At 42.7% G+C, this 144179-nt stretch overlaps 3 protein-coding genes across 5 annotated transcripts; 1 reads left to right on the plus strand and 2 right to left on the minus strand.

Moving 5' to 3' along the window:
• Positions 1-9717: 9717 nt before the first annotated feature.
• On the minus strand, positions 9718-39430 carry LOC105496020 (lysine rich coiled-coil 1). 2 transcript variants are annotated; one of them, XM_011766047.2, is made up of 4 exons: positions 39249-39430; positions 20231-20337; positions 17001-17159; positions 9718-11096 (listed from the first exon to the last, which is right to left on the minus strand). In XM_011766047.2, the coding sequence occupies exon 4, from the start codon at positions 11072-11074 to the stop codon at positions 10295-10297; it is 780 nt and encodes a 259-aa protein (XP_011764349.2). In that variant the 5' UTR covers positions 11075-11096; positions 17001-17159; positions 20231-20337; positions 39249-39430; the 3' UTR covers positions 9718-10294. The 2 variants fall into 2 exon arrangements, with proteins under 2 accessions (XP_011764349.2, XP_011764353.2); XM_011766051.3 differs by lacking the exons at positions 17001-17159; positions 20231-20337; positions 39249-39430 and adding an exon at positions 11881-12345.
• An 11722-nt stretch (positions 39431-51152) lies between these two features.
• On the plus strand, positions 51153-96247 carry LOC105496021 (SET and MYND domain containing 1). 2 transcript variants are annotated; one of them, XM_011766052.2, is made up of 10 exons: positions 51153-51352; positions 67919-68095; positions 71339-71552; positions 74491-74621; positions 76940-76978; positions 80019-80208; positions 87056-87148; positions 89992-90155; positions 91249-91417; positions 93217-96247. In XM_011766052.2, the coding sequence occupies exons 1-10, from the start codon at positions 51216-51218 to the stop codon at positions 93373-93375; spliced, it is 1473 nt and encodes a 490-aa protein (XP_011764354.2). In that variant the 5' UTR covers positions 51153-51215; the 3' UTR covers positions 93376-96247. The 2 variants fall into 2 exon arrangements, with proteins under 2 accessions (XP_011764354.2, XP_011764355.2); XM_011766053.3 differs by lacking the exon at positions 76940-76978.
• A 9616-nt stretch (positions 96248-105863) lies between these two features.
• LOC105496022 (fatty acid binding protein 1) lies at positions 105864-112292 on the minus strand. The gene is made up of 4 exons (XM_011766054.2): positions 112165-112292; positions 110395-110567; positions 107671-107763; positions 105864-105990 (listed from the first exon to the last, which is right to left on the minus strand). Exons 1-4 carry the CDS (start codon positions 112229-112231, stop codon positions 105940-105942), a joined length of 384 nt encoding a protein of 127 aa, XP_011764356.2. The 5' UTR covers positions 112232-112292; the 3' UTR covers positions 105864-105939.
• Positions 112293-144179: the final 31887 nt, after the last annotated feature.

Consider the following 144179-nt stretch of genomic DNA (forward strand, 5'->3'; position numbering starts at 1 on the left):
AGCTTGCAGTGAGCCGAGATCCAGCCACTGCACTCCAGCCTGGGCGACAGAGCAAGACTCCCGTCTCAAAAAAAGAAAAAAAAAAAAAAAAAAACTGTAACACTCACCGGGAAGGTCTGCAACTTCATTCTTGAAGTCAGCTAGACCAAGAACCCCCCAATTCCGGACACAGTTCCCACCCACCACACTCTCTCCCTAGTTCTATCCCAGCTCTAAACAGTTGGAGTTCAAACCTCAGACCATGACAGCACATGAGCCTGAACTCCAGTATGGCCCTGGACAAGTTCCTTAATCTCTCTGAGCCTCGGCTTTCTTGAAGCAGCGGTAACATTATTAGTAGCCTCCTGGCCCCAGTACACCGACATACATATATGTGGATATCCTGTGAGGGGTCGTTTCTTGTCCGCAGAGGTCCATACTTTGTGCCTGAGTCACTGATGCATTCCTGCATCCAGCATGTTTAAGGGAGACAGTCTGGGGAGGGCAGGGAAGAGCCTAGCGGGTCCCTTAGTGATTAGGGCTGTGATGGGGGTGTTACTGGAAAAGGGTCCCTATCCAGACCCCAAGAGAGGGTTCTTGGACCTCTTGGAAGAAGGAATTTGGGGCAAGTCCATAAAGTGAAAGGAAGTTTATTAAGAAAGTAAAGGAATAAAAGAATGGTTACTCCATAGGCAGAGCAGCAGCATGAGCTACTTGACTGACTATATTTACAATTTTTCTTGATCCTCTGCTAAACAAAGGGTGGATTATTCATGGGTTTTCTGGGAAAGGGGTGGGTAATTCCTGGAACTGAGGGTTCCTACCCTTTTTAGACCGTATAGGGTAACTTCCTGATGTTGCCATGGCATTTGTAAACTGTCATGGCACTGGCAGGAGTGTCATTTAGCATGGGAATGCATTATAATTACCATATAGTGAGCAGTGAGGATGACCAGAGGTCACCTTCGTCACCCCCTTGGTTTTGGCTGGCTCCTTTACTGCATCGTGTTTTATCAGCAAAGTCTTTGTGACCTGTGTCTTATGCGGACTTTCTATCTCATCCTGATTTAGAATGCCTAAGCTAGTGGGAATGCAGCCCCGCAGGTCTCAGCCTTATTTTACCCAGCCCCTATTCAAGATGGAATTGCTCTGGTTCGATTGCCTCTCACGGGGCAGTGCACAGTCACATCTTGGTCTCCGCTGCCTCATCCTTCCAGATCTTTCAGATGTTTGCCCTCTGGCATTCTAGGATAGGAAGACTGCTTCCAAAGTGATGTAGGATTTTTCTCGGACACTTTTCCAACTGCAGACTTCTGGCCTTCGATGCTCCAGCCCATGCCTAGCTCTGCCCCAGGCAGGAGGTGCCCTGCACACTTGGGCTTGCACTCTGGTGGGGTTCCTGCAGCCACCAAGACTACATGCTCAACCCCAGTAGGAGGGGGTGTGTGAGCAAGTGAGTGCCTCATCTTGCCAGCCACTCCAAGTGCCCTTTGGGGCTTGCAGCTGGATCAGGCCTGTTGGAAGCAACTCCCAGGGTGAACTCTGACATCCAAATGAAGTGAACTTGGTGGCGCCCAAACAGGAAAGCACTGACTCTGAAGCCTCAGAGGGGGTGTTACAGCCATGCTAACAGTTTTTAGTCCCACCGTCAGCAGCCTGACAAACAGGGGCATGTTAACAACGATTGGGGGGGTGTGTTAACAACTCTGTCAGTCCTGTTGTCTGCTCCTGCTGGAGGCTCCCTGGCTGGCCTGGCCCTGCACTGCTTCTCGTGGCAAGTGGCTGCTACTGGTCGCAGACAGTGGGGGAGGTGTGGAGGGCTATGGTGTTACTGTCTTCTTCGTACCCTTTGCTGACAATGGTAGGGTGAAAAGGGCGGAGAAGACTTTTCTGAAGCGATGAAACGGCTCTCAGTGGAGAGGGGATGCGAAAGGTAGTCCCTGACCTGAAGTCGGGTGGTCTCTCAGTGTGGCTGAGTCTGGGGTTTTTATGGGCTCAGAAGTGGGGACTGCATGCTGATTGGTTTATGAGTATGCAAAAAAGGCTAAAACAAAGGCACCATTTGAAGGTGGCATGACAGTGTAGAAAACCAATTAGGGAAGGGTAGATATATGTAAAGTAAGTGAAGGGTTGGGATCAGTCAGTGGAAAGTGCACCAACAGGAAGAGAGGTTCTCAGTTCAGTCCGTGGATTTATCCAAGACTTGTAGCTTAGCTTTCAGACTTTTAAACTGCCTTTGGTTTGAAAGTTGGGTTTCACTGGGGACATGCTGCTATCTGCCTAGGTGTTTGTCTGCCTCCTACCACTATTAAAATTACTAAATCAGTGCATCTAGCCTGAGGGGTCCCCTAGTCTGGCCAGCAGAGGTTTTTGTTTTTTCTTTTGTTTTAATTAAAATTTTAATTAAAAGGGACTAATATAGAGGGTTTTTAAAAAAATTACCATATGTGTTGAGTATTTATGCTATGCCAAGCACTTCCCATATATTTTCTCATTTAATCCTCAGAATAGCAAGGGTGATTGCCTTATCTCCATCCTATAGATGAGAAAGCTGAGACTCAGAGAAATTAAGAAACTCACGAGGTCATGTTGTATATAAGTTAGTTTTTGCTGTGTCATAAACCACCCAACTGTTTATGATTTCAAACAGGTAATACTTGTTTCTTAACAACTGGATGGGGGCTGGATGGCCAAGGGGCCTCATATTTTAGGGACAGGAAGAACTCATCGTCAGCTGGGTGTTGGGGATGTGACCACAAGTCTCATTATTCAGGAGAGTTTGAACATAGGGGTTGAGTTCCAAAAGCAGCATAAGGGCAGCAACACAAGAACTTTCTATGTCTCACTTATGTCATATTTGCTATTCTCCCATTGGCCAAAGCAGGTCACAAGGGCATGGCCAGCCAATATGGAAGGGGACAACCAAAAGGGGTGGACACAGGGGGTGAGAATTGCTGCCACAGGGAAAAATCTGGCAGGTGTCACCTTAAGTAACCAAAATGAACATAATCAGTAATAGGACAAATTGCAATCGTGTGCCCCCTGATAGTCTAGCAAGAAGAACACAGCATCACTTCTGTGATGTTCCTGCCAATAATACGTAATTGGAATCTAATGCTAAAGCAACAAATTCAAATTAAGGAAAATTCTACAAAATAATTGGCCTGTAATAGAAGTGTAAAAGTCATGAAAGTTAAGGAAAGACTAAAGAACTATTCCAGACTGAAGATGAAAGAGACAGAAATAAGTGCAGTGGTGTTCTGAACTGGATCCTGACTTGGCAAAACTTGAATAGGAACTGTTGGTTGGATGGTAGAAATATATTAATGTTGATTTTCTGATTTTGCTAGCTATATTACAATTTTAAGAAGACACACAGTATTTAGGGGTTATAAGGAGTCAGGTCAGGAACTTTCAAGTCATTTAGTAAAATAAAAGTTCTTTGTACTTTAATTCTAAGACTTCTATAAATTTGAGGTTATTTTTAAAATACTTAAAAAAACTCCTTTAAAGTCTCTTAAAATGTTGTCCTATTAATAATAGATTTTTAAATTTGTTTTTATTTTTAGCAAGGTTTTGTGTGCCCATAGTTTGAAGTATTGTTTTTATTTATTAAAACATTGTTTAATGTCATTCCATTCAGAGGTAATGAACTGTTAGTTTGTTGATGATGTTGTTGTTGTTTGAAACAGAGTCTCGCTCTGTCACCCAGGCTGGAGTGCAATGGTGCAATCTCAGCTCACTGCAACCTCTGCCTCCTGGGTTCAAGCAATTCTCCTGCCTCAACCTCCTGAGTAGCTGGGATTACAGGCACCCGCCACCATTCCCAGCTAATTTTTGTATTTTTAGTAGAGACAGGGTTTCACCATGTTAGTCAGGCTGGTCTGGAACCCCTGACCTCAGGTGATCCATCCGCCTTGGCCTCCCAAAGTGCTGGGATTACAGGTGTGAGCCACTTTGCCTGACCTGAAGTGTTAGTTTTATGTCTTTTTTTTTTTTTTTTTAAGACCAGTAGTTCCCTTATCTCCACTTTCCCCCTTTCGTGCACCTCAGAGGCAACTACTTTCAGCTGATTACTTTAACAGGTATGACCTTATTTCCACATAATTGCTTATGTCATGATTTTTTATTTTTGAGATAGGGTCTTGCTATGTTGCCCAGGAGGGAGTGCAGTGGCGCTCTTGTAGCTCACCACAACCTTGAACTCCTGGGCTCAAATGATCCTCTGGCCTCAGTCTCCTGAGTAGCTGGGACTACAGGTACATGCCACCGTGCCTGGCTAATTTATTTTCACAGAGACAAGGTCTCACTGTGTTGCTTGGGCTGATCTCTAACTCCTAGGCTCAAGTGATCCTCCCACCTCGGCCTCCCGAAGTGTTGGAATACAGGTGTTAAATCAAGTTTAGCCTAAAGCTGCCTTCTCACATATATAAGTGTGGCCTAAAGGTTTGTCTGTATATCATGACAAGTGGAGTAACAGACTACACTTGTGTCAATCACTGAGTTTTGGCCAAATGTAGCCAACTGTTCAAACCATGTTCAGATAAGGCAAATGCCAAGCTGTAGCCAAATTCAGCTGTCTCTGTACCTCACTTCCATTTTCTGTCCATAAACCTTCCACTGCGTGACTGCGCTGGAGTGTCCGAGCCTACTCTGGCTGGGAAGGCTACCCGATTCTTGAACTGTTTATTGCTCAATTAAACTCCTTTAAATTTAATTTGGCTGAAGTCCTTCCTTCCTTCCTCCCTCCCTCCCTCCTTCCTTTTTTTTTTTTTTTAAGATGGAATCTTGCTCTGTTTCCCAGACGGGAGTGCAATGGCACGATCCCGGCTCACTGCAAGCTCTGCCTCCCTGGCTCATGCCATTCTCCTGCCTCAGCCTCCCCAGTAGCTGGGACTACAGGCGCCCACCACCACGCCTGGCTAATTTTTTTGTATTTTTAGTAGAGATGGGGTTTCACCGTGTAGCCAGGATGGTCTCGATCTCCTGACCTCATGATCTGCCCGCCTTGGCCTCCCAAAGTGCTGAGATTACAGGCGTGAGCCACTGCGCCTGGCCTGAAGTTTTTCTTTTTTTTTTTTTTTTTTTTGTTTTTGTTTTTGTTTTTTGAGACGGAGTCTCGCTCTGTCGCCCAGGCTGGAGTGCAGTGGCGCGATCTCGGCTCACTGCAAGCTCCGCCTCCTGGGTTTTATGCCATTCTCCTGCCTCAGCCTCCTGAGTAGCTGGGACTACAGGTGCCCGCCACCGCGCCCGGCTAATTTTTTGTATTTTTAGTAGAGACGGGGTTTCACCGTGGTCTCGATCTCCTGACCTTGTGATCCGCCCGCCTCGGCCTCCCAAAGTGCTGGGATTACAGGCGTGAGCCACCGCGCCCGGCCTGAAGTTTTTCTTTTATCACAGGTGTGAATCATTGTACCTGGCTGTCCTACATTTTTAAAAACTATCATGCAAGTCATAGTGACTTCCTCAAGACTGTCATTATCACATACTTGTAGTGTGCCCTTGCTCAATTTTTATGGTTTTAATTTAAAAATTGGAAAAAGGATCTGCCTGCTCTACTAAGTGTAGTTCAGTTGTGTGTGCTAACTACTGAACCATGGCATCTATTTTGAAACCATTTTGAAGAAATCACAGTACTTGGGTATCTTACTGAATATTCTTAGGTAGTTGGCTCCTGAACAATGTGGGGTTAGAGGCTCTGAACCCTGTGCAGTAGAAAAGCCGAGTATAACTTGTGACTCTCCCAAAACTTTACTAATGGCCTGCTGTTGACTGGAAGACTTACCATATCATAAACAGTGGATTAACACCTATTTTGCATGTTACATCTAGTGCATGCTGTATTCTTACAATAAAGTAAGCTAGAGAACAAAATGTTACTAAAAATCATAAGGAAGAGAACATAGATTTACTATTAAGTAGAAGTGGATCATCATAAAGATCTTTATCCTCAACATTAATTGAGTAGGCTCAGGAGGAGAAGAGGAGGGGTTGGTCTTGCTGTCTTTCTTTTTTTTTTTTTTTTTTTTTGAGATGGAGTTTAGCTCTAGTGGCCCATGCTGGAGTGCAATGGCGTGATCTCAGCTCACTGCAACCTCTGCCTCCTGGGTTCAAATGATTTTCCTGCCTCGGCCTCCCAAGTAGCTGGAATAACATGCGTCACCGTGCCCGGCTAATTTTGTATTTTTAGTAGAGACAGGGTTTCTCCATGTTGATCAGGCTGGTCTCGAACTCCCGACCTCAGGTGATCCGTCGGCCTTGAACTCCCAAAGTGCTGAGATTATAGGCGTGAGCCCCACCACACCTGGCCTTGGTCTTGCTGTCTTAAGTGTGGCAGAGGCAGGAGAAAATCTGCGTGTAAGTGGACCTGTGCAATTCAAGGCCATGTTGTTCAAGGGTCAACGGTAGTTTTGAACTTCCCCCAAGCATTAGACTCAAAATAACCTGTGAAAAAGAATTTTGTCAACTCTAAAAATGCTGATAATTCAGCTGACCTTGTTTGTAATACCTGTCAATAAAGACTATACTATCTTGGGGTTTTCAGAGAAGAAGGTATCTTTTAGGACTGATAACTCACAGCCTACTTGTGCTCTACTTTGGTTCTCTTTTGACCAGTAGACCAGACATGTTAAAAACAGGCAGTAAAACTGCACAAAATAATCTTACTCTGTCAATGCCATGGAAGAACAGTTAATTTGGGGATCTACTTAGTCACTCTAAGACTAGTCACATAGTCAGTTATAAATCTACCTAATAATACAGTTTTTTAGCCTATATTATTTTGTCCCAACCAAAAAAAAAAAAAAGTTATATTCCTTACCTATAGACAAATATATCACTAAGTGTATTTCCTTATTGTTAGGATTAAGTCATCAAGGAACGGGAATGTCTACTTTTTCTATTCTTGGTGATTTTGATACAGCTGCGATGACTGGAGGAACACCAGGGTCTTTGGTCTCACGCTGACAGGATTGACATGGACACACACGGATTGGTTTTAAGAAGCAAAAAGTTTAATAGGCTGGAAAGAAGGAAAGAAGAAAACAGCTCCCCTGTACCGAGATAAAGGGAGGGGGGATTCAAACAAAGAGAAAACCCTGTGTGCCACAGAAAAGTGGCTGCTTATATTGGGATGCTGGAGGAGGCGGTGTCTGGTTTCCATAGGGCCCAGGGGATTGGTTTGACAGGTATGTCATTCACGTAGCCCGTGAAAAAACTGGCCCTCCCATCCTAGCCTTTTAACATGCAAATACAGGGTGTCTTGCCGTTCTACACACGTGGGGATATGCTGGGGCAAGGGAGAAGGCTCAGGGAATCGCCATGTTTGGGTGGACCAAGTTTCTAATGGCCGGATTTGCATAGCAAAGCTTGGCAGCCCTGCTCTAAGAGCAGGGGCTTTCCTGCTAGATAAGACGTTTCTGGAACTGCTTTAAAAGAAACAAAAACTTCCCAAGGATCCCCTTTTCCTCTCTAGCTGCCTAAAATAATTTCTTAATAACTCCTATAACAATTGATGTTGGGTTCTAATGGTCGCCTCTTCCCCTTCTAGGCTACCGTCTAAGATGAATTTTTTTTTTTTTTTTTGAGATGGAGTTTTACTCTTTTTTCCCCAGGCTGGAATGCAATGGTATGATCTTGGCTCACTGCAACCTACGCCTCCCAGGTTCAAACGACTCTCCTGCTTCAGCCTCCCGAGTAGCTGGGATTATAGGCGCACACCACCACACCTAGCTAATTTTGTATTTTTAGTAGAGACAAGGTTTCGCCATGTTGGCCAGGCTGGTCTCAAACTCCTGACCTCTGATGGCCTCTCAAAGTGCTGGCATTACAGGCATGAGCCACCGTGCCTGGCCTGTGTGTTTGAAATTTATTATGGGAACTGGCTCATGTGAAATGATTATGGAGGCTGAGAAGACCTACAATCTGCCATCTGTAAGATGCATAACTAGGAAACCCTGTGGTTTAATTCAGTCAGTGTGAAGGCCTGAGAACTTGGGGGTTAGGGTGGGATTAGGTTAGGGTGTAAGTTCTAGCTGAATGTGAAACCCTGAGAACCAGGAGCAGCAATGTCCAAGGAAAGGAGAAGATGGATGTCTCAACAAAAAAAGAGTAGGCAAATTTGCCCTTTTTCCTCCTTTTTATTCTGCTTGGGGCCTCAACAGATTGGATGATCACATTGGGAAGGCCATCTGCTTTACTAATTCACCAATTCAAATGTTATTAATCTCTTCTGGAAACACCTTCACAGACACACCCAGAAACAATGTTTACCAGATACTCAGACATCCCTTAGCCCAGTCAAGGTGACACACACAATTAAAAATCACAGATGATTAAAAAAATAACAGATGGGAAGAGTTAGAGTATAGGCATGCTAATAAAAGTTTAAGTAATAATGATTTTATCCAGTGTTTATTTTTTCAGGCTAAAAGTTGTATTTTAGAATACAAAATGGGAAGGGCAGTTAACTTTTGTTTGTGAATTTCCATCTCCCTACCATGGTAAAAATAATTTTAGCAAAACAACTTTAATGTTAATATTATAATAGACATGTAAGCACAACATTGCAGAATACAAAGAGAATTTTTTTCTGTTTTCTTTTTTTAAGTGGGGCTTGGGATTTTCATTTCACAGTCTCCTTGTTATCCAAGGCATTTTTAGAGGCCAGTCTTTCTAGTCATATTTGATAATGAGGAAGATGAACTAATTGACTTCCTCAAAGTCACATAACAACTTCATGGCATAGCTGAGACTAGACTCCTGGGATTCAGATTCTCAGGCCATCAGTCTCTCTACAACAAAACAGTGATGCTTAAATACTTTAGATGCATATCACAAAAAAGGGGATTATTATAATGAAAACACTGATTAGGACAAGATAATTTAATGGCATTTTATTTCCGATAAACCCTTCTCTCTTCAGTTTTAACTATTTGAAAAAATTGTGGGCACGTCAGAGGCATGTAAACTAGAGTAACTCCATCTTGAATAGCAGCTGGGTAAAATGAGGCTGAAACCTATTGGGCTGCATTCCCAGATGGTTAAGGCACTGTAAGCCACAGGATGACATAGGAGGTCAGCACAAAATACAGATCATAAAAACCTTGCTGATAAAACAGGTTGCAGAAAAGAAGCCGGACAAAACCCACCAAAACCAAGATGGCCACCGAGAGTGACCACTGGTCGTCCTCACTGCTAAACTCCCAGGAGGGCCATGCCAGTTTACAAATGCCATGGCAACGTCAAAAATTACCCTATATGGCCTAAAAGGGGGATGCGTATCAAGAAATTACCATAAAAATGGGCAACCAGCAGCCCTCTGGGCTGCTCTGTCTGTGGAATAGCCATTCTTCTATTCCTTTACTTTCCTAATAAACTTGCTTTCACTTTATTCTATGGGCTTGCCTTGAATTCTTTCTTGTGTGAGATCCAAGAACCCTCTCTTGGGGTCTATATTCAGACCTCTTTCCTGTAACATCGTTCTGGCGACCAGTGAAGGGACTATAGTGAGGAAACCCCCGACCCAAAAGCTAACTTTGGGTAAGTGGTGGGGTCCTGTAATACTCAGTCATAGATTTCCACCTTAAAAACCAGGTTCACATGTGAGTAAGCAAGGAACTTTTACAACTTTAAAGTGTGACCTACCCAAAAGATCTTGCCTCTTAAGTATGAACTGCCAAGTTATTCTCTCCTCCTCCCAAAAGAAAAATCATTGTTAAATAGACACACAACAACATGTAGAAATTAGAATACTTTATTATAAATATTTCCAGAATATAAACTGATTTTGTATCAAGATTATTTGAAACTTTAGAAACTTTATGTAACCTAAGATTATAATGTATTTCATTTTCCACTTTCCAGCCTAGAAAATATACTGCAAGTTAGATCTAATACAGGAGAAAAAAATTGCTTCATAGAGAAAAACCAATGAACATAAAATACCCAACTCAAAACTGTAACAAACCCAATCAAGAAACAGATTGTGCAAAGTCCATTAATCCTCCAAATTAAAATAAATAACCTCCCAAGAGAAAATAATTCTACCATCAAAGCAATTTGATGAATAAAAGCAGAGTGACTTTCATTAAAGGAAATTACACTATATGTCAAAAAAATGTAATAATGCTTTTAGAAAATGAGGAAAAGTAATTTCTGTGTTGGAGAGCAAGCATGCTAAACACTTTCTGTTCACTTGGCCTTTGTTAGAAGTTAACCTATTCACATAAGAAAAGTGGTATGAACATGGACATCATAAAACCAAGCTCTCACCTATTTTTTCAACTTAACTTTGGAAGAACCAACTTTGAAAGCTTCAAAATCCAAGAATAGACTGGTCCCAAAGCATTTCCTCCTCTGTCCTTTCTTGGCCTTGTTCCTTTTTCTTTTTTGTACGCTTACGTTCCTCTTTCTTAGAGACTACATCTCGGCTTTTTTTCTCCTTTCGACTCTTAAGCTTTTCTGTACTGACATGTACGGTTTCTATTTCTACCTCTGTCTTCTTTCTTTGGATGCTCTTGTGTTTGTCTAAATCAATTTCCTCACAACTTTTTTTTCTCTTATGCTTGGACTGCTCCTCCTCTGATTTTTCTCTGCCTTCCTCTGGGCGCCTTTTCCTCTTCTGATATATCTGTCTGTGACTGGCTTGATGAGTACTGATACTGTTATCTGAGGAGAAGTGCTTGTAAACTCTAGATTCTACACCATGTGAGCCACAAATATATTCTTGCTGATTAAAGTTCAGGGGTACTGGTTTTTCTGAGAAACAGTCCCTGGTGAACTGACAGTAGCTCAGAGAGTCTAGTCTCAATCTGCTGTCATGGGCTGGTAACCACTGAGGCAACGGATTTTCCACTGTTTGTGAAATATTGCATGATCTTGGGTAGGTCTGGATGGTTTCAGATGGGAGTCTCTGGTCAAACATTCTATATGTGGGTCTGGAATTAACCTCTCCTTTGTACCCACAGGTTTCCAAATAGTCCCCTCTCATCTTTCTGAAACAAGTCTTTGGCTCTAAGCCTCTGGCTTTCTGTACTTTAATATAATCTTCAAGTTCATCTTGAAAAGAGTCATATGTCTTCTTTGAATGCTTCATTAGGTTGACAAAATGGGATTTTCTGCAAAGAAGGGAGAAAATTCTTACCAGATTATCTTGTCCAGAGCATTTCCTTTGCTCTTTTTTTTTTTTTTTTTTTTTCCCGAGATGGAGTCTCGCTCTCTCACCCAGACTGGAGTGCAGTGGGGGTGCTCTTGGGTCACTGCAACCTCCGCCTCCTGGGTTCAAGCGATTCTCCTGCCTCAGACTCCCGAGTAGCTGGGATTACAGGCACATGCCACCACGTCCAGCTAATTTTTGTATTTTTAGTAGACACAGGGTTTCACCATGTTGACCAGGCTGGTCTCAAAGTGCTGGCCTCAAGCGATCCACCCACCTCGGCCTCCCAAACTGCTAGGATTACAGGCATGAGCCACTGCACCCGGCCTCCTTTGCTCTTGGTAAGAGCTTTGAAAAACAAAGCAGCTCAAACAAATTACAACTTAGTTCAGCATAAAAGTTGAGTATCTTGACATTATATGCCAAAGGGTAGCATCAGGATGGTCAGATACCTCCCAGGTCATGTACCAGTAACTTTAACCTTCTCAGAAGTGAGAGGAAAAGGGCAGAAGGGAACTGATACACATGTTGCTGTCATAGGGACAAAATGTGAGACAAGCAGGGATGTGTGGATAGGAACCACACAACCACGGTGGGTGTCTTGGTATTAATGTTCAAATAACTTCTGAAGTTCTCATGAATTGGTTTCCTATATATTAGGTTTCTAAGACAAGTAAAAGAATCACAGATATAGAATTTGATTTTTAAAATCTTCAGTTTACTCAAGATAAAATAAACATACTCACCTGACGAGAGTACTGTAAGACTTAACAATAAAAGGATGTTTATAAAATGGATTGGGAATGCTGAAAATTGGAAATTCAGTTATACGATGAAAACTACTTTTAGGTATCAGGTATGAGGGAAGATGAAGGAACAGAGTTCTGTATCTTCTGTGTAGGCTTGGATTTCATTCCACTACTTCTGATTGGTGAAAAAAGCATTCTAGAATGTCTTCTGGTTTGTTCTCTCTTAAAGTACTGGTGAGAGGCATAAGGGAAGAAACAGGGTGAAAACTGAAAGGGGATAGGGCTGATGTGGAGAAAAGTTTCAGAAGAAACTTACAGTAGATACACCGTTTTTGTTTACTTGATTCTTTTTTTGGGGGAGGGGCAAGACTGTTCCTGATTCTTTCCTTTCCTCACCTCAAATCCTGAATAAATACAAATACAGCAGAAAATGTACTTACTATGAAATTATAATGCCATATATATGTGTGTGTGTGTGTGTGTGTGTGTGTGTGTGTATATATATATATATATATATATTTTTTTTTTTTTTTTTTGAGACAGAGTCTTGCCCTATCGCCCTGGCTGGAGTTCAATGGCACGATCTCGTCTCACTGCAACCTCCACCTCTGGGGTTCGAGTGATTCTCTTGCCTCAGCCTCCTGAGTAGCTAGGACTACAGGTGCGCACCACCACGCCTGGCTAATTTTTGTATTTTTAGTAGAGATGGGGTTTCACCATGTTGGCTAGGCTGGTCTCCAACTCCTGACCTCAGGTGATCTGCCTGCCTCGGCCTCCCAAAGTGCCGGGATTACAGGTGGGAGCCACTGTGTCCCACCTGCCCTTTATATTTTTGGTGATACAGTTTATCTCAAAAAATTAGGAGGGCGTATATCCCATATAGAACTGAATATTTCTTCAGCTCTCAGAAACAAGGCTTGTTTCTGCTAAAGGGAAAAAATGTTCAATTCTACATGGGATATACTCCCTCCTAATTTTTTGAGGCTAATGATCAGCCAGTTTTTCAAATTTGGAAATTTGAGGTTAAAAAGAAAATCTAAATGAAGCTTAGTTTGTCAAGTTAGAAAACATAGTTCCTGTTCAACTTAAAATAGTATAAAAATTCTGACTAGAAAATAAAAAATAATGTAACAAATACTTGCTTAAATATGGGCAAATTATTTTAACCTATACTTCAGAAAAGAATATATGCAAATAGCCAATAAGCACAGGAACAGATGTTTAAAAGCACTGATCAGCAAGTAAATATGAATTAAAACCACAATGAGATACCACTACGCACTTACTAGAATGACTAAAATGAAAAAGACTGACAATACCAGTGCTGATAAGGATCTGAAACTCTCATACATTGTTGATAGGAATGTAAAATGGTACAACCACTTGAAAAACAGTTTGGCAATTTCTTAAGAAGTTAAACATACATTTACCATATGAATGCAGTTATTCTATTTCTAGGTATTTACTTAAAGGAAAAGGAGATACAGTCATGCACTGCATAACAATGTTTTGGTCAACAATGGACTAAATGAATATATGATGGTGGTCCCATAAAATTATAGTGGAGCTGAAAAATTCACAATAATGTGAATAACGCACAATGCATTATTCATGTGTTTGTAGTGACGCTGGTATAAACAAATCTACTATACTGCCATATAAAAGTATAGCATATACTATGTACAGTACATAAGATTTGATAACTATATTACTAGTTTATGATTTATTTACTATACTATATTTTAAATTGTTATTTTAGAGTATATTCTTTCTCCTATTGAAAAAAAGTTAACTGTAAAACAGCCTCAGGTAGGTCCTTCAGAGGGTATTGCAGAAGATGGCACCATAGGAGATGACAGCTCCATGCATGTTACTGCCCCTGAAGACCCTCCAGTGGCACAAGATGTGGAGGCAGAAGACAGGGATGATGATCCTGACCCCTGTGTAGGCTTAGGCCGATGTGTGTTGTTTGTGTCTTAGCTTTTCATAAAACAGTTTACCAAGTGAAAAAAAAATATATAGGGCCAGGTGTGGTGGTCCATACCTGTAATCCCAGAACTTTGGGAGGCCAAGTGGGTGGATCACTTGAAGTCAGGAGTTCGAGACCAGCCTGGTCAATATTGTGAAACCCCGACTCTACTAAAAGTACAAAAATTAGCTGGGCATGGTGGCACATGCCTGTAATCCCAGCTCCTGGGGAGGCTGAGGCTGGAGAATCGCCTGAATCTAGGAGGCAGAGGTTGCAGTGAGCTGGGATCGTGCCTCTGCACTCCAGCCTGGGCAACAGAGTGAGACTCCATCTCAAAAAAATAAAAAAATTAAAAATTTAAGAATAGGAAAAGGCTAGGATAAAGACATAAAGAAATAAAATATTTTTGTGCAGCTGGACAATGTGTTTTAACCTAAGTGTGATTACAAAAGAGTCAAAAAGTTAAAAAATACTAAAAGTTTATAAAGTGAAAAAATTACAGTAAGCTAGGGTTAATTCATTACTAAAACAAGAAAAATATTTAAAAAATAAATTTAGTGGGCTGGGTGTGGTGGCTCACGTCTGTAATCCCAGCACTTTGGGAGGCTGAAATAGGCAGATCACCTCAGGTTAGGAGTTTGAGACCAGCCTGGCCAACATGGTGAAACCCCATCTCTAGTAATAATACAAAAATTAGCTGAGTGTGGTGTGGGCACCTGTAATCCCAGCTACTTGGGAGGCTGAGGCAGGAGAATTGCTTGAACCTGGGAGGCAGAGGGTGCAGTGAGCCGAGATCACGCCACTGCACTGTAGCCTGGGTGACAGAGCGAGACTTTGTCTCTAAATAAATAAATAAGTGTAGCCTAAGTGTACAGTATTTACAGTCTACAGCAGTGTACAGTAGTATCTTATGTCTTCCCATTAACTCACAACTCACTGACTCAGAACAACTTGCAGTCCTGCAAGCTCCTCCATTCATGGTAAATGCCCCATATCGGTGTACTATTTTTTTAATCTTTCATATCATATTTTTACTGTTTCTTTTTGTTTAGATAGGTTTAGATACACAAACACTTACTGTTGTGCTACAACTGCCTACAGTACTCAGTATAGTAACATGCTGTACAGATTTGTAGCCTAGGAGCAACAGGCTGTATCATATAGCCTAGGTGTGTAGTAAGTTATACCATCACTCTATGATGTTTGCACAATGAGAAAATGATGACACATTTCTCAGAATGTATCCTGGTCGTTAAGTGACACATGACTGTGTGCCTATACAAAGACCTGCACATGAATGTTCATATAGTTTTATTTGTGATAGCCCCTGAAAGAAAAGAAACTCAAATGTCAATCAACAGGGGAATGGATTAAATCAAACAGTGGTATAACGATACAATGAAATACTATCAGTCATAAAAAGGAATAAACTATACTGATACACATGACGTGAGTGAATCTCAAAATAATGAAAATAATTATAATTCTTTTTTACTATTCAAAACAGTGACACACTAGGCATAGTGGCTCACGCCTGTAATCCCAGCACTTTGGGAGGCTGAAGTGGCAGAATTGCTTGAGTCCAGAAGTTCAAGACCAACCTGGCCAACACAGGGAGAACCCATTTCTAAAAATAAATAAATAAATAAAAAGTAATAGAAGGCTGACAAAAGAGTACATACGATATGATTCCATTTATATAAAACTCTAGAAAATGGAAACTCTAACAGTGGTTGCTTGGGGAGAGGTGGGAGGAAAAGATTCTAAAGGGGCGTTTTTTGGGGGATGATGGATATGTCCATTATCTTGATTGTGGTGATTATTTCATGGCTATATACATGTGCCAAAACCTACCAAATTGTATACCTTAAATACATACAGTTTACTGTATGCTAACTATGCCTCAATAATGCTGTTTTTAAAAAGTCACTAACGGCCAGGCGCAGTGGCTCAGGCCTGTAATCCCAGCACTTTGGGAGGCTGACGCAGGCAGATCACCTGAGGTCAGGAGTTCGAGACCAGCCTGGCCAACATGATGAAACCCCCATCTCTACTAAAAATACAAAAAATTAGCTGGGTGTGGTGGCACATGACTGTAGTCCCAGCTACTCAGGAGCCTGAGGCAAGAGAATTGCTTGAACCCGGGAGGTGGAGGTTGCAGTGAGCCGAGATCGTGCCATTGCACTCCAGCCTGGGTGACAGAGAGAGACTCTCTCAAAAAAAAAAAAGTCACTAATGAGATTTAAAAGATGTTGATAATTGTTGAAACTGGATGATGGATACATGAGGGTTCATTATACAATTTTCTCTATTTTTGAGTATATATATATATATATATATTTTTTTTTTGAGACGGAGTCTCGCTGTGTCTCCCAGGCTGGAGTGCAGTGGCGTGATCTCGGCTCACTGCAAGCTCCGCCTCCCGGGTTCACGCCATTCTCCCGCCTCAGCCTCCCAAGTAGCTGAGACTACAGGCGCCCGCCACCACGCCCGGCTAGTTTTTTGTATTTTTAGTAGAGACGGGGTTTCACCATGTTAGCCAGGATAGTCTCGATCTCCTGACCTCGTGATCCACCCGCCTGGGCCTCCCAAAGTGCTGGGATTACAGGCTTGAGCCACCGCGCCCGGCCAATTTTTGAGTATATTTAAAAATTTTTGGTAATAAAAAGATTTACTTTACACCTACTAGGAGGGCTATAGTCAAAAAAAGATAATAGAAAGTGTTAGCAAGAATGTGGAAAAATTGGAAACTTCATTCATTGTTTGTGGAAATGTAAAATGGTGCACCTACTTTGGAAAATAACTTAGCAGCAGTTTCATCAATTCCACTTAGCAATTCCACCCATATACAGCCAAAAGAATGAAAACCTATGTCTATGCAAGAAGTTGTACACAAATGTTCACAACAGCACTATTCATCACAACTAAAAAGTAGAAATAATCAACCCAATGCCCATCAACCGATAAATGGATAAACAAAATGCGGTATATTCATATAATATTATTCAGCAGTAAAAAGGAATGAAGTACTGATATATGGTACAACACGAATGAAGCTTGAAGACATTATGCTATGTGAAAGAAGCCAGTTCCAAAGGACCACAGATGGCACAGAGATGAACAAAGAGGTGAATGGAACCTTACTTACCCTTATCAGGCTGAGAATTTGGTGGAAAAATCTGATCATATTCACTCAGTTTTTCAGCATGAACTTTCAAAGAGTGAGACTATACAATAACTGGTGAGCTAAAAACCATGATTCAGAAACTAAAAATCAATTTTTGGCCAATTCTCCACTCTCATTCATCTGAAACCAAACACAATCTTGTTATAAAGATTAAATAATTCAAAGTTTATAATTACATCAACATAGACCAATCATCTGAAAATTCACAAAATTTATCTTCATTTTATTAATTTGCTTCTTATAAATCTGAAAATAAAGCCTAACTTTTAAAAATGTTTAAACATACTTTATTTTTATAACAATATTTTTATATAGTTTTATTTTTAATTGACAAGTAATAATTGTATATATTTATGAAATCCAATACGAGAGTTCAGTACCTATATATAATGTGGAATAATCAAATTTGGTGAATTAGCATAGCCATTACTTCAAATGTTTATCATTTCTTTGCAATGTGAACACTTAATCTCTTACAGCTACTTTAAAAAATATTAAAATAATAAATATATTTTGAATATACATGAACTATAGTCACCTTCTTATGCAACAGAACACCAGAACTTATTCTCCTATCTAACTGTAACTTTGTACCCCTTGACAAATGTCTTTCCTTTCTCTGTCCCCTCCCTTACCCTAGCACCCAGCCTCTGGTAACCACCATTCTACTCTCTACTTCCCTAAGTTTTTAGATTCCACGTACAAGTGAGATCATACAGTATTTGTCTCTCTGTGCTTGTAAAGCCCTAATTTTTTGAGCATTTTTTTATACCCTGGAAAAATAAATAACATTTGTTTATTTAAGAAGAAATTACTCCAAATTTATTCTACCCTAGGTATATACCCCAAAGCACTATAAATTGAAAAATAGCACTTAAGAGTTTTAATAAAAAGAGTTTAAAAAAAAATAGCACTAATAAAGAGTTTTAAAAAAAGTTTTAATCTGAACTAAAAGTTTACGAATAGAGTTTTGCTTACTTTCAAATCAAAGTATGAGCTTCCGTAGATAATCCTATGATTAGAATTATTTCTAACATAAAGTTTTATGTTTCTGTTTGTGACAGAGACTACCAGTTGTCTCCCAATATACTTTTTACTTCTTCCTTAGTAACAAACCTTAGGAAATGTGTCTAGCTAAAAGACTACATGTTCTGGCCATTGTTAAAGCAACATGTAGTCATGTGAATAAATTCTGGTCAATAAGAAGAAAGCTGAAGTGCTGTGTAGGATTCTAGGAGGGATCCTCCCTTCTGCTGCTGAAATGAGGATGCCATGGTTAGAAATGAAACAGTCGGCCGGGCGCGGTGGCTCACGCCTGTAATCCCAGCACTTTGGGAGGCCGAGACGGGCGGATCACGAGGTCAGGAGATCGAGACCATCCTGGCTAACATGGTGAAACCCCGTCTCTACTAAAAAATACAAAAAACTAGCCGGGCGAGGTGGCGGGCGCCTGTAGTCCCAGCTACTCGGGAGGCTGAGGCAGGAGAATGGCGTGAACCCGGGAGGCGGAGCTTGCAGTGAGCCGAGATCTGGTCACTGCGCTCCAGCCTGGGCGACAGAGCAAGACTCCGTCTCACAAAAAAAAAAAAAAAAAAAAAGAAATGAAACAGTCATCAAAGAACGTGAGGAAGTAAGTCAGGGCCTTAGAATAAAAAGACAGAAAATGTCTAGGTCCTCTCTGATGATCATGGAACTATCCTAACAGCCTTGTATACACTGCCTAACTCCACACTTTTAAATGAGGCAAAGAGTAAACTGTTATGGGTTCAAGCTATAACAGAAAATAATCTCTGAATATATTTAAAGCCAACCATGTAAGAGTAACTAAAATGTAAATGTAGGGAAAAGGACACTAACATTTTCAGAACACAATTATGAATGATGTGTATTTTCTGTATTTTTCTACATTGAGTATTACTTGATAATCCTTTGAAAGTCATTTTTAAAATTTCAATGAAACGCAAGTTATCACAGAGCCCTTTGACTATTTCTTAGACTTCTGGGCTCTGAAGACTGAGCCTAAAATATACTGGACTAGAATATAGTAGATTAAGAATTAGCGCAAGACAGAGATTGCCACTTCCATTTTTCAGGTTGAAGAAACATACTTAGAGAGGTCAAAGTGATTTGCTCAGCAATTAATGGTGGAGTCAAGGTTTGAATCCAAGTTCTCCCAATCCAAGGCTAAGACATGACTGTAATTATGGTACTTTAATCTCAACCACCACATTTGAAATAAAATGCAGTTTCTGACATGATTATCAATGGGGAACACTAGATGAGTTCTCTAAAAAAGCACAGCAGGCCTATGTTTCATTTCAGTAAATGTATCTACTACTTTTGGTATCCCAGATACCACAGATTAAAAAGATCTAGGAAAAATAAATAACATTTGTTTATTTAAGAAGAAAGAAAAGACAGAAAGAAAGAAAGAAAATGAGCTTCAGAGTTAGAAATGAGCTCCAGAGTAGCTCATCCAAGTCTCAAGAGTGTGAGAAGAGTAGAATGGGAAAAGACTATTGAAATGTAGTATACAAAAGACTATTCTTTCTCCAGGATACTATTATACAGCAAAGATGATACAAGTGAGTAGCTATACCATGTAAAAGGAAAGAACACTGGACAGGGAATCAGATCTCATTTATTGGCTTAGTCATGCCCATGACTAGCTAAAAACAATCACCACTCCTCCGGATCTCAGTTTCTTCTTCTATAAACTAAGGAAGTACGATCATTAGACATTTTATCTTCCAATGCTAGCATTCTAAAATCCTGTGCCTTGAAAACAAGGCAAAGTCAAGGGTAAGACTGCTGCATATTGTGTTGTAACCTTTGATTACTGTAAAGGAAGAATCTGGGGATCTACAATATCTCTTGACTTATTAATATTTTCCTGCTCAAGCTTCATAATATCTTCCTTATATTTACCACAAGAACTGATACAGTGGCTTTCTGCATAAGGTAGAAGACAGAATGGAGAGAAGAAAAGAAAATGAGCTTCAGAGTTAGAAAGATCTGAGTTTAAATCCTAATTCCCCAAATACAAGTCAGGAAGTTATTTCCCTTCTCTGAGTCAGTCATCAAAAGGACAATACTTTCCTTGTACGGATTAAATAAGATGACATATATGAAGTTTACCCACTACATTTAAAAAGTGACATTAGGACATATTCCTTCTATTTTCAACCTACCTCATAATGCAAAAATCCTTTGTTATTTGAACTGTAACACTACTCCACAGACATCTTTTATAAAAGGTATCTGTAGAAGTTCAGTCTTTGTTCATTCAGTGTGGTATCTATCAATAAAAGAGAGGTAAGACAGAAGATTATATTAAATCGTTAAAGTAATATTTTTAATTTTCAACTACTATATTTCATATACCATCTCAAATCTTAATTTTCTGAGTGCTTGCAAAGCTACAGTAATAAATTTTTGCTCATTAGGATAAAAATTTTAATATGAATATTTTGTAAGACTCTAATATTTAATATGCTAACGTATTTTTTAGTCTACAAAATACCATTCTGAAGGAAAAGTTACTGGGGCACCAGTATTGAAAGTCTGGGCTAAGAAATCCAGTCTTGGCATTTTATGTTTTAAAGCTAACAATCTCAAGAAATGCAGTCAATTTTAAGATAGCTAATGATTCCAGATACATCACCAATGTCATCTGAGAATCACATGGGGGAACCACAAACCATCTTTTTTTTTTTTTTTGAAACAGGGTCTGGCTCTGTCACCCAGGCCAGAGCGTGATTCTTCTATCTCAGCTTCCTGAGAGCTGGGAGTACAGGTGCATGCCACTGTGCCTGGCTAATTTTTTTTTATTTTTTGTAGAGATGGGGTTTCACCATGTTGCCCAGGCTGGTCTCCAACTCCTGAGCTCAGGTGATCCAACCCACCTTGGCCTCCCAAAGTTGTGGGATTACGGGCATGAGCCACTGAGCCCGGCCAACAAACTATCTTAACCTTGGCCTCCCAAAGTTCTGGGATTACAGGAATGAGCCACTGAGCCCGGCCAACAAACTATCTTAACCTGTGGTAGACAACCTTCTTCCACGGCTGGTACAAATACAACCACACAAATTTCACTAAATAGAGCTCAGACAAGCCCTTCAAAACTACAGTCATATTCACATATTAGCTTCTACAACTTTTGCTAAAAGTGTTTCTCACTTAATAAATAATCTACGCCAAATTACTACATTTACACTTGGGGTCTGTACTTCAATCTAAAGTTCCTAACAGCTAACATTTATTTTATAGAAGTTTACCAGTTTATACATAGGGTGCCAATCATATAACATCAAAATTGTACTTTCTATCTGGTAGTTTAAATGGATGAGTTAGAATCATATGTAATGTCATGGAGAAATGCCCATGATGTATTAACGGGAAAAACAATGTATAGAACTCTATCAATCAATTGTTCAATCATAAAATCCAATTTTAGTATAAACAACCCAACATATACAACCCCAACTTAAATGTATACATATGTATTTACTATAAGGAAGGAATAATGCAATTGGCCTCCAATCCATTCACTTCCTTTCCTGGAGAAGAGGGAAAAAGAGAAGGATGGTTGGCAACTGGACCTCAAGTAAAAAGCCTAATGATATTTGCTTGGAGGAAGAGATCTTACCACTAAAATGCTCTTAGCAAGATGTCCCTGGCTAAAGATTACCTGTAGTAAATAAACCCAGACTCTATGAGGCATCTCTCTCTGAAGAATGCCACATAAGGTACACAACTCTCTAGGGTATAACATAGAGATGAGTCACAATTTAAACACCCCACTGTGTGAGCTCATCTTGTGAATCTTACTTAGAAACCTTACCGATTTATTCTGGGCCAGAGATACAAGTCCAAAGTGGGAAAACATGGTGTATTGGTCTGTTCTTACATGTTACAAAGATATACCAAAGACTGGGTAATTTATAAAGGAAAGAGGTTTAATTGACTCAGTTTTGCATGGCTGGGGAGGCCTTAGGAAACTTACAGTCATGGTGGAAGGTGAAAGGGAAGCAAGCCACTTTCCTTTCAAGGTGGTAGGAAGGAGAAGTGCTGAGTGAAGCGAGAAAAGCCCCTTATAAAACCATCAGATCTCGGGAGAACTCACTATCATGATAACAACATGGGGCAAACTGCCCCCAATTCAATTACCTCCACCTGGTCTCTTCTTGACATGTGGGGATTATGGGGATTACAATTCAGTATGAGATTTGGGTGGGGACACAAAGCCTAACCATATCACATGGTCTGAGGAGCCATCTTTCATGTATTAGACACTATGCTTCGGTTGAGTCTTTTGACTGCCTGTATCCTTGAAATAATTAGTAAACCTGATGAGTCTGATTTGACAGTCTGATCTTGTGTGTTAACTCAGTATCCACAGAAAAAAATCTGAAAAGATATATGCTAAATTTAATGGGGTTTGGGAAATGCGAAATTGGGTCAGAAAATGAGTAGGGGCAAACATTTAACATATTGCTCTTTGTACATATCTATATTAATTTGTGCAAAAAACATATATGACTCTCTACTTTTAAAAACTCCATAAATATTTAAGTTATACTGGGTATCTTCAAACTAATCTTAATATTAGTGCCAATGTATGGATTAAAAAGATTTGCTTAAAAATATTATGTGCTCAAGATAATTATAAATCAGAAACATTTTAGAAAGGACTTGAAGAGTATTAAAAATGTATCTCAGGCTGGGTGTCATGGCTCATGCCTATAATCCCAGCACTTTGGGAGGCAGAGGCGGGCAGATCACTTGAGCCCGGGAGTTTGAGACCAGCCTGGCCAACATGGCAAAACCCTGTCTCTACTAAAAGTACAAAAAATTAGCTGGGCGTGTTGGCACATGCCTGTAATCCCAGCTATCTGGGAGGCTGAAGTATGAGAATCTCTTGAACCCAGGAGGTGGAAGTTGCAGTGAGCCAAGATTGCGCCACTGCGTTCCAGCCTGGGCGACAAAGTGAGACTGCCTCAAAAAAAAAAAAAAAAAAAAAAAAAAAATCTATTATATATAATATCTAAATTATTTCTTAGTTGTTTTAAAATAAAGGATTTACTTACATTTGACTTTAAGGTCAGCAAGGTAAACAGGTTAATACAAAGGTTTTCAGAACTTCCTTTGATTCAGAATTAATGTACAAAAACTGACATGGTGATGTGATGGTGACTTTTCCATTAAAAATCTTGGTTTGGCGTAGTGCTTCGTACCTGTAGTACCAACACTTTGGGAGGCTGAGTTGGGAGGATTGCTTGAGGCCAGGAGTTTGAGACCAGCCTAGGCAACACATTGAGACCTCCAGCTCTACAAAAATAAATCTTTAATAAGAACAGGTAAATACTGTCTTTCGGTGATGACCAAATCAGTATACATGGAAAGTTTACTGAGTAGTTATTTAGAAGCTCAAGATATCTGAAAATAGAACAATAATTTCCTTCCTGGTTCAACCCTTAATACCAACCAGGCATTTCTAAAAGGCAATGTTGTAAGCTGAGGTAAGAAACTTGGGGTTACCTTTAACTCCTTTGCCAACTATGCTCTCATTTTTTATCTGTTAAATAGCAAAATAGTCTGAAGCTCAAAATCTCAGCCATTTTTCTCCTGAGTCATGTCTGTTCTAGCTTTATAATATTTTCAAAGCTGTTCTTTCATTTTTCAATTCCTATAACATTATTTAGTTCAAGTTCTCCATGCTTTTGGACTTTACTAAACTTTATCACTATTTATTTTGTCTTCAAGGTACTCTGGTGAGTACTGTGGGAAAGCACAGGAAAAAAGAGATGAACCTTATCGAATGCCTACTGTACGCCAAATAATAGATTATTATTTCAGTTTTTTACTTCTGCAAGAATTTCTCATAAAGCTCTGGATATTGGGATTTAAAGGAATTAAAATATGTTGCCACATGTGCTATTTGATAAAGGCAGATATTAAACCTTGGTTTATCTCATACCCTTTCCCTTACATACACATAGCTGTTCCACATATTGGGAGTAAGTGAACAAGACAATTGTTAATATTGAGGACTTCATAATTTTGTAAAAACTGATAGGCAAAGAACTATGATGCAAGACAAAAATGTGTAAAGTGCTGTAAGACATAAGAAGGTATAATGTGTTCTTGGTGAGGGGTTTGTGGAGAAGAATGGATTTTGAATGAACTCTTAAAGAGATGGGTAGAATTTAGAAAAAAAAAACAAACAAGAAAGGGGTATTCTGGAGGACAGAAGAGCATTAGAAAAGGCACTTCTGCTTTAGCTAAAACAAGACATGCATAAAGGTAGTGAAAGACAGTGCTAAAGGTGGAATGACGCTAAATCATAATATGCCTTATTTGGACATTTGGATTTAATTCTGCAGTCAATAGGGGAAGAAAAAGAGACTCAACATGGGGATATTGTTAGGAAGCTGTTGCAGGCAAGAGATTATTGGGCTGCACCAAAAGAGTAGCAGAGCTAACAGAAAGGAAGGGAAGAATATGAGAGATATTCTAAAGCTGGAATCAAAGGAATTTGTGATAGCTGGGAAGAGCAGAGAGAAGAGAGTGGGGGCAGAGACAATTCTAAGTAAGGCCTTGATCTTGGGTAAAGTTATCTTTGACAGAGAAAGCAAGGAAGAGGAAAATGAGTTGTTACTGTTGTTGTTATCCCCCAGAAGGAGGGAAGTAGGGAGTGGAACGAATAAGCATTAAGCATTCAAAAAGCAGAATTTGATTTTGGAACAAACCCAGATTCTATCAAATGTCTAGTATCTTTCACATCTCTTCTTTCCTGTTGCATTCTTCTATGTGTTTAATTCCTCTATGTGAAGTTGGGTTTAAACAACTTGCAGATGTTTTATGTACCCTGAAATTCCTTACGAATTAAAATGGTTGGGCCCCTGAACTAATTGTGTACGTATCAAACTTCACTACACGTGATGGGTAACAGGAACCACTAGAGGAAAGAAAGGTCGGTAGTGAGCTCTAGGCATTTGTAGAAATCTTTCCTCAGAAAATTTTGACATCACCTCTCTTTCACTTGCATAGTGATTACTATATATTTACTCATTACAGAGGTTGCAGCATTATATAGTTTGAAGAACACAGACGGTGATTGTTGTGGAGTAAAGTGAAATTATCTCTTCCTCTAACCTGGACATTGTTTTCATCCTTACCATTTTATTTTAGCAATAGTTATTTTTTAAATAGTCATCATATTACTGGTTTCTAATGACCTTTACAATTGTTAAAATCTTGGAGGTAGCATCTCTCTCCCCCGATATTGGCTATCTTCTCCCATGTGATAGGGATGCTGACTGAATTATTTTTCTAAATGCAGGAATTAATACTTCATCTTGTTATGGGTTTAGACCATTATTCCTTTTTTTTTTTTTCCAGACGGAGTCTCACTCTGTCTCCCAGGCTGGAGTGCAGTGGCGCAATCTTGGCTCACTGCAAGCTCTGCTTTGCAGGATCACGCCATTCTCCTGCCTCAGCCTCCTGAGTAGCTAGGACTACAGGTGCCCGCCACCACACCCGGCTAATTTTTTGTATTTTTAGTAGAGATGGGGTTTCACTGTGTTAGCCAGGATGGTCTCGATCTCCTGACCTCGTGATCCACCCGCCTTGGCATCTCAAAGTGCTGGGATTACAGGCGTGAGCCACCGCGCCCAACCTAGACCACTATTCCTAAATGAGGTTTCTTTCTTTTCCTTTGTTTATTTTCTTTCTCTCCCCACCCCTGCCCCGCTTCTCCTTCTTTCTTTAAAAAGTCAGAGTCCCCCAGGCTGGAGTGCAGAGGCATGAGCATAGCTCACTGCAGCCTTAACTCCGGGGCTCAAGTGATCCTCTCGCCTCAGCCACCAGAATAGCTAGGACTATAGGCATGTGCTAGCATGCCCAGCTAATTTTAAATAATATTCTGTAGAAACGGGAATCTCATTATGTTGCCCAGGCTGGTCTTGATCGCCTGGCCTCAAGTGATCCTCCTCCGTTGGTCCGTTGGTCTCCCCAAGTGCTGAGATTACAGTTGTGAGCCACTGCAGCCACCTGAGAATTTTTAAAAATTCAAATGATCTTAATCTTGGTATTTGCTATGGCTCCCACACATACTTTTTATATGCATTCAGTCTATGACTTCATTCACATTACTGGTGAAAACTTTAAGCAGGACAAGGGCAAGATAATACCTATGGCATGCTACAAAGAATCTGCTCTCTTCTTGCATCTAGGATGTATCTATTTATTAGCAATCTGTGGGTTTAACTAGAAAGATATTAAGAATTTGATATCATCTGAGTTTATTTCAAAATCAAATTCAGCATCTTTTTGAACACTATGCTTCTCCACTCTACTCCCTACTACTCTCCTTCTTATGGGTCTGATCTATTTGTACCACACTGAAGTCTTATTTTTCCATTTTGTTGATATTTGAAAGATATAGGAAATGCCCTTCTAAAATTGTAACCATCCTTTCTACAGCAATGGTTCTCAATCTCAATTATTTTGACCAAAACAATCTATAGGCAGATAGGAGTAAACTCTTGTAGTCAGGAGGTCTAGGGATTACAGCTTAAAGAGATCAACCACACACACAGCAGAAGTATTTCAAGTTTCATGGTTTACTTTAACAACTCATGAACTTCTTGAACTCTAGTCTTAAAACTTCCATTTGATATAAAAAGTCATTATTTAATCTCTGAATAAATTATGCCAATTAAACTTCAAGTATCTTCCTGGCACAATCTTGTATCTCAGAAACCTCAGGGAATCTCATTATGCTCTCTAAAGAAATACGGTCCTGCAACGTTCTTTTGATTTACCAGTAATCTTTCATAAAAGAAACGAGGCATGGCATGACTTGTTTTCAATAAATCCATATTGCCTTTTAATGTTTATTTCAAAGTATCACATTCACAAGCCACCTATTAATAATCTGTTCTGTAACACTTTTACAGCATTGCCCTTATGTTGTATCAGGTACTGTTCTAAGCACTTATACATAGTAACTTTTTTTTTTTTTTTTTTTTTAGACAAAGTTTCCCTCTTGTTGCCTAGGCTGGAGTGCAGTGGCACGATCTTGGCTCACTGCAACCTCCGCCTCCTGGGTTCAAGCGATTCTCCTGCCTCAGCCTCCCAAATAGCTGGGATTACAGGCATGTGCCAGCACGCCTGGATAATTTTTTTTTTTTTTGTATTTAAGTAGAGATGGGGCTTCTCCATGTTGGTCAGGCTGCTCTCGAACTCCCGACCTCAGGTGATCCACCCGCCTCAGTCTCCCAAAGTACTGGGATTACAGGCGTGAGCCACCATGCCTGGCCTCACGGCAACTAATTTTATCCTTGTAAGAACTCTATGGGCTCAGTACAATTACTTTGTATATTTTATTGAAGAGGAAACTGAGGCACAGAAAGGTTAAGAAACATATCCATGGTTGCAGTTAGTAAATGACAAGGCAGTCTGGTTCCATAATCTGTTACTGACTGTTGTGGCATGCTGCCTTTCAACTGATGTAAAACTTTTCAGTCTACATTCTGGAATCCATTTCTCCTCCTTAAAAAGCTGAAACATTTTCTGATCTCCAAGTCTTACATCTCTCTCCATTAAAAAAATGAAAACTGGCTGGGCACACTGGCTAATGCCTGCAGTCTCAGCACTTTAGAGGACAACGTTGGGGGGATCACTTGAGTCCAGGAGTTTGAGACCAGCCTGGGCAATCTACCAAGACCCTGTCTCCACAAAAGAAAACAAAACAAAAAAATAAAATAAAATCAAGCCACAGAGTATAGGATATTCTCAACTAACATATCAGACAAGGGACTTACATCTGGAAGATATAAAGACTTTTTATGACTCAATTATAAGACAAACTCAATTTAAAAAGGGCAAAAGGTCTGAACAGATACTTCAGAAAAGAATATATACTAATGACTAAGTAAATATGAATTAAACCACAATGAAGGGTCTGCTTTTAACTTGGACTAACATAACTTCTTCATGCAATAAACTGAAAAGAGCCATACTGTCTAGTTAAAAAAAAAAAAAAAAAAAAAAAAAAAAACCATAATGAGATAACACCACACTCTCACTAGAACAATTAAAATTAAAGGACTAAGAATACCAAGTGTTGCTAAAGATGTTAAATAACTAGAACTTCCATACATTGCTGGCTAAAATGTAAAATGGTACAACCGTTTTACAAAGGAGTTTGATAATTTTTTTTTTTTTTTTTTTGAGATGGAATAGCACTCTTGCTCATGCTAGAGTGCAGTGGCATGATCATAGCTCACTGCAGCCTTGGCCTCCTGTGCTCAAGTGATCCATCTCAACCTCCTGAGTAGCTGGACTATGGGTTCATGGCATCATGTCTGGATAATTTTTTTTTTTTTTTTTTTTTTTTTAGTAGAGATGAGGTTTTGCCACGTTGCCCAGGCTTGTCTTTAACTCCTGGGCTCAAGCGATCCGGCCATCTTGGCCTCCCAAAGTGCTGGGTTTACAGGTGTGAGCCACCGTAAAAAATTATCAGCCACCTGGCTTAATTTTTTATAAAGTTAAATACATAGCTACCATATGACCTAGCCATTCTGCTCCTGTGTATCTGACATGAAAACATATCCATGCAGATTTGTATATGAATGTTCACAGCAGCTTTATTTGTAACAGCCAAAACCTGAAACAACTCTAATGTCCATCCACAGCTGAACAGATAAGCAAAATACAATTATTCAGACATAAAAAGGAACAAAAGAGCAACAATACAACATGGATGAATCTCAAAACCATCATGCTGAGTGAAGACAGACATGAAAGAGTATCTACTATATGATTCTATTTATAAAATGTTCTAGAAATGCAAACTAATCTCTAGTAATAGCAGCAGATCAATGGCTGCCCAGGGATAGAAGTAGAGGGGGGAATGGATTGTAAAGGGGCATAAGTACTTTCCGAAGTTGATGGAAATGTTTGGCATTTTGCTTATGATAGTGGTTTCATGGGAGCATACACCTGTCACAAATTCATTGAATTGTACTTTTTTTTTTTTTGAGACAGTGTCTCACTCTGTCCCTCAGGCTGGAGTATAGTGGTGCAATCTTGGCTCACTGCAACCTCCGCCTCCTGGATTCAATTTTTGTGCCTAAGTCTCCCAAGTAGCTGGGATTACAGGCATGAACCACATACCTGACTAATTTTTGTATTTTTAGTAGAGACAGGGTTTCACCATGTTGGCCAGGCTGTCTCAAACTCCTGACTTCAGGTGACCCACCCACCTCGGCTTCCCAAAGTGCCAGGATTACAGGCGTGAGCCATCGTGCCCGGCCTGAATTGTACACTTTATATATGTGGAGTTTATTATAAGTAAAATATACCTCAATAAAATAACTAAAGGAGTTTACACTTTTTTTTTAATAAGAAATAATTATACATTAAAATGATTTTGAAATGTTGGCTCTGTTTCCAGAAAGATCATCCATCCGACAAAGGCTACGTCACCTCAGGCACTACTAAGAACTAATGCCTGTCATACTGTTACTTAGCTCCATTGCTCCTTTGAGTCAAATAGATATAGGAACACTGGAGTCAGTTCTGCCACTTAGGAAGTTATGTAACCCTGGTCAAGCTTCTCAACCTCTCTGCCTTAGGTTCCTCACCTCTAAAATAGGGATATAACATATACCTCAAAAAGCTGTCGTGGTCCTTATAGAAATTAATACATGCAAAGCACTTAGAAGAGTGCAGGGAACAAGGTAAGTGTGGTATGGATGAAGTATTTGTATTGTTGTTCAGGATTCTGTCTATTTAAGTGACATAGTGAGATGTTCTCCCAATAAATTAATCTAGTAACTATAGAAAGACAAATAAGGTTATCCATAAACAGCACAGAAGTATCTGAAAGAAGTACCTAATTCTTTGTATTTCAAGTTAATTTATGTTTTAGAGGGACTGTGTTTATGGAAGTTGAAGGATGGACATGATCCTTATTCTAATTGCTCTGATTTTGAATCAACTTTTTGTTTTTTTGACACATGGTCTCATTCTGTCACCCAGGTTGGAGTGCAGTGGTACAATCTCGACTCACAGCAGCCTCAACCTCCCAGGCTCAATTGATCCTCCTGCCTCAGCCTCCCCAGTAGCTGGGACTACAGGCATCTGCCACCACGCCCAACTTATTTTTTGTATTTTTTTGGCAGACATGAGGTCTTGCTTTATTGCCCAGGTTGGTCTCGAACCTCTGGGCTGAAGGAATCCACCTGCCTCAGCCTCCCAAAGCAGTGGGACTATGGGTGTGAGCCACCAAGCCCTGCCAGGTCTTTATCTCAGTAAAAATATGTAAAAGCACTGTGAAAGTTAAAGTAACAAAAACTGCACATCAACTACTGTATTAAATATGAAACACATAATATGAATTACTCATAATTCAAAACTGTCTAAGAAGAGCTTCATATCTTAAATACAAGGAATTGTTCTACTTTTCTTAATTTGATTTACAATCTGTTTCATTCTACCTACCTTTTAGAAATAGCAAAACCTGAATTTAACTTTTTAAACATCTTTCTCACAAAACGCAACTTGATGTTGAATTATTTATTTATTTAAAGAGACAAGGCCTTGCTATTTTGCCTAGGCTGGTCTCAAACTCCTGGGCTCAAGCGATCCTTCTGCCTCGGCCTCCCAAGTGCTGGGATTACAGGCATGAGCCACTGTGCCCTGCCTAATTTAACTCTTGCACCATATGAAATGTTTTTCAGACATCTCATGTTTGACGAATAAATCAATTGAATTTGAACAAAAAATGTAATAAAAATTTCCATGCCTCACAGCATGACCTGCTGTGATATGGCATTTAATCATAACAGCTTAATAGGTTTGTGTTTTTTTGAGACAGGGTCTCACTGTCTCCCAGGCTAGAGTGTGGTGGCGTGATCTCGGCTCACTGCAGCCTCTGCCTCCCAGGCTCAAGTGATCGTCCCACTTCAGCCTCCCGAGTAGCTGGGACAACAGGCACACACCACCACGCCTGGCTAATTGTATTTTTAGTAGAGCCGGGGTTTCACCATGTTGCCTAGGTTGGTATCAAACTCATAAGTTCAAGTGATCTGCTGCCTTGGCCTCCCAAAGTGCTGGGATTACAGGTGTGAGCCACCATGTCTGGCCAGCATAATAGATTTTTAAATGGTTATTAAATATCTTTAATCTTTGAGGAAAAAATTTTATGAGCAAAATTAGGATGTTAATTTGGTTATATTTTAGGTATCAGTAGCTTACTTCTTCTTCCCCTCTAATAAATACACCATGGCTCTATACTTTTCAATCCAACTCACTAACATATATTAGGAGACATTTTATATCTTTCCATTATTTGCACCTTCTTTCTGTCAGCAATGTTATTTTCAGTGTTTTTTATTTTTATTTTTTTTTGAGATGGAGTTTCATTCTTGTTACCCAGGCTGGGGTGCAGTGGCGGGATCTCAGCTCACTGCAACCTCTACCTCCTGGGTTCAAGTAATTCTCTTGCCTCAGCCTCCCGAGTAGCTGGGATTACAGGCGTGCACTACCATGGCTGGCTAATTTTGTATTTTTAGTAGAGACAGGGTTTCACCATGATGGTCAGGCTAGTCTTGAACTCTTGACCTCAAGTGGTCTACCTGCCTTGGCCTCCCAAAGTGCTGGGATTACAGGTGTATTGGGCCCGGCCTCAATGTATTTTATTAAAGTTATCTAAAAGTATCTTATGTTTTATGACAAGGTCTATGAATGCAGTTTTGTTTTTTGATATAACAGTAAATAGTATTTTTAAAAAATCTGTTTCTAATAGCTTTTTGCTAGCATTTAGAAATACTATTGATTATATATACGGAACTTGTATTTTACTCCCCTGCTGAACTCACTATTCTCATTGCCTTTTCCTAGATTCTATGGGGCTTTCTACATAGATGATCATATAATCTGCAAATAAAGACAGTATTATTTATTGCCTATCTGTAAACCTTTTATTTTTCTTGCCTGAATGTACTGGCTAGGCGCTCTAGTACAATACTGAATAGAAGTGGTGAGAATGGACATCCTTGTTTTATGCCTGCTCTTAGGGAGTTCTGTAATCCAATACTATTCTAATCTTAGTAAAGACTAGGCAGAGCACAGCACTAAATTTTGGGATATTAGGCAACTGATTCTGTTATCTTTGCCAAAACATGTTGTTTGATTCTTTTTTTTTCCCCGGAGGTCAAATCCTATTTAAAGTGATTTCAGAGAACTTAATTGGGGTAACAATGCAGCCCAATACCTGTCAACATTATGAATACTCTTTGCTGTAACGCTAGTTGTTAATCTTGCTTTTTCAGGAAATGAGACTAGTCTGATGTACAGTTTGCCATGTTTTAGCTACTTTACATTAATACAACAATTACAAAAATAACTAAGGGTTTATTATGGCATATTCCCAATGACAAAATACAAATGAAGTAACAAAATCATTAATTGGGAGTACATATTTAGTATCAAATTAATGTTTTTATTTAAAGTAAGTCTTTGAATGCCAATAATCATAAGTACTCTATAGCTAGCTAGCTCAGGGATCACGCTTGTGAAATTAGTTTTATTTGGATCCAACGTAGATATCCTACATCAAAGGCCATCAAATGTGTGCCATTCCTTCTAATGGGTTAGTGTGAATAGTTTTGTAAGAGGGAAGCGTATCAATGCTCATGTCCTTGGGAAGCTGAAGTAGGTGGATCATTTGAGTCCAGAGTTCCAGACCAGCCTAGGCAACATGGTGAAACCCCATCTCTACTAAAAATACAAAAAAACTAGCTGGGCATGCTGGCGCACGCCCGTAGTCCCACCTACTTAGGAGGCTGAGGTGGGAGAATCACTTGAGCCTGGGGAAGTTGAGGCTGCAGTGAGATGAAATTGTGCCTCTGCACTCCAGCCTGGGCAACTGGAGCAAGATCCTGTCTCAAAAGAAAAACAAAAACAAAAAATGAGATCAACGCTTATGTCCTAACATATATGTGGTGAATACAGTTAGGGGCAGTTCTTAGTCATTTTAACATGCTTAGTCAATATTTTCACTTATTGACACCTAATAAAGGCAGCAAGTCTGAAACTAACAAATAATCATTAATGTTTCTCCAGGCACACTCTCTCATCATTCTTCCCAGCTGCCAACTTCAGATTTACATTAACATAATATGCTCCGGTGTGCCTGTAACAAACATGTCATGTGCAGAGCACATATTTATGCAAAAAAATGTACTACTCCTGGTATCTTAGGAGTCTGACTAATCCATATTTAAAACTGCATTTTCTCCAATTGCTCTTTATTTTTCTCCCTAATTTCATTAATAAATGTTACTATTGAACCCTTTAAAAGGGCTGGCCTAATTCATCTGTATACCCTTAGTACCAAGTATAATATCTGGCTCATAACAGGAGCTTAAAAATGTTTTCTGAATAAACTTAAGGGTTATTAGCTAGATTTTCTTTATGTCGTTGAGTCTCTGCTTAATATCATGGAAACAAAGGAAAATATTTTTAGGCAATTGCTATGTAAATGAGTTAATTACTCAATAAGTAGCCAGAAATGTCCTTCACTCCAAAACCAAGTCAGTTTTGTTTTTTTTTTTTTCTTAAAAACAGGTAGAGCTGGGCACAGTGGCTCAAACCTATAATCCCAGCACTTTGGGAGGCTGAAGTAGGCGGACCACTTGAGGTCAAGAGTCCAAGACCAGCCCAGCCGACATGGTGAAACCCCGTCTCTACTAGCAAACACAAAAATTAGCTGGGCATGGTGGTGCATGCCTGTAATCCCAGCTACTTGGGAGGCTGAGGCAAAAGAATCACTTGAACCAGGGAGGGAGAGGTTGCAGTGAGCTGAGATTGTACCACTGCACTCTAGCCTGGATGACAGACTATATCTCAAAAAAAAAAAAAAATAATAATAATAATAATAATAAAAACAGGTAGATAACCAAGAATTTTTGTTTGTTGCAGTTTTTACTATGATTACTCAGGAATATTATTATTTAGTGACTTTTTTTAACTGTCAAAAATATTTGAGAAACTTCACCAAATAAATTACAAAGTGTCCTGGAAAATCTTGACACCACAATAATACACTGTCTGTGTATTTCTTTTAGCTATGGAAACATGGTGCTTCTTTGGGTTTTTGTGACTAAATTTTCCATTTCCTATTTGTAACCTTATGCCTTCTATATCTTCCTTACTTGGTTGTTGTTTTTTGTTTTTTGTTTTTTTTTTTGAGACAGGGTCTTGCTCTGTCACCCGGGCTTAAGTATAATGGTGTGATCACAGCTCACTGCAGCCTCAACCTCCTGGGCTCAAGCAGTCCTCCTACCTCAGCCTCCCAAGTAGCTGGGACTACAAGCATGCGCTGCCATGCCTGGCTAATTTTTACTTTTTTTTTTTTTTTTTGTAGACAGGGTCTCACTCTTTTGCCCAAGTTGGTTTCAAACTCCTGGGCTCGAGCAATCCTCTGGCCTTGACCTCTCAGTGTTGGGATCACAGTCGTAAACCACCATGCCCAACCTTTGCCAATTTTTAATCCTTACTGATATTCGCTCTTTATCAAGACCAATACAGAGGAGTTCCTTATAAGGGTGCCATAGGTATAGGTGAAAATGGATTAGCAGATGCTCTTCAAATCAGTTTTAGTGGTCCTATCAGAATTTTGAAAGTGAGAGTAGAATTTTAATAACTGGAAACATGACAATTCTTTGATACCTTTGGAGGAATCTGCTAACAAAGTCTTAAAAAAATTATAGCTAAGTGCAAACAACCTTTTTTTCCATCTTGGCAATTATTTAAAACTCAAATACCTAAAATAAAAAATATATTGACTCCTAGCCATGTTTTAGATAGTGTGACATATGAAATATTTGCCAATTGTTAAGTGGCAGTAACTGAAATTTTAATGAAGGATATTTACCGGAAGTAAAGTGACAATAGGTAATTTTTTAGGTAACAATTATATTCTGTTTTTTCAAATTCTAGTGAATAGTCTCAACCTTAACAGAGATTACTCTGAATGTCATCTGAGATTACTTTTTGAATATCAGCCCTTATGGGTCAAAGTTTCATATGCTTTATGAATTACAATTTTAGTACCAGCCATGTCAAGCCATGGAAAGAATACCAACACAGATGTGTTTATTCAATTCACAATTTTAAAGCTGTAAAAGACCTGAGTTTGGCTGGTGCAGGGTTCTTCAACCTTGACACTACTGGTATTATGAGTAGGATAATCCATTGTTGTGTGTGTGGGAACTGTCTTGTGCATTTTAGGATATTTGTGACATCTCTGGCCTATGCCAAGGAGATGCTGGTAGCACCTGTACTCTTGCTTACCATGTTCCTTGTGGGTTTAGAAGATAATCCCAAATGTTGAAATCCCAAAATACCAAAATCCCAGTCACAAGATAGTTGCATCATGTTAGCCCAGCTTTCATGGACTATTTCTGTACAACTGCCCATAATCTATTCCTGTAATACATTTTCTCATTTGCCATTTTTTTTCCAGTATCTTAAATTGTCAGACTTAAAAAAATAATAATTCAGCATGCTGTGTATTTCATCTTTGCATCATGTCCAATACTGGAAGTGTAAACTGCAGAGACTTTTAGAGAGTTCTAATTTGTCTTATGCATTTTTTGCAAATGTGACTTCATGAAAGTACATTATCAAAACACTGACTTTGTGTGTAAGCACTGTGCATGTACCTAAAAACGTTGAAACTTCCTCAACAAATGAAGAGATGAGAGATGTCTGTTGCGTATCTGCATTTGTGAAAGATAAAAATTTCTTCATGTTTCAGCTCTTTGGGCAACTGCGTAAGTGAACAGTGACCCACTACAGGTTTTGACCTATCTCATCAAAAGACTTGTCACAGTATTTCAGATGACCAGTTATTAAGCTAGGTGCACACGACTACCAACCATTGTGACATGCTTTTATACATTTCCCTTTTTGATCTACTTCTTTATGAATACAGCTCATCTGCTCCTAACTGTTATATGCATGTGACTGTTAGTATACTTGTTTGCAAAATGTTACCATTGCGTTTTATTGTGTCAAATGACCTATGAAGTGTTCTGTCATGTTTTTGTTTCTTAAATAAATCCCCCTTTAAAAATGTAAACAAACATATTTTAAAGAACTAAAAAAAGTACTTTTCCCAGATGTATTATTTTCAATATTTTGGCCTTTTGTGATTGTGATTTTGGGGACTTAAACTTTAGGGATTTTCATCTTTCGGGATTTCAACATTCAGGATTGTGTCTTTTGGAATTATGATTGGCTCTTCTCCCTCTCTGCTCAGTGATGACAACCTAAAATGTCTCCACATTATCAGAGGTCTTCTGGCGGGGGGTACGATGATCCCTAGATGAGAGTCACTGGGCTAGTCCAATTCCCCCACCCACAGATGACAAAACTCAAATCCAGGAAGTAGGACTTACTCAGGGTCATTTAGCTGTAGGAGAAACTAGCACTAGAACCTGTAACTAGTCAGACTCCTATTCCAGTATTCTCATTTTACCACCTTGAGGTGGAACAGAAAGGCTACTGCTAGTATTGTGTGAACTGACATCTTTTAAAGTCTTTTGCACATATTTGAAGTCATTGCAAAATCAAAAACAAAAACACATGCTGAGTCTGGCAAAAAGCTTTTTCCATGAGAAGCTGTTTCCAAATCTTCCTGTGGTCTGGCCATGTGAGCCAAATTGAATTGTAGTCTTTAAACTGCTCAGGCTTATTTATTAGTGAGAGGCAGGAAATTTGTTATAAAAGCAAAATAATCCAGGCTGACTGAAGACACTAAATCTAGTCTTCCAAAACTGCCTTCACTAAGAGAACTTAATAGTTTCAACATTTGGTTGCAATGACTAATCCCTATTTTTAGTGAACAGAAAAAGTGCTTACAAAAATGTTTTAAGAAATTTGCAGTATTTTACTCCTCTGCTAGTTCTCCAAAGTCAATTGACACAAAGTCAATTGTGTAAAATATTATGGGATAACACGCAAAATGTATCATGAAAAAGGATAAACAAGAAATCAGTATTTTTATGGAGTTATATTTACAGGTGTCTCTCCTGGAAAAAGGAATCTAAATTATTCTACAATATTCTGGCTCCCATCATCTTTCACTGTGAAGACAAACAGCAACATAAGGCAACACAGCAAATACTAAAAAAATTGATACTGAACATGGCTAATACTAAAAAAATTGATACTGAACATGGCTAAATGTTTCACTTATGTCTTCTGCAGTGGGATCAAGCACTATCAACTAAAATAATTCCCAAAACTGCTTTAAGCCTTATCTCATGGTTTGCAACCAGCACGCTGTTTGTAGACATATAGAACTATTATGGTAAGAACTCAAACGTCTCTCAGATTAAGATGGATAAGAAATAGCCTTTTGTGTTAGGAGCAATGTGTTGGAGAACTGCAAAAACTCTCCCCATCCGCCGGGCGCGGTGGCTCACGCCTGTAATCCCAGCACTTTGGGAGGCCGAGGCGGGCGGATCACAAGGTCAGGAGATCGAGACCACGGTGAAACCCCGTCTCTACTAAAAATTACAAAAAATTAGCCGGGCGCGGTTGTGGGCGCCTGTAGTCCCAGCTACTCGGGAGGCTGAGGCAGGAGAATGGCGTGAACCCGGGAGGCGGAGCTTGCAGTGAGCCGAGATCGCGCCACTGCACTCCAGCCTGGGCTGGGCGACAGAGCGAGACTCCGTCTCAAAAAAACAAAAAACAAACAAACAAAAAAAAAACAAAAACCAAAAAACTCTCCCCATCCTTGGAGAGTTGACCAAAATTTAACATGGCCTCGAGAAGCCTAAGGCCACATCCATGAGGGCAATCCAGCCCTCTTTTGAGTTCCTGTTGGAAAAGCCAGGCTGCCAAAAAAATTTTACTGTTTGTTCTAACCAACACCTAATAACAGCTCCCTGACTTCCCTTTTAAAAAGCATTTACTAAAAAGGGCTCACAACTACGAATCCTCCTCCGTTCCTTTGAGATGTGTTTGTACCTCTTACAATTCAGGAGTGTCTTCCTTAAGGACCTGGAAGCCAATGCTCTGAAATGTAACCAGGAAGGACTGGGCCTGACTCCCGGTCTCTGTGGGAGGATCCTATTTTATCTTAGATAATTCCAAGATAGGAGACAGAGCTGGCCTACTTGCGTTTATGCAGTGACCAGCCCTTTGTAATTTTTCACCTCCCTGACTCTACTTGAGCCCTCTCTTCCCACTCCCTACTTCTCCCTTTAAAACTCGCAGTCATCTCGGTGAAAATAGGAATGGAGCTCAGCCTTTCCCCCGTCAGTAGTTGCGGAATAAAATCCTTTTTCGGCGCTTTAATGTCCAGCTTCCTGTATCTCTGACATTGGTAGGTACATATTAAAACTCAGCTGGGCGCGAGGTCCCAGCTACTCCGGAGGCTGAGGCAGAAGGATCCCTTGAGCCCAGGAGCTGGAGGCTGCAGCGAGCTATGATGGCGCCACTGCACTCCAGCCTGGGCACAGCGAGACCTCAGTCTCTAAATTAGAGGATTAAAAGCACACACACATAAAACCCCAGATCACTATCAAGACGGGCCTATAAATCTTAGAAGCTTGTCTTACAGGGCCATATGCTCAAAAGCTTAGGAAAACTCTCCAGTGATCCCCCGCTAAACCTCATCCCCTCTTCTCTTCCCCCAAGGGCCCCGCTACTTCCTGCTTTCCCCGATTCCTAAATCCACCTCTCCCTAAGTGTCCTACGTCGAAGTCTCTACTTTCCAGGATGCTGAACTTCACCAAACGGAAGCTTACCCTCTTCCACGTTTGGGCTTTTTTCTACTTATCCCTGTCCCCTCAATTTTCGAGTTTCCTCATCAACCCCACTTCCCTTTCCCTGACGCTCCGGGTCTAGATTTCCTCCTGGCCGCCCCTAGTTTCCCACTCCGACCTCGGCTTCCTCCGCAAGCCGAGCGCCCCTTCCCTCCGCACTTCACTCGGAAGCCCTGGCGCCCCTTTCCGGGAGCGGCGGCCGGTGAGGGGTGCGCGGGACTCGGGCCGCGCCCTAGTCGGCCATTTCGCACACTCGGGGCGCGCCCGGCGGGCTGGGCGCGCGAGGCCTGTCCTGGAGCGCAGGAGTTGAGGGGCTGAAGACCGGGCCGCCCCCGCCGCCGGGGCGGGAACTCACCTTCTCTGAGGCAGGGGCGGGCGTCTACAACTACTGTCCCCCGCCCCGCCAACGCCGCCAGCCAGGGGATAAGCCGCGGTGGAGGTGGCGGAGAGGCAGGAACAACCGCTGCCGCCGCCGCCGCCTCCGCCGCCGAGCAGGCGGGATGGGAGGAGGAGGCGGAGACCCGGCTTCCTGAGGGGAAGTCGCCGCCACTACCGGCTTATGACTGGACAGCGCAGACGCCATGGCGGCGAGGCGCGCTAGTGCGCTTGCGCTGCGAGCCCAGCGCCCAGGAAGCCCCTTGAGCCCCGCCTTGCTGCTTGCTTCGCCCACTGGGCCTGGCAGTTCCCGGCGCGGTTGTAACGTCTTGCTGGAGCGACTGGTTTTGATCCAGTCCCTCTGCCCTCCTTTCGGGGGCAAAGAAAAGTTCGTGGGGCCGCTCGCCTTGGGAGAAGGAGTATAAAGCCAACTGAGTGAAAAAAAAAAAAAGTCTGGAAATTTACAGTTCCACCCCCAAATATCTTAAAAATACATGATCTGTTGCCTTATCAACCCCCAAATATAGGTTCGTGTACCAAATGGGCAGTAAGCCAAAACTGACACATTCAGTGCTTAGGAGCGGGGGAAGGTTTATTCCATTTGTCCAAAGTGAGAGAGCGGGAGAAGTCTCTCAGATACTGACATGCATTTGAACGTAACTGGGGGGCTTTTATGAGTAAGGTAAGAATAAAGAGGGTGGGATCCCCCGTGATCAAAGTGTTTCCTCCCTGGGACTCTAGGTCTCATCTGCCCCATCAGATGATGCCCCATCTGGACCATCAAGGAGGTCTGCGTGACCTAAGAGTCATCGTTGTTTTGTTTGTGATAGGGTCTTGTGCTATGGCCCAGGCTGGAGTGCAGTGGTACGATCACCACTCACTGCAGCCTCGACCTCCTGGGCTCAAGTGATCCTCTCACCTCAGCCTCCCAAGTAGCTGGGACTGCAGGCAGGCACATACGCCTGGGTGATTTCCGTTCATTTTTTATAGAGATTGGGCAGGGGGTGGGAATGTCTCACTATATTGCCCAGGCTGGTCTCGAACTTCTGGGCTCAAGTGATCCACTCACCTCAGCCTCCCAAAGGGCTGGGATTACCAGTGTGAGCCACCGTGCTAGGTCCATTGTTCTTTAAAAGAAAAACAAATTCATCAGTCTTGCCTGCAGCTCTGGGGTTAGGATATGAAGTTAATCAATTCCTAGTGACTACCCTCTACTGAAATGACTACGTGCAAGCAAGCCTGCATGGAGGAAGAAAAGGACAAAGAAAAGGAAAATAAGTAAAACAAAACATTTTATGATCTATACAATAAAGCCTCAGTTATAATCTCTCTTTCCTTTATTATGTCCTAATTACACAGAGTAGATTAAGCACAATCGTTTGTCATGGTACGTTGTCATCACTGGTCCATAAACGACCTTTTTCTCCCTCTTGCTCTTTCAGTATATACATCTATAATATATATTATACACACAAATATATATGTATGTATATATCTCATCATCTCATCCCGTTTCCCAGAGAAATCACTAACCTAGTTTGTATTCATCATTTCCTTTCTCTATGTATTATCATACATAGGCATGGCTGAAACACATTTAGATTGTTTTTAAACTTTATAAGATTTACACCTTTATGAGTATGCTGGGGCGTGTTGTTCATTTCACTTAATATTTTGAATTTCGTCTAAGCTGTTGAAGACAGCTGTAATTTGTTCATTTCACTGCCGGACAGGACTCCACTGATTTTCCTGTTGATGGGCACATCTCCTGGTATACTGTGGAAGAGTTTTTTTGGGGTATTCTCTACTTTCCTGTCACATTGCCATTGCCTTATTTCAGATTCTCATCATCTCTTGCTAGAAACATGCTAACATCTCCCTCTGACTTCACCTACTCCAGGCTACTCCCCATATTGCTGCCAAAGGGTTCTATCTAAAAGTCATTACTGGCTCCCCAGTGTCTGTTGGAAAAGGTCAAACTGAGTACTATGAGGCTTCTGTGCACCACCTCCCTGATCTCATTATCTTTCCACTGCCCTTACATCCCCACCCTGCTATTACCTGTGATTCAGCAACATTAAACCTATACTGATTCCTATAAATACCACACTGTTGCAAAACTCAACTCGCAGTACTGTATACACTTCTCCCTCTTTCTGGAATGCCCTCCGCTCCACTTCCTCATGAATTCCTCTTTCCCTCAGAAATAAATACTATTCTAAATTCAGCATTTTTCATTTCCATGTATTTCTTTATAATTTTACTACATATGTATGTACCCCTAAGTAACATGAAATATTGCATTGCATGGTTTAAAACTTTACGTGTTACTATACATACTGTTTATTCCTCTGCGATGTTTTTTTATGTGCTCTCTTTTATATTAACTCATGCTGATATGTGAGGTTCTCATTCTCTTTCACAGTTCAATAATATTCCATTTTATGAATGTACCACTACTTACCCTTTCTCCTAGACGTTTTTGATAGACACTGGGTTTGTTTCCTATTTTTGCTCCTCCAGTTGTTGCTGCTTTAACGTTCTTGTGCAGTCTCCTTATGCACCTGGAGCAGAGTTTCTCCAGGTTTTATACTTCGGAGATGTTTTTCACAAGGAGGCCTCAGATATACTTCTTACTTCTGTGAACCTCCATTTTTTTCATCTTCAAAATGGCCACAATATCCACCTCAAAGGGTGCCATGAAACTTGTGGTAACATAAGCAAAGAACAATGTCACACATTGGAAGAGATGTTGCTGTTAGAATAGCTTTCAAATGTATATGAAACACTGGGACATAAAACACAGTAGTCTGGTGCCGGAATGGTAAAGAGAAGTATACTACTTATGTATCTGTAGCTCCTGCAATAGTCGCCCAATTATAGTTGTTGCACATATCATGCTGTTTCTTGGCCTTCATGTCTCTGCACATGCTGCCATGTCCTTGGGTCTGAAGTGATCTCCTTTGGTTCTGAGGTTCCGGTCACCCTCCCTACTTCTCTTGTCTGTCTCTTCTCCAGAGCTTTCCCTGGTTCCCTTCCCCTTAGCCTCCTATCTCTCACCAGCTTTACATGCTCTTCCATAATCTCCTTTAAAGGTCAATGTCTCGAAGACAGGGCTTACATTTTACACATTTTATTTTATTTTATTTTATTTTATTTTATTTTATGAGACAGAGTGTCGCTCTGTTGCCAGGCTGGAGTTCAGTGGTGTGATCTCGGCTCACTGCAACCTCTGACTTCCTGGTTCAAGTAATTGTCCTGCCTCAGTCTCCCAAGTAGCTGGGATTACAGGCATGTACCACCATGCCCAGTTAATTTTTGTATTTTTAGTAGAGACAGGGTTTCACCATGTTGGCCAGGATCGTCTTGATCTCCTGACCTTGTGATCCGCCCGCCTCAGCCTCCCAAAGTCCTGGGATTACAGACGTGAGCCACTGTGCCTATTTTACTTTATTTTTTGAGAGAGGGTCTTGCTCCGTCACCCAGGTTGGAGTACAGGGATATGATTGTGGCCAACTGCAGCCTCCTCCTGGGTTCAAGTCATCCCCCCACCTCAGCCTCTTGAGTAGCTGGGACTACAGGTGTGCCCCATCACACCCAGCTAATTTTTATATTTTTTGTAGAGACAGGGCTCTTACTATGTGGACCAGGCTGGTCTAGAACTCCTGGACTAAAGTGATCCTCCTGCCTTGGCATCTCAAAGTGGTAGGATTACAGGTGTGAGCCACCATGCCCAACCTTACTCATCTTTATACCTGGAGCAGTGAGCACAGTGCCTGATACACAGGCTGATAAATGCATGCGGGATGAATGAATCTAGGACTTCTTGGGAGGAAAGGATTGCACAACTAAGGATTTCTTGGAGCCAGAGGGAGAAAGAGGGAAGCAAGCATGCTGTTTAAGTAAGAACACATGAACTAGAGAGTATGAAGTTTTGTCAAGGATGTAATTATGCAGGATATCATGGATAATCAAGGAGGGCACCTGCTCCTGTCACCCTGGAATGTGAGTGCTAGGTGTGCACAAGAACTTCTTCCTTGATCAGGTCCCTCACACAGCATATGAAATGAATGAATGAATCAGTCAGTGAATGTACTTGAAAGCGGTGAGCTTCTCCCCAACTTTAGGCCTATTTAACATTGCCAGGTATTAAGCTATTATTAATCTAAGCATGGGTTGGCAAACATTTTGTGTAAAAGGTCGGATAGTAAATATTTTCAGCTTTGTGGTCCATATGTTGCCTGTTGCAAATATCCAACTCTGCTGTTGCAGTGTGAAAGCAGTCACAGAAAATATGCAAAAAAAAAAAAAAATGACTGCAGCTGTTTTCTAATACATTTTTCTTTATGGTCATTGAAATCTGAATTTCATGTAATTTTCATGTGTCACAAAATAGCTTTTTTTTTTTTTTTTTTTTTTTTGAGGTAGGGTCTCACTCTGTCACCCAGGCTGAGTGCAGTGGCACAATTTCAGCCTTGACCTCTGGGGCTCAAGTGATCTTTCCACATCAGCCTCCCGAGTAGCTGAGACCACAGTCATGCATCAACATGCTTGGATAATTTTGTTTATTTTTTATAGAGATGAGGTCTCACTATGCTACCCAGGCTGGTCTCAAACTCCCGGGCTCAAGCAATCCTCTTGCCTTGGCCTCCCAAAATGTTGCTATTACAAGCATGAGCTACGGCACCTGGCCAAAATAGACTTTTGATTTTTTTTTCTAACCATCAAAGAAGGTACAAACCATTCTTAGTTTGGAGGTAAAGGAATCTTGACTCTTGGTCTAATTGAACCTTAGCTCTGGGTACAAAGGAAGTCAAATCCAGGGATAAGAGCTGTCCTTTAACTAGTCTTCAGATGTAAAATCTTGCAGCTCCTTTGATTTGTCACTAGATGGTGATCATTGCAGGCATGTGGCTCAGCCGGCGGGTCTTTCAAGGAGATGACTAGAGCTCTTCCAGGTATGACAGATTAACAGCTACAGTATTAATACAGACACACAAGCTATCCCAGTGATTCAAGACGTATCACAAACCACATGGATTTGATCGCTATCTACACTCCTTCACACTTATTTGTACATATTCCCTGAATTGCAACATACAGGGAAAATGTACTCACTCTCTCAAGGCCTGTGAGGTTATTAGCTTGAAGTTTCAGAACAACAATACAGAGTACAGTTAAAGATTTTGGGGCTGCAAAGTGGCATCTGGGAACAGATCCTACCCACAATGCAATTTAACAAGTAGAGCCCCTTCTTACATTAAAAGGATACTTGAAGCCATGCCTAGCCCTTTGATGATACATTGATAACGCTCCCAAAACAGCCCCCACTCCTGCCTCTTCGTGTCCCTTTCTTCTAACCTTGAGCTGTGTGATTAGGGACCCAGCATGACCCTTGCTTCGTAAATCCTGCATCAGTTGCCTCTCACATACTTTAGGGTGAGGGAGTGCTTGGTATCCCCAAGAAGGTTCTTGGCTTTTGTGTGTGTGTGTGTGTGTGTGTGTGTGTGTGTGTGTGTGTGTGTGTTGGGGAGGCGGGAATTCAGCTGAAATAGAGACAGACAGAGCAATGGCCTGGACATCCTGTTCCACAGTGGTAATTATTGTCATCCCCTTGTCTGAAATCTCCCAGGTCAGCCTCATTCCTGGACCAGGAGCTCTTTGGCTTGAGCTGTTTCATTCTTCTTCCTTTCTCACTACCCTTCTTTATTCATATACAAAAAAAGAAGGAGCCTGGATGCTTACTAAAATCACTAAAGATGGAAAAGGTTGCCATCTTCCTGGAGTGGAGAAGGGCTCGTCTACAGAAACATGACTGTGAAGGTCTGTGAAGCTCGAGTCTACAATCCTAACCACTATATCACATTGTCACACAGTTATGTCCACCCTGTCCCCTAGATTGATCTCTTAGGAGATGCAGAATGAATCTACTTTTTCCATATTTCAAGAGGTAAGACATCAACAACAGCTCTCATGTGCTTCCTGAATCTTTCCTGAATCTTTTTTTTTTCCCCCCGAGAGGGAGTTTTGCTCTTTTGTCCAGGCTGGAGTGAAGTGGTGTGATCTGCAACCTCCGCCCCCACCGGGTTCAAGGGATACTCCTGCCTCAGTCTCCCTAGTAGCTGGCATTGTAGGTGCCCACCACCATGCCCAGCTAATTTTTGTGTTTTAGTAGAGACAGGGTTTTGCCATGTTAGCCAGGCTGGCCTGGAACTTCTGACCTTGGGTGACCCACCCGCTTTGGCCTCCCGAAATGCTAGGATTATAGGCATGAGAGCCACCATGCCTGGCCTGCTTCCCGAATCTTTTCTTCTCTGCCCAATCATCTCCACTAGGGCAATAATGATTCAGCCTCATTGTCTGGAGTGACATCTGAGGTTTGTTGTCTCACAGCCATGGAGATCAAGAATGTGGGCACACAAAGAGTGAGGTTAACAGCAGAAATTCAACAGGGAAATTAAAGAGAATAGCTCTCTGCTACAGAGAGGGGTCCCAGAAAAATGGGTTGCTGATCCACACTGAAATGAAGAGGGTTTTATAGATGAGCTAGTGGGGAGGTGGTGTCTGCTCTACATAGGGTGTGAAAAATGGGTTAGGACCAGGTGGGTCATCTGTACAGGACTTGAATCTCTGGCAGCCCCCACCCCAATCTTTTATTATGCAGATAGGTACTCTGCCTGAGCTTCTCTATGTGGCCCATTTCTTTTTTACTGTACACATGCTAACAAAAAAGGGAAGGTAGAGCCCCATGTTGGACATGCCTGGCCCCCAGGTAGCCCTTTTCTATTGGCACAGCTGCCGGCATCCCCTGTGCAAGCTTCCAGCTTCCTTATCTATGTTTGCAGTTCGGTCTTCCAGGGTGCTCTTTGTTAGAAAAGAAATTATTTCTAGGGCTGCTTTTTGTTAGAAGGGAAGTTCTGCTGAGGACTCTTTTGCCCTCACTATCTGCCTAAATGATTTTTTTTTTTTTTTTTTTTTGAGACAGTCTTCCTCTGTCACCCAGGCTGGAGTGCAGTGGCATGATCTTGGCTCACTACAACCTCCACCTCCCAGGTTCAAGTGATTCTCATGCCTCAGTTTCCCAAGTAGCTGGGATTACAGCTGTGCACTCCCATGCCTGGTTAATTTTTGTATTTTTAGTAGAGACGGGATTTTACCATGTTGGCCAGGCTGGTCTCGAACTCCTGATCTCAAGTGATCCAACCACCTTGGCCTCCCAAAGTGCTGGGGTTACAGGTGTGAGCCACTGTGCCCGGCCTAAATAATTTTTCTATCTCCTGCATCAATAAGAAATCTTTTCAAAACTCTACATGTGCTTTTTCTCATGACAAAGACCAGTAGTTCTCAAAGGAGGCAAATCTACTACGTAGAAAGCATTTTAGGAATGTGGGAAGAACTTTTGTTTGTCACAATGATTGTGGGATGCTACAGGCACATTCGTGGCAGCACCAAAGTCATCAAAAAAGGGTTGGATCTCAGTGGGGGGAAAAAACAAACCAGGATGGGCTGTAGCAAAGGCAGATGGGCAAAAATCTTTTACACAGGATTTATATTGATATGTGGCATACTAGGGCCTTATGCCCTCTTCTCCACCACCAGTCTGGAAACTACCGTCAACATCCTCTGCATCCTTAATCCTGGCCAGAGATGTTAGATCCTCTGAGAAGCAGGGGACAGCCTGGTACAATGGAGACTCTCTGCCCACCCTGCACAACCTCGAATATCTGTATGTGCTTTTCTGGTAGGCAAAAAGTCGGTTTATGATTGTCTGAGTCTGGTAACCCATTTTGTAAGTAATCGTAAAGTAGTTTTTGTAAAGTTTTAATATACACTGAATTTTCCAGCAATGCAACTTCTTGTTAACCAAAGGAAGATCATAGTTTATTTTATTTAGAACTCCCCTAAGAGTCATTCAGCATTTCAGAAAATTATGGTCACAGGCAACAATATGGTATTGTGTCCTCAAAATCAATCTGCATTTTTGCTCTGTCTATCATAGTGATTCCACGTAGAGGTACAAACATCTAGCCATTTTATCTCATCTTCTAATATAGTTGTACCCAAGCATATGCATAGTGAGCACATTTACATATTTAATTTACAATAAATAGATATTACTACAAATTAACTTTGATTTTCTTTCACCTTTATTAGGTTAAACTAGTCATTTTTTTTTAGGTATAAGAATGAATAAATTGGCTGGGTGCGGTGGCTCAAGCCTGTAATCCCAGCACTTTGGGAGGCTGAGACAGGCGGATCACGAGGTCAGGAGATCGAGACCATCCTGGTGAAACCCCGTCTCTACTAAAAAATACAAAAAAAAAAAAAAAACCAGCAGGGCGAGGTGGCGGGAGCCTGTAGTCCCAGCTACCCGGGAGGCTGAGGCAGGAGAATGGCGTAAACCCGGGAGGCAGAACTTGCAGTGAGCTGAGATCCGGTCACTGCACTCCAGCCTGGGCGACAGAGCGAGACTCCGTCTCAAAAAAAAAAAATGAATAAATTATACTATGTATGAATTTCACTTTAAAGTAAACATAGTATTTACTATAATGAGACTAATATAATAAATATTTACTATATTTACTATTGCTGCTGTGACAAAACATGACAAATTTGGTGACTTAAAATAACATAAATTTATTATCTTACAGTTCTGGTGGTCAGAAGCCAGAAATGGACTTTATATAGCCAGAAATGGACTTTACATGACTGAAATCAAGGTCCGCAGGGCTGTGTTCCCTCTGGAGGCTCTAGGGTGAGAATCTGTTCCCTTGTCTTTTCCAGTTTCTTGGTTCATGGCCACTTCTTCCATCTTTAAAGTCAGCAACATAGCCCCTTCAAATATCTCTCTGACTCTGACCCTATTGGTTGCATTGTTGCTTCTCCTCTGACCCCCGCCCTCCTGCCTTCCTCCTATAAGGATCCTTGTGATTACATTGGTCCTACCAGGATAATCTAGGATAATCTTCTCATCTCAAGATCCTTAACTTGATCACATTCACAAAGTTCCTTTTGCCATATAAGGTAACATATTCACAGGTCTAAGCATTAGAATCTGCACATCTTTGGGGCCTGTTATTCTGTCTATCACCCTTTAATAATATAATAGCCATCATTCTGATAAGATTGAGGCCCACAGGTATAATTAGAGCCCTGGGCTTCCTCTCTCCGTGTGGTCTTGGGGCAGGTAAATTTCTTCTTTCACCATGGCTTGGGCTGAACCTGCTCCAAGAGTGCTGAGTCTAGGGAACAAGCTCATCTGAGCCAGGCTGAGCCCCTGGCCACTGAGGGCAGACTAGTTGTTGCAAGACCTTGAGTTGGTAGGCAATGTGGATAAAGGGTATTCACTGGGAGTCAACCTGGATTGAAAAAACCTTTTTTTTTTTTTTTTTTTTTTTTTTTTTGAGATGGAGTCTCTCTCTGTCGCCCAGACTGGAGTGCAGTGGCGCGATCTTGTCTCACTGCAACCTCCACCTCCTGGGTTCAAGTGATTCTCCTGCCTCAGCCTCCTGAGTAGCTGGGACTACAGGCATGTGCCACTACGCCCAGCTAATTTTTGTATTTTTAGTAGAGACGGGGTTTCATCGTGTTAGGCAGGATGGTTTTGATCTCTTGATCTCGTGATCTGCCCGCCTTGGCCTCCCAAAGTGCTGGGATTACAGTGAAAAAACCTTTTTAATATTTCCTCTCCTTTCCTGAAAACATCTTTCCTTTCCCTTCCCTTCCCTTCCTTCTTTTTTTTTTTTTTTTCTGAGACAAGATCTTGCTCTGTTACCCAGGCTGGAGTGCAGTGGTACGATCATAGCTCCCTGCAACCTCCGCCTCATGGGCTCAAGTGGTCCTCCTACCTCAGCCTCCTGAGTAGATGGGACTACAGGCATGCGCCCACCATACCTAGTTTATTTTTTGTATTTTTGGTAGAGATGGGATTTCACCAAGTTGCCCAAGCTAGTCTCAACCCCTGGGCTCAAGTGATCCACCCACCTCGGCCTCCCAAAGTGCTGGGATTACAGGCGTGAGCCACTGAGCCCGGCCTTCTTTCCCTTTTTTTAACTCTCTGTTTTGTAGAATTGTTTTTCCCCTTGGGAGCATGCAGTGTTTACTTTTTGAGGCACCTAACTTTACATGTCTTAAGTTCTTTTGCTCTTCAGGGTACATCAGAAGCCGCAGAGACATTCTCTTGCTCTCATGGCTATGTATTCTTATCTAAAACTCAGGATATATGATAAGACAATGAACTTTCAACATGCTTCCAAGAGTCGAAGGGGTTTTGGGAGATTCAGTTGGTTGAAGACATGTTAAAATTTCTGGTACATCTTGATAGTTTAGGGAGGACAATGTGACAGAGTAAATAAAATAAAATAGCTATCACTTAATGAGTACTTTATGAAGTGCTCCGTGCTGTGTTATGTCCTTTATACATATTATCTAACTCTCACAATCCAGTGAGGTAGAAATTATCACCCTTGTTTCACAGGTTCCGTCTCAAGTGGTAGTAGCAGGCTCAGAATTCAAACCCAGATTCACCTGACTCCGAAACCATACACTCAGAAAGATCCAGGAAATGCCCCCGCCCACTGCCCCCCCGGGAAGTAGATGCATCCCAGGAACTAAAAATCTTACATGGAAGTCAAGCCAGAGCTCCAGATCTGCAAGCGTCTTTCTTTTAAACCTCAGTGAGAGCTGCCTGATAGCCAAGAACAGTGGCATTTAGTTCAATGGGGATTTTAGATTCGTCTTTCCAGTGTCCTCACTCCTGAGTAAGAAGAAGGACAGAGCACGTTGGTATTTTCCTGGCAGCAGACACATGTTAAAGGAAATTTGATAGAAAGATAGAGATGGGGGTTGCTATTTTTAAAGCCTGCCTTCTCTGTATCCAGCCTGCCTCCAGCATACCAGCATCACCAGCAGTGCTAAGAACAGCTGTGGAGTAGGGGTGCTGTGGGAGACCTAGGTGACACTGAAGAGAAAAAATGCCCCTTTGGAGCCTAAATAGTACTGTTACGTATATGCCAAGGGCTCAGTTTAGCTTCTTCTTTTTTTTTTTTTTTTTTTTTTGAGATGGAGTCTCACTCTGTCGCCCAGGCTGGGGTGCAATGGCGCAATCTCGGCTCACTGCAACCTCTGCCTCCTGGGTTCCAGCAATTCTCCTGCCTCAGCCTCCCAAGTAGCTGGGATTACAGGCACCTGCTACCACGCCCAGCTAATTTTTGTATATTTAGTAGAGACGGGGTTTCACCATGTTGGTCAGGCTGGTCTTGAACTCCTGACCTCAGGTGATCCACCTGCCTCAGGCTCCCAAGGTGGGGATTACAGGCATGAGCAACCGTGCCCAGCCCTCAGTTTAGCTTCTGCTGCTTCCTGAAAACAGTCCACCCTTGGGAGAGAGACTGAAAAGGGTGGGGCGAGGGGCCCACCTCACTTGAGAAAGTGCAAGCCTGACAGCTGAAGGGTCCCAGAGCAGCAAATATCACCTTGTTTCTCTTGGACTACTCCAGTTGTCTGCTTTTGATTGACAGAGGCATCTGGCTGCTAAAAATACACTCCTGACCAAATGCTCCCTACTCCAACTAAAGCCGAACAGGATTGTTGCAGTTCAGAACTTAGCATATACAGAGCTTCTGCTTGCAATGGAACCTCTCAAAACTTTTCAGGTCCTATCCCAGAACCATATTAAGCCATGGTCATTTTCTCTTCTGTTAGCTTTGCTGGGTGATGAATGAAACCCTTCCCAGTTCACTTGTTCTCGTGCCTGTCCCATTCCCACCTCCAGAAAAAGTAGCAGAGGGGGAGGTGAGGGCCCAGTGGCTGAGAGCGGGCAGGGAAGGGGAGGTGGCTTGTCCATTTATAGTCTTGCTCTTTGGGATGCTGAAGGTGCTGAAATAGCAATGACAAGAGACTTGGCTCAGTGTTAAATATCTGCTGCGCTGGCCTGACAGACTCTGAGATGACAATAGGGAGAATGGAGAATGTGGAGGTCTTCACTGCCGAGGGCAAAGGCAGGGGTCTGAAGGCCACCAAGGAGTTCTGGGCTGCAGATGTCATCTTTGCTGAGCGGGCTTATTCCGCAGTGGTTTTTGACAGGTATGAAATGTGGGGAGTTGCCTTCTCTCCTGTTGGTTTGGCTGGTGCCAAACTCTAAAATACTTTGCTCTCAAAAATCATCAGGGGAAGGGATAAAATTCATGTGCTCTTTTTTGAACAAAATGACACTTCTGAGAGCTAATTTTTCTGGCATAAATTTTTCTGCAAGGGGTCGTTGCCAGTGTGATTTGCTGTGGCTCCTAGAAGGATGGTGAAGGTGAGCGAAGGCTTCAGGGGCACTTTCTCCCAACATTGGGCAACTTGGCTGAGAGGGTGTGCTGGGAGTGGAAAGGTGGGTGTGGTGCTGTGGGAAACAATTTCCGACAGAAAGCTCTATATTTTTAGCTTTTTTTTATTATAAATATATTACCAGATAAAGTAATTGCTGAGACTTAAAAAAATAATAAACTGTTTGTATATTAATAATTATGAATAACACAGGAATCCACTTACCCTTGAAAAATCAAAGTATCATCCAATCCCAGTCCCCTCTGTCTTTCCTCAGATATTACCTTTGCTATTATTTCATTGTATTTCCTTCTAGAATGTTCCTGTGCTATTACATGTATATATCAGCATTTATCAAAATGGATGGCTGTAGTTTGCTTTTCTTTCTTTCTTTTTTTTAACATAAATGGTGTCATACTTCAGATGTCGTTTTAGAACTTGCTCTTTTCCCTAAACAACATGTTTTTGATGTCTATCCTTGCAGGAACTATAAATCTATAGATACTTCTTTTAAATTCCAAAGATCTCTTTCCTTTATAGAGCTATACATATAGATTCATATGCTATATGAATCACCAATCTTAATTTTAAATATTTCATCCTATAAATATATGACATTTTATTTATCCATGTCTCTCACCTATTGAGAGACAATTGGTGGTTTTTAATTTTTCATAAAAAAATGAAAATCCTCGATCGTGTCTACCTGTACATATGTGCGATTGTTCTCTAGGCCATAGGACTAGAAGAGGAATTGCTGGGCCATAGGATGTGATGTTTTCAGTTTTATAGGCTCTTCAAACAAGCTCTGTTAAATGTACATTCCCTCTTCTTCACGACCTTGGCCACCCTAGACTACCAAGCTTTTAAATTAGTAATAAATCTTAATTTTAAACAAATTTACATGGTGATCACATTAAAGTGCCAATATTTTCTGAGATCAAGGTTGGGGTGACCTGCTTGACATCTATGTGGTTTGAGTCTGATAACCCAGGCTTTGTGGTTGGCTGGCTGCACTGACCACCCTGGGAAAGGGCACTGCTTCTCAGAGATAACTTTATTAGTATTCACATTCTCTTATCTTCCTGCCCACTAAGACCTTCAGGGAAAAGGGTGTGAACTGGGGCATGTGGCTTACCACCACCCGAGGAATATATGGGGCTGAGGTGACTTTTTCAGGGGGAGCTTGTCTTATTTCATTAATTGTGTGTGTGTGTGTGTATGTGTGTGTGTCAGGGGAGGGGTGAGTACAGTTAGGGAGCCAGCTGAATTCAGAGTGAAAACACAACCCAGAAACACAGGGACTGTCAACACTAATCCTGGTGCTGCCAGTGAGTTACTGCCTGGCCTTGTGAAGAACATCTCCATTTGCTGCCTCCAATTCCCCAAAGTCAATCTAGCCAATCAGTTCCATTTCAAGAAGGTTAAAGTTGAATGGGCTTTCATTCCACTATAAAAGCAAGGCATTGTCATTTCAGAAAATTTAGAAAGGTAAGATATCACACAACGATAACCACTCTTAACATGTTGGGTATCTATTTTTGGTTTGTTTTAAAACATAGGTTTCATTTGGCTGTAATATACTCATTATACAAGCTATTATGCTTTTTCATTTAATAATTTTGACGTCTTCTGTGCTATTATACACTCTTCAGAGACAGTACTTGAGAGCTACATGTTCTTCTATTACCTGCTGATGACTGACCATTTGGATTGTTTCCATATTTTTGTTATTATAAATAATTTGTCATTCATTTGAAGTAACAACTATAAAAACACTTCATGTACATTGAGGATAAATACTACATAAAATCATATATTTTTTTACAGTAGTAATACAAGTGGGATAAATGGTATAAATGACCTTTAAAATGATTGAAAAAAAAATCTAAAAGAGATAGTTTTTTTTCAAAAAATGCTTTACCCAAACTTGTCACTGCACAGATGAGGGAGCTATGCTTTCTTTGGTTATACCAGAGACAGTCCAAAGAGGCATTAAAGGAAAGTTTTATGCACGTTAGGCTCCTGGTGAGGCTCAGCCACCGTAGATGAGAAACTTGATTGCAGAGGTGGAACTCATCACCCACAAAAGTCACTGTATAAAACTGGCTTATTCTAATCCATGTTATGGCAAGACAGGCTTTCCTAGTCTTCCACAGAAATGTGGAGAAAGATTATATTTTTAATTGAGCACTGCATTAAATGAAAATTAATTCTTTCAAACTGTGTATTATATATTCTAACATATATATTATCTATTATATTGTATATATTCTAACATATATTATACAAAGCATAGCAATAGATCAACACCAAACCAACTTAACTAGAATATTCCAATATGTTACATCTTCTCTATCCTGTCCCATGCCTGCTCCAAAGGTAATTATCCTAGGTTTTGTGTTGTATATTCTACTGCCTTTTAAATAATAGTTTTGGCCGGGTGTGGTGGCTCATGCCTGTAATCCCACACTTTGGGAGACCCAGGCAGGCAGATCACCTGAAGTCAGGAGTTCAAGACTAGGCTCACCAATATGGTGAAACCCTGTCTCTACAAAAATAGAAAAATTAGCCTGGCATGATTGCAGGTGCCTGTAATCCCAGCTACTCAGAAGGCTGAGGCGAGAGAATCGCTTAAACCCAGGAGGCAGAGGTTGCAATGAGCCAAGATCGTGCCACTGCACTCCAGCCTGGGTGACAGAGCAAGACTATGTTTCAAAAAAAAAAAAAAAAAAAGTAATAGTTTAATCACAGTCACATATTTCTAAACAATATATAATTAGTTATGTTTTGTTTTTGATCTTTTAAACAAAGGTACAATATTATATGTGGTTTTATGTCCCTTGCTGCTTTCACTCAAATGTTTATTATTCATCTGTATGGTTTTGTGAAACTAATAAAGTGAATAAACTTTGTGTGTGTCTGTGTACCAAATTTATTTTTCCATTCTCCTGTGAATGTTTGCTATGAACATTTTTGTTCCTATCTCTTGGAAAGCAGATACATGAGGTGTGTATCACAGGAGTGTAATTCCTAAGCCAGTAATATATGTGTTCTTTGACTTTAAAATATAATGCCATTCTGTGAAATGCTGGTTTGTAAACCTGAATTGTGTCTTTGCTAGAATGGGCTTAGTTTAGCATTAGCAGTAACATTCCAGGCCCTTAAATTATGGTCCTTAGTCTGGTTAAGATCTTTTCACCTTTGATGATTAGAAAAACAGGTACTCTTCTTGAAGGTAAGAAAGCGAGAATAAAGCTGGGAAAATTCTTTCAGGCCTAGCTACTATGTAGCACTTGGATTAAGTGCTAGGCCTGACTAATCAATCAGGCACACCTTCCTCCTGAATTCCAATTTGGTCTCAGAATCCCTTCCAGCAGGTCCTCCAGGGGGCTACTACCAATCAATGAGAACTAGCATTTAAAAATGAAGTCTATTTGCCATCCCCTTAGGCATTGTGGTTGGGTGCTAGAAGGGAGTGAAGTACCTTTACCAAGGAGTTGCCTTTTTTGGACACATCATTTTATGGTAGTTGAGATACCGGGGGTGATGCATGAGTGGGTAAAATTGCTCTCTGCCCCTTTAACTCTTCACTTTGAGGTTTTCCAGTTCTCAGGAGGACAGTGAGTGGGAGCTCTGTGGTACCTTAGCCCAAGTGATCCTCCTAGCTTCTACATAGCATGGGGCAACCTGGGAATTCGCAATGCTGATTTTTTTTATTGTTGTTAAGGAAGAAAATAATAATTCTCCGCAATCTTATCATTTGGGGGAAAAAAAACCCCCAGCTATTAACATTCTGGTGTATATCCTCCTTGTTTTCTGATGCAAATACAATGCATATATAATATTTTCTTGATTCTGGTGAGTTATAGGTGGGTTGGGAGTCCTGGAAGAAACACTACATTATTATTGTTATTATTTTTACTTTTTGAGATGAAATCTTGCTCTGTCACCCAGGCTGGAGTGTAGTGGTGAGATCTCGGCTCACTGCAAACTCTGCCACCTGGGCTCAAGTGATTCTTCTGCCTCAGCCTTCCGAGTAGCTGGGACTGAAGGTGCACGCCACCACACCCAGCTAATTTTTGTATTTTTAGTAGAGACAGGGTTTCACCATGTTGCTCAGGCTGGTCTCCAACTCCCGGCATCAAGTGATCTGCCGGTTTTGGCTTCCCAAAGTGCTAGGATCACAGGTGTGAGCTACTGCGCCTGGCAGAAACACTACATTAAATGTATGCTTTGATTGTAAGACACAAAATATCCCTAAATTCTGGATATTAAAATATGGGAAAAGAAGTTTATTTCAGAATGGAGGGAAAATGGGACATACATAATATGCTATATTTATCAATTCCAGAATACATATTTTAACTTCTCTGAAATCATAATGTATCCTAAAATCTATGGCTCATTATGGTTTAATTGGTATATTTTTTAAAATTTCTTAGTAATGAATAAAAATGGTGCATTTAATAATTTCAAGTTCAATGTAATTAAGTTGTATATACTTTTTCTCTCAAAAAAGCTGGATTATTTTGTAACCTGTTTTATTTACTTCATAAGATGTTGTGAACAACTTTCAAAACCATTAATATCCTTCTACACCATTTTAATGGCTGCATAGTATTCTTTTTGTTGACTTGTATATTAATTTAATTAGATGCCATATTTTTTTTAATTTTTATTTTAGATTTTGGGGGTACATGTGTAGGTTTGCTACATGGGCATATTGTGGGATGCTGAGGTTTGGGCTTCTAATAATCTGCTTGCCCAAGTAGTGAACATGGTACCCTATAGATAGCTTTTCAACTCTTGCCCCTCTCTCTCCCTCTCCCCTTTTGGAATCTCCAGTGTTTATTGTTCACATTTTTGTGTCCATATGTACCCAATGTTTATCTCTCACTTCAAAATGAAAACGTGTTATTTGGTTTTCTGTTTCTGTATTAATTTGCTTAGGAGAATGGCTTCCAGTTGCACCCATATTGCTGCAAAGGACATGATTTTGTTCTTTTTTAACGGCTGTGTAGTATTACAGGGTATATATGCACCATGTTTTCTTTATATAATCCAACATTGATAGGCACCTGGGTTGTTTCCATGTCGTTGCTGCTGTGGATAGTGCTGTGATAAACATATGAGTGCACGTGTGTTTTTGGTAGAATGATTTATTTTCCTTCAGGTAGATATTCAGTAATGGGATTGCTGGGTCGAATGGTAATTCTAGTTTTAGTTTTTGGGGAACTCTCCAGGCTGCTTTCTACAAGGGCTGAACTAATTCGTAGATGCTTTGTTTTGGATGTCAAGGGTCTGCTCTTTTTCCTAGTAGATCTTCCCATATATCTCTGATTATGTATTAAAGACAAATTCCTACAAGTACAAATTTTGAATTCAAAAGACATTTTTAAGGCTTTTGATATAGATTTCCAAATTACCTCACCAAAGGAGAACATACATTTTTCTACTAGCAGCACAGGAGTTGCCTCCTCATCCCAATACTGGCCAACACAGAAAACTACTTCACTTTTTCATGTTTGTCAATTAAATCTGTTAAAACTTATCTTAGTATTGTTTTAAGTTGAATTTTTTATTATGAATTGTTGTTTTCTTTTGATGCCCTCAATTTTTTTTTTTTTTTTTTTCCTGTGGCCCAGGCTGGAGTGCAGTGGCGCAATCTCGGCTCACTGCAAGCTCCGCCTCCCGGGTTCACGCCATTCTCCTGCCTCAGCCTCCCGAGTAGCTGGGACTACAAGTGCCTGCACCACGCCAGGCTAATTTTTTTTTTTATTTTTTAGTAGAGACGGGGTTTCACCGTGTTAGCCAGGATGGTCCGATCTCCTGACCTCATGATCTGCCTGCCTCGGCTTCCCAAAGTGCTGGAATTACAGGTGTGAGCCACCGCACCCGGCTGATGCCCTCAATTTTTAAGTATATGCATAACTCATTTGTTTATTACTCCTTTATGTCTAGTTCTCCCCTCTGTTACCTAGCTCGATGCACACAACAGATGCTCAATAAATACTTGTGGAAAGAATCAGGGAGGGAAGGAAAGAGAGAGAAAGAGAGAGGGAAAGAACATGGGGTTTCACCATGTTGCCCAGGCTGGTCTCAAACTACTGACCTCAAGAGATTTGCCTGCCTCAGCCTCCGAAAGTGCTGGGATTACAAGCTTGAGCCCCTAGGCACCCAGCCTTTAGTTCCTTTTGCTGCTGTAGCAAACTACTGTAACTTCAATGGCTGAAAACAACACAAGTTTATTATCTTATAGTCCTGGAGGTTAGAAGTCTAAAAACAGGCTGATACTTCTGTTTCTTCACTATCTCCATCTTCTTGAGGCTGCCCACATTCCTTGGCTCATGGCCCCCTTCCTGAATCTTTAACGCCAGCACTGTAACATCTTGTTCCCCTCTGACCTCCTGCCTCCTCTGAAGGACCTTGCAATTACATTAGGCCCACCTAGGTAATTCGGGATACTGTCCTTGTCTCAAGGTCTTTAACTTAATCACACATGCAAAGTTCCTCTGCCATGTAATGTGACCTATTTACAGGTTCTGGGGATTAGGACATTGACAATTTTTGGGGGGCTATTATTTAGTCTACCCCAACCAATAATAATTTTCTAGATTGATCCAATTCATCACAAAATATGCTAAGAAGGAGCAAGGACAGTTAGTGGATTTTTTTAAAGTTTTTAAAATAAAAACTTGAACAGTCTCTAAATTATTCTGGTTACAAAGTTGAAAGTGTTCAGGAGATTATGTATATATAGTGTGTGTATAGGTAAAAAGATAGTGGGGAACATGAGAAAAAGTTGAGTATTTGTAAATAAATTACTGACAACCAGGCTTTTTTTGAAAATGGAACCAGTTATGAGCTTTCTTAGGTGCAGCAGAGCCGGTGGGGTTTAGTCAGTGTAATTCTGTGTGAGCCTGTGGCAATGGCAGGATTAGCCCTGGCAGACACACAAGCACACATGTGGCCTTTAATCTGATAACAGCTGGTGGTTGGTTAGTGGGGGATAAATGATGCTATAAATGGAAATAATTTAATGAAAGGATTAGAGAAATTCTGGAACAATTAGTTCAGAAAATCAGTAAGTGTTAAAGTATTCAAGTGACAGCCTTGAATGTTTGCATTGGATGTTGAGAATAACCACAGTTGATTTAGAATTCTGCTTTTCATTTGGCACTTTCAGCTACAGAGGCATGACATGTCGATATGTTACACAGTCTATTGTGAGTTGTATTGCTAAATATCGCTCAATAATTCTTAAATCCAGAAGTCTGAGAATGATTGCCTTTTAAAGATGGATTAGATCAAATGGCAGGTTGTCCCCATAATAATGCTATCTTTACCCACTCACATCCGAGCATGTGTTCTGAACATGAATTGAGGGGTGTGCTTCAGCTAGGTCATGTAAATGTATACAGGTCTTCGTAGGGTATGTGAGCTGTGGCAGAGAAAATCTTGAGAGTTGGTGTTTTAATAAAAAAAAGGGATGTTAAAAATAAATTGGCAATATCCAGGCTTGATCCAAGAAAACAGTACCTTCTAATTCTTTTTTTTTTTTTTTTTTTTTAAGATAGGGTCTCACTCTATTGCTCAGGCTGGAGTGTCATGGCACAGTCATGGCTCACTGCAGCCTTTACCTGCTGGGCTCAAGCCATCCTCCCACCTCAGCCTCTGGAGTAGCTGGGACTACAGGTGCCCACCACCATGGCTGGCTAATGTTTTATTTTTGTTTTTTGTAGAGACAGTGTTCTCTACTGGACACTATTTTGCCCAGGCTGATCTCAAACTCCTGGGCTCAAGTGATCCTCCTGCCTCAGCCTTCCAAAGTTCTGGGATTACAGGTGTGAGCCACTGCCCCTGGCCCCCACTGACTTCTTATGTCAAGGTATTTAATAGTCAGTGCAAACATGAATCTCATGATCTCATCCAGCGGCTACCTTTGTCTCCTATATGTATACCCTGACATGGACACATTTGCCTCATATCAGTTCCTCTTTCTGGAAGACCTCTACCTTCTCTGAGTACAAACTCAGCCCATCTCTCGAGGTCAGAACAATGCCTCCTCATCTCGTAGGTGATTGCCTTTCTAGATTGCCTCCCCTACCTCCGTTGAAGTAGTCTCTCTTCCTCGAAACTTACAGCAAGTTACCATGTTCGTGGAATGTTGTGGGTCCTGCCTTGTTTATACGTGTTTATGTCCCATCCCAGCCTGGGGACTGCTTGAAGGCAAGGTCGGTGTCTCCTTTATCTTTTAAGGCCGTCTATTACCTAGCTCAATGCACATAACAGATGCTCAACAAATACTTGCAGAAAGAGGCAGGGAGGGAAGGAAAGACAGAGGGAAAGAAGAAAAAAAGAAGGAATGAGAAAAAGAATTTAAAATATTGTGAAGTTATCTGGGTACTTGAGGGACGAGATGTTCTTTAAGACATCTACTCACAGGCTGGGCGAGGTGGCTCATGCCTGTAATCCCAGCATTTTGGGAAGCTGAGGCAGGCAGATTACTTGAACTCAGGAGTTTGAGACCAGCCTGGGCAACATAATAAGACTCCGTCTCTACAAAAAAAATAAAATCAAGCCGAGCCTGGTGGCCTGTGCCTGTAGTCCCAGCTACTAGGGAGGCTAAGGTGGGAGGGTCGCTTGAGCCCAGGAGTTTGAGGCTGCAATGAGCCGTGATTACGCCATTGCATTCCAGCCTGGAGGACAGAGAAAGACCCTGTCTCTTAAAAAAGAAAAAAAAAAAAGACACTTCCCTCTAATTTTTGAGGTGAGACCTTCTGGCAGGCTGGGAGTTTATAAGCAGCCCTGAAAGACAGAACTGTTGAACTGTTGGTCCAGTCCTCTCTTGCTGAGTTTTTAGGGGGCTTGCCCACCATGCAGGCACCTTGTCTTTGCATGTATCTGTCCGTGAGCAACTATTTCCATACAAGGAGCTGAGCAGCAGCTGCCCTTCCAGCCCTCTTCACTCTGACAGATCGCAGAATCCAGCAGGGCTGCAGAGCAGAGTGAGAGGGGACCAGCTGCTGGAGCAGGCACATTCAAGGCTGCAGGCCAAGCAGGTGGACTTTGTAGCTGCATCCGCCCTCTGTGTGCTGGGAGTAGAGTCCGGCATCAGGGACTCTTAAGAGAATAATATCCCTGTGAGGATAATGATTATGGCTACTCTAAAGGTTGCTGTGAAGATTTTTTAAAAAACGAATCACTAAAAACATCTCTTTGAAATGGCAAAGTGCTGTGTAAGTGGGAGTTGATACCTTTTGGTGTGAATAGGAATATGAGACTGGGGAGAAACGAGACTTGCTGAAGGTCACCCAGCTAAGCCTGCCTGGGACAAATGCTCTTTCTTGGAATCCAAAAAGTGGCTTTAGAACTTCGTGTCATTTGGACGCTCTCCTGCACTGGGGCCAGTAAGGTGGGGGAGGGATGGGCATTTCTTTCTTTCTTTCTTTTTTTTGAGATGGAGTCTCACATTGTCGCCCAGGCTGGAGTGCAGTGGCATGATCTTGGTTCACTGCAAGCTCCGCCTCCCAGGTTCTCCTGCCATTCTCCTGCCTCAGCCTCCTTAGTAGCTGGGATTACAGGCGCCCACCACCACACCTGGCTAGTTATTTGTATTTTTAGTAGAGACAGGGTTTCACTATGTTGGTCAGGCTGGTCTCAGACACCTGACCTCATAATCTGCCCTCCTCGGCCTCCCAAAGTGCTGGGATTACAGGCATGAGCCACCGTGCCTGGCCAGGATGGGCATTTCTGTCAGGGGAGTGCCCTTGTCCCCATACAATGTTCTCCTGTAGCTGTGCTGTCTTCCTTTCTGGTAGCTGCCTGGAATAAGCTGGCGCTGGGGATGAGAGGAACTTGGTGATTAACCTGGCCCAGCCCTGTCTGAGTGACAGGCAGGATGGGTGGCTTGGGCTGATGTCCGCTGAGCACTTATCCAGTGCCAGGCTCTGTGCTGACCACCTTACACGTGTGATTTCTTTTAACCCTAAAATCACTATGAGAGTGGTGAGATTTCAGAACTTCTTTGTAATTTTCATCTTGCTTGAATTTTTAAAAATAGTATATTTCATTCAAAAGTACTGGTCAGTGGTCTAAAAGATAGCAAGATCTAGGTGTTGCTACTCCCATTTTCACATAAGGAAACAAAAGCTTGGAGAAGTCAGGGGACTTGTTCAAGGTCACACAGCCAGTAGATACTGGAGTCAGGAGAAGAACCCGGCTCTGACCAACTCGAGGTTTGACCTTCCGTAACACCCAACCCCATGCCAAGGAGGGGAGATGGGAACCAGAGGGACAGGCTTAAAAAAATTTTGGACTAGATTTGAAATAAAACAAAAAATTTCCCTTTCCTGTCTACTTGACACATCTCGGTGTATCCCACCAGAAGGAGCAGGATTTGGGTTTTCTCTCATCTCCACATTCTTGCTACTCAAAGTTGAAGCATCAGTATTGCCTGGGAGCTTGTTAGAAATGCAGAATCCCAGCCCCCACCCCACATACTAAATCTGAACCCGAGTTTTAACAAAATTGCTGGTGACGTGTGTGCACACTGAAGTTCCAGAAGTTCGACTCTGCATCCTCCTTCTCCCCAGCTCCAGTCTTGTGGCTAAGCCCTACCAGCAGCTGCGGGCATAGAGAGAAGGTCAGCTTCATCTCAAAGGAAGCCTACATTTAAGAAAGATAACTCAATGCTTCCCGGGTTTCACCAGCTTTTAAAAATTGGCTCTAGGCCCTAGCAAAATTACAGAATGGGATATAAAATAGATCTGTGATCCTGAAGGAACTATTTGGTGGTTCATATTTGGAACCCACCCAAGTTCACTATGGGAAAAGAAATCATTGATCACATTTTCTTTTTATGAAAAGTATTTGAAGTTTATTACAGCAAAGAATCTCATGAGATAACATGAATTATTTAATAGCAAAGAATCTCATGGACATAACATGAATTGATCCAAAGTCTGATAAAATGATTATATAAGTGTAATGTTCTTCCTGTCACCCAATCTTGAGTGAAGGCTGCTTTGCAGCACCTTAAGGTTCTGTCTCCTGGTCACGGTGGTTATTAGTGACTTTGAGAACATGAGGGTCATGTCACTGGAATTTATTCTTAGGGACATAATATAGCTACAGTTAATAGCAGATAGATTGTTCTCTAATCAGGCCCTAGTAGAAGTGTATTAAGTTAGTTCATGGGAGCTTGGAGGCAAATGCCAGGGGAGACATATTCTTTCTCTTGGAGCCAGGCTAGGAAAACTTGCCGTAATAAACCTCACAAGCAGCATGGACTAAGTAAGGACAGGGTTGTGTGAGGGGTCCATTCCTGATGTCTACAATAAGGTCATTAGTAAGGGGTCTTTGTACAGAATTGAAAAACAATAATCTCAGCATTTTGGGAGGCTGAGGTGGTCAGGAGTTCCAGACCAGCCTGACCAACATGGTGAAATTCCATCTCTACTAAAAAATACAAAAATTAGCCAGGCATGGTGGCGGGTGCCTGTAATCCCAGCTACTCGGGAGGCTGAGGCAGGAGAATCACTCGAACCTGGGAGGCAGAGATTGCAGTGAGCCGAGATTATGCCACTGCACTCCAGCCTGGGCTACAGAGCGAGACTCCGTCTCAAAACAAAAAACAAAAAACAATAAAAGTCAATCTTTTTTTGTTATCACCATGTACCAGCAATTCTAAACAACGTCAAGGATAAAATACTTCTCCTCACTCCAAAATCCGTATGAGTCTAAGTTCTGAAAAACTGTTGTTGGGTAAACCTCATTTTAGCACATTTTAAAATTGCCTATCTTTTAATAAACATTGCATTCTGCCTGGAAGTTAATTCTGAGGACCTTCGGTTATAGTCAGCCATGTGGACTCAACTACATGTGTTCATTGTGAAAGTAAATTCTTAAACTTCAGAGTTATTCCAGATTGTGTTGGCCACAGTCTATGTCTCCAATCCTTGTGATACCATATATTCCCACATTTTTAAGTAGATTAGAAATAAGCAGTGACTATAAAGATGAAGACTCAAAATTTGTTATTCGAAGTGTTTACCTAGGTGATTTTCATTTGTGTTTGAAATTTAAAACAATAAAACAGAATTGTGAAGAGTAATGTTTTTGTTTGGTAGGCACACATATTAGTGTATACATGAAATATGAATGTGTGAATATATGTATATGAATAAAAAGATGAGGATATTGTACTAGGCTATTCTAAAATGTCAATTTGGGTGTAAAATATGAGAGTAGTTCTGGTGTGGGGTCGCTCTCTGATGGGCGACCTTGGAACAGACAAGCATAAAGTTACAAGTGACCGGTTACAAGGGACAGACAGCATGATTGTGCTTGTGTCTAACTGTTCCCTCTCCAGACCACCTCTTGGCTCTCCTCCCATTCTCTCCTGCCTTGGGTTTGTATTCCTGGTATGAGCCCTGATGCCCCAGAGGTGGACATCTGCTCCTCCTTCCTCGTTCCTAACCTAAGACAGACTCTGAAATTTGCAGATGACTCAGAGATTAGCATACCAATATGAAAGATGACAGAAGAAAATTCAAAATGACCTTGACGTTTTGGAATGCTACACTGAAAACCATCAGTTAGGAATAAATGTGAAGACTCCACTTCAAGTTTAAAAATTCAGTGTCACAAAGGAGCTTTTAGGCTGATGGATGTAGTGTTTACTTATTTATTTATTTTTATTTTTTATTTTTAATTTTTTCGAGATAGAGTCTCACTCTGTCGCCCAGGCTGGAGTGCAGTGGCGCAATCTTGGCTCGCTGCAAGCTCCGCCTCCCTGGTTCAAGCAAGTCTCCTGCCTCAGCCTTCTGAGTAGCTGGGACTATAGACACGTGCCACCACGCCCAACTAGTTTTTGTATTTTTAGTAGGGACTGGATTTTGCCATGTTGGCCAGGCTAGTCTCAAACTCCTGACCTTAGATGATCCACCTGCCTTGGCCTCCCAAGGTGCTGGGATTACAGGTGTAAGCCACCGTGCCCGGCCTGGATATGTTTATTATCTTGATTGTGATGATGGTTTTGTGGGTAGATGCATATATCAGAACCTATCAAAGTGTTCTTTTTTTTTTTTTTTAACACTTATTGTATGTCAATCATACCTCCATAAAGATGTCTAGAAAATGCAATGCTGTGTAGACAAACAGAGTGGAAACTCTGGCTTGACTGCAGCACCTTTGAGAAAGCTTGGGAGGTTCTACTGACTATACTTGTAATTTGACCCTAATTTTTTTTTTCTTTCTTTCTTTCTTTTTTTTTTTTTTTTGAGGCAGAGTCTTGCTCTGTCACCCAGGCTGGATTGCTGTGGCACGATCTCGACTCACTGCAATCTCTGTCCCTGGGTTCAAGCAATTCTCCTGCTTCAGACTCCTAAGTAGCTGGGATTACAGGCATGTGCCACCATGACCAACTAATTTCTGTATTTTTAGTAGAGACAGGGTTTTACCATGTTGGCCAGGCTGTTCTCAAACTCCTGACCTCAGGTCATCCGCTCGCCTCGGCTTCCCAAAGTGCTGGGATTACAGGTGTGAGCCACTGCACCCGGCCGTTTGACTCTAAATTAATGTGAGGTTTTCACTAAAGAAACTAATGGAAGCACAATGTGGAGATCCGGCAAGCGTGCATGGCACCACATCTGAATAGTATACTCTGCTCTGGGCACCATAATTGTGAGGTGTTGACACCCAAGCTCTCACCTGTGTTTGGCCAGGAGACAAGATTTGGAGCCTTCTTGGAATCCAATTTACTTGGATTTTTCAGCAGTCCAGTTCCTGCTAATGAACTGCAAATTCCTGCCAGAAAATGCAATCCTGACTTGAGGTAGATGTAAGAAATTCATTGCTCTCCATCGGCAGGGGTTTAGAGAGTTCACTAAGTGGCCAGGGTTCCCTGTAGGCCCCATGTGCTCTATTCTGCTGGGGCACTTATGACAAATGACGTTCTCAGGGAGGGTGCGCCCTCTGTGGCCTAGTTATGACGGGCTGTGGAACCTGTGCAGTTCTCAGTATGCTAGTGTGATTCTTCTCCTCCTCGTTCACTAGGAAAGTTTAAGGGAAGGCAAGTTTAAGGGTGAGGAAGCTGTTACTGTGAGGATAACCTTGAATCTGCTCCAAATTAGAAATAAACACTGACCTTTCATGCCCTCGAGTACTTTATGATTGTTAACAAATTAGTAGCAATGCACCTCCTAGTGGATGGGGATACAACGGTGTGTTGAGCTGGCCAGCCAGAGGCTGAAAACTGCCTGGACTTTAGGAAGCCCAGGATGTAGCATAGAGCAGTAACCTCTGCCGTGCCCTCAGCTGGCTCTGCACCTGTCTATCCCCTTCTAGATGCCATGCTGGGATCAGTGCTGGGGTCAGGCTCAAGGGTCAGGCCTGGCCTTTGGGCTGGTCCGTGAGCCTGACCCCCTGGCACTGGCCAGCACATGTTGCTTGATTTCTCAGCTAAACCCACCCTCTTGTGGCTCCAGGGATTTCTGTAGATATATCAGAGGCCACTAGAAAGGTGCAAGAATTCTAGAAACCATGTACAAGGAATTGTTTAAAGATCTGGGAGTATTTAACTTGGAGGAGAGAAATGAATGGGAAGCAAGGCAGTGGTCTTCAAATTCTTGAAGAACTGATCTGACCAGGCTTGTTCCATTGGGCAGGACCCAGAAGGCCAAATTAGGGTACAGGAGTAGGTTTTCTGGGGAGGCAAATTCAAGCTTAACACAAGGAGGAAGTTTGCAACAATTAGGACTGGCCAACAATGAACTGACTGTTCTCAGAAACAGCGAACTCCTTTTCACTGTGGGAATTAGAATATTCATGGCCAGGGATGTACACAGAAGATTTCTGTGCTTGAATGTTCTGTGGAAGTTTCTCCCTCCAGGCTCTAGAATTCTGCGGTTTTAAAAGCTCCTGTGGTCTTATACTTTTGAGGTCCCTGTTTAGACTGTGGACTCCTACCTGAGTTTACCCATCCACTTGCTTCCCAGGAGCTCAGCGCTCCCCTGCAGATCATTGAACTGGTTTTCATTATTTCTTTGCTTCAGTGGTTGGGATTTCTCTTCCTCACATTGCAGGAGCATGAGGTTGAGGCCCAGAGATTCTGTGCATCATACCAGATTTCCCTCACTCTGGATGTCAGGCTATGTCCTGAAATACATTTCCTATGGAGCCTGTGCCCTTTTCTGTTTGAATGATGGGTTTAACATGGGGGACACAGGGCTCTCTAATGGGAACACTAAGAGGCTGGAAGCACCGGGCGAGGACCCTCATCTTCTCACAACTCTCTCCCTCACCCATCGAATGGGCTTGCATTTTCCTCTTCATCACTTCCGTCCTCGCTGTGAGCTGGGAGAATACGTCAATGACAGTGAAATCAGTAACCCTGTCATTCTTACTGTTGCAAAACACACAGACTGTGACATATATCATAGTGTGTAGATATTCTTTTGCATACAATACTATGATGCTCTTGTCCCATCATCCTGTAGATCATTATGATTTGTTGTACTTTGGGAAAGGAGACACTACATTTCAACAATGAGAAAGACATGTCGCCAAAATGCCCCCTCCAACACAGTGCCAATGACCTGTGACTTCGGGCGAGGGTATCATAAGGAATTCAAGTGTCTTCTCCAAAGAGTCTAGGACCCCCCCTGTGCTCCCCTGTCATAGTATTCACCACACTGCACGTTCAATTGTTTCTCTAGTAATTTGTGGTATTCCCAATGCCTAACACACTTAGGTCATGAATTTACCCTTCCTGAATTGAAGGGCTTATATGCAGAGGATAAGAGTGTCCTCCACATGGGGGTCACCTAAAAATATTTGGTAGGCCAGGTGTGGGCACTCACGTCTGTAATCCCAGCACTTTGGGAGGCCGAGGTGAGTGGATAACTTGTTGGGAGTTTGAGACCAGCCTGAATAATGTGGTGAAACCTTGTCTGTACTAAAAATACAAAAATTAGCCGGGTGTGGTGGCACGTGCCTATAATCCCAGTTACTTGGGAGGTTGAGGCAGAAGAATTGCTTGAACCTGGGAGGTGGAGGTTGCAGTGAGCCGAGATCGTGGCACTGCACTCCAGCCTGGGCGACAGAGCAAGACTCCGTCTCAAGAAACAAACAAAAAAAAATTGCTAAAGGAATTGTTATTGCCGAGAAGGGCCTTTGGAAGCCCAGGCGCCTCATTTTGGAAGATGGAAATCTGAAGTTTAGACAGACAAGGACCAGTCAGCTGAACCCAGTACCAGAATGCCGTGTTCCACTGGCTGTATGGTGCCCTTTCCACTGTGCTTCCAATCACGTGTCTTCTCTCTCCATTTCCAGCCTTGTTAATTTTGTGTGCCACACCTGCTTCAAGAGGCAGGAGAAGCTCCATCGCTGTGGGCAGTGCAAGTTTGCCCATTACTGCGACCGCACCTGCCAGAAAGATGCTTGGTTGAACCACAAGAATGAGTGTTCGGCCATCAAGAGATACGGGAAAGTACCCAATGAGAACATCAGGTGAGAGCTGGGCCCCATGGTGGTGCTTCAAATTTCCAAATGTCAGGCTGGAATGGCCTCTGTAACGGCATTCCCAGATCTAAGGAAGCCAAGCTGAGTGCAAGTCAGGAAAGAGCCTCAAAGACTGGATATGGTCACTTCTGTTCACTCCCTTAAGGTCTAACAGGGAGAACTGGCTGTTGACAGCAGTGATTCCAAACTGCAGCCACAGGCTGAAACTGGCTTGCAGACTCCTGCTGTAGGGCTCCCCAGTGTTTAGTTTATTTATGTATTTTGGATACAGGGTCTTGCTCTGTTGCCCAGGATGGAGTGCAGAGGCCCTGATCACAGCTCACTTGACCTCCTAGGCTCAAGTGATCCTCCCACCTCAGCCTCTCGACTAGCTGGGACCACCGGCATGCACCACCACACCTGGTTAATTTTTGTATTTTTTATAGAGATGGTGTTTTGTCATGTTGCCCAGGGTAGCCTCGAACTCCTGAGATCAAGCAATCCACCTGTCTCAGCCTCCCAAAGTGCTGGTATTATAGCCGTGAGCCACCATGCCCAGCCAAGGGGCAAGTATTTTTAAATTGATCCACCAATGTTTAAAAATTGGGAAATTTCACATTTTAAAATTAGGATTTTCGACTTCTCTTGGAAAACAAAAGCAACCAAAAAAAACTGAAGATCTGGCAAAATAGGCTAGAGCTGAGTGGTATCTGCCACCTTTGAAAAAATACAGAGCTTTCTAAGTCACAGCAGCACCACTGCTCCCTGTGGTCATACACGTTACACCAGAGAGTGCATTTGAGTTTGCAACTAACGGCCTTTCCTGGTGGCCATCATCAGAAATCTTAAGGCCAGTAGCTCCAGTGCAAGAGATTCCCAAGTCCTCGAGGCTTGGTGCTGGGCTGCAGGGAGATGCTCAGGAAGCCAGCACTGCAGAGCAAAGGAGATGGAAATGGTGACTGGGAGCATTTTCACTGTGTGCGTAGGGTGTGAAGTTAAGGTACAGAATGGAATTGTCATATCATGATGATTTTTAGGAACCTGCAGGATGAAATGGCTCAGTCAACCTCTCCATGCCCCTTATCTCCATCTACTGAAACAATACATATGCTTCAAGAACTAAAGTAAATGGCACCTCCTGTGACAGTTATTGAGTTGAAATCTATCACGCATTGACCTCTATTCTCTGAGCTTCTTAACCCTTTCCTCATTATTTGGAGGCAGCAGATCTTCCATGTGCTGAGTTGTATTTTCCCCAGTGCTGCCCTGGGCTCCCTGTGAAGACACGTCAGTTTCCAGGCACCTGGAGTCCCACGCGGGGCATTTCTCCAGAAATAACTCAGTGACTCAAACGGGAGAAATCGGGAAAATGAAAAAGGTTCTGGAAGCAGATGGTTGGTGATGGTTGCACAACAGTGTGAGTGTGCTTAATGCCACCAAACTGTATACTTTAAAATGGTTAAAATGGTTCAAAAAGAGGTGGGGGACAGAAAGGACCCTGAGGTGATGACACTGTTTAGTATCTTGACTGTGCAGGTGGATACACGAAGCTACATAGGTGATAACATTGTATATAATTAAACACACATACACATTCATGAATATAAGCAAAATGGAAGAAATCTGAATAACAGAGGTGGGATAATATTCTGGCTGTGATGTTAGTTTTCCAGAATGTTACCATTAGAGAAAACTGGGCAAAATGTACAAGGGATCTCTTTGTATTGTTTTCCAACTGCCTGTAAATCTGCAATTATCTCAATTAAAATTTCAATTAAAAAAAAAAAAAAAAAAACGAGGAGAGGGCCTGTGCTTTGCCCAGCAGGTCTCTCCTCAGGAACAGGATCTGTCCTAGACCACCATCCCCTCCCTAGGTGCCTGAAAAGTGAGCAGTCAGTGGGTGGCAGGAACATTAAAGTGTCCCTGGGTTATAAGCTTCATCACGGGCCACCTAATAGTTAACAAAGAGGCCTTTGGGGTGAAGTACACCCCTCTGTCTCATACTCAAGTCCCTGTGTCTCTACAGGTCTCCTCCTGTCCCACCTGGCCTCCTGCTCTTCCCACAGAGCCCCGCTCCAGCCAGGCCAGGTCCTGCACGTGGCATGCCCGTGGCTGCCTCGAGGCCTCTGCTCACACTGTCTCCCCACCTAGATGGCCTTCTCCACTTTCACGCTACCCAATCATTAAGAATATCAATACCGGCCGGGCGCGGTGGTTCAAGCCTGTAATCCCAGTACTTTGGGAAGCCGAGACCGGCGGATCACGAGGTCAGGAGATCGAGACCATCCTGGTTAACACGGTGAAACCCCGTCTCTACTAAAAAAATACAAAAAACTAGCTGGGTGAAGTTGCAGGCGCCTGTAGTCCCAGCTACTCGGGAGGCTGAGGCAGGAGAATGGCGTAAACCCGGGAGGCGGAGCTTGCAGTGAGCTGAGATCCGGCCACTGCATTCCAGCCTGGGCGACAGAGCGAGACACCGTCTCAAAAAAAAAAAAATAATAATATCAACACCTTCACATATAATGCAGACACCTATTACCTCACTTTGTCTTCTGAATACCTCTGGAGGTTAGCACAGCAGGGAATATTTTCCCTATTTTACTGGCCACCAGATAGATTCAGAGAGGTCAAGTGACTTGCCCAGGTTCACACAGTAAGAAGTGGAAACAGGTCATTAGACTCCTGATGCAAGGCTCATCACAGTAGGCCACAATGTTAAGAGAGACCCAGGCTGCCGCACCTCTCTGTGTCCCCAGACCCCATGGGACCTGGCTCCTGCCCAAACCTCCACCTTTATTTGGTCTCCATTTCTTGCTCCCTGTGCTCCCGCCACCTCTACCTTCCTGCTGTTTCTCCATCAGACCAAGCTCATTCCTTTGTACTCACTGCTCTCTCCTGAAGTGCTCTTTCTCCAGTGTCACAGAGCCAGCTCCTCCACCCCTTCCAATTCCAGCTCAAATGTGCCTCCCCTGTGACACTTCCCTGGAAGACCTTAGCTTCCCCACCCCAGTCACTCTCTATCATGTCACCCTGTATTATTTTTTCTGCATAGCACTTTCTATGTAAAATGTGCTTGTTTACTTACCTCTCCCCCACTATATGAAGCATCACAATAGAATAAATTCCATCTATCTAGTTTAAAACCATATCTTGGGCCCAACATTGTGCCTGGCATGCATGAGACACCCAGTAAATGTGTGTTGAATGAATGAATGCAGCTGTAGTGCCCCCCTGCTGCTGCCCATCCCACAGGCTGGCGGCGCGCATCATGTGGCGGGTGGAGAGAGAAGGCACCGGGCTCACGGAGGGCTGCCTGGTGTCTGTGGACGACTTGCAGAACCACGTGGAGCACTTTGGGGAGGAGGAGCAGAAGGAGCTGCGGGTGGACGTGGACACGTTCTTGCAGTACTGGCCGCCCCAGAGCCAGCAGTTCAGCATGCAGTACATCTCTCACATCTTCGGAGTGGTAGGCCCCCTGCGTCCCTTCTCCACCCTCCCTGTCTGTCTCCTCTTTCCTTCCCTCCTCCTGCTTGGGGAGGGTGGGGGTTCTCAGAAGTGAACTACGAGGCGGAAGCCCTGTCCGCCCTGGACCCTAATTTCTGTTTCCATAAAGGTCTCATCTAGCCCAGGCAGCCAGAGGCTCTGGAGAAACCACCTTCTGTTTACCATATGTAGCAGAAACATCTACTGCCCTTTCCATTTCAGAGCCCAGGGACAGACCTCCAAATGACCCAACTAATAAAATCCAGAGATTCTAGAGTATGATTCCTCATAAAGGAGGGGCCATGGTGACAGCTGGGATCGTCCAACTAAGAAGTTTCCAGAAACTGCCAGGCCACAGTTGGGAGGGGAGGTCAAGAGGACTGAAAGAGGATAGGAGCTTGAAATGAAGACCCCTCATCCCGGACTCTGTCTTCTGGCCTTGTTTACTATGAGGCCTTTCCTGCTCTATCTGAATTGGCATCCCACATACAAATCTTACTTATTTATCCATCTCTGGATGATAGATTTGGATGGTAATTTATCCTCTTACTTATCTGCACTTTTTATACTTTTTCCTCTCCACATTGAAAATAAAGACCCCCAATCACTATCCCTTCCTGCCCACCAGTCACTTTGGAAACCTTTTTCCAGGTCTGCCAGGCAGGATTGGTGTGGAGGCTGCAGCAGTGGGGGCTGTGAGCCAGAGAGAGGGGAGTCAGGATTTTGGGGTGGGAGCAACCAAGCCAGGTGAGGCCATAACAGTCCCGGAAGTGGGGGCGAGAGCCCAGTGGATGAGGAGGCTCAGGTCCTGGCTGTGGGGATGGATGTGTTCCACCTGGTAGGCCAGGCTCTTTATGTGGCGAAGGTGAGCAGGCTGAGGAGGGAGGAGGACAAACATCACACTGACATCTCTCGAGTCTTCACCATATTGGGGGACAAAGGGAGAGAGATTGATTGAGTCCAAGGATTTGGCTCACACAATGGTGGAGGCTTGGTAAGTCCAAAATCTGCAAGGTAGGCCAGCAGGCTGGAGATCAGGGAAGAGTTGCAGTTCAAGTCCAGAGGCATTCTGCTGGCAGAACTCCTTGTTCAGGGGAGATGAGTCTTTATTCTCTTGAGGTCTTCAACTGATTAGATGAGGCCCACCCACATTCTAGCAGGCACTCTGCTTTACTCAACTCCACTAATTTAAATGTGAATCTCATCCAAAAACACCTTCACAGAAGCATACATTATAGTTTTTGACCAAATATCTGGGCACCATTGACCAGCCATGTTGGCACACAAAATTAACCACCACAGCTTCCCATGTATTATTTCACACAGTCTTTACAACACAAGGTAAGGTCCATGCTTTCAGCATTTCTGTTTTATAGAACAGAAAACCTAGGTCCAGAGAGGTTACATGACCTCCAAAAGCCACATGGTTAGCTTGTGCCCAGGGAAATTCCAGAAGCAATCTGTATTTTCAGGAGCCAGAGCTTCTACCTTTTTTTTTTTTTTTTTTTTTGAGATGAGGGTCTTACTCTGTCACCCAGGCTGGAGTGCCGAGGTGCAATCATGGCTCATTGCAACCTCCATCTCCCAGGCTCAAGTCATCCTCCCGCCTACCAAGTAGCTGGGACCACAGACGCACACCACTATGCCTGGCTAATTTTTGTATTTTTTTGTAGGAGCCGGGTTTCACCATGTTGCCCAGGATGATCTTGCACTCCTGAGCTCAAGTGATCTGCCCATCTTGGCCTTCCAAAGTGCTGGGATTACAGGCGTAAGCCACCACGCCCGGTCTAAGCTTTTACTTTTAACAGTTATGTTCTATAGCCTTGGGGTGAATTGGTGTGTTGCGCAATCTTGGGCATCCCTAATAGGTCTGCGGACTAGGGCTAGAGGTCATATAATTACCAAAGGTTAGAGCTGAAAAGATCCTTGGAGCTCATCTAGTCCAATTTATTCAACCTATAGATGGGAAAACCAGGGCTCAGAGAAGAAAGAAGTTTGCTCCAAGTAGTACAGCTTGTTAGTGGTACTCACAGGCTTAACATCATGAACTTACTAAATGTCTGATGAGAGTAAGTGGAGAAAGTGACACTCCTCCATATCTATGACAAATATTCATGTGAGGGAATAAATGTCTACTGGGTTTCTGTTATATATAGCATGTATTCATAGATGTATTTACAGATGAAGTGGAAATTTGCATGCAGTTACTAATGTATTCTAGGTTATATTTATTCTTATGCATTTTTCATACTGTGAGAGCAGATATTTGGAGTCTGTTTCTGTAAAGAACAATTTATTTTTAAGGAAAAGAAAATCACTTGGATGCCACATCAGTAGTAACCAACTTGATTTGCCTTGAATCTCAGAGATAAGTGTTAAGTATGGCACTCACCAGATTTAAAAATTGTGAGCAGGGAATATAACAGTATTCACCAGATACCAAATAATCAAAAGAGATGTTAATTTTTTTTATGAACAGCCACAGGAGTTTAAACTAAGTAGGCAGAGGAAATAGAGGAAGGAAAAGCTCTTTCACACATACACACACACACACACAGGCACACACGCGTGCAAAGAAGGGCACAGAGAGAAAAACCAAGACAGAGACTGAGGAATACTCATGTAAGACCCAGATACAGAAAAAGGAAAACATTTCCCATCTTTGACTCTTTTAGAATACAGCCACAAAAAACTTTCAAGGTAGGGTTGCATTTTTGCAGATGTGGGACTGTCCCATGGCCCTAATCTTGTGCGTCATTTGGAGTCACACAGAGAACAGGGGACTAATGTTCTGTGTCCAGACTCCCTAAGCATCTCCAGGGTGAGACTGGGTCCTCTGTTTTTTAAAATTGCTTTCAACAGCTAGAATAGCGTTCTGTCCATGTCTGTTGACTGACTCTTTCATCTTTTCCTCTGGGTAGATTAACTGCAACGGTTTTACTCTCAGTGATCAGAGAGGTCTGCAGGCCGTGGGCGTAGGCATCTTCCCCAACCTGGGCCTGGTGAACCATGACTGTTGGCCCAACTGCACTGTCATATTTAACAATGGCAAGTGAGTATGTCTTTATCTGGGGGGGGGGTGTGTGATGGGGATGGGGAGACCTATGGTGTCTTGTCCACTTGACTTAAGCCAAAGTCAACCTGCTAAACCTCAACTAGCATAGATTTTAAATGTATAGCACATAGAAATCTCATTCCAGAATAATTGTGAATGAGAGAAAGGCATCATGGAGGATATCAAAGAATTCAACCTGGGTCATTTCTGAGTGTGTATGTTTCTTGGGGCTGCCTAGATGTGTCAGATAAACCTTTAACTACTATTTTAAAACTTGAAGCCTAGGATTATCTGTCTAGAGGTCATTTAGTCAAGGTCTCAGCAGGAATCAGGAGGCACACTCAAAGGGGTTTACCCAAATACAATTGAATGAAGGGACAGTTTACAGAAGTGTGGGCAGGGTTTAAGATACTAACAAGGGGCAGGGCCTGGTGGCTCATGCCTGTAATCCCAACACTTTGGGAGACCGAGTAGGGGTGGATCACTTGAGGCCAGGAGTTCAAGATCAGCCTGGGCAACATAGTGATACTCCTGTATCCATAAAAAATAAATAAATACATAAATAAATACATTAGCCGGGCATTGTGGTGTGTGCCTGTAGTCCCAGCTACTCATGAAGATGAGGCAGGAGGATCACTTGACCCCAGGAGGTTGAGGCTGCAGTGAACTATAATCATGCCACTGCACTCCAGCTTGGGTGACAAAGTGAGACCTTGTCTCTAAAACCAAACCAAACCAAACTAAACCAAACAAAACAAAATAACAACAAAAAGAAACTAACAAGGAATGGTGAGGTGCCCAGGGACTAGCAACACATGAAACCATCACCACCTCTAGGCCTGGAAGGGCAGGTGAAGGAAGCACTGTTTCTGCAGCTAGTGAGAGCTGGACATGGGCTAGAGGGCCCCCCAACAGCTCAGCTGTGGCTTACAACTGTGTCTAGAGAAACCAGCCAGCTGGCACCATGGCTCAGAAAAGAGGAAGTCAATGGACTAGATAGTCCAACCCCTCATTCCCCTAACCCTCTGCTCTCCTACCATTGGCCAAACCCCAACCTGAAGATGAGGGGTAAATAAGGGCACATTATGGATTTGGGGGTGCGGCACAAATGGAGAAGAATCAGTAGATGGAACGAGCCCCTGGTTGTCCATGGCTCGGGATGGGGAGATATAGGGGGATGAGGCTTGAGCAATATTAATTGCTTTTGCTCTTAGAGATGAGCTCTTATGACAGATACAAGCTGACTTTGAGTCATCAACAATGAGCAAGTTTCCCCCAAAAACTTCCTAGAAGCCAGACAATGGTGTCTGGTTCTCAGCTGAGAATCGGGCCTAAGCTTCAATATGCCAAGTACCCTGATTTCTCCTTTCCTTCCTATTTCTGAAACCAGGCTCTTAAGCAATTGAGAAAGTCACTTAAGATGGGAAAGTTTATTTTGGACTCAGATGATAATCTTTTCTCAGCATTTGTGTTTCCTTTCTGAAGCCTTTTGGGGTCACTGGCCTGGATCTCATGGAATCCTCCCTAGAGGGGCTGTTGACTGAGCTTGACCTGGATGGCAGAGAGGATCAAATTCAGCCATGTATGGGCCTGGGCTTTCTAGACGGCCCTCTTCTAAGTGGTAGTGACCCAAGGCTCCTCTTGTCATTGGGTATAACAACCACAGGAACCTAGGAACTCTTTCTTCTGTGTCTGCTCTGGCTTCCTCGCATCTACTAATTTCTAGCAGCCACATTTTATCCAGGCTTCTTGGCTTTTGTGCAAGAGAAGGTGACTTTGCATTTCCTGTCTAGCAACCTGCCATAGTGGAAAGAACCCTAGACATGGGGTTAGGGGCCCAGTTTGAACCCCAACAATTTTTATATACTATCGATTTGACCTAAACAGCCTCCATGTGCACTTCAAACTCTTTCCAAGACCGACATCCAAAGAGGCAATGTTTATTCATCCAGGATGCTTAATAGAATGATAATAACAGCATTGCGCATGTTTTTTCAGCACTCTGCTTTTAAGTGCATTGTCTCATGACAGTCTCATTATAGGTGAGAACACTGAAACACAGGGAAGGGAAGGAACTTGTTCAGGTCAGGGTTGAGTACCTTTGAATCCAGAATGTCTTGTTCCAAATTCAGTGCACTTTCCACTCTAGCAGGCTGTGTCTTGTCCAGTGAGTCCAGCTAGAAGGGGCTAGGATAAAGGTTGTGATGGCCAAAGCTTTGATAGTGTGACTCAGAATGCTGTGCACCCTTGCACTGGATCACTCCTGACCAGCCAATGATAATGATTTCCATATGGGTGTCTGTTTTGTCTTTCAGTCATGAGGCAGTGAAATCCATGTTTCATACCCAGATGAGGTGGGTCAGTCCTTTCAAGCATCCCTGCTCCTCTGACCCGTCTCCCTCACTTGCCTGGTTTGCTGGAGCCACCCATTCCCAAGACTCCTTGACTGCCATCTGTCCACAATGTCCTTCTGCATCCCAGTGTCTCGTCTTTGCTGAATGGTGTATTTTAATGCATTTAAATTAACCATTTTTTCCTTACCCACATACCACCTGCCTTGTCTTTGCTTTACTTTGCCTCCTTTCTTCCTCCCTTTCATGCCTCACTTCCACTGCTCTTCCAACCTTGAAGCATGAACCCTTGTAGTCCACATCGTCTTAGCAAAAGCCTATCTTGTCTCCCTAAACCCTGCTTACCATGAAATGGGGACTGTGACTGACCTACTAAAGGACTGTCTGTTTATAAGCCCCAACTTCTTACCCAGACTGGGCTCCAAAAAATTGCATCTATAACCGATATTTTTAATAAATGTTTATTCCCAGTATTCTGCTTACTGCTTCTGACCAACTACGAATGAGTAGTTTAGGTTAAATTTTACTTCTGACTTTTCTTGATGACAACCAAATGGCCCTAGATGGGTCTTTTCCTCAGGGTGGGGTTGACAGCCCTTGAAGTGGTCTTTGGATTAAGAACAAAATGCTGTGTGGGAGTTTGGGCTTTGGGAATGCTGGGGTAGAAGTGGTTGGTGCATTTGAGTCTGTGTTGCTGTGCACTGCACGTGACTTTGGATGATTCACATCATCTCTTGGGCTTGGGTTCCACATCTGTAGAGAAAGGTCAAGAGGAGAGTGCTCTAGGGACCTTCCTAGTTCTAAGTCTCTGTAGCTCTGGACTCTGTCCCTAACCTCTGTGAGAAATACATAAATAGGCTGCTTACTTGTGGCTCAATTAGCTGAACTATAGAATTGCAGATTGTTGGAGGTAGAAGGGGCCTGGGGTACAAGGTGGGGATGAAGCTTGTCCAAGGAAGCTGGTTGGAGGGAGAGCCAGGGCTAAAACCCTCATCTCCTGCCTCCTGCAGTGCTTATTTCAGGCTGGTCTCCATTCCTCTCCCCCAGTCTCCAGTTTCAAGTAAGGTAAAATGAGGCATACATATATGCATCTTTTCATATTTAAGTCACATTAAGTTAATTTGGTTTTGAAAAATTTCTAATACCATTGGAATAATCGGAGATACCCTGAGACCATGCAAGAATTGGCACAATCATGATAGGAAGCAAAATTACTGGAAATTCTAGCCCAATTGGCCACTGATTCACTGTGGAATTAGAATATGTCACTATGGTGGGCTGCCTCTGTAAAAGGGACACATGGGGGCAGAACTGGTTACTTACCCAATAGGGTTAAATACTGGAGATCCTGGCTCAGGAGATGCTCACATGGAATTACTTAGGACATTAGTAGAGTCCTAAAAATCAAAGACTTTGATGCATCTTAATTCCCGTGCATCGAAGACCCAGGAAGCAGCCTGAAAACAACCAGGCAAGGCTACTATGTTGAGGGGAATCGTGAATGGTATGAAGTTCTAATCCTGGCTCTGTCCCCAAAGTGCTGTGGGACCTATCCCTCTTGTGTCACTATCCTCATTTGTGAAATGAGCATCCCTGCAGCTCAGACAAACTAGGATTCTAAGCAGAACTGTGAGCAGAATCACCCGGCCTTCCTCTCCTACTGGCCTTTCATCACTATAGTAACCGCTGCTGCCGAAAATTGGGGTAAGGAACAAAGGAAAGGAGTGACAAATGGTGAGCAGGCACTTCAGTTTTGCAGACTCCACAGGAGTTGTTTTTATACACATTAACACATTAATAGGTGTGTCAGTGTATCTCACTTTGGGAGAAGGATTTTTATCCATCAGTGGTCACCTCAGACGCCTGGACATGAACGTCACTACCATTCAGCAGTTGCTTCCTTGATTGTCATCTCAGAGCACAGGGAAGGGGCTGCCTTTGACTGGGACTCTTCTTGGGTGCTGGAGTCTTGCCCTTGCTTTTGCATGGTGTTTAACTGAGCCTTTCTGGGAGGTAAAAGAAATGACCATGGATCTCTGTGCAGGCACTCTCCCCAGCCCTCTGCATCCTGCCACTTGCTCTCTGGATGATGGCTTCCCACTAGGCAGGGAGGCCCCAGGATTCTGGGGAGGTACAGGAGCACGGTTTAGGACCCAGCTTGCAGGGCCCACCACTTGTTTTCTGTAGCTGTCTGGCCTTGTGGTGGAGGATGCATGGCTGAGAGATCCACAGGCTGACCTCTACCTGTTTGGCTCAGCTGGATGTCAGTTCGGCAGCAGGTTTTTACCTTCAACATCTTCAGTACCTATCTCATTAAGTAAGGTGGGTTGTGCTATAGGTAATTGAGGGTCAGATCTAGGCCGGAAGGGAACTGAAATGCCATCTGCCCTTGCTAACGACCTTCAACCAACAAGCCACATCCCCCAATAAACACAAAAGTGAACAATGCAGTGAGCTAACAGAGCCAGCCTTTGTTTATTTGCCTTCAATGATCTCCAGTGGGCTAAGTCTCGTTAGGTAATTTGGCCTGAACCATTGGACTGAAGGTCAAGAGGTGACTTCGAGTTAGACACCGAATGAGCCAAGGTTGTGGGTAACTGAATTTTTATGTTTCTGAGAGAGTAGTCCCCAAACTAACCAGAAAAGATTTTCAAGTTTTTTCTTGTTTGGAGTTTCTGCCTTATTATTTCTCCTTCTTTTATTACAGACAATCAGTAGCTAAAAGTAAAGGGAGACTTATGGGCATGGACATTCTGTCTGGTTTTATGACCAAGCCCAGCTCTCTACTAGGAGTCTATTTGAGCTGATTCCAGAGCAGTTAACTGAATGGAGTGGATCGGACTGTTCTAAGGAATAGAGTAGAACTATCCACAAAATCATCCTTTAGGTCACATTTCTCCTTTTGTGGAGTCAATGGGGGTTTCTGACTGCCAGTGAAAGTCATTGTCTTTGAGACCCAACTCCACAAAGCCTTGGAGGAGAGCATGGATCCCATTCCAGTAGGCCTGGATTCGAGTCACCTTTTCCTTTCGCCCTGCTCCAGAATTGAGCTCCGGGCCCTGGGCAAGATCTCAGAAGGAGAGGAGCTGACTGTGTCCTACATCGACTTCCTCAACGTCAGTGAAGAACGCAAGAGGCAGTTGAAGAAGCAGTACTACTTTGACTGCACATGTGAACACTGCCAGAAAAAACTGAAGGACGACCTCTTCCTGGGGGTGAAAGACAATCCCAAGGTACATGCAACCCTGCTGCTGAGGTATTTGTGTCCATATTCTCCAGGAGCCAGTCACAGGTGGTTTCACAGCTAATCAGTGTGCCTTGCCCATGAGCTTCCTAGGGAGCAGCTGTGACCCTGGGGAGGAGGCAGGGTATGAGAGCAGAGCACCGTGGGTAGGTCCCAGCTAAGTCCTGGCACTGCCACTTGCCAGGTGTTTGAGTTTGGGGAAGTCACCCAGTTTTCTCAACTGTAAAATAGGAATGATGGTCCCATTGCAAGAGGTTGTTATAAAGATTAAAGAAGATGATGTGTATAAAAGGAGTGGCATACGGAGTAGACACTGGAAATTTTGGTTCCTCCTGTTGCTTCTTTATGAGTTGAGGGATGTTGAGAATTTAAGGTGCTGAGATCAGATGGGCAAAGATATTTGTCATCTGGTTATGAAAAAGATATTCCTAGTCCCATGGGGATGGGCAGTGTGGAGACAGGGCTATGTTTAGATTGGTCAACATCCTGAACTCCTGGGTAACTGTTGCTAGTTGATGGTCAGTCTGTTGAGCAGCAGAAGAAGGCTTGCTGACGGGAGGTCAAGAGCCCAGCTGAGCTGGGAGAGAGCGCTGAGGCGCCAGGTGTCAGAGTAGCCAGTTAAAGCAACAGAGCAGAAATGAGTGTGAAGTATTTAATCACTTACTGCAATAGTGTTAAGCAAGAAGCCAAAACCGAAGAAAGCACTGACTCTTCTTGTCCATTTCCTCCAGGGAAGCTGTGCTCAGGGGGAGGATGAGGGGGATCAGCACAGTCATGGAGGCATCTCACATGGCATTCTCTTTTATAAGGACACCAGTCATATGGGGTTAGGAGCCCACTCTATTCCAGTATGATCTCACCTTAACTAATTACATCTGCAATGACCCTATTGCCAAGTAAGATCTCATTCTGAGGTAGCTTCTGGGGCTAGACTTCAACATATGAATTTTGGGAGGATACAATTTTACCCCTAACACTGTGTATGCTACCATTTATGAACATTAAAAGGCACACACACACATGCACACCCATGCCCATGCAAGCATACTCGGTCTCCATACAGAAGTAGGAGGACCAGTGATGCCTGGGGTGAAGATATTGAGAGTCACCCTTCGCAGGAAGAGACAAAGCAGTTGGGGCCCAAGGATTAATGTTTTCTATAGGAACAACCTCTTTTCAGAGAAGCAAAGGTCTGTATTCTAGGAGATTTATATTGGATGTATGTGAGAGGCACTGAGCCCTACATCATGGGCGCTACAGAGAAGAATTTGTTATTGCACCCACCCTCACCCCGACCTTTCAGAACCTGCGGAAAGCATGTCTTATCTGTGAGCCAGCCAGCCTTCCTTCCTGGAGACAGGCACTGAGTATTTGTTTCATAACTTGCTTCCACACTACGTAATTATTATTATTATTATTATTATTATTATTATTATGAGGCCAGACCCTCTTTTCTCTGTTCTAAAATAAAACAACCATGTGGTCATTTCTTTAGACTTTTTGATGTTTACCTGGCAGTTTCAATCGTTCAGAAGGCTATGTGTGACCTTTAGTTCCCATCCCTTCACTTTAGATATGCTGTTACCAGCTGGTGACAATACACACACGTCTTCAGTATGAATTGCAGAGTTGGCATTTCTCTTGATATAAAAGATTGATGATTTCAGCTTGAACCTACCTGAATTCAAGGCAAAAACTTTCTATTGTATTTTTTTTTTTTTTTTCGAGACGGAGTGTTGCTCCGTCGCCCAGGCTGGAGTGCAGTGGCCGGATCTCGGCTCACTGCAAGCTCCGCCTCCCGGGTTCACGCCATTCTCCTGCCTCAGCCTCCCGAGTAGCTGGGACTACAGGCGCCCGCCGCCTCGCCCGGCTAATTTTTTGCATTTTTAGTAGAGACGGGGTTTCACAGTGTTAGCCAGGATGGTCTCGATCTCCTGACCTTGTGATCCGCCCGCCTCGGCCTCCCAAAGTGCTGGGATTACAGGCGTGAGCCACCGCGCCCGGCCTCTATTGTATTTTATATCAAATTGAGTTTCTCTATTAAAACAACTCAAAATAAAAATACCTATACTAACTGAGCAGGAAAAAATTGAGTATATCTTTTTAAAAGCAAATGCTTCCTCAGGCATTAAAAAAAGTTCCATAATAATGTAGTAGGAAGAATACTGGAAGAAGAATTATGAGGCCTGTGTACTAGTACTGGCTATGACTCTAAACACCTGGGCTTGGCCAAGTCTCTTCCTTCTGGGCCTCAGTTTCCTCATCTGTAAAATGGGGAGTTGGACTAACTTATTAACCATTTCCTCAAGCTGGACTGTCTCTGATGTCATCACAGTCATTTCCTTTCTTTTCTCTATAACACTGTATCCCAGACTGATAAGCCTCCATCAGTACACCATCCTCAAACCTTCAAATGCCATCAAAATCTTTCCTAGCTCCTCAATATATGTTTATGTAAACCTACGTAGAAATAAAAACCAAATATTTTTAAAATGGGAAAATAATAGCAAAATTTATGACATTTTTACTCAGTTGTGTCTCTGGACTATCTTTGTTTAGGCTGCTTAGGTTTTCTTTTGTAATCATTCTTTTTTAAAATTTATGTTATTTTTATTTATTTTTGAGATGAGGTTTCACTCTGTCACCCAGGCTGGAGTGCAGTAGTGTGATCTCAGCTCACCGCAGCCTCGACTTTCTGGGCTCCAGAGATTCTCCTGCCTTAGGCTCCTGAGTAGCTGGGACCATGGGTGCGTGCCACCACTGCAGACTAATTTTTGTATTATTTGTAGAGACGGGGTTTCACCATGTTGCCCAGGCTGGTCTCAAATTCTTGGCCTCAAGTGATCCACCCGTCGCAGCCTCTTGAAGTGCCGGGATTACAGGCATGAGCCACAGTGCCTGGCGGGTTTTTCCCCTGTCTCTCTCCAGCCTTTACTCATGATTTTCAAATAGGAATGTGCCAGGCCGGGCACGGTGGCTCACGCCTGCAATCCCAGAATTTTGGGAGGCCGAGGCAGGCAGATCACAAGGTCAGGAGTCTGATACCAGCCTGGACAATATGGTGAAACCCCATCTCTACTAAAAATACAAAAATTAGCCGAGCATGGTGGCCCACGCCTGTAATCCCAGCTACTCGGGAGGCTGAGGCAGAAGAATGGCTTGAACCCGGAAGGCGGAGGTTGCAGTAAGCTGCGATCGCACCACTGCATTCCAGCCTGGGCGACAGAGAAAGACTCCGTCTCAAATAAATAAATAAATATATAAATAAATAAATAAAATGAAAAAAATCAAATAGAAATGTGCCAATTTCTCCAGGCTTGGGAACCAACATCCTTCTTACCCCTTCTCCCTCCTTGGCTCCTTTTCCTCTGGCTCCTCCCCTTTCCTCTGGCTCCTCCCCGTTCATCTGGCTCCTCCCCTTTCCTATGGCTCCTCCCTTCTCCTCTGGCTCCTCCCCCAGCCCCTCAGATCGCCCAACCCTTGCTCCTTCTCCTCCGCCTCTGGGTCCTCCCTCCCTCTTCCTCCTTGTTTTCTGTAGAATCTGATGCTCCTGGAGACAGCAGCCTTTCACCACGGGGGTTCCTTAAATCCTGTGTGCAAATCAGAATGTTCTTGCCTTTATTGTGAAGAGTGGAGCCAAGTGGAACAACTCCGTTTCCTTTCTCACAATAGATTTATCACATGTTGCACTTACTAATTAACAACCTTTCTGCCAGGTTGTTTTGGGGAATCTTGTAAGTTGCCTCTTTAAACAAAATTGACTCACTTCCAGAGCTTCAAGTGACACTCCTCCTTACATCATCAAACTGAGCAAGACTTTGATGAACACTAACCACTTGGTATTCTCTTAATCTATCCTACGAGCTACTGATTACTCCAGAAGGTTCACTAAAAATTTTGAGATTTAAAGATAATAGAATTTACAGTAGATTAGATATCAGGGGTCATAAACTATACATGATTTTGTGAATCATACTTGGGTAATAAGCTATGGCTATAACTAGAAATGTGGGTTTGACAGATTAATGGTACACCTCTGGTCCATCAGTCACAGAACTCTGCACAACCAGGCAAGACATAGGCTTAATTCCAATAGGCTTAGGAAAGCAGTCACACACTGAAATGACTTCTTTGGGACAAAGACATGATTTGAGTTAACAGAGGGCTGAACAGCATTCCGGGGCATAAGGTAGCAGCTGGTAGCAGCAGGAGATTTCAGCCAAAGCCAGAAATCTCAGTCAAGTCAAAGGTCAAGGCCAAGGTTAAGCTAGGAGTGAGACCTGCAAGCAGAAGCTAGAGCACTGGTGGGTGCATCCATTATCAGAGTCAGGCCATGGAACAAATGCAGGTAGACACATAGAATAACTAACTCCAGGGAGGCCCAGATACAGAAGGATATGGAAATAAGGATAGCCAAAATTATAGGGATAGCCAAGAGCTATACAAAAGCCAAAGTGGGTGAGGTGGGCAGAAGAACAAATGTAGTACCCCTTTCCTTAGGAGAGCCTGACCCTGAAACAAGCTGTCCTGGCCAGAGGGCTCTCATACTGCAAGATGAAAACCCATGGCAGAACTGGTCCAGGACAGCTGGAAGAAGGAGGGAAGATGGTCTACAGAGAGGGATACGTTTTCATTGCAACAAATGCCCATTCTCTTGTTACTCTTTGGTAGTTTACTGAGGGTTACTTCACAAAACAATGTGAACCGCAAATCGAAAGGAAGCTGTTGAGTCTAATTCTTTATAGTGAAAAAATTGGACAACCGGAGAACTGGTTAAATAAATTATCCTAGCTTCATACAGTGGAAAACTTTACATTTATTAAAATGATATAGTTTTATATTGATATGGGAAAATGTCTGCAAAATACTGAGTGAAAAATTGCTATAGACAGATATATGGTATAATTCCAGTTAGAAAACATAGTCAATCCTATTGGCACGTACATACACATAGGCATGTGTGTGCACACATAGGACTGAAATTCAGCCAGTGCTTACTGGCAAAGTCATTTAGACATACCCAATGTTTAATTTAATTTAATCTAATAATTTTATTTAATTTTTTTTTGAGACAGGGTCTGGCTGTGTCACTCAGGCTGTAGTGCAGTGGTGTGATCTCGGCTCACTGCAACCTCTGCCTCCTGGGTTCAAGTGATTCTTGTGCCTCAGCCTCCCTAGTAGCTAGGACTACAGATGTGCACCAGTATACCTGGCTAATTTTTGTATTTTTAGTAGAGATGGGGTTTCACCCTATCGTGCAGGTTAGTATCAAACTCCTGAGCTCAGGTGATCTGCCCGCCTGGGCCTCCCAAAGTGCTGGGATTACAGGCGTGAGCCATCATGCTGGGCTGACATACCCATTGTTGATGGTCACTGTCTGTGCTTTGATTAGTCAGTGCTTTTTCTCTATCAGTCATTAAGTATTTTAAATATTATTTCTGTATGCACGCGTAGGAAAATGTTCCCCCAGATACTAACTGTAGTCATTAGGTGAGTTCTAGGGATTTCTACTTTTTTATTTTTTAACATACTTTTAAATATTGTTTTAATTTTCACAACTTGCATATGTCAATTTTACAGTCAGAATAAATAATAAAGTTATTTTCTTTTTTTTTTTTTTTTTTTTTTTTTTTTTTTTTTTTTTTTGAGACGGAGTCTCGCTCTGTCGCCCAGGCTGGAGTGCAGTGGCCGGATCTCAGCTCACTGCAAGCTCCGCCTCCCGGGTTTACGCCATTCTCCTGCCTCAGCCTCCCGAGTAGCTGGGACTACAGGCGCCCGCCACCTCGCCCGGCTAGTTTTTTTGTATTTTTAGTAGAGACGGGGTTTCACCATGTTAGCCAGGATGGTCTCGATCTCCTGACCTTGTGATCCGCCCGTCTCGGCCTCCCAAAGTGCTGGGATTACAGGCTTGAGCCACCGCGCCCGGCCTAAAGTTATTTTCATTTTGGAAAAAAGTTATAAAAGATTTGCTTAAGCAAAAAAAAAATGTTTCAGAAAAGGACTTCCAATAGGAATAAGCATAGCATGTAAACTTCTTGTTTAGACTTTGAGAAATTTGGCTCTTTTCCTTCAAAATTATTATGTCCCTGTGGGAAACGGCTTCTTAATTATGGCACTTCCTTGCCTCAAATATCAAAACCTTGTTTTGTTTTGTTTGTAAGATCACTAGGCTTCTTAGGCAAATGTAGACTCCTAATGAGTCCAGATTTCACAGGAACAGCTGACAGATGTTCTCCTGATATCCTTTTGGCTAAGACAAGGAAATACAGGCTGGATGCTAAGACATTTGGAAGAGTTTGAATAATTATAATCACAAGGACCCTCCTTAATGAACTCGAAGACAAATCGGAGTATGATTTTTGGGTCAAGTCCTTGGGGTCTGTCTTTAGCCCTGTGCTGGCTAGTATTTAAATCAATGACTTGGATGACAACAAAAATGCAAGGGTGTACCTGTGGAAATATGTGGTTGACTTGAAACAAAGAGGGACACCAGCAAATATTTTGGATGATAGAATCCAAAATGCCAGAGAAAACGCAATAGCTATCAATGTCAGTTTCTGCCCTGGGGTTCAAAGGGCCAGGAATTTGCACAGGCTGGAATGATTGGCTGACAGCAAGGGTCTGAGACTTGGCTTAATAGAAAACAGAAGTCAGAAATGTGATGAGAGAACTGGAATAGCTACAGGATCTTGGGTAGCATTTATAGGAATAAGGCATTCAGAATGAGGAAGGCATTAACCTTGCACTACATTGAATGTCAAAGATGGCAACTACTCAAAGGTGGAACGGGTTGCCTCACGAAGGCATCTCTAGCTCAATGGGTCTCTCTTTCCCAGTCCTCTCAGGAAGTGGTGAAGGAGATGATACAATTCTCCAAGGATACATTGGAAAAGATAGACAAGGCTCGTTCGGAGGGTTTGTATCATGAGGTAAGAATTCACTTGTTACAGAGGATGGGGTTAGAGAGGAGGGTGGAAACGTTCTCTAGTAAGGGAGGGAAATGGGGTGGGAATGGGCGGGCAGGGGGCTACCAAGCAGGTTGTTTTTCTAGATGTCCCTTGGTTGAGACCATGACTCTTCTTGCCCCTAAACCTTTAGCATCTCTTAGGGGTGTATTCTCAGTGACTGATTATTAACCCACTGAGACTGGGTCCGAGGGGAGCAAATGCAGACAGACACTTGTCCCTGGGGGATCTGTGATGTCTAAACCTGGCATCAGAGATGAGGGAATGCAGATGGCAGTGGACATACTGGGAGTGAGTTTCATGCTTTCCCATAATTGAATGCATGTGCCAGCTACAGTTTTCTGCCTCTGCCAACTGAGCATTCATCCTTGGCTCTTGAAGCGCCAGGGATTCTCAGCTGGCTCTATACTAGAATCACCTTTGAAAAATTTTGATGCTCAGGCCCCCACTCAGGACAATTTCACCAGAATCTCCAGGCATGGAACCCTGATAGCAAGATTTTTAAAGCTCTCAGGTGATTTCAATGTGTAACCAAAGGTGAGACCCACTGCCAGACACTGGCCTGCAGGGTATTTGCATTGAATTAACCTGAGCAGCTTGTTGGAAATACTGATTTCCAGTCTCACACTCTAAGATGTGACTCATTCAATCTGCAGCAGAAAACAGGGACCATGAATTAGCATTTTTGTTCCCCAAGCTCGCTAAACAACTTGAATGTTAATGCCACTAGAGCATGTCAGTGCGGGAGATTAATTTCTATTGATTTCTATTTATATTTTCCTTCTCTTCTTCCTCCTTCTTTACTAACTCGCTTATTGCACATTTCTAAGCCCTTACTGGGGTGGCCAACATAAGACACTCTCCTTGCCTGGAAGGAGTTCTGTCAGGTGGGGAGACAGTCACACAAACAAGGTGTTACTGTACAACATGGAAAATCTATGTCAGAGGCACGAGGTGGGAGCTGGAGTGAGCAGGAGGTCCCCACTGGCTCCATTGCGCTGGCTTCTCTCCTCTACATTTCTTCTCCTTCCCCATTCAGACCTGGCAGGGCTAGGTGTGACTCTGGACACTGCCCCCTTGGGTTTAAGAGGATTGTTTTCAGGATGAATTGATTGCCAGCCATCATCTTTCCACTTCCTGCTACGCCCCCACCACCTCAGGTTGCCTCATGAACTCTGGGAAAGTCTCAGAGCAAAATTAGTTCTCACTGATTTTAAACGGAAGGAATTGTACGGCATTTCTCCCATGAGAGCTTCAAAGGAAGGAGAGGAGAACAATGAACACCTAAAATCTAGAGACCACTGGACTTCGTAGGGTAGGGCCTAAGCCTATGTCTACACAAGAGTCAGTCAGAAAAGCCTGGTTGCAGGATGACTGTGGTCAGGCCCATCTTTTTCCTCACCAGAGCCAAGGCTGAATCCTTCTGGGGATGTTTTGCAGTTTCCCGGGAGCTCATGCATCTTGTACCCTTCAGTAGGACATAATTATTCAAACCCACTGAGCCTAAGGACCACCCAGGGGCTTATACATAAAAACTACACATCCAGGGTTTCTCTCCCAGATATTTGGTTTCAATTGGTCTGGGGTAGGACTTGAACATCAGTGTTTTAAAAAAGCTTTCTGATGATTCCAAAGCCCAGTGAGTGGAGAATCACAGGAATGGTGGTGAAGCTGGAGCTCAACTGCTTGGTTTCAGTGCTTGATCCATTGCTCACCATCTGTGTGACTTTGGCAAAGTACTTACCCTCTCTGTGCTTCAGTTTTCTCATCTGGTAAAATGGGATTATTAGTAGTACTCATCTCAATGTGTTGTTATAATAGATATACATTTATTTGTATATGTATATATGTATGTATGCATGTATGCGTGCATATATATATCTCGGTATCTGTAGAGAATTGGTTCTAGGACTGCCACAGATACTAAAATCTGCAGATGCTCAAGTCCCTTGTATAAAATAGTGTATTCTTGCATACAACCTATGCACATCCTTCCGTATACTTTAAAGCATCTCTAAATTACTTATAACACCTAATACAATGTAAATCCTATGCAAGTAGCTGTTATACTGTATTGATTTGTTAGTATTGTTTTTTGTTGTTGTATTGTTCTTTCTTTCTTTTAACATATTTTTGGCCAGGTATGGTGGCTCATGCCTGTAATCCTAGCACTTTGGGAGGCCGAGATGGGCAGATTGCCTGAGCTCAGGAGTTTGAGACCAGCCTGGGCAACATGGTGAAACCCTGTCTCTACTAAGAACACAAAAATTAGTCGGGCATGGTGGTGGGCACCTGTAACCCCAGCTACTCAGAAGGCTGAGGCAGGAGAATCACTTGAACCTGGGATGTGGAGGTTGCAGTGAGCCAAGATCAAGCCACTGCACTTCAGCCTGGGCAATGGAGTGAGAGTCTTGTCTCTCTCTCTCTCTCTCTCTCTCTCTCTCTCTCTATATATATATATATATATATATATATATATGGAACTTGTGCTTATACAGATCTGATTGTACATTTATATGTGTGTGTGTATGTATAGCTTTCATAGCTTCCCGCTACCTACTGATTTTGGAAACTCCGCACTGTGCTGCATCTGCCATGTTTCACACCATTACCCTTCCCATCCTTACCCCTTAGCCAATGGGACCACTTTGCAATTCATACCCCAAAACCGTGCTTTCCCACCTCTGTCAGCAATTGCCCCACTCTTAAAAAGAATGAGTGTCTGATACCATCATGATGGTCGCGTATGTGAATTAAGCGTGTGCTCTGGTGCAATGGTAATGGGCAGGGCCTCTGTCTCACTCTAGGTTGTGAAATTATGCCGGGAGTGCCTGCAAAAGCAGGAGCCAGTGTTTGCTGACACCAACATCTACACGCTGCGGATACTGAGCATTGTTTCGGAGGTCCTTTCCTACCTCCAGGCTTTTGAGGAGGCCTCGGACTATGCCAGGAGGATGGTGGACGGCTATATGTAGGTGACGATTCTGGGTCTCAGATAGTCTCTTGGAAGTGTGTCTATTCCAGGGATGGCAAATAGATAGCATATTTACTGCTGCCTCTCCCTCCTATACCCACAGCAGGCGTCACGAATCCATCACGGCTCTCTTTTTGACTGAGCCTTTTTATCATGGTGCTCCAGTGGTAATGACCAAACAATCAGAGTTGGTGCTTGAAATGAAACCTATTTGTCATCCCTGGTCTTTCCCAAATTCTCCAGCACATCTATTACTTGGGTGTCGTCTTCTGCTTTTGATTTCCTTCAGGCTAGCCCCAGCTTGATTTTAAGTGATCGGACCCCGCCCTCCACCCCGTAATCCACACAGGCAATTCTGGGAGCTTTTATTTATTTATATATTTATTTATTTATTTATTTATTTTTAAAAGAGCCATCAATCATCTTTGCTTAAAAATTGTAAAATTCAATTCCCTTGCCTTCCATCTGCCAATACCCTCTCTTGCTTTCTGTGTCCATGTTGTCATGCGAATTTGTGTTTCTGGCCAAATAAGTTGACCCAAGTTCATTTCTTTGAGAGGATGTTAGTCATAAACAAAACGTAGAACGTTTTGTAGAAAGGTTCTAAATGTAGAACAAGAAATGTAGAACAAAATGTAGAACAAGAAACTATACAACATGCTAAGGAAGCCCTGCAAAATGGTGCCAACCAGGTGAAAATACAATGCTGGCTCAAAAAGGACATTTAAATTATTTTTTCTCCCTTGACCTTCCTACCACTTTCCGGGGAGAGGTCTGAGGTGCTCCTGAGAGCTGTGAGCTCCCCGTGCTCAAGCTCAGAGAGTACGATCCTGGCCCCTTTTTCTCACAAGGACTTGGCTGGGCAGCCCAGGCCAGAGTTTCAGCTATCACAGCCTCACTGTGTAGAATGTTTGGCAACTCGTTCCATGTCTCTGTGCCTCAGTTTCCCCTTGGCGGCTACAGAAGACTCACAGTGCTGAGGGGAAGAGCAGACGGGCTTAATCAACGAGGGCACTTTATACATTATTAAATTAAGTGCAGACATAAGGATGACTGGTATAATGTATGATTATTTGCTATGCTCCCACAGGAAGCTCTACCACCCCAACAATGCCCAACTTGGCATGGCCGTGATGCGGGCAGGGCTGACCAACTGGCACGCTGGTAACATTGAGGTGGGGCATGGGATGATCTGCAAAGCCTATGCCATTCTTCTGGTGACACATGGACCCTCCCACCCCATCACCAAGGACTTAGAGGTAAGTAGCATCTTGGGGCTGGTGTTCCCTTCCTGGCCTGAGGTTTCTGAGGATGAGAGTGTGAGTTTTGGTGGACTCTGCTTTAGAAAAGTCCACATACTCCCAGCTAGACCAAGGGGAACTCAGAAATGCTTTAGCCCACTACCCTTGTGTGTTAGACCGTTCATGTTACCATAAATGAATACCTGAGATTGGGTAATTTATAGAGAAAAGAGGCTTATGTTGGCTCATGGTTCTGCAGACTGCATAGGAAGTGTGGTGCTGACATCTGCTTCTGGTGAGGGCCTCAGGAAGCTTCTAATCATGCCAGGAGGGAAAGGGAGTCAGTGTGTCACATGACGAGAGAGGGAGCAAGAGAGAGAGGCAGAGGTGCCAGGCTTTTTTAAACAAGCAGATCTGGTGTGAACTCAGAGCGAGAACTCACTCCTACCAAGTGGATGGCACTAAGCAATTCATGAGAGATCTGCTCCCATGACTCGAGCACGTCCGCCAGGCCCCACCTCCAACACTGGGGGTCACATTTCAGTGTGAGATTTGGAAGGGACAAATATCCAAACCATATCACCTTGCTTCACACATGAGGAAATTGAGGCTCAGGGAAGGAGGGCAATCTGTCCATAGTCACACAGCGAGTTAATGGCAAAGCTGAGACTTGAAGCCTGAGTCTGTTGAACCTTAACACCCCAAACCTGGAGTGAGGAAATGCAAACAACGGTGTATGTGTGGGGGGGTGGGGAGGGGGTGGGTGTGCGCGCGCGAACGCGCAGCCATTTATATTAGAAAGCATCCTGTGTAACATGGAGTATAGTTAGGGATCACAGGCTCTGGAATCACACCTCCAGGTTGAGTTCCAGCTTCACTGCTTTCTGGTTGTGTGATTTTGCAAATATTGAATGTATAGCTCTCAGTCTCCTCATCAGTAAAATGGGGAAAGGATAGGGTTGTGACGAGTGCTCATGAGTTAATGTGTGAAATGCACTTAGTGCCTGGCAAATGGTGCTGCTGGTGTCCTTGTTGCTTTGATGGGCTGGTTTGAGAGTGACAGGGCTGTCCTCAGACAGTACAGTCTAGGGAAAGCGGACAGACTTTGGTGTTATAAAATGTAGGATGACTATGACACTTAGGACTGGCGTGGTCTCAGGTATGGATGTCCTTTTACTATTCAGATCCCAAGTTTCCTCATTTATAAAATGGAAATAATATACTAGCCCCTCAAAATTGGCAGGAGTGAGGGGCAGAAAAGCAGGGTAACTAGCTTTATGTCTAGGGTACCGAGCCTGTCAAAGGCAGAGCCTTTGTTGATTTTACTCACGGCTGTGAGCCTCTGAATGCCTGGCCCTTAAGCAATATTTCTTGAATGGACATGTGGGAGGATGAGGGCTCTTCTGTGTGTCACACACTGTAATCTTCCCAACCCACAGTAAGGTACAAAAAGGGGGAGAAAACTGATGGCTGAAGCAATTACTTCACTTGCGTGAGGTCCCACACTAGTATCTGCAGGGGCCAGGGTTCAAATCCAGGTCCCCACTGGGCAGTTCCTGAGAACAAACACTCTTTTCTGAGAATGGTTCCTTCAGCTACTCTCCCAGTGTTCTGACTCCCTCTCCCTGACAATGGACACACTGCCAGGATGTTAGGCCCTCGATGAATGAGTGTGTGTGTGTGTATATGTGTGTGTGTGTTCTGAGGGGATAGAGTTGAATCTCCATGGCTGGAAGTAATTTACCCCAAGGTATATCAGAGACCGGCATGTCCTAGGGTCTTGCCATCACTGTTTATGATATATCTGTGTCCCACAGGCCATGCGGGTGCAGACGGAGATGGAGCTACGCATGTTCCGTCAGAATGAATTCATGTACTACAAGATGCGTGAGGCTGCCCTGAACAATCAGCCTATGCAGGTCATGGCTGAGCCCAGCAATGAGCCAGCCCCAGCTCTGTTCCACAAGAAGCAATGAGGACTGCCCAGTGGAGGAGGGGCAATGTGGCTGGGGAGCTAGGGAGAGACTCTGGAGGTGGTGGGTCTCTGGGGACACCCCTGATGAGGAAGTTGAGGTAATGCTTAACCTTATTGCTGTGAGAATTTACTGCCCTGTGTTTCCCAGTGCCATTTTGGCTCAATTCAAGTCTATTCAAGTTAACTCTATCTCAGCCCAGACCGACTCCTCCTACAAATATTATTGGATGATAGGCCCTAGAACCCAATAAAGGAGCTCCAAATGTCATTGGGTGGGGAAGCAAAATGTAGAGAAACATTTAAAGCACACTGTAATAATAGATGCAATTGTAAACTATATGGAGGAGGGTGCAGAGGAGGGAATGTGTCTGGTGTGTGATGTGTGTGTGTGCAGTGGGGGTATCACAGAAAGTATGACATCTGAGTTGAGGGTGGCAGGTGCCTGGAGTCTCAGGTGGCTGCTTACCCATCTGTGCAGGTGTCTCTGGGGCTGCTGGTCTCCCCTGTGGTCTGCAATAGACATGATTGGCTGAGCAGGATATATGATGCTGTGTGGTTGGTGTGGAGTTATGAAGAAGGGGCTGAGTTCGGGCCACTTAGGCTCTACTCAGAGACCTGAAACCACTTCAGAATGGTGCATTTGTGGAAAGAGCTGGCTGGGGGCCTTGCCCAAACCACCTGTGGTCTTAATTTAAAGCCTGGGGGAAAAAAGTCTGGGTTCCAACTAGAATTCTAGAAATATTTCTAGAACACACAGAGAGGGAATAACTCCCTCCATCACCCTTACCTTGTGGTTCCCTGTGATTTTAGATAATGTCTGATATTTTTCTGGCTATTTACCTAGTAGGATTTAAAAAATCAAAGTGAAGCTGAGAGACAATCTTGGAAACACACATACCTGTTGATCATGGGCCCTGCAGAATTGGCCCTTGGGGGCTTTATTTGGTTACATGTGCCTGGGTGGTCTTTACCAGCTTAGACTCTATCATGGGACCCCATGAAGCTCCATTCTCGATACTGAATAATTATTACTTCCCTTGCTGAGTTTGTTTTTCTGTCATGCTCTTGGGGCTTCTGCTCTTCTCACCAGAAAGAACATTTGAATCTGGATTCTTGTATACCTGGGTTAGAGTCTTTTCAGAGGTGTGGTCAATTTATTCTGATCTCCGGGAAGGCTGTTGTGATTTCCTTCTAAGAAATGAGGGTCTTGAAAATCAACCAATCCCAAGATTAGCTTGTTATCCTGTTACTTTCTGAGACCCCAAATTTCTCACCAATGTTTTGGGAGATCCTGGAACAGATCCCTTCAGTTGGGGGTATCACCAAGACTTCTACACAACCCAGGGCTACCACTGACCTCCAAGCTCTACCCCACATCTTGAAGTCCATTGATCCCACCAGGTCCCATGTTTGTTATCTATGCCTAAATGTTAGCTTCTCCATCCTCACCACATGATGACCCACTGTGCCCCTCTGAACACTGCCTAGTGGCTGAAAACTCTGCAAATGGGCCACATTTTTGCAAAATACTTGTATCTGACACTTAGGTCTTCTTTGAAGATTTTCCTTTCTAGAAGGTTTTACAAGAAGTCTTTTACTTTACTGATAGTCTTTCAAGCCCCCACACCACAGGCTTAGGGATGGCACTAACATTCTCCCAGGGATCTAACTGGCATGTTCAAATTATCACTCTTTACCTTCATATAAAATGTCTCCCCCAAACCTTTTCCCCTTCTTTGTCATTGTCATCTGCTAAGCCACTGGTCATTTCCCCATATTCATTCATAGTCTTTTTCCATCCTATCTTTCTAATATTTGTTGTCTTTAACAAACTGTGCTCTGTGTCTGTGCTCCTACTTCCCTCTCAGACCATTGGAATGTGAGTCCTCCTCCCGCTCGGCATGTCCTCTGGATCCCTTCCCCTCCTTTGACCCCCAGACTTTGCTCCATCTATTATTGCTTCTCCATCCTAGATCCTTGACATTTCTCACCCCACTGGCCTTCTCAAGTGCAATCAATAAAAATGCTGAGAACTCTTGGATGGTAATCTTCATGACTAAGTTTATTTAGTTGTATAGTTATTATCTGCCTTTCTTCACTTTGCATTTCTTCTTGAATCCATTGCAGATTGGCTTCCACTCCCACTCCTCCACTAAAAATGCTCTTACCAAGATCAAATCTAATGGGCACTTTTTAAGTTCCTATGTGATTTGGCTTTTCTGTGTCAATCATCACTCCCAGCCCTTGATTTCGGTGACCCACTTCCTTGTGATGATCTTCTGATCTGGTTTCTCAGGTTCCTTCACTGGTCCTTTTTCTTTCCCTGCCCCTGATATATTGACGTTTCCTGGAGTTGGTTTTGTTCTTGATTCATTCTCATCTCATTCTGCACACACTCCCTGCATAAACTCAGGCAGGCCCCTCATTTAATGACCACCTGAAGGCTGATGATTCTCAAATCTGTATTCCCTGATCTTGCATTTGAGTTCCAGCCCCACTTATCCTCTTGGATATTCTGTAGGCCCAGCAAACTCATCATGTCCAAAGTGAAACTTTTTCTCTTTCCTGTCTCCTCTCCCGTGATCTGTTCTTCTTTAGAACACCACCCAAGAACGTCACCTCCTCCATCAGATTGTGAGCTCCTGGCGGGCAAGAGCTGTGTCCTATTCATCTTCCTATCCCCAGAACCTTGCCTGGAACGTGGTAGGTGCTCAGTAAATGTGTGTTGAATAAATGAATGAATGAATGAAGAAATGAATGAATTTGCTTACTTCAATGCAAAAGAACCATGAAACTATTTTGAGTTTTTATGTTATAGCAGTCAGCAAATCCTATTAAACACTTTGTGTTTCCAAGCAATAAGTGTGGCTTCTTTCTTTCTGACAATCTTTTTAGAGCAGCACTGTCTAATGGAATTTTCTGTGATGATGGAAATGTATTATATCTATGTTGTCCAATACAGTACAGTAGCTACTAGCAGCTTGTGACTATTGAGCACTGGAGTATAATTGAATAACAGAATTTTAAATGTTATTTAATTTCAACTAATTTATACTTAGCTAGCCAATGTGGCTAGTGGCTACCATATTAGATTGTGCAATTTTAGAGAAATACTTCAGTGTCATTTCTAAGAACATGGACACTAAGAAAAACCATCCAGGTTTGCCTTTATCCCAGCTTTCCTAATCTTATCTGCACTAGTTATTTCACCCGTGCCTCAGTTTCCTGACTTCTGCCTATTGCATAAGTTTACTGTGAGGACTAACTTTTTAAAGTGTAAAGCCCTGAGAACCCAGCCCATCATATGTGCTTAGTGACTATTATTAGCTATTATTACACTTTGAGCATTCCAACCTTGCTTCTCCTGGGGTGTCCCTTCTCCCAGTTAGAAGATGAAGGTGGAGGGTAGAGGCAAGCAGTGGTGTGATGGAACTAGCTCTTATCGGCTTGGGAGAGCCGGCAGGGCACATCTCTTCCCAACTCTGCATTCATCAATATCACACTGATAACTTAAAATTGGCCATGGTGGGAATATTTAAACCATAGTAATGGCCTAACTTAGGAACACATTAATTCGCAGTGTTGTCAGTCTATAAAGGAGCTTCACTACATGGGAGTAGCAAAACAGATCGTAGAAAGACCATTAAAGAAGTCTTCACTTAAACTGGGGTGAAATCTGCATCCTGAAACCTCTATTCCTTAAGGCCATGCCAAACAAATCTAAGACCTCTGATTACCCTTTAGATGAAGCCGTCTGCCCACGGCACCATTGATATATTGATAAATACATGTATTAAAGGGCAGACATAGCCATTGCTTGGGTGAGTCACAGCGTACACTTTTCGGATACCGAAGGGAAAAATATAGTTGGGGGCATATAGCAGAGAGAATAGCAACATTTCTTCTTATTATTTTTTTTGAGACAGGGTCTCCCTTTGTCACCTAGGCTGGAGTGCAGTGGAGCGATCATGGCTCACTGCAGCCTCAACCTTCTAGGTTCAAATGATTCTCCCACCTCAGCCTGCCAAGCTGCTGGGATGACAGGGTGTGCACTACCACCCCTGGCTAATTTATTTATTTATTTATTTTGTAAAGTTGAGGTTTCACTATGTTGCCCAGGCTGGTCTCAATCTCCTAAGCTCAATCGATTCACCTGCCTGGGCCTCCCAAAGTGCTAGGATGACAGGTGTGAGCCACTGCACCTGGCCAAGAATAACAATATTTCTGAGGGCAGTTGGAGGTCCAAGCTTCTGGACCAAGGCATGCACAGTTGTGGATAACATCCAGTGCATGAAAGTAAATAGCCCTTCTAGAAGCTCCCTGCCCCTCCTGGCCCAGCATTAATTACATTCACAACCCAGTCTCACCTGGGCCAGGAGGACTCCTCTCTCTTAGAGAAGTACAATAGGCAGCAGCACGGCTGTAAGCCACGGTACCGTTCTGCTCACTCTGGCAGAAACTCAGTCCTCATTTCCCAGTCCTGGCCTCCCCAGCTCACGAAGCTTGGTCTGAGAACAATCTGACCCAAGCACAATGCTACAGTTCCCCAGATGTCTTTAGGAGTTGTGTTTATTTCCCATGGCTGCTGGAACAAATTACCACACACATTTTGTAGCTTAAAACAAAACAGATTTATCATTTTTCAGTTCTAGAGGTCAGAAGTCTAAAATGGGTGTCACGGGGCTAACACCAAGGCGCCAGCAGGGCTGTGTTCCTTCTGAAGGTTCCAGGAGAGCAAGCGTCTTCCTCTAAAATGCCCACATTCCTTGGCAGTGGCCCCCAACCAGCAATCACATCACTCTGACTCCCCTTCTGTCATCACGTCTCCTTTGCCCCTCCTGCCTTTCTCTTTTACTGATAAGGACCCTTGTGGTTCCATTGGATCCACTAGGATCATCCAGAATAATCTCCCCATCTCAAGGTCCTTACCTTAATCACATCTACAAAATCCCCTTTGCCATGTAAGGTAACACATAAACAGTACTGGGAATTAGGACATGGACATCTTTTGGGGGACTTCCCTCTGCTTACCACAGCAGTTTTGCTATCGAGTCCTCAGACCCGCCCTGCATCCACAGTTGCAAGCCTCTGAGCAGAAGACCTGGAACCTGAATCCTGCAGTCCAGGCTGCTGGAGAATGAATATTCCTTTCTATACAGTTCTTTGATGGCCATGTCCAGTTTGCCTTCTTTCTCTTCCCTGTTCACAAGGCAGGGTTTTAAAATTCTCTCTTTGTAGATCACAGCCCTTTCTCACTGCTGCCCTTCTGCTCACCTGTGCTGGGCAGGTGTGGAGTCCTTTTACAGACCTAGCACCTTTCCGGGGATGGCCAAGAGCTGGGACAGTGCAGGGGACTAAAATTTGAGGCAGCAGATAGAATTCTAGATATGTGGCTTGTGTCAGTCAGTGGCACTTATATTTGGCCTTGGTGGACACTTTCCAACCCTTTCTCTAGGGACAGGAGGCTTTGAGGAGGCGGTTCAGGACAGGCTGGTGCGGGATGAAGCCTGAACCTGTCACAGCACAGCATTTCCTGACACACAGTGATGGCCCATGAGTCAATGCAGTGCCGGTAGAGATTTCAAAACAATGTGAAGAAGAGCCCTGATCTGTAGCATTTGCTGATTTCCCTGGTGTAAACACTCCCGCGAAGGCCGATGTCAAATGCCAAGCTGTATGCTGAATCGGGACCTGGGACTAGGTGGCTCCAACCATATTGCTTGTGACTCAAGCCAGGCAATTAGACCCTTGTTGGGCAACCCTTTCCCTTCTGAACTGGAGGAGGAGGAGTCCTTGCTGTCCTCTAGGAATGCAAGCTCTCAGTTTGTGACCATGGAGGTGCTGACAATCATACTCTCTGCCATGTGGAGAGGCCCAAGAGACCACAGCTAGTATTGAGGGAGAAATACTGAGTTGTTATCCAGCTTTGGATCCATCTGTCCTTTCTAGTTCCATGAGCTGGTGAACCATGTTCCCCCTGCCGCTTTTCATTTTTGGCCTAACCCATTTGGGTGGTTTCTTTCACTTGCAACTAAAGGTGTTCCCATCGTGCTAGTTTTTCTCCATTTCTCCCACAAGCCTTCTCCACTCTTCTCTGCCCTGCTTTGTGTCAGAAAGGCTGACTTCCTTTCTCATTTAACCAATAAGAAGCACCAGCAGGAGACTGGAATGCAGAAGGACACCCCCCCACAACTGACCAGCCAGGGGCAGTTGTGGTCCTTCTACAGCTCTAGGTCTCCCTGGGCTCCGGTAACACTGTCCCCTGCATTGTCTCTTCAGGTCTACAGGTGGTGGTGGCTTCCTGCAGTTGCTGGCTGGGTGCCTCAGCTACCTAATGGGTTCCATTTACTCTAACCACATCTTTGTAAATAGTCCTTTTGTTACCAGTGGCAAATCCGAATAGGTCCACAGCAGTGTGATTCTCGCTTCCCGAGAGGAAAACATTGGTCTGAGGGGCGCAAGTTAGAGTGAAAGACTGAAGCAAGTTTTAGAGCAGGAACGAAAGGTAGTACACTCGGAAGAGGGCCAAGCGGGGGACTTGAGAGATCCAAGTGCCCTGTTTGACCCTTGATCTGGGGTTTTATATGTTGGCATGCTCCTGGGGTTTTGCGTCTCTCCTCCCTTGATTTTTGCTTGGGGCAGGTTGTCCGCATGCGCAGTGGCCTGCCAGCACTTGGGCGGGGCTGCATGCGCAGTGTGTTTAGTGGAGTTGCGCACACGCTCATCTGAGATGTTTTTTTCCTTACTAGTTGAGGGTTCCTAGGGGAAGGTCATGTATCAGTTAAGCTCTGCCATTTTGCCTCTTAATGTACATGCTTGAACCCACTTGCCCAAATCCTGGGCTCTTATTGGGAAGCTGCTGACCACCGTCTTCAGGGATTTTCTATCTATTGGGAGATTGCCTTTCCCTGGCGCTGGCTGTGACCAATTATTATTTTAGAGAGACAGTTTAACAACTACCTGAGCATCACCTGATGATTGCTTGACATTCGTTGGTGGTGGGGGGGCCCTCTCCTGCCCTGCTCATGTCTACCTAGCTACCTGCTCTAACACTTTCTCTACATTCTCACAGTGTGCCTTAGTTCCTGCTGATACATCTTGACTGATACATCTTGCTAAGGCACATCCCACATCTAGTAACTAGAGCCCATCGATTCTAATTCCTAAATATGCTTAAACCTTTTGCTATGTTCCGTTCTCATGGGCACTGCTTTGGTTGAGGCCTCCAGCATCTCTTGCCTGGACCATTGCCACAGCCTCTGAATTGTCTCTCTCTATTCAGCTTTGGTTCTTTTCATTGGTCCTTGACACTGTGGCCAGGATTATTTTTTTACAAAGCATTTAGTATCAAGTTACTCTTACAGCTTAAAATCCCTCAATGATTCTCTGCTGTCTTCAGGATCAAATTCAAACTCCTTGCTAGAGTCAAAGCATACTCATGGTAGAGATTCTGTTCCTTCTCTGCCTCCTCTTCTGCCAAGCCCCATTTATACCGCATCTCCCTGTGAAGCAAGTATCCTTGGATGCTTTCATACCTCCTCTGAGATGATTTTTCTAGGCACCACCCCTACCTGGTCTGCAGCAGGGGCTGGAGCTAGTACCTACCTGCATCACAGTGGATGACACTGTCACTCTTATGGTCCCACTGACAGTGAGTCTCCCGGAGATCACTGTATCCTCAGGGCTTAGCATTGCCTAGCCCTGCTTTGTCTGAAAGAGGCTGGGCTATGTGAAGAAGATGCATTTAATTCCATGTCTCCATGTTTTTCTAGTAAGACATGCTACAAATTCATAGGATGGTCAACATGCCTCTAGTGTATACAGAAAAAGTGCTCTGAAGATAAAGCATGGACTAAGTTAGGCAGCACCCCCACCCCTTCCCCTGCCCACCAATCACTGTGTTTACTCTTAACGGCAGTCAGTTAAAAATAAAGAAAAAAAAAAGGCTACTTTTGTGTGGATATAGACACCGAAACTGGCTCTTTGCAAATCAATGGTCTGTCATGGGAAACAGCACTTTCTGTTGGTGGGATGCCCACAGGACAGGCAGAGAGAAGGCCTGGAGGGGCCCAAAGTTTGGGAGGGGTCAAGGTAAAAATAGCCCACACCATCAACAGCTGTTTATTCCATTTATTTAAGCAGGCTTCCGGCCCAAAGTTCTCTGGGCACCTGCACAAAATCTAAATTCAACAACTGAAATTAATTCTCCTTTTTCAGGAAAAAGCACAAACAATCCCCTCAAAAACCCAGAAATGTTCTCAGCGGAAGAACCCCTTTAGCGGGGAGACTGGGAATTTTGTCAGATCCCTGGAAGCTTTGCTGAGAAGACCTTGTCTACACTACTTTCTTCTCCCGTGTCTCCAGAGTCAAAGCACCGCAGTGCCACTGTCTGTCAGCCTGGTGACAGACAGCCGCAGCGCCACTGTCTGTCAGCCAGAGCAAACCTCTTTTCCTCCCTGAGCCTCTGCATCTGCTGTTGGAGGTTCACTTCTCTGGGCACGACAGTTTCTGCTCACGATCTCACTATCAAACCCGACTGACACCTGCTGAGGAATCTGAGGATGGAAAGAATGACATGTTTTATTTGGATGGCATTTGGCTTGCATCATTTCATGGGCTCCTGACAAAAGCCACGAGGGAAGGGATTGTCTTGCCCATTTTACAGGAGAGAAAACTGAGGTCCACAATTATAGATTAGTTAACTAGAACCATGTCTTCATGCCCAATATTTTTACTTTGTCATCTGCCTTTTTTATTGCTCGTTAAAAATAATAGTTTCACAGAACGAGTTGTTAGCAGAAGATTCAAACAATATAAATAATGCAAAAAGCTCTCGACCTCCCACCAGTCTGTTCCCAGAGGTAGTGGCTATAATCTGGTGTTCTGGATAATAATGTTCAACCATTAGATTTTTTTCCATACGTTCACATACCTAGATGTATATACATACTTTTGTTTCATGTTTTAACAACATTTGAATGACAGTATACTGTCAATATTATTTTTAAAACTTAGTTTTTAAAAGAAGTGCTTTGTCTTAGAGATATTTCTATGTCAGTACATACAGGTCTACTTCATTCATTTACTCTATTGTAGGTTGTGTCAGAGTATGGCTGTACCACAGTTGATCGAACCCTGTTTTTACTGAGGAGCATTTGTTTCCAGTTTTTGGCGACTGCATCCTTTATACACTTCTTGTGCGTGTGTGTAAACCCTTCTTTAGGGAGACACAATAGTGGCTTCACTAGGTTTTAGGGACTTCAGACTGAAAATATTAATGGATGCTGTCAAAGGTGCTCCATATGGGGTTCACCATATATATATATACACACATATATATATATTAATTTTAATTTTTTAAAATTTTTTGAGACAGAGCCTTGCTCTGTCGCCGAGGCTGGAGTGCAATGGTGCAATCTTGGCTCACTGCAACATCCACCTCCCGGGTTCCAGCAATTCTCCTACCTCAGCCTCCCGAGTAGCTGGGATTACAAGTGCCTGCCACCATGCCCGGCTAATTTTTGTATTTTCAGTAGAGATGGGGTTTCACCATATTGGCCAGGCTGGTCTCTTGACCAGGCTGGCCTAGAACTCCTGTCCTCAAGTGATCTGCCTGCCTCGGCCTCCCAAAGTGCTGGGATTACAGGCATGAGCCACTGCACCCAGCCCACCACTTTATATTTTTGCCACCAAAGGCAGAGCTCATCACATCCTTATAAACCCCAACCTTTTAACATTTTACTAGTTTGATTTTTTAAATGGTACCTCATTTTGTATCCCTCCTCCCTGGTTACTACAAGACTAAACATATTTTGTGTTGTGAGATGTCTATTAATGTCCTCAACCCACCTTTCCATTGACTTGTTGATTTTCTTATTGATTTGGGGGATATTTTTATATTCTGTCTATTAACCTTTGTTATGTAAGCCACGCCTTTTTTTGAAACTGTGTTCATGGTGCCTTTTTTATACAAAACTTAAAATTTTTGAGGTAGTCAAATTTATTAATCTTTTCCTAGATGGTTTTTGAATAAAAAATCTGGTATAAAAAAGTCTTCTATAACTGGAAGCTATCTATAGTCATATCTGTCTCTAACATTTCATATTTATTTAGCTTGTTATTTATTTATTTTTATTATTTGTTTGAGATAGAATCTCGCTCTGTCTCCTAGGCGGGAGTGCAGTGGTGCCATCTTGGCTCACTACAACCTCCACCTCCTGGGTTCAAGCAATTCTCCTGCCTCAGCCTTCCGAGTAGCTAGGATTACAGGTACCTGCCATCATGCCTGGCTAATTTTTTGTATTTTTAGTAGAGACAGGGTATCACCATGTTGGTCAGGCTGGTCTCAAACTCCTGACCTCAAGTGATTCGCCTGCCTTGGCCTCCCAATGTGCTGGGATTACAGGTGTGAGCCACTGCGCCCAGCCTATTTAGCTTTTTAGTTCATCTGGAGTTTACTCTTGTGAATGGCATATCATAGTGTGCTATTGTTTTCTTGCTTCCTGTAACTCCTGACTCTGACTTCTTACTGAAGTAATATCATTCTCTAAAGGCAGACTGAAACTCTTTCCTTCAGTCTGCCTTAGTTCTCCAAACAATGGATGTGTTTTTTCCCTAAGGCTCCACTCCAGGTGAGAGAAGGAGAGCAAATATATGGAGAAAATAATAGTGCAAGGCAGGAGGAACTGCGTTGCAAAGACTGGTCCAGAGAAAATGGCAGAGAGGGAAAGAGTACTTTCAGCGGAGCGGTTTGGGAAGCCATCTCAAAGCAGGTGGTGCTTGAATTGTGAGGGGAATGGGAGGTTGTTTAGTTTGATTAGAATGTATATTACAGGCTAAAAGAGGTTGGACAGGCTATGATTGCAGGGATCGGCATCCTACATTTCATAGGCCAAATCTGGCTGCTACCTGTTTCCATACAAGGTACGAACTAATAATGGTTTCCACATGTTTAAATGGTAGAAAAAATGAAAAGAAGAGTAATAGTTTATGATGTACAAGTTATATGAAATTCAAATTTCAGTGCTGATAGAGTTTTGTTGGAACACAGCCACATTATTTGGCTGTGGCTGCTTTCGCACTGCAGTGGCAGAATTAAGTACTTTTGTGACAGAGACCAAATGGCCCGCAGAGCTGAGAAAATGTATTCTCCGGATCTTTACAGAAAAGTTTGCTGACCCATGATATAGGGACTTGGATGCTAGGTTTAGGAGTGTGACTCTTATGTGCTGGACAATGAGGTAGGACACATTATGGTTGGTGGTGCGTTTAAGGAGGATGCTGTTGTGGTCTGGAGATCTGCAGGTGAGAGTGGGGCAGGGAGGTGCTACAGGTAGCCTGGGAAACAGTCCAAGTAACAAGTAATAGTTTCAACTCTAGAAGTGGGAAGAGAAGAGGGGGAATGTGAACGATTCAGTCATTCGTCAAGGCTTACTGCGGTCTGCATAGAGTTCTGGGTGCCGAAAGGTCTTATGAAGGTAGAAATGGCAGCTCTGAGGGATATGAGTACTATTATGAGTTTGCTAGGACTGCCATTGTGCCACAAACTGGGAGGCTTAAACAACAGAAATGTATTATCTCACAATTCTGGAGGCCGTTAACCTAAGATCAAGGTGAGGGCAGGGCCATGCCCCCTCTGAAGGAGTCAGGGAAGGATCTGGTCCAGGACTGTCTCTCAGCTTCGAACAGTTCCTTGATTTGTGGCAGCATAGCTCCAGTCTTCACATGGACACCCCCCATGTGCACGTCTCTGTGTTCAAATGTCCCCCTTTTAGAAGGACACCAGACGTAGTGGATTAGGGGCCCATCCTACTTCAGTATGACATCGCAATTAATTACATTTGCAATGACCTTATTTCCAAATGAGGTCACATTCCAAGATACTGGGGGTCTAGGACTTCAACATATAAATTTTTGGGGAATGCAATTCAACCCCTAACAGTTTGGCACAAAGTGGTATTGAAGGGACTCCTCCCCTTCCCCTACCTTCTGCCCCTGACCATAGCATGGAGGGAACTTCCACTGAGCCTCCTCTGTCCACTTCTGGTACCTCTCACTAAGCCCCTTGCTTAGCCTCCCACAGGAGGAAAGGTTTATTTGGCGGGTCAGTGCCGACCTTTCTGCACCTGTCTGCTGGTGGGCTGGTACTGTGGCTGTGCTTGTGGGTATAGCTCTCCTTTTCTGCCCAGTCTTCCTGCTCCCTTGAGAGAGCCACCTCAAGGCCAGCCCACTGCACATCCTCTGGCTCCAGCTCCTTGCCCACGTGCCTGACTGGGAAAGGGCATTCCAGGGCCTTCCTGCAGCTCTAGCCACACCTGGCTTTCCTGGCAGAGACACCTGAGTGGCCAGCATGGGTTTTGTGTTCAGGGAATTACTCTTCGGATTTGACCTGGTAGTGGGGATCACGTGGATTATCAACATTTATGAAAATATATTTATGAGAATATGGTGAGCAATAGCACCATCAGTGAAAAGGCATTGAGAAGAAAAGACAGTTTTTTTAAAAACAAAGTTCACTTTATTACGTTAATTTTACATACTAAGATAATATGAAATGCAGACTTGTTTAAATTCTCTTGCTGATTCTCTTGAAGACAATGTCGCCCAATGTCATGGTCTGAAAGCCAGAAAAGAAATTACGAAGTGTTCATCTGATGTTGTATTGTAAAAAGCAAAACTAAGCTTAAAAAACAGCACCAAATATGTTGGCATATGAAACAATTCAAAAATTCATCTGGTTTCCTGCAGGACTGGAGGAAGGGATAGCAATGTTTTCCAAAATCCTATGCCAAGTCTTTATCACTTCTCCTCCTCACCTGGAAAGTCCTCCTGCCTTTGACTCAATTCTTTTCTACATCAATGACTGTTATAGCAAGACCATCCAAACTAGCCCAATCCAATCTCTCAAAGTTTCATTGAGTACCTACTATGCACCTAATACATGTTGAGCACCAAGGATACATGCACATGGACACAACTGGGCGCACAGCCTGGAAGGCAGTGAGTAGTGCATAATTGTACCCCTGGAGCTGTGAAGCTTATAAAAACAGTGGCTGCATCAGCTTTTGAGTTTTTAAGGATGTTCCCTCCACCCCTGCCAGTTCTCTTGAATAAGACTGCTGGAATGACATACCATGTCATCAGGGTGAAAAGGAGCCCCTTAGCTTCAGCAGCAATGCAATGGTTGCTGCTTGATGGGTTCAAGCCCTGGATTTACCATTTATTAGCTGATGACTTGGATAGGTCAACCTGTCTATTGAATCCCTCATCCAGCCTCCCTCGAAGGAGACAGGAGGATTAGGTGAGATGGAGTCTATCAAAGGGCGTTGGCCAGGACTTACTGCAGGACGGCTCATCTCCTGCTCCCCTGCCCTCCTGGGAATGTGCTGGGGTGGAGGGGGAAACTGCAGATTGGGTGGGTAATGCTCACACTCTCTCTAGTTTAAGAATTTTTCCGGCCGGGCGCGGTGGCTCACGCCTGTAATCCCAGCCCTTTGGGAGGCCGAGGCGGGCGGATCACGAGGTCAGGAGATCGAGACCATCCTGGCTAACACGGTGAAACCCCGTCTCTGCTAAAAATACAAAAAATTAGCCGGGCGTGGTGGTGGGCGCCTGTCGTCCCAGCTAGTCGGGAGGCTGAGACAGGAGAATGGCGTGAACCCGGGAGGCAGAGCTTGCAGTGAGCCGAGATGGTGCCACTGCACTCCAGCCTGGGCGATGAGCAAGACTCCATCTCAAAAAAAAAAAAGAATTTTTCCATTTGAACAGAGTGATGACAGCCTCCTGAGGCAGTGTTCTGTTGTATGTGACTCCTCAAAGCATATACTGGGGGCAAAGAAGAGTCAGGGGGACATACCTGCGGGAGAAACACTGCACTATTCCTCCCCTACCCCCAAATAGGGTATAGGATGTGGCTGGCAGCCAGGCACCAAGGCTGACTGCATAACCGGACTGTGCCAGGCTTGTCAGGTGCCATAATATCACCATGAATGGGATTCTGTTTATAAACGCTAAATGGGCAAAGGCATTTATGAAGCACTGTGGGCATGCAGGGCAGGCGGAGGCCTCTGTGGCTGCTTGGTTAGTGCTGAGCAGAAAGGATTAGTGATAATGTGTGTAAAGTGCCTGGGACATTGTGGATCTCCAGTAAGTGCTGGCAGATACTGACCACAGGAAAGAAGTTTAGGGGTTGGAGGGTGGAGGGGTGGCATTAGGGTATGTGAACCACTCCCCATGCTTCACCTCCCCTCTCCCCTCAAGCACAGGAAGCCACAGGCTCAGAGCACTACCAACTTACATTGGTGATTATGTCGCCGTTGAGTTCGGTCACAGACTTGATGTTTTTGAACGTTGTCACCAGTTTATTGTTACCTTCCAACTGAACCACTGTCTGCAGAGAACAGAGAGATGGCCTGTGAGGAAAGGGTGGTGGGGGGCAAGAGCCTTGCTAATGAAGTTGCTTCTTTTGCACAGGTCTCAGGTCACAACAACTGAAATGTTCTGGTTCCTATGATTCCAAGCCTGCAGTTCTCTGGCTCCAAATAGAAGTGAGGTGCATTTAAGAACTAAATAAAGTGAACAGGCAACCTACAGAATGGGAGAAATTTTTTACAATCTACTCATCTGACAAAGGGCTAATATCCAGAACCTGCAAAGAACTCAAACAAATTTACAAGAAAAAAACAAACAACGCCATTGAAAAGTAGGCAAAGGATATGAACAGACATTTCTCAAAAGAAGACATTCATACAGCCAACAGACACATGAAAAAATGCTCGTCATCACTGGCCATCAGAGAAATGCAAATCAAAACCACAATGAGATAACATCTCACACCAGTTAGAATGGCGATCATTAAAAAGTCAGGAAACAACAGGTGCTGGAGAGGACGTGGAGAAATAGGAACACTTTTACACTGTTGGTGGGACTGTAAACTAGTTCAATCATTGTGGAAAACAGTGTGGCGATTCCTCAAGGATCTAGAACTAGAAATACCATATGATCTAGCCATCCCATTACTGGGTATATACCCAAAGGATTATAAATCATGCTGCTATAAAGACACATGCACATGTATGTTTACTGCAGCACTATTCACAATAGCAAAGACTTGGAATCAACCCAAATGTCCATCAGTGACAGACTGGATTAAGAAAATGTGGCACATATACACCATGGAATACTATGCAGCCGTAAAAAAGGATGAGTTCGTGTCCTTTGTAGGGACATGGATGCAACTGGAAACCATCATTCTCAGCAAACTATCGCAAGAACAGAAAGCCAAACACCGCATGTTCTCACTCATAGGTTGGAATTGAACAATGAGATCACTTGGACATGGGAAGGGGAACATCACACACCAGGGCCTATCATGGGGAGGGGGAAGGGGTGATGGGTGGCATTGGGAGTTATACCTGATGTAAATGACGAGTTGATGGGTGCTGACGAGTTGATGGGTGCAGCACACCAACATGGCACATGTATACATATGTAACAAACCTGCACATTGTGCACATGTACCCTAGAACTTAAAGTATTAAAAAAAAAAGAACTAAATAAAATGTCAGGACTATTTTGTCAGAATTTTAATTCATGGCATGTGATCTAGAAATGAGCATGGAACACCTAAGTGGCCCCAAATACAAATGCTAAAATCAAATCAAGTAAAATCTCAATTCTCCCAAGCTAATGGAGGGAGGCAGTGGCAAAATTCAAAATATTGACCAGTAGAGAATACATCTTTTGCTTTGGTATGTATTCTTCTTCTTCTTCTTTTTTTTTTTTTTAATTGAAATGAAGTCTTGTATGTTGCCCAGGCTGGTCTTGAACTCCTAGGCTCAAGCAATCCTCCCACTTCAGCCTCCCAAAGTGCTGGGATTGTAGGCATGAGCCACCTGCCCAACCAGGTATGTATTATTCTTCCCAGAACGTTAACGTTTCATTTTGTGGCCTCCTTCCAAGCCCTTATACATCCTGGAAGAGATGACAGGAACCCAGCAGTGAGCCGAAGACCCTGGACAATGTTAAACATTTTGCCTCCAAAAAGAAAATTTGGAAAAGGCCCGTAGTTAAATCCCTTGACCATGAGCACATCAAGAATATTTTCCTCCTAAAATCATCCTGACCTGTAATGTTCTAATTGGAGAGGCAGAAATAAAGAGTGACCAGAAGAGATAAAAAGACAAACATTCCCAGCCCAATGAACACAGCTGTCTGGGGGGAGGAGAGAAGAGGGCTGCTAAAGCATGGAGTGTTTCAGAGGGAGGAGGAGACGGGCACCCCCATTGCCAGGATCCCCCTGCCACCATCTGCCACTCACACAGCCCACACCCCACACCCCAGCTGTCAGTGCACACCTTGAGTTGTGCCCAGCAGAAGTGATGCTGATCTGCCCACTGCCTTCAGTCTAGGGGGGTTGACTGTTCTCATTTTACAGTTTAGGGAGGTTGATTGTTCTTTATTTTACAGATGGGGTGGCTGAAGCCAGGGACTTCGTGACCACCCCTGAAGGCAGGGTCTGAGCACCTGTCTAGGGCCCTGGTATTCTGGTATTGCCAGCACCTCCTTCAATAAGTCTCTCCCTATCCTTTAAGAAGTATCTCCCAGCTCTAGGTTCAGTGAAGGCCAGTTGACTTTGGGCTCAGTTAAGGGTTTTTCACAAACTCCCACTTGCCCCACTCCTGGGCCCTGCTTAGAGGACTCTTAGTGCCAGGAGCACTGGGCCTGGGAGGACCTGAGACTTAGAATCCTGCTCTATGCCTGGTTCCCCCATATCCTCCATATGGGAAAGCTCAGACTTTGGGGGCTGGAACATCCCTCAGACAATCCCCGGGAAGAGGAGAGCAGCTTCCCTATAAGATTCTTCCCTAAGAGCTGCCTTTGTCTCTCTGCTTCTCCCACAGTGGAGGTGGGTTCAGAAATGGTATCTATGGTTGGAATTGTGAGGTTAGAGCCTTGAGGAATGAGGCCCCAGGGCCAGATTCCAAGGAAAGTTCTGACAGCAGAAGGGATGCCCTCCTACCTTGACTTTCTCCCCTGTCATTGTCTCCAGCTCACTTTCCTCCCCCACCGTGAACTCGTTTTGGATCACTTTGGACCCGGTGGTGATGGTGAACTTGAAGTGCTTCCCGTTCTGCACGATTTCCGTCACACTCTTGATATCCTTCCCCTTCTGGATGAGCTCTTCCGGCAAACCTGGTGGAAACCATCTGAGGTTTAGAGATGGGCAAAGGTGGGAGTTTCATGACTGTGGTAGGCAGATGAGAGAAATGTTATGGCATGGAGGGGCAGAGGAGGGCACTGTGTCTCCCAAGGGGCTACAGGAACTCACCGGGGACTTGTGAGCAGCATGGGCTGTGGCCTTAGGATGAAAAGGACAGTGGCCTGGCCTGGCCTGCTGCTATTTTGCCAGTCAATTTATAAAAAGGACACTCCTCTGGCCTGAAGAACTATTCCTCTTGTGAGCACCCTGGTTCTTGCTCACTCTCCTTCCTCATTCCCTCCTCCTTTGATGACTTTGCTCTTGGAGCGGGAGCATTTCATTCCCCATACCCTGGGTGACCAGAGAGTTGATCTTCCAAGCTAGGTCCCTCCTGGGAGTGACAGGGGAGCTATCAATAATCATGCCAGGCCAACACACCCAAAGCAGCACTGTGCCAGGCAAGCCTGTGTCCACCTCTGCAGCCAAGGCTCTAGAGGAAGACATGCCAGCAATCCCTTGCCCTGGCATGGAGCTTTACCAATTTTAGAACTTGTCCACGCTGTTATACAAACTGAGGTTCACAAACATTATGTGGGTGGACAGTGAGCACAGAGGGTCCTGTTGCATGAGGGAGAGATGCGAGACACAGAGGTAGTATGAATTGCCTGCAGAAGATCCCTCTCCAGCAGAGCTGAAGGTCCTCCTCTCCCTGCCCCTGCTGTCTTCGGCACCCTTCTCATTCTTGGCACCCTCCCTTGCCATGCTACACCCTTTGCTTATAGGGCTCCCACTGCCTGGAGCATGCTCCCTGCCCCCAGTCCCCTAGACACCTGTCTTCCAAGGCTCAGCCCGATCCTTCTCTTTACCTCCACTGAGCCATCCCTCCGTGCCCTCCGTGAGCCACATCCTCCTGTACGTGACCCTGGGAGGCACAGGGGTTAAAGCAAGGTCTCTGAGAATGAGTGCCTGCTTCCAGTCCTAACTTAAACACTTCCTACTTGCATGACCTTGCTTGTGATTACTAAATCTTTCTAGGCTTCAATTACATCAACTGTAAAGTGGGAAAATAACGGTACCCAGCTTAGTTTTATGGTGAGGAATAGATGGGGTATTGCATATTCCATGGTCAGCACAGTTGCCTGGCACAGTGAGTGCTCCATACACCTTAGGGAATGCCTTATTACCTTTATTTCTTCTCTTCTTTTTCCCGATAATGCCTTATTACCTTTATTATCTGTCTCCTTGATATCTATCCAGCACAGTGCTCAGTGTGTGATTGGCCTTGAATCACTATTTGTTTAAAGAATGAATAAATGCAGGAACAGGATCACACAACGAAGTGCCAATGACATGGTCATCAATCCAGACCACACCCTAGTTCAGTGCTCTTTCCACTTGCCTATGGGATGGCCTTGTGCAGTGAGGACTTGCTGCAAATAACTCCAGAAGTCAGTAAAATGCCCCCTAGTTTGTGTATATAGCCTGAATCTCTCCCCCCATCTCAACGTTTGGACCCTAAATAGCCACTGCTGGTAGGGCCAGACCCTCATCGATGTGACCCACAGCTTTGCCTTTCAGAGCAGCACTCACCGATTGCCTTCATGAAGGATTCAAAGTTTTCCTGGCTCTGCAGTTGGTACTTGCCAGAGAAACTCATGCTGGCGATAGAGCTCCCTCTTCACAACTGACCTGCAGCTCTGCCGACCAGACTGTCCACTGTAGGCTGTTTTATAGGGGGCTCCCTTCCTTTCGAATAGCGGCCAGAGGTCAGCAGCTGTTGATTCCTTTATGGCCAGGTTCAAACATTAACTCCCGAGAGCAATGGTCAATGATAAAGAACAGGATGGGCACAGCAAAGGTTTGCTGCAATTCAGCAAACATTAATGAATATCAGTCAAGCAGGAAGCCCTATGGCCCTGGGAGCCTTTAAGTGACTCTCCACACCCCATGAAATGTGTGTGTATATGCATGTATGTGTATATATGCACAGATGTGTGTATATATAGATGTGTGCATATGTGTTTGTACATCGGTGTTTATATATACACACATGTATTATGTACATAAAGATGTGTGAATGTGCATATATGTAATACATACACATATACACATTATATACATAAGTGTTTATATATGTCTGTGTGTGCATGTGTACACACACAGAAAAATTCCAGAGAATTCCTTTGAACTCAAAACCTCACCTTATTTACATAACCTTATGATCTCTTCTCATCCCCATTATTACACAAACTTAATTTGTAGAGTTGTCATCAGCTGCTAGTGCTATTTTGAATCCTGGGAATTCCTCCTTGATGATTATAGTCTCCTCCACAGGTCTTTTTGAGGTGTTAAAGCAGCCCTTGCTCAATGGCAGGTGTAAAACATTGGAACCAGGTGTGCAGAATTGAGACACATTTTATTAGGCAGAGACAAGGCAGGAGAAAGTGACACCTGCTGACTTGCTCCAGCCCTGCTGAGAAGACAGGACAAGGGATCTGGGGTTATGTGTAGGAAACTGGTCTTGTAGGGTTATGTATACAACACTGGCCTTGGGGAGATGGCCCAACAGGGCTTCCAGTGGCCTTGGGATGTGCCAGTTTGTTGTGAAGCACAGAGAGGCATGGTGCCCAGTGGGTGCACATGTCCCAGTTTCTGCCTCTGAGGCAGTTCTCGGCAAGTACCCCCTCACCCCCAGATTCTCTCCCTTCTTTGTCTGGACTTTGGCGTCAACCTTTTCACCCGCAGCTTCCTGCCTTCGTCCTGTGGTCCTCCTCTACTCTGTGGTTAGACAGATCATCCTGAAGCATAGGCTGGGTTGGGCCACTGCTCCAGGCATGAGCCTCGGTGGTTCCCATCACTTCAGAGGCCACAGGTCCTGGATGGCCTGGTGTCACGTGCCAGGTCACGATGGCCACCGCCAATAACACTTCCATTTCCCTATTATGAGTTCTAATTTTTGGCTTGGAAAATGACTCCCATTGCCTAAACTTCTAGCAGGGCTGCCAGCCTTCAAAAGGTCACTCCAGTCTACCTTTCCATCCTTTTTCCTTCCTTCTCCCTAGGTCACAGATCCAACCACAGGGCCAAGTGGACACATCAGGGGCGTCCATGCCACTCTCTATGCCCTCTGTGGTCTCCAGCATTTGGACATGTTGATCCAGCAAAGCACTTCAGAAGTTCTCTCCTCCACCCACAGTCCCAGTGCCAGGGCCCTTCTATGGCATCCCTGACAGGTGGTATTAAGGTGTACCCCGCCACAGAGAGCTCTCCACCTTTGGAGCGGTGTGGGCAGAGAGCGCTCACTAGTGGAGTGTCCTGCCATGTAGATTGTGGCACCAGCAGACCTTTCCCTCCAGCACAGAGGGGTGCTCTGGCCCTCCCTGCTTGGCCCTCCTCTGACCGTGTCTAGGACACAGTGTCTAGGTGCCTCCCAGGCCAGGAATTGGGGCTGTCCCTGCAGCAAGCGAAGTGGGCCTGCATGCTGAGAACTTATGGCTTTTTATAATCACCACGACTACCTGAGCAGCGGGCAGGAAGGGGCAAGGTGGCTCCAAGAAGGATGGGCACACCCACAGTCCTTCTCTCATCTTGCTCTGAGCTTTGATTACGCATCTTTTAACATGTCTCATTGTAACGAAGGGGCCCTGGTCTCCAGGTGGGATGCTGATATTTCATTTTTGTATATGTAAGGAAGTAAAAAATCCATTTTCTCAAGAACTGGCATGAGAATTCCTTGCGTGCGTGCATGCGTGCGTGCGTGCGTGCGTGCGTGTGTGTATATAAATGACTGCCTGGGAGACAGAGTGTGTGAGACCCCAGACCTCAGACCCGTGTGTCAGTGACAGCCAAGCTGGTGAAGAGAAGGGCAGCTCCCTCATGCAGGAGACCAGGAGAGGCTGGGTGTGTCTTCCTGTCCCTCTCCCAGACTGCAGAAAGCAGAGAGAGGAATGTGGCAGGCAGGCAGGAGAGGCGCCACCAAGAGGGCGTGGGGTGATGGGTCACTGAGTTACCCCCAGTGACCGCAAGGCAAGAAGAGCTCCAGGATGACACTGGCTTTGAAGCTGCTCATTTGCTGCAGTGAATCCCCATCCATCTTTCTTTAATTTCCACTCCAACTATTTCAAAAGCTTCAGGAAAATATAGTGCCTGAATCAACATATGAGCAAGTGGAAAATGATGCAGGGCTGAGCTTTATTTCTGGATGGTTGTGATGGGGCTGAGATGGCACACGCAGAAGCAGTGCCAGGAAGTGCAGTGTCTGTGGGGCTGCATTCCCTACAGGGTTCCCCAGGTCCCTAGAAATCCTAGGAAGGGCTTTGGAGGAACTCACGCTCATTTTGTTTAGATCCCATCTGGGTTACATGTGACACCTAAAGCCTGGGCCAATAGCTGGCATATGTCTGTCTAATGAGCACGCGAAGTTTCAGCCCAGGGCTAAATTCAGGTCTATACCTGAGACCCTATTCACCACCTACCTAAAGAGTTCTTCTAGCACTTGTCAAGGAAGGAATACGTAAACACTTGCTTAGATGGGGAACTTAGGAGCTTTGCAACCTAAAATCAATGAAATAATCACCAGGGAAAATGACCGTGATAGAGTCACTACGATGCCCACCTCCCATCCCACCCATCAGCTGCTTCGTTTGGGAGAATCTGCTGCAAGTGCCCATGTTCTCTCATGCCCCCAGCTGCCTGCCTGGCATCCTACTCAGATAAAGGGATATCTGGCTTATACATCCACAACCAGGCCCTCTCCCGTTGATTGCAAATGTCAAGTATCACACCCCACACTGCTGCTTTCTGGGGTCGACAGAGGGGAGTGGGAAAGAGCATCATGAAAGTTTCTCCATAGAGCAAATCAGCATCAACCCTGGAGGCCTCAGGGGAAGTATGGACCAGATGCGCCTTTCCTGGTGTCTGAGGAACAGCAGGACCCGTGAGCTGTCTCCTTGTGGACCCCTCTGCCTCGTGCTGCACTTTCTTCCTACCCTGTCCAGGCAACGCCTGCAGACTCAGAACAGCATTGGGAATGCAGCTGACCCAGAGGTTGGTTCAGGGCCTGGCACAACCAGTAAAGCCTTGACAGTTTCCCTGGCAGATGGGCAGCCTGACAAGTAAATCGAGCTGATCAACGCCGGGCCAGGACTCCCTCTCTCCCCCAGGTCTGAGATATGGCTATTCTTAGGCAACCCCCAATGACTTCCTTTTGTCATTTGTGTGTGTGTGTGTGTGTGTGTGTGAATCTTGAGAGCACAGAGATTAGTAGCCATTTCAAAATTTAATACTCATGAGTTTTCCATAAACTTAGAAGAGGGTAATGACATCTTCCACCCACTAGCTGAGCAAACACAAGAAGAGATAAGCTTAATTGCAATGACAAAGTTCAAGTGGCTTTCAAGAAATAAAAAAAAAGAGACTCCCATTCTGTGGGCACAGTTTTGGAGTGACCAAAGACTCTGGCCCCACTCACTCCACACTAGACATCCCCTCTTCTCACATCCCTACCCAGATGGGCAGCGTGCAGGTGTGGGAAAGGAGGGGAGTCACCTCTTGGTGGCCAGGATATGATAGGTGTTCATTTTAGAGCAAGCACCTTTGACCTTAGTGCCTGCAGTGCCAGCCTGCCCATTTCCTGGGTGTTTGAACATAGGAGGTAACCTGAGAAGCCCATAATTCTGATACAGGCAGGGCTGCAGAGAAAGGACTTGGGTTTGGGCCCAGCTCTTCTTTATACCTGATGTAGAGCCTTGCTGAGCCTCTACTTGCTTATCTGTTAAATGGTCATAACATTTTTTGCCTCATGAAATAGTTGTGTAAACTAATCACAACCACAATGAGATACTATCGCCATCAGTCAGAATGGCTACTATTAAAAGTAAAAAAATAACATGCTGGCGAGGTTGCAGAGAAAAGGAACACTTACAAACTACTGGTGAGAGTGTGAATTAATTCAGCCATTGTGGAAAGCAGTGTGGTGATTCCTCAAAGAACTAAAACAGAATTACCATTTGACCCAGCAATCCCACTACTGGGTATATACCCAAAGGAAAATAAATTGTTCTACCATAAGGACGCATGCATGAGTATGTTCACTGCAGCACTATTCACAATAGCAAAGACATGGAATCAACCTAATGCCCACCAACAGTACACTGAATAAAGAAAGCATGGTATATATACGCTATGGAATACTATGCAGTCGTAAAAAGGAATGAGATCACGTCCTCTGCAGCAACGTGGATGGAGCTGGAGGCCATATCCTAAGCAAACGAACACAGGAACAGAAAATTAAATACTATGTGTTCTCACTTATAAGTGGGAGCTAAACAATGAGAACACAGGATACTAGTAGGAGAACAACAGACACTGGGGCATAGTTGAGGGTGAGGGTGAGAAGAGGGAGAGGATCAGAAAAAATATCTATTGGGTCCTATGCTTACTACTTGGGTGATGAAATTATCTGTACACCAAACCCCTGCTACATGCATTTTACCTAAATAACAAACCTGCACATGTACCCCTGCATTTAAATAAAAGTTTAAAACATTTTTAAAAACTTTTAAGTGGTTATTGTAAAAATAAAAAAAAAATTAAAAAGAATTGTATAAACTGTCAAGTCCTTCAGAAATGCGACACTCATATGACAGGGGATCGGAGCACTTTGCATTTGCATCTGTCAGATGTCCCAGAGGTATGACCAGAGAGGACCAATTTTTCAGTCTCCTGGCTTGGGGACGAGCTTCCTTCCCATCTCTCTGGGCCAGTGGGTAGTGCCTCCATTCCCCGGTTTCCTGATGGTGCAGCTGTCTCTTGTGCAGTGCCAAGGCTTCATCTCCTGCTCCAGATGGCAACAAAACCCAAGCTCCTGGCCATCTGAGTCATTTTCAATTCTGGCAACCACCTCAGGTGCCCCAGACTCAGCTCACTGCTTACTGCTCTGACTTTTAGCTCCTTCTGTGTTCCTAGCATCTGGGGTTTTCCTTTTTTCTTGTGACCTCAGCTGAAAAATCATTATGCTTCAACCTGGACACTGTAGCCATGCTGCAGGAAGAGTTTGCATTAGCTTCATTGGCCATGTCATTGGTCCTGAAAGTCTTATGTTTTCACCACGTGCTGTTTTCAATCCTTTTGGTAGAATTTCAGGATGTACTAACTTCAACAAAAAACTCTTTAAGGATATTTCTAGGACTTGTTTTATATGCACCGATTTTGTCTCTTCAATCATGGTAAGTTCCTTAAAGAATTCCCCTGTAACAAACTGTAGAGTATTTAGAATGAGACCTGCTCTAATGAACCATTCAATGTCCTTAGCATTTCTAGAGGCTCCCCTGCTATAAGAACCCACGGGGAGGAGCAAAAATAAAAATGTGCTAAACAAAAATTGTGGGTGGTGGTATGCACTGTCAAAGGAATTATACTACACAGAAAAGTGTGTTGAAGGAATAATCTTTTCCTTCACATGATAACTTGTTAGGAATGCCCTTGTTGCATGACATGAGGCCTTCCCATGATATACCTTAGGACCCCTACTAAGCCCTCCTTTGCATGGTAGAGGGTAGAGCCCATGGATGGCATGGCAGGCAGTGGCGATCATGTGTCAGCTGACGTAATCCAGACAGAATCCAGAACTTACCTGCAAGCCTGGTTCATTAGGTTCCTATTTTGGCCGTAAAAGTTAATACCATTTATTTGTCCCATGCCCCTTGCCCCTGAGGGTTGAATGTCCAATTGGCGGTTTAATGTCAGCCTGACACTTTAAAGAGAAACATCTCCCAAGCAATCCTGGACCCATTTATCACCCCTATCCTGCAACCTTGCATCCTCTCTGCTTTCAAGCCGGGGTAATCAATCCTTCACAGCCATGGTGGCACTGCCCTGGCCTCCTTCAAAACTCAGAGCATTGGTTCCTCTCCATGAAGCCTTCCTGAGGCCTCTGCCTTCCCTGCACCCCTAGACCAACATCCCCAAAGCAATCTCTATTTTCTTCTAATATGTTAATAATGATAATAGCTTTCATTAATTGAACACTCAGTGCTTTCTCTGTACTATCTCATCAAATTCTCAAAATAATACTGTAAGACAAGCAATAAGTTCCCATTTTTCAGTTGAGAAAACTAAGGTATAAAAAGGTCAGAAACTGCCTCCATTTGCCCAAATAGGAAGTTGCCAAGTAGAAACACACATCCAGCCTGCTGGACTCCAAAGCTTGTGTTTTTGACTTTTATTATTTTCATAGTATAATTTTTAAAGATATAGTTTGGCTACCCTCCTAAAAATTCTTCTAAACTGGAGCTTAGCACTACACTTTCTATGGAGTATATGACTAGAAAATGTTGACAGGACAATAGTCTAGGCACCACTGACCCCTTGAGTCATTGATGGGTTACTGTTGGTTCAGAATGTCTTGTTATTCCAGAACAAAGAGGCTGACACTCCATGTGCATGAAGAGAGATCTCAAGAACTTAAAGATCCTGGGGAGGCTGCTGGACTCTTGTGTTTATCAGAGGTGTGGTGTAAAGCATATATACTGAATCCTAATTCTTCAAAGCAAGGATTTACAGTTCTTCCAATATTGTATTTACTGGAATACCCCATCTGGGCCATGCTGTAAATATATATCTTGTGTTTCATCATAATCACACCCATCATCCTTTTCCCTCCCCTTGGGTTTCCTTCTTCCTTCAGATTCCACAAGACATCAGATGACTTATCCACTGCTTAATTATTCACCCATCAAGCATTCTCTGACCTATTATGTGAGATTTGTGCTGGGCTAACATTTTGAATGTATGAAAAATTTGCTATATAGTAGGAAACATAAAGGGAGTTAAAGCTGCCTTTTAAATAGGATGAAGTTTGAATAAAACTGCAAAATCTAGAGAATGTTTGAATTAAGAGCAAGAAGAAATTTTCCCGTCAGGGAAGAAGTCAAGATGCTTTCACGAAGAGAGAGTGAAGCCTGCAAAAGCATAAAAAATGCTGCAGAAGCAAGGCCTTGATGCAGGGCAGGATAGAGAGGAGCATGGGAGAGTCTGAGTGGGGAGATGGATGTGGGAGCTGGAGAGGGGACCACACTAGCTGGTGAGAGGGAGGTGGACTGGACCATGCATTCCCAGAGTGGGCATATATCAGCACTTGAGATGGTTTTAGACAGTACATGGATACATATTTTTAATATTAACAATTAAGCATTTAGTTTAATATGTATTAGAAAAATATAGACCAACTTATGATCTCATGGATATTATTGCTTAGAATAAGGTCAAGTATTTTTAGGTAATCATTGAGAGAAAAATAGTGCATAAAATAGTACAAGAGCATGTCAGTCAGAGTCCAATATGGAAGACAGATATTAACCTAGGCATTTCAAATGAGGGAATTTAATACACGAGACTGGTTACCAAGAGTAGAAAGAGCTGGAAGAGCAGAGGAAGAAGGATTCAAAGCTGCTAATGCCTGGGCTGGAACCCAGGTATCTACAACTGCTTCTACAGTGTCAGAGGTTGCTGGTACCTTCAGTTCCAGATTCAATAAAGTGGCGCCAACTCCACCAGGGTTTGAACCATGGAAAAGGTGCTTTCTCTGCTCGTGCTGCTGGGAGAGACCCACTGCATGGCTGCAGCCACAACAGCAACCACTAGAGTTTCCAGCAAAGCTGTAGAAGGAATTGTCTCTTACTTCCGTCTTCTAATTCCCACTGAGCAGGTGATTGGCACATTCTAGTCCTAACGGAGACACAGCTAGCAAAGGAGTCTGGAAAACATAATGTGTAGATAACATGCTTCCCAAATACAGAACAGAGTGATGAAGTGAGGGTAAGGAGCAGGTAAACAACTGGCACAAGGACATACAAAGATATGACAAAAACTAAAATAGTGGATCTGATATGCTAGTGGCAAAACTTTGGATTTGCTGCACTAGGTAATGAAAAGTCAGCAAAAGTTCTTAAGCCGAAGAGTGACATGGTCAGATCTGTGATTTTTGAAGATTACTTCCAAGGCGGCAGGAAAGATGGGATGAGGGGAGACCTGGAGGTAGAGAAATGGATTAGGAAACTCTAGCAAAAGTTATGGCAAGAGAGGATGAGGACCTGAATTTGGGAGTAGGCAGGAGGGTATGAATTGGAGGGACATTCTGTAATTGTAACAGGGAGCATTTGGCGGTGCATCATAGTTGGGCATAAGGGAAGAGGAGAAGCTGAAGACATCCCTGGAGGCCCAGCTTGGGTGACCATGGGGATGTTAATGGCACCCACTGAGGAGAGTGATGTAGGGAGAAAAGTTATCCTTGCCTGTCCTCTTGCCCCCTTCTCCTAGATGGAAGCATTTCTCTTCACTCTGAACTGTCCTGCTCTAGATCACCGGGCCTCTTATTTTTTAGACCGCTGTATCTTACAACCTCACCTAGGTTATGTCTTCCTTTCCTCTGGACGCTCAGGTGCTCGGTGGCAGGGTACAGGGATTCGTTTTGTCTCTCCTGCTGGTCTTTCCTGGTCCTTGGCACAGACAGGATCAATACATGTCTGGTGAATGAAGCAATGACTGTCATATTGGGACAATGGCCATTTGGGCATTTGCACGCTATGCCTCCCCCTCTCCTCCAGTTCCAGTAGATCATCTGTCCATTGCCAGGTGTCCTTAAAATCCTGAGAGCCAAACCCAACATCTATGTCAATAGCTCAACAGAAATAGCTAAAGCCAAATAAAAGTTGTTTAGTAGAATTCATTCAGGCTGCTGATCCCAGCACCAGGCTCTTCTTACCCAATGGGGTTCCCTGGTTTCTGAAGCTCAGGACAAAATATACAAAGTATGGGCTCAGTAAAAATTTATTAAGCTAACGTGAATCAGTCTCTGCTTGAAAATGTGGCATCTTCTCATTTAAACAATTGCTTTAAGGGTCTATGACCTTGAATAACCAAGAAGTTTGAGCTTATTTGGATTCGTGAAGAAATAGGTTGGGGGGCAGATAACCAAAATATCTGTCATGTTTTTTCATTTGTTTGTTTTTTAGAGATGGGGTCTTGCTCTGTTACCCAGGCTGGCTGGTAGCAGTTTTGATTACAGATCAATTACCTAGATTATGGACCATCTGTGATTTGAATAGCTACCATATAGCCATTACCGAGAATGAATGAGTTCTGTTGGTAATGACGTGGAAATATTTTCCAAAATGTACTGTTTTCCAAATATTTTCCCAAAATGTACTGTTAAGGTAACAAAAGGTAGTTACAGAAAAATATGTAGAATGACTTTATTTCAATTAAAAACCCAGTAACCAAAATTACATATGCCATACACCCATACACATCCACAAAGTCTGGAAGGGCACATTGCAGACTGAATAGTGGTTACCTCTGAAGAGAGTGGGAAGGGAAGGGGAATATAAAGGTACGTTTTACTTGTTTTATTTGATTTTTTCACAATACCTTCACATAGTTCCTATATGATTAATTTTTTTTTTAATGAGGCAGTCATTGCTTTGTGAGAAATATTCAGTCCACTCTCTCCCTCTTCCTCAGAAGGATGAGTGCTGGTTCCCACCTGTAGAGATGAGAAAAGCCTCTGTCCAGTCTCCTTCCAGACCTGGACCACAGTTGCTTGTCTCACTAGGACTCAGAGGCACGCTGCTGTAGTGTCACCACATTTCTCCAGCCGGTCCTTGGCTGTTACAGTCACACACACAGCTAATACTTGCTGAATGCTCATTGCTATTAGGCACACTATATGAATTTTCCCATTTACAGTACATTATAATTCATTTTAGAGATGAGCACTCTGGGGCACAGAGAAGTAAGGAAACTTAGCCAAGGTCTCTCAGGGCAGAAACAGAGGAGCCAGGATTCAAACCCACAGAGTCCAGCTCCAGAGCATGGGCCCATCCCTACCAATCACATTGATGCAAGATAAGAAGTCAGACTCCATCCGATTTCCCAGGTGGATTACGATCCATGGGGATCCACACTCATCAAACTCATAGGAAACTTGTATGGAGACCAGGGCAGATGGATCCATTCATGTCAAAGCTGCTCTGATCTTCTTCTCTTTGTTAGTACTGGACCTAGGAGTGATCCCACTTAGAAGAAACCACTGTAAATCGTTCATCAAGATGCTTCCCATAAATGTGACAAACATTTGGGACTGCCTCACATAAATGGTACCTCGCCAAATGCTCTGTATAGTTTTTGATCTGCCAGGATCTCAGAGTGGAAGCTTTCATAACTGAGCTTTCCTGCAGCATGGCCAATAGGCACAGAAGTACTGAAGGCTCCATTCGGTCTGAGGTTGAAGGGAAAATCTTGAGGTTCCCTGAATTATTATCTCTCCCTTTGTGCCTCAAACTCTGGTTGAACTATAAATTTAAAATATTAGAAAATTTGATTAAGAAGTAAAGTTTTCAGAAAGCACAAAAAGCAAATTTTCTATTGCTTACTTTCAGTCTATTGATCTATTACTAGGAGGATTTCAACTTTTAGGAAATATTAATCATAATATTAAGTCAAGGGTGCAATGATAAAATTGGACAGGGAGGTTTTGGGTTTGTAATGACTTTTTTTTTTTTTCTATTTTCTTCTGCTTATTACTTGTGTAAGTTTCTCGAGGGTGGGGACTGGTTTTATTTGTATCTCTGGAGCTTAGAAAAGTTGCTGAGATAGCCGGGCGCGGTGGCTCACGCCTGTAATCTCAGCACTTTGGGAGGCCGAGGCGGGCGGATCACAAGGTCAGGAGATCGAGACCACGGTGAAACCCCGTCTCTACTAAAAATACAAAAAACTAGCCGGGCGCGGTGGCGGGCGCCTGTAGTCCCAGCTACTCAGGAGGCTGAGGCAGGAGAATGGCGTGAACCCGGGAGGCGGAGCTTTCAGTGAGCCGAGATCGCGCCACTGCACTCCAGCCTGGGCGACAGAGCGAGACTCCGTCTCAAAAAACAAAACAAAAAAAAAAAAAACAAACAAAAAAAGAGATTAGAAGGCACTGAGAATGTGCTTTTTTTTTTTTTTTTTTTTTTTTTTTTTTTTGAGACGGAGTCTCGCTCTGTCGCCCAGGCTGGAGTGCAGTGGCCGGATCTCGGCTCACTGCAAGCTCCGCCTCCCGGGTTCACGCCATTCTCCTGCCTCAGCCTCCCGAGTAGCTGGGACTACAGGCGCCCGCCACCTCGCCCGGCTAGTTTTTTGTAGTTTTAGTAGAGACGGGATTTCACTGTGTTCACCAGGATGGTCTCGGTCTCGATCTCCTGACCTCGTGATCCACCCGTCTCGGCCTCCCAAAGTGCTGGGATTACAGGCTTGAGCCACCGCGCCCGGCCGAGAATGTGCTTATTGAATGCCTGAATGACAGATAAGAATAAAACAAATGTCTCCGGTTTCATCTACAGGTGCTTCTTGGCAGGATCTTTGATTACAAATAAAAACAAATGCCTTGCACAGAGTGAAGATGAGAGAATAATTAGAGGTCTATGAGATAGAGCCAGGACTCTATTTAGCAATATTCTTATAAGCATCTCATAGAAACTCTAAAGCCCACTGCCCTAGATGGGAAGTGGCCCAGGGAAATTGCCTGGGAAGTACAAGATTGCATGATGCAGGCAGAGCTCACAAAATGCACATTGTCCATTGAGAGTAGGAGTGAGACAGATCACCCCATCTGCTGATAGGTGTGTGTATGTGGCACAGGTTAAATCACAGGCTCAACTTTGAACCCCAATTCCTCTTTGACCAAATCTTTTGACAGTTAGGTTAAATTTCAACTAATATTATTTGACTAAACTGTTCCCTTATAACTTTCGGGACTGGAGGCTGTCAGCCTTCCTTGGATGTTTTTACTCAAAGTAGCTCTGATGGAAATCGTTTTCCAAAGTCAGAGCAAAGTGAAATCCTAGTGTTTTGGGAAGGGGCAGGATTAGCCATGATAATTGGGATTCAAACCTTTATTTACAGAGATATGTGGGACAAATGGGACCATTCAGGGGTTTCAAACTATTCACTTGACTCCTTTTCCAAATAAGTCAAAGTGGACAAACTTCTGACCCTGGTTTTTGTTTATAGTTTTGGTTAATATCAATTGGAAGATTGATTCAAAGAGACTTCGAATTCCCGAAGACTGTAGTAAAATGATGGTAAAATGATGAACCCTTATCCTATGTATCACAGTTCACCAAGACTTACTCATTTCCAACTGCCTATCTGGTAGACACAATGTATACACTGACTTGCATTTTACCAGAAAGAAAACTGAGACTCAGAGAGCGAAAGTGTCTTGCCTGAGGCCACACAGCCAGGAAACAGCAGAGAATGCAGGTCTTCTGAGAGTAATCCTGAACTGTCTCCACTACATTGGAGATGCCTCCCTTTCATATCTTTATCCTAAATACAAGGCAACTACTGACCCAGGAATGTTTCTGCACATATCTATTAATGCAGCAGACACTTTTGTTGCTTCCTAACATCCAACCCTACCCATCTTCCTTGCTAACAAAACACAATCTTTTTCATATACCGGCAGTGTATGAGGACTCTAATTTTTCCATGTTTGCCAACTGCTGTTATAACTCCATCTTTAGTATAGCCATTCTAGTGGGTATAAAGTGGTATTGCATTGTAGTTTTGATTTATATTTCTCCCATGACTAATGCTCTTGAGCATTTATTGGCCAGTTATGTATCTCCTTTGGGGAAAAGTCTACTGAAATTCTTTGCCCATTTTAAAGTTAAGTTATTTGTCTTTTAGTTGTTGAGTTGTGAGAGATCGTTATATATTCTATACACAAGTTCCTTATCAGATATATAATTTGCAAATATTTCCTCTAATTTTGTGAGTTGTAATGGTGTTCTTTGAAGCAAAAAAAAACAAAAAACAAAAAACAAAAAAACAAAAAAACAACTTTAATTTGGATTAAATTTAATTCATCATTTTTCTTTTATTACTTGTGCTTTTGATGTTGTATCTAGATACCACTGCCTAAACCTATAGACCATAAACTTTTAAAGTGTTCATTGATAATGGTCAGGTTGAAATCTATCATCTTGCTGTTTATTTACTATTTGTCCCATTTAATGTATTATTTATTTTCTTTGTCTTCTTGTGGTTTATTAGATATGAAATATTTATTATTTTTGTGATTCCTTTAGGGTTTAAAGTACACATCTTAATTTATCACATGCTATCTTTAAGTGATATAGATATAGTACAAGAACCTTACAGTAGTTTTCTTTCCTCTTTTCCCTCCCTCCCTCCCTCCCTCTCTCTCTCTTTCTTTCTTTCTTTTTCTCTCTCTCTTTCTTTCTCTCTTCCTCCCTTCCTCTCTCCCTCTCTCCTTCCTTCCTTCCTCCTTTCCTTTCTTCCTTCCTTTCCCTTTCTTTCTTTTTTCTTTTCTTTCTTTCTTTTCTTTTTCTTTCTTTCTTTTTCTTTCTTTTCTTTTTTCTTTCTTTTTCTTTCTTTCTTTCTTTCTCTCTCTCTCTTTCTTTCTTCCTCTCTCTCTACCTTACAGTAGTTTTTCCCCCTTCCTCCCTTCCTCTCTCCCTCCCTCCCTCTCTCCTTCCTTCCTTCCTTCCTTTCTCTCTCTTTCTTTCTTTCTTCCTCTCTCTCTCTACCTTAGTTTTTCCCCCTTCCTCCCTTCCTCTCTCCCTCCCTCCCTCTCTCCTTCCTTCCTTCCTTTCTTTCTTTCTCTCTCTCTCTTTCCTTCCTTCCTTCCTTCCTTCCTTCCTTCCTTTCTTTCTTTCTTTCTTTCTTTCTTTCTTTCTTTCTTTCTTTTCTTTCTTCCTCTCTCTCTACCTTACAGTAGTTTTTCCCCCTTCCTCCCTTCCTCTCTCCCTCCCTCCCTCTCTCCTTCCTTCCTTCCTTTTCTTTCTTTTCTTTCCTTCCTTTCCTTTCTTTCATTTTTCTTTCTTTCTTTCCTTTCTTTCCTTTCTTTCCTTTTTCTTTCTTTCTTTCCTCTTTCTTTCTTTCTTTCTTTCTTTCTTTCTTTCTTTCTTTCTTTCTTTCTTTCTTTCTTTCTTTCTTTCTTTCTTTCTTTCTTTCTTTCTTTTTCTCTTGCTCTGTCACACAGGCTGGAGATCAGCAGCATGATTATCGGCTCACTGCAGCCTCCACCTCCTAGGTTCAAGTGATTCTCCTGCCTCAGCCTCCTGAGTAGCTGGGATTACAGACACCTGCCATCATGCCCAGCTAATTTTTGTATTTTTAGTAGAGACAGGGCTTCACCATGTTGGCCAGAACTCCTGACCTCAGGTGATCCACCTGCCTTGGCCTCCCAAAGTGCTGGGATTACAGGCATGAGCCACTGCGCCCGGCCCTTACAGTAGTAGACTTTAATTTCTTCCCTCTAGAACTCTGTGCTACTGTTATCATGAATCTTACCTTTATGTATGTTATAAACTTCAGACTACATTGTTATTATTTAGGTTTAAATGATTGATTATCTTTTAAACAGATTTAAATAATAATTAAAATTTCATCACATAGTTACCATTTCCTTTGGTATTCATTCCTTTGTGTGGACCCAGACTTCCATTTGGTATCATTTTCTTTCTTCTTATAAGACTTTAATATTTCTTGTAGTGTGGGTCTGGTGGTTACAAATTCTTTCAGCTTGTTTGTCTGAAACAGTCTTTATTTTGCCTTCATTTGTGAAAGGTAGTTCTACTGATATAGAATTCTAGGTTGACCGAGTTTTTTTTTTCATTCACTGCTTTAAAGATGTTGCTTCACTCTGTGCTTGTGTTGTTTTCTGTGAGAAGTCTGCTATAATTTTTATCTTTATTCTTCTAGGTAACATGCCTTTTCTTTCGGTTGTGTTAAATATTTTTCTCTTTATCATTGACTTTGAACAATTTGATTATGATGAGCTGTGGTATAGTTTTTCATGTTTCTTGTGCTTGGGCTTTGTTGAGCTTCTTGGATCTACATGTTAACGGTTTTGGTTATTATTTCTTCAGATATTTTTTCCCATACCTCTTTCTCTCTCCTCTCCTCTCCTCTGTGGGCTCCAATCAGACTTCTGTTAGGCTACCTGAAGTCTTATAGCTCACTGCCTCATAGCTTAGTAGAGAAGGCAGGAAAGTAAGTTGGCTCTTCCAAGTGAATATATCATATGTTGAACAAGATAAATGTCCAAGGGACTATAGGCACAGAGATAATGGGCACATGACTTGTCTGAAGAAAAACCGATGGGATAAGTCAGAGAAAACTTCACAGAGGCAGCTCTGTTTATTTTTAAAATTCTATTTGTCTCTGTGTTTGTCATTTGGTATAGTATTTACTGCTGTGTCCTCAAGTTCACTAATCTTTTCTTTTACAATATCTAACATTCTTTTTTTTTTCTTGAGACAAGTCTTGCTCTGTTGCCCAGACTGGAGTGCAGTGGTGCAATCATAGCTCATTGCAGCCTTGAATTCCTGGGCTGCAGTGATCCTCCCACCTCAACCACCTGAGTAGCTGAGACTACAAACGTGTGCCACCAAACCTGGGTAATTTTAAAATTTTTCTGTAGAAATGGGGTCTTGCGATGTTGTCCAGGCTGGTTTTGAACTCCTGGCCTCAAGCAATTCTCCTGCCTTGGCCTCCCAAAGTGCTGGAATTATAGGCACGAGCTACCATGCTTGGTTGCTAATATTCTTTTAATACTGTCCAGTGTATTTTTCATCTTAGACATTCAGACATTGCAGTTTTCATCTCTAAACATTCAATGTGGTTTTGTTTGTTTGGTTTTTAGATATTTTTTATCTTCACTTAACATGGTAAACATATAGAATACAAGAATAATAACTGCTTCAATATCCTTGTTTTCTATTTTTAGCATATTCATAAATTTTGAAAGGGTACAATTGATTGAATTTTCTACTTTTTATGGCTATTTTTTCCTGTTTCTTTACATGCTTGGTAATTTTTTATTGGATGCCATATGTTGTAAATTTTACTATGTTGAGTAGAGGATAGTTTTGTATTCCCATAAATATTCTGGGTCTTTTGCTCTGAGATGCAGTTTAGTTACTTTGAAATACTTTGATCTTTTTAAGTCTTGCTTTTAAGATTTGATAGGCAGGACTGGAACAGTGGTCTCGCCTAGTAGTAAGACAAGACCTTTCAGCATAATGTGTTCAATGTCCATAAATCATGAGGTTTTTCATTTGTGCTGGTAGAAACAGGCACTATTCCTGGCCCTATGTGAGTGCCAGATACTGTTACCCTCTCATCCTTTTGGTTGGTTCTTTCCTTAGCCTTGGATAATTTCCTGGCTGATCAGTTGTCTGGGGACTACTTGAAGATCTGCAGATCTCTGGAGTTCTTACCTGTGCAGCTGTCTCCTCTCCGGTACTCTTTTCTGCAAACTCTTGCTGACTTGGTCTTCCTGAACTCTTAGCTCTATCTCCTCAACTCAAGGAATTCACCACAATTTGCCTTGGTTTTGTCTAACTGTGTCATAGCCTAGAAGCTGTCTCAAAGCAATAAGCTGGGGCAATTGTAAGATTCTCATAACTTATTTCTAGGTTTTCAGAGATCAGTTTCCTTCATTGTATGATGTCTAGTGTCTTGGAAACTATTTTATGTAGTTTGTTTGTTTTTTGGTTGTGTCATGCAGAATGATTAATCTTGGCTGGAAACAGGGGTTAAATTTTTTTTTTAATAATCGTATTATCTTCAAGTAGTGATAATCTTAGCTCTTTCCTTCCAATCCTTCTACGTATCATTTCGCTTTCTTGCCTTATAGTCTTGGCTGAGACTGCCAGAACTGTCATAAAAATAATGGTAATAGTGGATTATCTTGTATTATTCTAAATTTTAAAGTTTTCTTGTGTTTTTACCTATGGTAGTCGGTGTAGGTTTTAGCCAATCAATTTCACTTGCTTCCTTATTTTAAATTTGAGTCCAAGGGATCTCCTTAGCACAAATGTATGCCAAGCATTATACTTTAGGTGCTGGGTGTAGAAAGAGGTAGGTGATAGAATCTTTGAGGAAGGGAGCTCAGGGTTTAATAGGGAAGGCAGAAAATCAAGTCAGCTTTTTCAAATGCAGTGTCTTTGATGCTAAGCAAGAGATTGGTCCAGGTTAGTATGGGCACAGAGATAAAGGGCATATGACTTGCCTGAAAGAAAGAGGGTGGGAGAAGTCAGGGAGGACTTCACGGAAATGGTAATACTTAGGCCTAATATTGAAGGATAAATAGGAGTTCAACAGTCTGACCAAAGGGGAATGGAACTATGGGCAGAAGGAAAAGCATATACCAAGCAGAAACATGTGAAAGCAAATAGTCAATGTGACTACAGAAGTGAGTGCTTGAGGAAATAATGGGAATGATGTCAGGTCTTGACGGTTTTTGGATAATTTTTAACTTTTATTCTGGAGGGTAATCCTTTCTGAGTTGATCTGTGAATCATCTCTGTTGAAATATAGGGCATATAACCCTGGAATGTATATTGCCTATTCTCATTGTTTTATGGTTTTTTGTATCAACCAGACGAAGTGATAAAAAAAAAAAAAAAGTCTAGCAGAATAAGAAGATCTGGGCAAGGTGTAGTGAAGAGGGGCATTTTAGCAATCCTGCTTTATACCCCAGGGTCTCCGGTTTTTAAAATTCATAAACCAATAACATTTTCAAAAGAATTTTGGTTGCAAAGATGTTAAAATATAAAAATAATAATTACTATAGATGATCACATCATAACATAAACAACAAAAAAGGCAGGAAAGGCATCATCTGAGCCTGGTTGGCAACCTGATTCTGATTTGTTCTGTAACCCAGTCACGATGTAATAGTTGTGTTTTCAGGTTGGGAATGAAAAGATAGAACAGCAGACTGATAACAAAATTAATACATGTGGCAGGTAAGTCTTCTTATGTGTGCCTCATGGTCAAACCAGGTCCTCCCTACTTCTCCACTCCCATGTAGACGGCCTCCCACTCTAGGCTGGAAGGAATGGTGAACGGAGGTCAGGAGCCTGGTGCCAGCATGTATGTCCCAGTGGGGTGGCTCACAACTTTAGTGACCCTGAGCCTACTTTTCCTATCTAAAAACTTGGCCTTTTCCTATCTAAAACCATTGACCATCTGGCCATGAGCCACGTATCATAATAGTCTTATTTAGATTGGGAAGCAGCAATCTAATCAGTGGCTCTTTTGATTAGACCTGGATAGTATGAAGTCAACACTCAATCCCAGAAGCTTCCAGTGACCCTAGATAATGGGCAGAGCTGTACCATGGCTCACCTCTGGGTGAAAGGTCTCTTCAGTCTTGACAAAGTTGACTAAGGACCTTTGAACCTATGACCACACAGATTGCCTCACCCCTTCCCAGTAAATGTGAACTCTCCCAGCCCAGTTTTTCATTTATGTGTCCATGGATGGAATGAAGAATGAGCACCGCAGCCATTATCAAAATCATTACTATAAGAAATTTTGTACTTCTCTAGAAAGGCCATTTATTCTAGAATCTGAAGAAGGGTAGAGCTCAGGCCACTTCCTCAGGCTGATCCTTTTATCTTTCTTGATAGTCAGTTTCTGATAAATTCAACCCTTTTGAGATATTCTGCTTTTTTTTATTGCCCTGGATGTCCTTGGTCACTCAGCACACCCAGGATGCTTAGCTACCATTATCTTGGTGAAGGTGGGGTAGATTTTTGTCCTGTTTGTATCTGCCAAGTTAGTGACCAGCTCTTCGTCCCTGTAAAAGGCAGAATGAAGTGCTGGTTCAATGTATGTCAGGAGACCACCCACAGGCTGGGATTCTAAACCTGCTGTCTAAAGCGAGTTGTGTCCTCTCCCCAGCCAGGTTGCCCACAGCACCCAGAATCCAGATCATCCATGAATGTCAAAGTTGACAGATCTTTGAGGACATTTATTCTAAGAAATTATAACTAAGAGACTTTAGGAGTCTAGAGAGCCCAGAAACACCTGAATTATGTGTAAAATTTCAGATTACATTTTTCTGACAAGGCTTTCAATAGATTCTCAAACTTAACCTCCCCAAAAGTTCAAGAAGCCTTGACTTAACGCAATCCCTTGTTAACTAATGAGCAAACAGAGAAGTGAAGTAATCTGCACAAGTCACACAGGTAGGAAGGAGTGGAGCTGGAAGAGAACTTGGGGTCTGCTACATTCCACTCTCCACTCCCACTTGGAATCTAGAGCAGAATTCCCCAAAGTGGTCCACTCAGTTCCTATACAAGTTAAACATTCAGACATCTGGGTCCATCACAGACCTACTGAGTCAGAGTGTCTCAGGACAGGGCCTAGGTGTTTAGCAAGCTCCCCTAGTGTTTTGGGGACACACTAAAGTTTGGCAATTCAGGACCCTTCCCCAAATTAAAAAACACACAAAAAAGATAAAGTAATAAGATGGCTGTAACCAGTTTCAACTCTTTTAGCTACTTTCTCCACATTTCTAAATGACATGTTTTTATAAGCTTTCTTTCCTCCTCTTCCCCATTTTCCTCCCCATTTTCCTTTTAGCTTGAGATATTATCACCTGATTTATTATCATGGAAATTAAGGATCATGAGACTGATTTGGTTTTCAGGTGCCCACCTGGGCACACCCCTATCATCTCCATTTTCAGGGAATGCTCCAGCAGCACAACTGACCCCACTTCACCTGTCATAGCAGGTTCAATCTCTGCTTATCTGGGAAAGCACTGGAGAGCCGCTCTATGACCCATATTCCTAGCTGCCTTCCACAGCTTCCCTGATCCCACAACACACTTAGCAATCATTAACAAACCTCAATAGGAACATGCAGGTAAGGGAGGGGATCTTTGCATTCTCCTGATTTGCAAGGTCCACCTGCAACCTCTCTGCTACCTTTCTCCTATGTCCAGTGTTTTCATTCCCCTACCTGCACACTTTTCACTGTATATCATCTTCCCAGTTCATCAGTGTTGATAAAATACTCCATAATTTTTCATTGGTTGTTCTTTCATTTATGTTCACTTTTTTTTTTTTTTTTTTTTTTTTTTTGAGACGGAGTCTCGCTCTGTCGCCCAGGCTGGAGTGCAGTGGCGCGATCTCGGCTCACTGCAAGCTCCGCCTCCCGGGTTCACGCCATTCTCCTGCCTCAGCCTCCCGAGTAGCTGGGACTACAGGCGCCCACAACCGCGCCTGGCTAATTTTTTTGTATTTTTAGTAGAGACGGGGTTTCACCGTGGTCTCGATCTCCTGACCTTGTGATCCGCCCGCCTCGGCCTCCCAAAGTGCTGGGATTACAGGCGTGAGCCACCGCGCCCGGCCCATATGTTCACTTTTTTTAAAAAGGGTCATTCCTCTGCTAAGGACTCAGTAGTGTAATATTCTTTGTTTTCACCACTTAGGATGGGATGGTTCACATTCTCACCACAGACATCTGCAATCCTAGCTACAGGAGAGCCCCTTGGCCCTCGCGGCCCTGAGTGTAGTATAGAGAGCTGCCTAGTGTCCCAGAGAAGGAATTTACCCTGGGTCACATCCTTCTCCTAGGACCCAAATGCTGCAACATGGCACAATTTTGAGAGTGGAGTCAACACCACACAACGTCCTGCCCTGGGATACATATCCACTCAGAGAGCTGCAGCATTACAACCCTGGCTGGACCCAGCAATGCAGCTATGTTCCTAGTGCCCAAGCCCCTGCAGTGGCCTACACCCCAGGGAACAGAGAGCTCAGCACCTCAGGGAGGCTGCTCCTAGGACATAAGGAGCCAAAACATATGCTTCACAGAGTTTGAGAGTCACCTGCTTGGGACCACTGCCACTGACCATAGTCCCACTCCCTCCAGAGAAGGGGCTGCTGTGTACCTGTATGAGCCATCTGGGGACCCAAAACCCAGCCTGCCTGGGCCACCAGTGCCATCACAGGTGCTCATGCATGCTGCATGGGGGCCTGAGGACTGGCTGTCTGCCCAGACCACCACAGCTATCTGCACTTGTTGGCCAGGGGCCAAAGGACTGGCCTTCCTGTCAGTGCAGGACCACCACTGCCATTGCAGACACCTGCATATGCTGCCCAGGAGGCTGAGGACTGGGCTTCCTGGACTTCTACCACCACTGCTCACATTCTTACATACCACTTGGGGGCCCAAAGGTTGGCCTGCCAGGCCTACTGCCACAATCATGCCATCATCACTTTGGATACTCATGAATGCTAGCTAGGGTCCCAAGAACTAGCTCGCCCTAACTGTTGTTGTCATTTCAATTGCCTGACCTGCTTCCTGGGGGCCCAAATACTGGCCCACTCATCTCACTGCTATTGCCACCTGTGCGCCCTGCCCAGGGATCCAAGGACCAGACTGGGTTTGCCACCACAACAGATCAGGGTTTGCCACCACAACAGATGGTGCTCAGCCATACCACTCAGGGGCCTAAGAACTGGCCTGCCTGGCACCTCAGTTCCCAGGAAAGCCTCACCACAGCCTCTACAAACAATAGTAGCCTAAGCCACTGAGAAACTCACCAACACCACTGACATTGATTATAGCCAAATAAATCATGCAGAGTACATTATAGTGCCTACCCAGAACCATAGCAAAAGTACCCTACCCAACCAACACTATGGATATATCTATAGGAAAAAGACTTTCACTATGGAGGTTACTTCAAAAATTGGAAGAATCAACTATTACACCGGATGCACAAATATCAACATAAGGACACAAGAAACATGAAGAAGCAAGGAAACATGACATGTGAAACACACACACACACACACACCCTGTAATTCTTCAGTAACAGGCTCCAAAGGAAAGGAAATATATGAAATGCCTGAAAAAGGAATTCAAAATAATGGTCTTAAGGATACTCAGTGAGATACAAGAGAACACAGATAGATAATACAAAGAAGTAAGAAAACTATTCTATGATTTGAAAGGAAAATTTTAAAAAGAAGTAGAAATCATAAAAAAAGAAACCTGAATCCTAAAATCCTGAAACTGAAGAATTTAATGAATGAAAAAAATATATAATACAGCTTCAACAATTGACCAGATCAAGAAGAAAAATGAATTTCTGAATTTGAAGACAGATCTGAAATAACCTAGTCAGACCAAAAAAGAAAAAAAATAAATTAGAAAGAGTAAAGAAACCTACATAACATATAGGACACCATCAATAGAACAAACATTCAAATTTGGAAGTTCCATAAGAAGAATATATAGGGAAAAACATAGAAAATCTATTTAATGAAATAATAGCTAAAAATTTCCCAAGTAATGGAAGAGATATAAACATTAAGATACAGAAAGCTCAAACGTACTGAAATAGATTCACCCCAAAAAGATCTTCCCTGAGGCACATGACAGCCAAACTGTGAAAAGTCACAGATATAGAGAGAAGTCTAAAAACAGCAAGAGAAAAATGTCAAGTCACATATAAGAACATTTCTATTAGACTAACAGCATATTTCTTATCAGAAACATTATAAGTCAAGAGAGAATGGGATGATATATTCAAAGTATTGGAAGAAAAAAAAGTGACAGCCAAGAATACTATACACAACAAAGCTATCCTTCAGAAATAGAAGAAAAAAAATCTTTTTTCCAGAAAAGCAAATCCTAAAGGAATTCATCATGACTAGACTAGCCCTACAAGAAATATTAAGGAAGTCCTGCATTTGGAAGTGAAAAAACAATGTCTACCACCATGAAAACACACAAAAGTACAAAACTCACTGATAGATACACAAATGAGAAAAAGAAAGGAATCAAACTTCACTGCAGAAAACCACCAAATTGCAAAAATAAATAGTAAAGGAGAAAGAAAGGAACAAAGGATATACAAAACAATTAGAAATCAATGAACAAAATGACAGGACTAATTTATCACTTATCAATATAATGTTTAATGTAAATGGTTTAAATTCCCCAACTGAAACATAAAGACTGATGGAATGAATAAATTTAAAAAAGACCAAACTTTATGCTTCCTACAAGAACTCACTCCACCTAGTTTCAAACACACATAAACTGAAAGTGAAGAGATGGAAAAAGATATTCCATACAAACAGAAACCAAAATTGTCCAGAAGTAGCTATACTTATACCAGATAAAGCAGTTTTTAAGTAAAAATTTAAAAAGACAAAGAAGGTCATTATATAATGGTAAAGGGATCAGTTGCATAAGAGGATATAACAATTGCAAATATATATGCACCCAACATTGGAGCACCCAGATATATAAAGCAAATATAATTAGAGCTAAAGAAAGAGACAGACCCCAATACAAAAATAGTTAGGGACTTCAACACCCCATTTTCAGCATTGGACAGATCACCTGGACATAAAATCAACAAAGAAATATCCAACTTAAATTCCACAATAGACCAAATGGACCTAATAGACATTTACAGAACATTTTATACATCAGCTGAAGAATAGACATTCTTCTCATGAGCACATGGAACATTTTCTAGAATACACCACATATTTGGCCACAAAACAAATCTCAACAAATAAAGAAGCAAAATCATATCAAATATTGTCTCAGACTAAAATGGTATTAAACTAGAAATCAATAACAAGAGAAACTCTGGATACTGTACAAATACAAGGAAGCTAAATAATGTGCTTCTGAATGATTATGTGTCAATGAAAATATTAAGGAAGTCAAAAGATTATTTGAAACAAGTTAAAATGAAAGCACAACACATCAAAATCTATGGGATACAGGAAAAGCAATACCAAGAGGGAAGTTTATAGCAATAAACACTTAATCAAAAAAGAAAAAAGACTAAATAAATGACTTAATAATCTACCTCAAGGAACTAGAAAAGCAAAAACAGACCAAACTCAAAATTAGCAGAAGGGAAGAACATAATAAAAAATCAGAGAAGAACAAAATGAAATAGAGACTAAAACAATAATCAAAAAGATCAATGAAATGAAAAGTTGGTTTTTGAAAAGATAAACAAAGTTGACAAGCTATTAGAGTAACCAAGAAAAAAAGAGAGAAGACCCAAATAAATAAAACCAGAAACAAAGAGAATACATTACAACTGATAACACAGAAATCAAAAGCGTCATTAGAGACTTTTATGAACTATATACCAACAAATCCCCACCTAGGGGAAATGAATGGATTTTTGGACATCTATAACCTACCAAGATTGAACCAGGAAGAAATAGAAAACTTGAATAAGCCAATCATGAGTAACACTGAACCAGCACTTAAAAAAAAAATCTCCCCAAAAAGAAAAGCCCAGGGCTAGCTGACTTTACTACTGAATTCTACTAACATTTTAAAAGAACAAGAATTATTTTCAAACTCTTCAAAAAAGTTAAGGAGAAGCAAATTCTTCCTAACCCATTCTGTGAGGCCATTACCTTGTCATCAAAATCAAACAAGTACACAACAAACAAACAAACAAAAACTGTAGGCCAGTTTCACTAATGAAAAATTAATATCGCTGATGCAAAAATCCTCAACAAAATACTAGCAAACTAAATCTAACAACACATCAAAAAGATAATATGTCATGACCAAGTGGAATTTATCTCAGGAATACAAAGATGGTTCAACATACAGAAATCAATAAGTGTGATACATCTCACCAACAGAATGAAGGACAAAAAACACATGATCATGTCAGTAGATGCAGAAAAAGCATTTGATAAAAATGTAATATGTCTTCATGATAAAAACTCTCAACAAATTAGGAATAGAAGGAACACACTTCAACACAATAAAGACCATACATGAGAAACCCCCTGATAATATCATACTGAATGATGGATGCCCACTTTCATCACTGTTATTAGATGTCATACAGCAATTAGGCAACAGACGAAATAAAAGGTTTCCAAACTGGAAAAAAGAAAGTCAAATTATCCCTCTTTGTAGATGATATAGCATATATAGGAAAACTTCATCAAGGAACTCTGAGCTGATAAACAAATTCAGTAATGTTGCAGGATACAAAATCACCATACAAAAATCAGTAGAAATTTTATACACCAAAAACAAGTTCGCTGAAAAAGATATCAAGAAAATAATCCCATGTGCAATTTCTAAAAAATCTCCACAGGTGTAAATTTAACCAAGAAGGTGAAAGATCTCTACAATGAAAATTAAAAACTGATGAAAGAAATTAAACAGAACAGACAAAAATGGAATGATATTCCATGCTCATGCATTGGAAGAATTAATGTTGCTAAAATGACCATACTGCCCAAAGCAATCTACAGATTTAATGCAATCCCTATCAAAATACCAATGGCATTCTTTACATAAATAGAAAAAAAATCTTAAAATTCCTATGGAACTAAAAAAGACACTGAATAGCCAAAGCAATTCTTAGCAAAAATAAAAAAGCCGGAAGCATCACAGTACCTGACTTCAAAATATATTACAGACCTATAGTAATCAAAACAGCATGGTATTGGTATAAAAAGACACATAGACCGGTGGAACAGAATAAGGAGCCTAGAGACAAATCCACATATTTATATCTGATTCTCAACAAAGGCACCAAGAACATACATTGGGAAAGGACATCTTCTTCAATAAATGTTGCTGGGAAAACTGGATATCCATATGCAGAAGAATGAAACTTCATCTGTGTCTCACCATCTTCAAAAATTAACTCCAAAAAATTAAAGGCTTAAATGTACGACCCAAAACTATAAAACCACTGGAAGAAATCATAAAGGAAACACTTCAGGATATAGGTCTAGGCAAAAATTTTATAGCTAAGACCTCGAAAGCATGGACAACTAAAACAAAAATAGACAAATGGGACTATATCAAACTGAAAAGTTTCCATACAGCAAAGGAAACAAACAAGAGTGAAGAGACAACCTGCAGAATGGGAGAAAATATTTGCAAACTACTCCTCTGAAAAGGCATTAATATCCAGAATATACAAGGAACCCAAACAATTCAACAGCCAAAAGCCCAAATAATCTGATTTTAAAATGGGCAAGTGATCTGAATAAACATTTCTCACAAGAAAACCAAATTACCGACAAATATATGAAAAAATGCTCAACATCACTAATGTCAGGGAAATGCAAATCAAAAACACAAGGAGCTATCATCTCACTCCAGTAAGAATGACTATCATCGAAAAGACAAACAAAAACAAACAAACAAACACTGGTGAAGATGTGAAGAAAAGGGAACTCTTATACCCTGTTAGTGGCAATGTAAACTAACATAGCCATTATGGAGAACAGTGTGGAGGGTCCTCAAAAAACTAAAAATGGAACTACCATAACATTCAGCAATAATATCCAGTATTTACCCAAAGGAAAGGAAACGAATATGTCAAGGAGATACCTATACCTCCATGTTCATTGCAACATTATTCACAACAGCCAAAAAGTGGAATCATCCAAAGTGTCTATCGACATATGAATGGATAAAGAAAATGTGGTATATGTACACAGTGGAATACTAGTCAGCCATAAAAAAATGAAATCCTGTCATTTGCAGCTACATGGATGATCCCGGAGGACCTTATGTTAACGGAAATAATTTGGGCACAGAAAGATAAACATCACATGTTCTCACTCATATCTGGGAGCTGAAAAAATTGAGCTTATAAAAGTAGAGAGTAGAACTGTGATTATAAGTGCTGAGTAGAGTAGTAGAGAGAGGAAGATAGGGAGAGATTGGTTATGCATACAAAGTTATAGCTCTATGGGAGGAATAAGTTACAGTATTTTGTAGCACTGTAGAGTGAATATGATTAATAATAATTTAGGGTATATTTTCAAAAAGCTAGAAGAGAAAATTCCGAATGTTTACAACATAAATAATACATGTTTGAGATGATGGATATGCTAATTACTCTGATTTTATCCTTACGTAGTGTATACATGTATTGAAGTATGCTGTATCCCATAAATATGTACAATCATTACACATCAACTAGAAATAAAAGAAAAAATAAAAAGAAAAGAAAAAAGAACATTTGTGATTCATGAAAGGAGGTAAAAATAGCAACACCAATAGGACTTTGGAAGAAGTTGATGGCAACTCTCATGAATGACGTTGAGGGGTTCAAGATTTCAGTGGGGAAAGTAACTGCAGATGTGAAAATTAGCAAGAGAACGAGAATGAGAAGTGGAGCCTGAAGATGTGACAGAATTGCTGCAATCTCATGCTAAAACTTGAACAGATGAAGAGCTACTTCTTATGGATCAGCAAAGAGGGTGGTTTCTTGAAATGGAATCTACTCTTTGTGAAGATGCTGCAAACATTGTCAAAATGACAACAAAGGATTTAGAACAGACATAAGTTTAGTTGATAAATTAGCAGCAGGGTTTAAGAGAATTGACTCCAATTTTGAAAGAAGTTCTATTGTGGGTAAAATGCTATCAAACAGCATCCCATGCTACAGATAATTTTTTTTTTTTTTTTTTGTGAAAGGAAGAGTCAATGGGTGCAGCATACTTCATTGTTGTCTTATTTTAAGAAATTGCTGCAGCCACCCCAACCTGCAGCAACCATCACCTTGGTCAGTTAGCAGCCATCCTCATTAAGGCAGGACCCTCCACCAGCAAAAATATTACAACTTGCTGAAGGCCCAGAAGACCACTAAAATTTTTGGCAATAAAGTATTTTTATTTATCTATCCATTTTTATTTTTATTGCGAGACAGGGTCTTGCTATGTTGCCCAACCTAGACAGGAACTCCTGGTCTCAAGGGATCCTCCTGCTTTAGTCTACTATGTAGCTGGAACCACAGGCACATGCCACCACACCTGGCTTTAAGCAATTAAGTATTTTCATTTTTTAAATTTTTAAAAATTCTTTATTTCCATAGGTTATTAGTGAACAGGTGATGTTTTGTTGCATGAGTAAGTTCTTTAATGGTGATTTGAGAGATTCTGGTGTACCCGTCACCCAAGCAGTATACACTGAACCCAATTTGTAGTCTTCTTTTTTTTTTTTTTTTTTTTGATGGAGTTTCACTCTTGTTGCCCAGGTTGGAGTGCAATGGTGTGATCTTGTCTCACCATAACCTCCGCCTCCCAGGTTCAAGCAGTTCTCCTGCCTCAGCCTCCCAAATAGCTGGGATTATAGGCGTGTGCCACCACACCCAGCTAATTTTGTATTTTTAGTACAGATGGGGTTTCTCCATGTTGGTCATGCTGGTCTTAAACTCCTGACCTCAGGTGATCTGCCCGCCTTGGCCTCCCGAAGTGCTGGGATCGCAGGTGTGAGCCACTGCACCTGGCCCCCGATTTGTAATTTTTGTCCCTCACCCACTTCCCACCCTTTCCCCCTGAGTCCCCAAAATCCATTGTGTCATTATTTATGCCTTTACATCCTCATAGCTTAGCTCCCACTTATGAGTGAGAACATGTTTGATTTTCCATTCCTGAGTTACTTCACTAAGAGTAATAATCTCCAATCTCTTCCAGGTTGCTGCAAATGCCACTAATTCATTCCTTTTTATGGCTGAGTAGTATTCCATCAGATACATATGTACATATATATCATATATATACACATATATACATATATACATATTGTGTGTGTGTATATATATATATCATAGTTTCTTTATTCACTTGTTGATTGATGGGCGTTTGGGTTGGTTCCACATTTTTGTAATTGTGAATTGTGCTGCTATAAACGTGTGTGGAAGCATCTTTTTCATATGACTTATATTCCTCTAGGTAGAAATCCAGTAGTGTGATTGCTGGATCAAATGGTAGTTCTGTTAGTTCTTTAAGGAATCTTCACACTGTTTTCCATAATGATTGTACTAGTTTACATTCCCACCAGCAGCGTAGAAGTGTTCCCTGTTCACCGCATCCATGACAACATCTATTATTTTTTGATTTTTAAATTATGGCCATTCTTGCAGGAGCAAGGTAGTATTTCATTGTGGTTTTGATTTGCATTTCCCTGATCATTAGTGATGTTGAGCAATTTTTGATATGTTTGTTGGACATTTGTGTATCTTCTTTTGAGAATTTTCTATTCATATCCTTAGCCATGACCACTTTTTGTTGGGATTTTTTTTTCTCCTTGTTAATTTGTTTGAGTTGTAGATTCTGGATATTAGTCCTTTGTCAGATGTATAGATTGTGAAGGTTTTCTCTCACTCTGTGGGTTGTCTGTTTACTCTTCTAACGCTTCCTTTTGCTGTGCAAAATCTCTTTAGTGTAATTAAGTTCCAGCTATTTATCTCTGTTTTTATTGCATTTGCTTTTGGGTTCTTGGTCATGAAAGCCTTGCCTAAGCCAATATCTAGAAGGGTTTTTCCAATGTTATCTTCTAGAATTTTTATAATTTCAGGTCTTAGATTTAAGTCTTTGATCTATCTTGAGTTTTTTGTATAAGGTGAGAGATGAGGATCCAGTTTCATTCTCCTACACGTGGCTAGCCAATTATCCCAGCACCATTTGTTGAAAAGGGTGTCCTTTCCCCACTTTATGTTTTTGTTTGCTCTGTAGAAGATCAGTTGGCTATAAGTATTTGAGCTTATTTCTGGGTTTTCTATTCTGTTCCATTGGTTTATGTGCCTGTTTTTATACTAGTACCATGCTGTTTTGGTGACTATGACCTTATAATATAGCTTGAAATCAGGTAATGTGATGCCTCCAGATTTGTTCTTTTTGCTTAGTCTTGCTGTGGCTATGAGGGCTCTTTTTATGTTCCATATGAATTTTAGGATTGTTTTTTCTAGTTCTGTGAAGAATGATGGTGGTATTCTGATGGGAATTGTGTTGAATTTGTAGACTGTTTTGGCAATATTGTCATTTTCACAATATTGATTCTACCCATCCATGAGCATGGGATGTGTTTCCATTTGTTTGTGTCATCTGTGATTTCTTTCATTTGTTTGTATCATCTATGATTTCTTTCAGCAGTGTTTTGTTGTTTTGCTTGTAGAGGTCTTTTACGTCTTTGGTTAGGTATATTCCTAAGCCTTTTTTTTTTGGTAGCTATTGTAAGAGGGGTTGAGTTATTGATTTGATTCTCAGCTTGGTTGCTGTTGGTGTATAAGAGAACAACTGATTTGTGTACATTAGCAATTAAGTATTTTTAAATTAAGGTATGTACATTGCTTTTTAGATGTAATGCTATTCCACACTTAATAGACTACAGGATAGTGTCAACATAGCTTTTATATGTACCTGGAAACAAAAAAATTTATATGACTTGCTGATTTCACTTATTGTGGTGGTCTAGAACCAAACCTGCAGTATCTCCAAGCTGTGCCTGTACTGGAAAAGGAGCCAGGTGACCTTAAAGATGAGCCTCAACTCGATTTGTTGCATCTGTAAAATGTGGGGGAAGGCCCAACCTATCTTCTGATTCTAACATGTTACAAACATTTTAGACAATTGCTGCTTTCCGATCATCATCTACTTAACAGAGAAGCTGAGGGAACAGGAAAAAGTGATAAAGTCACTGCTACTTGGAGATCAAGGAAAACAATTTAAATATAACATCATTAATGTGGGTACACAACTGGTAGTTAACAAAGAGGTAGCAGGGACATAGTAAGGAAAGATAGTTCTCATAGAAAAAATTCCAATGCTGATAATTTTCTGGAAAAACATTTATTGTTTCTTCTTCTTCTCCTCCTCCTCCTCCTCCTCCTTTTTCTTTTCTTTTCTTTTTTCTTTTTCTTTTTTTTTTTTTTTTTGAGACAGGTCACACTCTGTTGCCCAGGCTGGAGTGCAGTAGCGTGATCACAGCTCACTGCAGACTCAACCACCTGGGTCACAATCTCCTGAGTAGCTGGGACTACAGACCCATGGTGCCATGCCAGGTTAATTTTTGTATTTGATGTAGAGACGGAGTTTCACCATGTTGCCGAGGCTGGTCTCGAACTCCTGGCCTTGAGGGATCTGCCTGCCTCAGTCTCCCAAAGAACTGAGATTACAGGTGTGAGCCTGTACAGTTTAACGAATTAAAGAAAAGTTTCTTTGTAATCCATGCAATTCTATTGCCACTCCTAAGGATTTCCTCCTCCCTCCGAACCAAAATCAGACCTAAGGCTGATTTGTAATAAAACCCCGGTTTCAAGCACTTTTGACCAAGTACTGCCATCTAGTGGCAGTGAGTGTAACCAGCTTGGGTTTTTTTGCTGGCACAAGGAACCAGAAAGTTTGATCTCAGGGTGCCAGTACCACGTAGGAAAGAAGGCTGTCAAACACCGCATCAGCCACCTTTCTGCCTGGTGCAGGTGGATAAACAGAAACTCTCTTCAGTTCCACCTATGACTGCAAACAAAGTCACCAAGGCTAGTTCAGAGGTCACCTCCTCCAAGAAGCCTTCATTGAGTCTCTCACAGGCCCCTCTACTCTCTGTGCTGTGCCAAGGCCTGTGCTTGCTTCCCTTAGAGCACTTCTCAGCTGGGCTATGTATGTCCCTCTGTCTGTCCCAGACTATGGACTTCTGGAGGGCAGAGATCTTGTTTCACGCTTTCTTTTATATGCCTAGAGCCTGGCATATAAATAATATATACAAAATTACACATTATACATATATATAATTATACAATTTATGGAATAAAAACGAGTGAATGACAGAGTAAATGTCCGTTACTTTAATGTAGGTTCCAAAAGAATGCGACATCTGCTTCTCTTAAATCATTTTGTAGACATGGCAGATGCTGCAAAGCTTTGCCTAGAGGCTTCTGCAGGAAGACAGAGCTTCTTCCCCAACTGCTGGGAACTGCTGGCAGA

Source organism: Macaca nemestrina, chromosome 13 (assembly GCF_043159975.1).
Source record: "Macaca nemestrina isolate mMacNem1 chromosome 13, mMacNem.hap1, whole genome shotgun sequence".
In the NCBI taxonomy this organism is placed as follows: Eukaryota; Metazoa; Chordata; class Mammalia; order Primates; family Cercopithecidae; genus Macaca; species Macaca nemestrina.

Coding starts and splice junctions, on each gene's coding strand:
- LOC105496020 (XM_011766047.2), bottom strand. CDS start 11,074: ATGAAGCATTCAAAGAAGACATATGACTCTTTTCAAGATGAACTTGAA.
- LOC105496021 (XM_011766052.2), top strand. CDS start 51,216: ATGACAATAGGGAGAATGGAGAATGTGGAGGTCTTCACTGCCGAGGGC. Junction 74,622..76,939: donor GTCATATTTAACAATGGCAA/GTGAGTATGTCT, acceptor TTTGTCTTTCAG/TCATGAGGCAGTGAAATCCA. Junction 90,156..91,248: donor AGGATGGTGGACGGCTATAT/GTAGGTGACGAT, acceptor ATGCTCCCACAG/GAAGCTCTACCACCCCAACA.
- LOC105496022 (XM_011766054.2), bottom strand. CDS start 112,231: ATGAGTTTCTCTGGCAAGTACCAACTGCAGAGCCAGGAAAACTTTGAA. Junction 110,568..112,164: donor ATCCTTCATGAAGGCAATCG/GTGAGTGCTGCT, acceptor GGTTTCCACCAG/GTTTGCCGGAAGAGCTCATC. Junction 107,764..110,394: donor TGACAGGGGAGAAAGTCAAG/GTAGGAGGGCAT, acceptor TGTTCTCTGCAG/ACAGTGGTTCAGTTGGAAGG.